The sequence below is a fragment of the Lissotriton helveticus genome, chromosome 7, assembly GCF_964261635.1.
Source record: "Lissotriton helveticus chromosome 7, aLisHel1.1, whole genome shotgun sequence".
Classification (NCBI taxonomy): Eukaryota; Metazoa; Chordata; class Amphibia; order Caudata; family Salamandridae; genus Lissotriton; species Lissotriton helveticus.
Window position 1 is genome coordinate 2,947,527 of NC_136068.1, and position 144,179 is coordinate 3,091,705.

Here is a 144,179-nt window from a genome sequence, read left to right on the forward strand (position 1 = left end):
CAACAATGACCAGGAGTGAATCACGGACTGTCCCACAAAGGCTCTCGCTGTCGGCGGTGTCAGCTTCCGGATCGGAGTAAACAGACCTTGGCAAATGCAACCCACGCATGATTTGAAGATCGCTTCTTACTCGGACCAGCAAGGACAGAGAGACTGCTCCTTTTCTGGGGAGCGAGGGCCTGTCTGGAGCAACCAGACTAGCTGAGTAGATTCCAAGATTCGTCGTGGTAGAGGCCACTAGCCAACGGGCAAGTGACCGGACAGACGCATCAAGCAGGAAAATGCAAAAGGGCCTCACGCAGCACTCGGTGAGTGTGGAGGGGTGATCTTTGGTGCACAAGCTGCTCGGGGCATACTATATCTAAGCAAGGGGTGATTACACGACCTTGCCCCAGCTGAGTGATCAGTCAGTTGTGTCAGTTTGGATGGCCAGCCAGGGGTGGCAAAAGATATGCTGCAGCCCCTGGTAGGCCTGTGATGCACCTATGCCCTGGGTACCAATAGTACACTGTACAGGGGCTCATAAGGTGATCCAATACCCAATTGGTGATATACCTAAAGTACATGTATGTGAATTTAGCGAGAGAACAGCAGGCTGTGGGTCTGATTAGCAGGCCCACAGCCACATTAAGTCGAAAACCAGTGAAGCAAAAAGCAAAAATTGGGGTGACCATAGGAAAGCAGACCCTACTCTCCTACACTGAGTGTGTGTATGGCTGTGTCAGTGAGTGAGTATGTGTGTACTTGTGTCACTGACTTTATAGGTGAATGAGTATGTGTTAGTACAGATCAGTGAGTGGGTGTGTATATAATTGTGTTGGTAAGGAAATAGCTGTGTGATTGACTCTGGGTGAGTGAACAGGTGGGTGAGTTGCTCTATGGGTGACTTACAGTGTGTGAGTGGCTGTATGGATGTATGAGTAGATATGTCTGTGGCTGTATTAGCGAGTGAGTTAGTTATGAATGACTCAATGAGTGAGTGAGTGGGTGTGGGTAGAGGTATGAATCAGTACGTGGGTGTGTAAGTACTGGTATGGGTGTGTTAATGGTTTTGTGAATGGTAGTGTGGAAGTTGGAGTGGGTGTATAAAAGGTTATGTTGGGGTGTGAGTGGGTGCATCAGAGATTCTGTGAATAATGTCATCAGTGATATAATTAGTGATGTCATTACAGATGTCATCAGTGATGTGATCAGTGATGTCACTGACCATGTCATTACTGATGTAATTTGTGAGATCATAAGCAGTGCATTGCGAGGGCATGTGTTATAGTTAACTCAACTAACTATAACGGCTGAATTTCTCTAGCTTTGTATGAGTGAAATGTCAGCATAACAATACAAAACTCAGCTGCAAGACTCATCCTCCATGGACTCACAGCACCCCCCCCCCGAGAGGACTCGGGCTCCCAATCCAGAAGAGATGCCAATTCAAGATATTGACCCACACGTACAAAGCCCTGCGCAAAGAAGAAACAACATACATCAACAAATGCATGACCTTCCTACAACCAACAAGACACCTACGATCCGCCTCCCTCTTCATCGCAGACACTCCCCCGATCCGCCGAGCCAACAGCGAAGAACGCTCTTCCTCCACCTGGCGGCCAGAGCATGGGACGACCTTCCCCTGCACCTCAGGACTGCCCCATCACTCCAGCAATTCAGGAAAGGACTCACGACCTGGCTGTCCGATTGAACCCATCATAATGAAGCAGTTAGCAACTTCAGCGTCTTGAGACCCTCACAGGTGATTTTGTGTCGCTTTATAAATCAATGATTGATTGATCGATAATCATTTTCCACTGAAACAATTTTTACAGGAACATTTGCTGAAATCTGATTAGTAATGTCTTTATTGCTGATTCCAATAACTTGGACATAATTTCCTGAAAGTGGTAGGTACGGAACCTCTGTGAGGAGAACCGTGGAACAAGTAGCACCTCTATCGTATAAAAAATATATTTGGTGGGCATTTATCTCACCTTCTACAAAAGGGCCACTCTGGTCTACCTCTAGGACTGAACCAAGCATGCAATCCTCCTCTCCCTTCAGGCACAGTCATTGGGGCTGATCCCGTCCAGTAGAAACTCTTAAAGGGGTAGATGTATGACCGTTTTTTGCATTCGCAAATGGGAATTTGGCTCGTTTACCACTGCAAAATTGGTCTTCCTCATGTACAAATCCTATTTTGTGAGTCAGTAACCTATTACTGACTTGCAAAATATGGCTTGCGACTCGCTATTAGGAACGGGGTGCCAAGGGGGTCCCTTCTTAATACTGAGTCTAACTGCAATGTAGGATTGTTTTGTGACAGCATTTGCGGTCTCAAAACACTTGCAGTTTTCATTTATTTTATTTATTTATTCAGGGTATTATATAGCGTGGACATGACCCTATTAGGGTATTAGAGTGCTTAGCAATTCCATAGCCTAGAAGTTTCAATGGCAGGTTTGACACAGCCCTTTAAGCAACAGTAATTAGCGTAAATAATCAGATTGGACCATTTGTGCTTACTACAACATACATACATGTCTTAACGATTAGTTACTAGAGATCTATGTGTGTTAACATAGTCCGTGATCTAGAAGGTATCATAACGGTGTCTGGTCTTTTGTTATTTATGGGAGGAACTTGCTCATGAGAATAGTCTTAGCTTCTTTTTTGAAAACTGATGTGGACGAGATCTTTCTGATGTTTGGGGAGAGTGAGTTCCAGATTCTTGGTGCCACGCTCGTGGATGCATTGCCATAAATTCTCTTCTTACGGAGGAGGGCAGGTTTCAGTAAGAGGTCTTCATTGCTTCGAGAGCATCCTCTGCCTCCTGACAATGTGATTTTCTGGGCTAGGTGGCGTTTTGCAGTGTATCGCTTTGTGTGTGAGACATGCCATCTTCAGTTGGATTCTTGCTTTCTAAGGAAGCCAGTTAAACACTGTCAGGTGTGGGGGGAAGTGGTCAAACTTTCTAGAGCCTGTTATGAGTCTTGTGGCCGCGTTGAGACAGGCTTTTAGTGGATCTGTCAAATATTGGGTAGTCCTGATAAAGTTGTGCATCCGTACTCAACCCTCGCGATGACCAAAGACTGGACTGCCGTTTTGAGGTTGGATGTAGGAATGAATGGTTTAAGTTTCCTAAGATAGCTCAGATGGAAGCGGGCAGTTTTAGGCATCGTGCTGATGTGGGATCACAGGTTCAGGTTCTTATCCAGTGTGATTCCAGGAGACTTGGTTAAGTCCACTAGCTTTGGAGTACAGTTTAGAGCAGTGATCAACTTGGCCCATTCCGTTATCCTCACTGATCTATTCGGGGGTGAAATCAGAAGGAATTCTGTTTTATGCGGGTTGAGCTTGAGATGATTATTAGTTAGCCAATGAACGGTCCTCTTCAATGCCAGGTTCATGATGCTGATCTCTTCCAACTATGTAATCGTAATATATCGCTGTGTGTCATCTGCATACATGTGGGAGGAGATGTTTGTAAAATTTCTGTTAGCGATTCTACATCAAGATTGAATAGAGATGGGGATAGTGTTGCACGCTGTGGTGCTCCAATAAGATCGGGGCTAATGCTGATACTGTTTGGTTCACTATGAATCTTTGTGATCTGTTCTTTAAGAAGGATCTAAACCATTCTAGGACTGTGTCAGATAGTCTCATCCTTTCCACTAGCCGGTCTAGAATTTTGTCATGGTTTACATTGTCAAATGCAGACGAGAGGTTGAGCAAAATTAGGAGACAAGTTTCATTGTGGTCTAGGGCAAGAAGAGCGTCATCTACTATGTGAAGAACTGCTGTTTCCGTACTGTGATTTGGTCTGAACCCCGATTGGCAATCGTTCAGATGTTTGAATTCACAAATGTGTTGGCTCAGTTGTTGTTTAACACATTTTTCTACGACTTTGGCTAGCATGGCAATGTTTGTTACTCGTCGGAAGTTATTAGGGTCTGATGGGTTCTCTGTAGGTATCTCAGCACCAGGACACACTTCCGGGTGCCCCTGCACTCTACAAATCTCCATACCACATGTCAGCAGTGAATCAGCAGTAAATCAAAGGTAATCCTTAGGTAAGTCACATATATATATATATATATATCAGATAGGTCAATAATAATTCAAGAGTAAGTCAAAGATAATTCAGACTTGTGAGATCTAATTAAAAGTTAAATCAAAAGTAAACACAAGGAGAAAGGTTGCTGCGCTCCGTCAATCATCTCCTTGTGTTTGCTTTGTTCGCACTAAGTTGGCAGGGTATGCCCAGACGTGGGTCCCTTGTTCACTTGGCCACTGGATTAAAGATAGCCTGGCTGATGAGGGCCGTTAGCCTGAAACCGGTCCCAGGTTGCTTGTTTCCGGTCCAGGGAAGGCATGACTTGGCTGTTCGGGCTGGACTGTTCCCATGAGGCACAGGGTCAAGACTGATTTGCATATATCTGGGTCTGAACTGGGGTGGCGAAGTGAGCTAAAGAACAATGATGGATTTAACCCCGATCTGTGACTGGGGTGAGAGTCTGAAAAGTTTCAGTGCCCCGTCCTTCATCTCCTTGTGTTTAAATCAGGAGTAAGACGGAGGTAAGTCATAAGTCAAAGGTAATTTAGAGGTACGTCAGAGATAATTCAGACACAAACCAGGTGTAAGTCAGAGTTAAGACAGATATAAATTAAGAGCATTTCAGGCGTAAACCAGAGGTAAGTCAGATGTAAGTCATGGCCATCTAGACATAATTCAGAGGTAAGTAAATTAGTTTTCAGCGATAAACCAGTGGTACATCAGGAGTAAACCAAAGGTTAGTCAGATGCAAGTCAGAAGTACATCGTTGCAAGTCATTGGAAAGTTAGGTGTAAACCAGATGCAAGTTACAAAAGGAAGTAAGTCAGGGACATGTCAGTAGTAAACCAGGTGCAATTTAGGGGTAAGTCAGAGGTTTGTCAGATACAAATGCATGTGTAAGAGGTATGTCACAGGTAAGTCAGGAATATATCACAGGAAAATCAGAGGAAATGCAAAATGATGTCAAGTAAGTGAGGTGTCATAGATAACTCAGAGGTAAATCAGAAGTGAGAAGTAAGTCAAGATTCAGTCAGAGGTAGATCATGAGTAAGACTGAGGCAAGTCAGAGGGAGTCAGGAAAAATTCTGAGATAAGTCAGAGGTGAGCAAGAGTTAATTTATTAGTAAATCAGAGACAAGCCAGGGGTACTTCGGGAGTAAGTCAGTGATAAGTAAACCTAAGACAGAGGGAAGCCAGAGGTAATTCAGGAGTACTTCAGAGACAAGCCAGATGAAGTCACACCAACGCACAGGAGAATGTTTGAGGCGCTCAGGTCAATCCTGGGGCTGGTCTGGTCTCCCAGCGCTCTGGGCTCTGACTCGTTGCACCTGTAGAGCCGTCCTTGCCCAGTACCCAGCATGCATTGTGTATTTTATTTGTTTTATTAATGAACATGGAGTCTTTTTTTGGATTTCATTGTTTTATTTTTCCATTTCATTTTTATTGCTATTAACATGCATAGAGGCCAAGTACATCTATTGTGATAGGATGAAGGCGATGAAGGGGAGGAGTCAACATCGACGTCAGACTGGACCTTAGTTCTTCGCCATAATGTCTTTCACCCACGCGGTGTAGTTACACACAGGAGCATAGACACCGGGTTGGTTCTTTACTGCGCAGCCGTCTCCCCAGGACACAACGCCCATCAGCTTACCATCACAGACCATGGGTCCCCCGGAGTCACCCTACAGAGAACACAGAAGAGAATCAGTAAGAGCGCCTAGAGAGAAAGGCAACACCCAAAGAGCTGTAAACAAAGCCACCTTGAACTCCTGGGGTAAAAGGCAACACCCAAGGAGCTGTAAACAAAACCACCTTGAAGTCCTGGGGTGAAAGGCAACACCCAAGGAGCTGTAAACAAAGTCACCTTGAACTCCTGGGGTGAAAGGTAACACCCAAGGAGCTGTAAACAAAGCGACCTTGAACTCCTGGGGTGAAAGGCAACACCCAAGGAGCTGTAAACAAAGCGACCTTGAACTCCTGGGGTGAAAGGCAACATCCAAGGAGCTGTAAACAAAGCGACCTTGAACTCCTGGGGTGAAAGGCAACATCCAAGGAGCTGTAAACAAAGCGACCTTGAACTCCTGGGGTGAAAGGCAACACCCAAGGAGCTGTAAACAAAGCGACCTTGAACTCCTGGGGTGAAAGGCAACATCCAAGGAGCTGTAAACAAGGCGACCTTGAACTCCTGGGGTGAAAGGCAACACCCAAGGAGCTGTAAACAAAGCGACCTTGAACTCCTGGGGTGAAAGGCAACATCCAAGGAGCTGTAAACAAGGCGACCTTGAACTCCTGGGGTGAAAGGCAACACCCAAGGAGCTGTAAACAAAGCGACCTTGAACTCCTGGGGTGAAAGGCAACATCCAAGGAGCTGTAAACAAAGCAACTTTGAACTCCTGGGGAGAAAGGCAACACCCAAGGAGCTGTAAACAAAGCGACCTTGAACTCCTGGGGTGAAAGGCAACATCCAAGGAGCTGTAAACAAGGCGACCTTGAACTCCTGGGGTGAAAGGCAACACCCAAGGAGCTGTAAACAAAGCGACCTTGAACTCCTGGGGTGAAAGGCAACACCCAAGGAGCTGTAAACAAAGCGACCTTGAACTCCTGGGGTGAAAGGCAACATCCAAGGAGCTGTAAACAAGGTGACCTTGAACTCCTGGGGTGAAAGGCAACACCCAAGGAGCTGTAAACAAAGCGACCTTGAACTCCTGGGGTGAAAGGCAACATCCAAGGAGCTGTAAACAAGGCGACCTTGAACTCCTGGGGTGAAAGGCAACACCCAAGGAGCTGTAAACAAAGCGACCTTGAACTCCTGGGGTGAAAGGCAACATCCAAGGAGCTGTAAACAAAGCGACTTTGAACTCCTGGGGTGAAAGGAAACACCTGAAAACTGTAAACAAGGTGTCCTGATGCTTCTGGAGGCAAAGACAACACCTGAAGAACTGTAAACAATGTGACCTGGAGCCCATGTGGGGAAACGCACCATCCAAGGAGCTGTAAACAAAGTGACCTTTAACCCATGAGGTGAAAAAGGCAGCACCCAAGGAGCTGTAAACAAAGTGTCCTGGAGCCAGGGGATGGGGTGTGGGGGTGACAGGCAAACCCTGAGAAACTGAAAACAAAATGTCAGGGAGCCCATGGGGGGAAATTTAACACCTGAGAAATTGTAAACAATGTGACCTGGATCTCAGGGGGAGAAAGGCAACACCCAAGGAGCAGGAAATATAGCGACCTTGAAACCCTGCGGTGAAACGAAACACCTGATAAACTGTAAACAATGTTACCTGAGGCGTCTGAGGGAAAGGAAACACCTGAGAAAGTGTTAAAAATGTGACCTGGAGACTCTGGGGGAAAAGTAATACTTGAGAAACTGTAAACAATGTGACCTGCAGCCCATTGGAAGGAAGTGAAACACTTGGGGAGCTGTAAACAAAGTGATCTCAAACATTTGGGGTGAAAGGCAAAACCTGAGAAGCTGTAAACAAGGCTACCTGCAGCCCCTAGGCAAGAGTTAATACATGAGCAACTTTAAACAGTGTGACCTGGAGAGGAGATGTAAACAAGTTATCAGGAGACACTGGGGAGAAAGGCACCACCCCAGGAGCCCGTGAACACAGTAACTTTGAACCCTTGGGTTGAAAAGTAACACTCAAGGAGCTGTAAACACAGAAACCAGGAAGCCATGGAGAGAAATGAAAAACATGAGCAATTGTAAACAATGTGACTTGGACCCCGGGGAAAGACACAATATCACAGGAGCTGTAAACAAAGTGACCTTGAAACCTTTGAACCCTTAGGGTGAAATCCAACAGCCGAGGAGCTGTAAACAAAGTGACCATGAGTCCTTTGAACCCTTCATTTCATTTCATAAACAAAGCCCATTCGAATCCTTGGGGAGAAAAGCTACATCTGAGGAGTTGTTAACAAAGCATCTTCGAACCCCTGGGGAGAAAAGAAACACCTACTGGGCTGTAAACAAAGCACCTTCAAACCCTTGGGGGGGGAAAGAAACACATGTGGAGCTGTAAACAAAGCACCTTCAAACCCTTGGGGAGAAAAGAAACACCTACAGAGCTGTAAACAAAGTACCTCCGAACCCCTGGGGAGAAAAGAAACACCTACTGAGCTGCAAACAAAGCACCTCCGAACCCCTGGGGAGAAAAGGAAGACCTATGGCGCTATTAACAAAGCACCTTCAAACCCCTGGGAAGAAAAGAAACACCTACGTAGCTGTAAACAAAGCACATCCGAAGCCCTGGGGAGAAAATAAACATTTGTGGTGCTATAAACAAAACAGCCTCGAACCCTTGGGGAGCAAAGAAATAACTGTGGAGCTGTAAACAAAACAACTCCAAACCCTTGGGGAGAATAGAAACACCTGTGAAGATGTAAACCAAGGCACATTTGCACCCCTGGGGAGAAAAGAAACACCTGTGGGGCTGTAAACAAAGCACCTTCAAACCCCTGGGAGGAAAAAAAAACACCTGTGAAGCTGAATTCAAAGCACCTCCTAATCCTGAGGAGAAAAGAAACACCTGTGGAGCTGTAAACAAAGCACATTCAAACCCTTGGGGAGAAAAGCAACACCTGTCGAGCTGTAAACAAAGCACATTCGCATCCCTGGTGAGAAAAGAAACACCTAATTAGCTGTAAACAAAGCACCTCCGAACCCCTGGGGAGAAAAGAAACACCTATGGCGTTGTAAACAAAGCACCTTCAAACCCCTGGGAAGAAAAGAAACACCTACGTAGCTGTAAACAAAGCACATCCGAACCCCTGGGGAGAAAATAAACATTTGTGGTGCTGTAAACGAAGCAGCCTCGAACCCTTGGGGAGCAAAGAAACAACTGTGGAGCTGTAAACAAAACACCTCCAAACCCTTGGTGAGAATAGAAACACCTGTGAAGATGTAAACAAAGCACATTTGCACCCCTGGGGAGAAAAGAAACACCTGTGGGGCTGTAAATGAAACACCTTCTAACCCCTGGGAAGAAAAGAAACACCTGGAAAGCTGTAAACACAGCACCTCCAAACTCCTGGGGAGAAAAGAAACACCGGTGGAACTGTAAACAAAGCACATTCGCACCCCTGGGGAGAAAAGAAACACCTGTGGAGCTGTAAACAAAGCACCTCCTAACCCTGAGGAGAAAAGAAACACCTGTGGATATGTAAACAAAGCACCTCCTAACCCTGAGGAGAAAAGAAACACCTGTGGAACTGTAAACAAAGCACATTCGCACCCCTGGGGAGAAAAGAAACAACTGTGGAGCTGTAAACAAAGCACCTTTAAACCCTTGGGGAGAAAAGCAACACCTGTTGAGCTGTAAACAAAGCACCTTCGAACTCCTGGGGAGAAAAGCAACACCTGTCGTACTGTAAACAAAGCACCTTCAAACCCTTGGGGAGAATTGAAACACCTGAGGAGTTGCAAACAAACCACCTTTGGGTCCTTGGGGAGAAAAGAAACACCTGGCGAGCTGTAAACAAAGTAACCCGGAGGCCCTGTGGGAAGGGTGACACATGAGGTGCTGTAAATAAACCAATTTTAAAGCACTTGAGAGAAATGCTACACATACACAACTGTTAACAATGAGACCTGGAGCCGAGGGGGGATGGGGTGGTGGGAGGGTGGGAGACACATGAAGAGTTGTAAGCAAAGCACCTTTGAACAACTGAGGAGATATGCAACAGTTAAGCAACAGCGACCAATGTGAGTGAAATACCACACCTGAGGAGTTTTGAACAAGCAACCTTGACCCACCCGCGGGAGGGAAAGGCAATGCATGAATAGGTGTTCTTGTTTCCAGTTTCTATTTGTTGTGATTTTCAGAGGGCTTTTTCACTGTTTGCCAAAGTTTTAAAAACTTGAATAAATCAATGGGCCCGATTCACAGAACTAACTTAAGACAAAATCCTAAACTTACTACTTTTGGTATTCACAGAAGTTAGGATTTTGTCTTAAGTTTGTCTTAAGACAAACTTAAGACAGACTTAAGACAAACTTAAGACAAAATCCTAACTTCTGCGAATACCAAAAGTAGTAAGTTTAGGATTTTGTCTTAAATTAGTTCTGTGAATCGGGCCTATAGTTTTTTATTCTTTACTCTTTTTTACATTGTACAAAATAATTGTGATGGTGTGTTTTTTCAGTGTGTATAGCGAATGTGGCTTTTAGTTAAGTCTGGGCGAAATTTAGATTATGCAAGCATAATTTGTGTAATTTCAGGAACGTCACCACGCTTGTTATGATAAACTCTTGCAATTATATTGTTACACCAATGTTGAGATTGATAAATACAATTGCAACGTACACCATGACGTATGCACGCATAGCAGCAGCAGTACCAATCGATGCAGTATCGATGTACGCTGTAATCTATGCATGCACAGTGACGCCAATAGCAGTAAATCCAATGTCGATGTATACCATAACTTATAGCACGCATAATTGTGTCATTATCACTGAATGCAATGTTGATGTACGGAGTAACAACTGTGTGTATAATAATGAGACTTGGTAAATATGACATCAATGACCGCCATGTTCTACGTGCAAACACGCACAAACTCATATAATTACTGTTGGATTCATCTGAGATTACCCCCCCATACCCCCCAAATCAGAGATACATGGTCAGAAAGGCCTGCAACCCATACCCAAGCCTACCGATTGACAGGTCACAGGTGGGGTTACATTTAGCTCTAAAACAAACGCGTCCCCCGGGAAAACCCTGAAGTGTCTCACAGATAGGTAGTCACAACACAAACAGGACCGAGGAGACTGACCCCAATAAAACATATTTGGCCAAAGACTTGCGTTAACCAAAACTACAAAAAATGTTAGATGCCACATGTAGATAGGAACACTTAGCCAATCAGGACACAACATGCACAGCCCACGAGGTGATCACGCGCGCACCACAATGAACATCTGGACACGCACACACTGGCCCAGAGGCAGAGTGCCATCTTTGTCCTGTTTATCAGATGAACATACTGGTTATTTATGACTATGATGCTTTTCAAAGAATGTCAAAGTGTTTTATTGTACCCACAAAATATATAACTGTGTGGCGAAATATTCTGTACTTCGAGCCTGTTTTCAGACTCGCCTCTGTCGATGTTCTCCCACCCGCTGCATTTAATTATACCAACTTGTTTCTGTTTTGCCAAACGCCTCCTGTCTTTTCATTTACTTGAGATAAATTCATATTCGAGCAACATTTTAGAGAGCCAGATATGAGAGATTCTTTCATCGAGCCCAACTGCTGTGCAATGAGATCGGTGAGCAGACACCATAATTGATTACAAGTTCTGCTGCCTGAATCCATGGGGCTGAGGTCTGCTCGAAGACAGCCGTCACAGGGTACGAGAATATATCTGATCCTTAGTCCCAGTATGGGGCAATATAGCTCACTTTTGCTTTTCTCCTACTCAGCACGCTAGAGAAGGTGGAGGCAGGTACAGTTTCATCGCTTGGACCGCTGGGCGTGACACAGAGGGTACGATTCACTCTGGATGTGATACAGGGACCACTTGAACAACTGAGCCTGACACAGACCGTACGCATAGGCTCGGGGTGTCAAGGAGGGCCAGCATCCCAATCCTACTTTTCTAGTCTAAAAGATCTTTCTTAGTGCTATCAGTTTCTTAACACTGGTAGTATCTGAAAGAAGTGAGAGGTGCTACTCGCTTGGACTACTGGGTGTAGCACAGCCCCTGGGTGTAATTCAGACTTTTTGCATTTTGCTCTCCCCTGAGGCGGAAGCCGGGGGATTCTTCTCTATACCTTTGTAGCCCAGAATTACTACACCTCCTCGCAACTTTAAAGGACGGTCTGTTTTTAAAACTGTATAATATTTTAATTGCGCTATTTTAACCTACTTTTACCTCGAAGGTGAGATTACTTCACCAGAGGTCGCTGTTTACTTGGCAGGCAGAGCGCGCTGCAGGAAGGCGCCCTGACCTCACCTGACCCTCCCGAGGCGCCATCTTGGTGAGGGAAGGTCAGCGCTGCAGTCCATAGAACCCTCCCGCCCTCCCAGGATACTTAAGGCAGGGACAGGGTTGGCTAGGTAATTTTTGCATTTTGCTCTCCCCTGAGGCGGAAGCCGGGGGATTCTTCTCTATACCTTTGTAGCCCAGAATTACTACACCTCCTCGCAACTTTAAAGGACGGTCTGTTTTTAAAACTGTATAATATTTTAATTGCGCTATTTTAACCTACTTTTACCTCGAAGGTGAGATTACTTCACCAGAGGTCGCTGTTTACTTGGCAGGCAGAGCGCGCTGCAGGAAGGCGCCCTGACCTCACCTGACCCTCCCGAGGCGCCATCTTGGTGAGGGAAGGTCAGCGCTGCAGTCCATAGAACCCTCCCACCCTCCTCCGCCCAAAAACGAATAAAGATATGGCACCATCCCGCCCGCGCAGCGGGCGGGCGCAGCGGGCGCGCCAAAGGCGCGCCTAAGGCAAGCCCGTCTGCGCCGGGACCGGGCCGAGGGCCACGACCCCTGGCCCGATTCTGATAGGTGCTAGCTCGGTCTACCCCAGGGATGTTCTCCTTAACCTTAGAATACCAAGGAACCACGCTTGCGTCACATTTGATCTTGGCAACACGCAGACAGAAATCCAACTGTGTTGTCCTCACTGCCGCTATACAACTCTGCCGCAAGGTGTAAAGAACCCCTTAAAACGTATACCTACATCTAATAAAGCAGTCTTTGCCCTCATTAATGCACGGTCCCTATGCAAACATAGCCAAGAAATCGCTGACTTAATAGCAGATTCTAAGCTAGATGTACTTTTCATCACTGAGACATGGACAGATGAATCATCTGGCCCGGACATGGTCTCTGCCACACCCATAGGCTACAAAGCATACAGACAAGATAGATCAAGACAGAATGATAAACCTAGACAGAGAGGCGGAGGGATCGCCATTATAGCTAGAGAAAACATGGAGGTAATAGTGACTCAAATACAGGACACCTCGTGTGAGGCCATGATGTTTTCTATTAGACTTAGCCAACAAGTCAACTTTAAAGGGCTTCTTATATATAGGCCCCCAGGAGTCAAAACTGGCTTTCTAACAAGTATTAGCACACAGTTGGAATCTCTAGCATTAGAAGATTCGATCACAGTATTAGGTGATCTGAATTTCCACCTAGACGATAACAACAACAAAGAAACCCAAGCTCTCATTGCAGATATGGAAGTCTTGGGGTTACATCAACTGGTTACCTCCCCCACTCACCAAGCGGGACACATTTTGGACGCCATCTTCTCTAGTGCCCAGGGGCTCCAAGTAAATGATATCTGTCCACTGCCATGGACAGACCATTATGCCGTTTTTTGCACCTTGGCTATGGATAAAAAATCTATTACAGACACTTCCCCTCACCAGCCTATAACCTTTAAAGCTTGGCACAATGTCAATCAGCAGGATCTAAAAAGCCATCTGGATGATTCTCGCCCGTCAATCTCGGCCAATCCCAACCTGGCTATACAACAACTCCATGACTGTTCATGCCATGAATTCATTAGCCCCCATTAAGAAATTATCCATGAACAGGACCACCCCTACCGCACCATGGTACTCGGATGAACTAAAAACACAAAAATTACAGAACAGATATTGGGAAAGACAATGGAGAAAGTCTTATGATCCTACAAGTAAAACTAAATACAAGGTGGCCTTGGCAAGATACAAAGCCATGATTATAAAAGCAAAAAAAGAGTACTATATGAGGCAAATTGAGCAGGCAAAGAACTCGAGCAAAAAATTATATGATATAACTAAAGTGCTCTCGGGTAATATTCCAGACCTGACCCCACCTCAAACCCAAGACATGTGCGACGCCATAGCCGACTTCTTTTTTAAGAAGGTGGATGATATTTATCAACCATTTCTGGCAAAAATCACGCACTCAAATGATCTCAATAACAGTCAGGAAGACTTAACACTAACAGGGACTTCATCCTTCACAGACTTTCAACCACTGACAGAAGATCAAGTACTACAAATTGTATCGACAATTAAAGCAGGATCCAAGTTGGACCCTTGCCCACTATCGGCACTCTTACCGGTGATGGATTCAATCATACCAGTGTTGACACAAGTCTGTAATTCCATCCTGCTCTCAGGGACATATCCCATTAATCTAAAAACCACACTGCTCAAACCACTGTTGAAAAAGTCAGGAGCTGATAAGTCAGAATTAAAAAATTACCGACCCATCGCCAGCCTTCCGTTCATGGCCAAAGTGGTGGAAAAGGCCATGAACCTACAATTAACTGAGTATATAGAAACCCACAAGAAGTTAGATGATACTCAGTATGGATTTAGGAAATACCATGGGACTGAAACTGCCCTTATTAAAGCAACTGAAGACGTAAGAATAATAAGAGACCAAGGCGGAACAGCGGTGTTGGTACTGCTGGATCTCTCAGCAGCTTTCGACACGGTCGACCACGGTACTCTGGTCGACCGTGTCGGAAAAATAGGCATTTCCTCCACGGCAAGAGCTCTCCTCGCCTCCTTTCTCTCGGAGAGAACGCAGGCTGTCTCTCTGGGCCCTTATCAATCTGCCAAATTGTCACAACCGTGTGGGGTACCTCAAGGCTCATCCCTGAGTCCGACACTTTTTAATATATATGTGTCGGACCTGGCCAATGTCATCAAGGCACATGGGATGAGCCTAACCTCCTACGCGGATGACACACAATTGGTGCTGGCTATAAGGGGTGATGGAGAGGAGGTAGCTAAAAGATTCCAGAGAGGACTGACAGAACTAGGTGAATGGATGGCAGCAAACTGCCTAAAACTAAACTCGGAAAAAACCGAAGTTATGATTTTTGGACAACTCTCACCAGAATGGCCTACCTCGTGGTGGCCCCAAACTTTTGGTGCCCCCCCCAGATCCAGTGACTAAAGTAAGGAACTTAGGGATAATTTTTGACAACCATCTGAATTTCATGGACCATGCCAGCAAAGTGGCCTCAGTAGCCCACTATAAACTGCGCATGATCCGAAAGATAAGCCCCTATCTTCCTACCACCGCCATTAAAACTCTGGTGAGCTCACTAGTCCTGACATCCCTAGATTATTGCAATGGACTTTTTATCAATGCCCAAGTAAGAGTCCTTAAAAAACTGCAGACTATACAGAACGCAGCAGCACGTCTTATTCTGGGAATTCCAAAGTTTGCTCCTTTATCCAATGCCATTTCCAAACTACACTGGTTGACGATTCAGAATAGAGCCAGATTTAAATCCCAATGCATTGTATACAAAGTCCTAAATAAACAGGGCCCACAGTTCCTTAAAGACCATCTACGACCGTATCAACCCACACGCCAACTGCGCTCCACCAACAGTAACCAACTTATGGTACCACGCACCAAAACCGTGATGTGGGGAGACCGACGGTTTGTAGTGGCAGCTTCCAAACTTTGGAATACTTTACCCCAGGACATTAGGGCATGTCCCACATTACTCCAATTCCGCAAAAAATTAAAAACTTGGCTGTTTAATAGATAATTTAGTAATTCATTCCTGGTATAGAAAAGTGATCAGAGCAAGGCAGTTTTTCATCCGGCCGGCAAATTACTCAGCGCCAAGACACCCCAGGGTATATGCTGCGCTTTAGAAATGCCAATAAATAAATAAATAAATAAATAAATAAATAAATAAATAAATAAGGGGAAAATGTGGACCTTGGTGATTGAGGTATCACTTGTGTCTGGCCACAGAGGGCTGATAGTTGTCAGCTGTCTCTTTTTTCTCTGCACAAATGGTTTATATTTTTGCCCGCCGACCCAATATTGACAGACTATCAAGCTCCTTTAACTCTGTGTGTTACACGAAGCATCCCTCTCCTCGGGCTACAGGGGACGGCCACAAAACAGCATCAAACATGCATTCACCAGCGGTTCAGGGTCGGCCGGGTGCAGTGTGCAGTTTCGATGTCGGGTGCCCAAATGTTTCAATGGAGATTCAGACAAAGCCAGCCCGACTCAGTCCAGTAGCAGGCTACCTCGGGCTTGACCCCCAACCCATTGGTCTCGATCCATCAGGCCCGAGCAGAGCAAGAAGCACAGGCTCTTATCCACCTGACAGGACAACCTAAGGTCAGAGGGAAGTTTGTGGCTGTCCTGGAAGGTGATTCCAGCAGTGAAGGGGGAGGCAGGCACCTTTGTGCTTCAAAATCAGACTTTGAAGGGTAGTCATGGGCTATAGCTCCCCCAGGGTCTCAGGATCCACACGGCGACGGGAAGGACGGCACCTAACAGAAACACACACACCACCTGGGCGTCGCCACAGGATAGGGGCCGACCAGGAAATAAGTAGTCGGGATAGCCAGACTGGAACACACTGAGACACAAGAGTAGCAGCATGGACCCTTACACGTGCACAAGGATAGCAACGACATCTGCCGCTCCCCTGAACACTAGTCCTAAGCTTATCAAATACTTTCAAAAAATAGAAATCATAGACTTAAATAAGAACTATGGCGTAATTTCACATGTCCAGCCGGACAGGGATTTATTTGCAGAATTTTTTAGAAAAATAACCAAGTAAAACATGAATCAAAAAGGACTGGGCACAAGCCTGTACCAAGTCAAGAGGGAAATAGAAGAAATAAAGAGTTTTGACAGGCAAAAGGGTTGGAGCAAATGGCAGCTTATAATACAATGCAATCTTGTATAAGCATGCACAAACAGTGACTGCACTTAATATACGAGTTAAAGGCATGCAGCTCTGTTACAACAGTCGACGTGACGTTTCAATCCCTAGCTCCAGTTTTTGTACTGGGATCATCTTCAGGACTAATAATATTGCTATTGCCTGAGTTGTTTCGAAGCCAAGCCCGTTGGGCGGGTGAGCTCCTACAGGGCGTCTGTGGAGGACGCGGTAAGTTGTCGGGTCTGGCACCTCAATGATAGAGATGCAGCGAGTAGGACGGGACTGCGGCTTGGTATTAAAAAGGGGCGCCTCATCCGAGGACGCGGATGCCTGAGATAGGTAGGACTCGAAATTAGTGTGGTCGATCCTGAATGATAGGGCGATGGCGGCTGTCAGGGTGAACAGTCCGCTGACATCTAACCTGAATAGGGTTGGGTGCAGAGCAGAGTCCCGTCAGTCTCACACGATGGTGGAGATCCGCGTCCTCGGATGAGGCGCCCCTTTTTAATACCAAGCCGCAGTCCCGTCCTACTCGCTGCATCTCTATCATTGAGGTGCCAGACCCGACAACTTACCGCGTCCTCCACAGACGCCCTGTAGGAGCTCACCCGCCCAACGGGCTTGGCTTCGAAACAACTCAGGCAATAGCAATATTATTAGTCCTGAAGATGATCCCAGTACAAAAACTGGAGCTAGGGATCGAAACGTCACGTCGACTGTTGTAACAGAGCTGCATGCCTTTAACTCGTATATTAAGTGCAGTCACTGTTTGTGCATGCTTATACAAGATTGCATTGTATTATAAGCTGCCATTTGCTCCAACCCTTTTGCCTGTCAAAACTCTTTATTTCTTCTATTTCCCTCTTGACTTGGTACAGGCTTGTGCCCAGTCCTTTTTGATTCATGTTTTACTTGGTTATTTTTCTAAAAAATTCTGCAAATAAATCCCTGTCCGGCTGGACATGTGAAATTACGCCATAGTTCTTATTTAAGTCTATGATTGCTATTTTTTGAAAGTATTTGATAAGCTTAGGACCTTTGTTCTTGTTAAAATATGTATGACCCGAGGTCCTTGGCCATTAATACGGGTTCCCTTGTTCTATATACTGCTCCCCTGAACACGTCAATCAGGGAGATCAACCCCTAGAGAGGAAGTCACCAGAGAAGAGGCGCCGCCTTCACATGGCCTTTCTGACGTCTATGTGCCTGCTGGAATGAAAAGAAGGGACAGTAGGATCATCCCTGGCCGGAGGAAGGATCCTTCGAACCCGAGGACATGGTCATTGTGTTGGACTGCATTCGGCATGGAGGGGATGCAGGAAGCTGGCTCTGTATATACCATACCAAAAAGAGGTTTAGTGCGAACAGAGTCCAGTGGAACAACAAAGGTAGGCAGAGGTAAAAGTAGATATCACCTAAATCTCTATTTGTGGTAGTGTGGACGAGCAGTGAGGCAGCATCAGAGGACAGCGTTAAGCATTTGTTATACACACTCAGTCAGCAAATGATGCCACACACTCAAATACTGATCTCAGACCAATTTGGTTGTATAAAAAGATTATTTAGTTGTATTTTATTTTCTAGAACCAAGCCTGCCCTGGTACAGGTAAGTGTAATAGTACTTTGCAAGTGTAATGCAGTTAAATACAGTTTGAATGTAGTTAAATGCAAATGGGTTGGTTACAGGTAAGTCACTTGTTTATAAAACAGTTGGGATTACTTTTCAATTACCATTGAGATTAGTTTGTTCATAACGTTTCAGATTGCGTTTTAAATTACGTTTTCTACTCAGTGTGACAAGCCTAGATGTCACATTGGGACATTTCCCAGAGAAAAGGGATGTAATTTAGATGTTTTACATTTGCAGTTTCTTAGAGTTTCATACAAACCAACTCCACACTTAAAACAAGTTTCACAAGAAAGCAATCAATGCAGTCCTATGGGAGATAACCAGGGGGCATATTATCAAGAACGGCGATAAAATTATCGCCGTTTTAGCGGCAGAAAACTGCTGCTAAAACGGCGATAATGGACTTGATAATATGTCCTTGTGAATTCCGATAGCAGCCCAGGTTCTGGTGTTAACCTGGGCTGCTATGGGAATACACAAGGGCATATTATCAAGCCCATTATCGTCGTTATAGCTGCAATTTCCTGCCGCTAAAGCGGCGATAATTTTATTGCAGTTCTTGATAATATACCCCAAGGTTATCGGTTTAACGGCAAGTACTTAGGTCTGGGAGTTGGTATTCTGGGGTTAGAACACAGGTTCCCCAAGGGTCAAGGAAACACTTCCAATGCACCCTCAGCGGCACTAGGGCGGCTGGGTGCAGAGTGCTGAGGCCCAATGTTATCCAATGGGGGATAGGGGGCCACCGGTTGTTAACTGCTCATGATCAGGCCACAAGGTTGTGGGAGCTAAGCTCCTGGACTTAGGCTCAGGGGGATCCGATATAGCACACAAGGTGCACCCAGAGCAGCACTGGGGTGGCCGGGTGCAGGGCTCTGTTCTGGCGTTGGGTGCCCTGTTGTTTTCAATGGGGTTTCTACAGTTGCAACAAACAATGTAGGCTCGGGGACGAAGATTTTCTGGAGGCGACCACCGGTGGGAGAGGTACGTTGGAGTGTCTTGGGATGCCAAGACACGGTCGGTGGTGCCACCCACGGCTGTGGGATGTCGGATGCAGGGGTGTCTTTTGGTGTTGGATTCTTCTTAGCCGCTCCAGTCAAGATCGGGGGATGCTCCAGGAGGGGGCTGCAGGTGTCAGTTGGAGAGTTGACGCAGGTCAGGGATCACCAGATCCCAGGGCAGGATCGCCGGAACAACCGCCTCGTGGTGTCGGGCCCCTAAAACTCAGGCTATGGGCCTCGAGTGCAGAGTGGTGCAGACTCGTTGATTTGGCCAGAGTCTATTGGTGAACAAACCTGGTGCTCACAGGAGACAAAGTCTGGTTGGGGAAGGCAGGGCAGGTCCCCGAGTTCTTGGGGGCAGCTGGCTGCAGGATACACCAGGATTTCGCTGGAGCAGGTCCAGGCTGGGACAGTCCAGTAGGGCAGGGGCCAGGTCAGTTGGGGTCCTCCTCTTCTTCCTTCAGCACGTCTTCTTCAGTCCTTCTTCTTCTTGATTCTTCTTGTCTGAGGGAGACAGGTTCAGGGTTTCCCCTAAATACTAGATTTAGGGGCGTTACATGTAAGTAAAGGTTGGGACCAATGGGTCCCTTCCCTGGGGTGGGTACACCCCCTATTATGCCACCCTACAGTGGGACGGGGGCATATACCTCACTCTGGTTGGCTGGATGCCCCCATCTGCAAGATGGCGGGGACTGGGAGTTGTGCTTCTCCTCGCCTCCCTCACCTGAGGGGTGGGGTTGGAAAGGGTGGGCACACCTCTCCTCCTAACTTGGTTTTCCTGCCAAATCTCCCACCCAAAGTGGGGGGCAGAACCGGTGGGGCCAATTGCTGGGAGCAGCAAATGGCTGGGGTAGCTCATAAAGGCGGTAAGCCTTAAAAGCTTCCCCTTCATGAACCCTGCCCATCGTAGGGGAGGAGGCTTGGCACCTCGTCCCAGGATGTGCCTTGTTTCAGGCCTCCAAGAGCAGCAGGCTCTCAACCCAGGGGTCCAGAAACATGTCTGGTGGTGGCAGCCTAAGCAGCCACTAATATTCAAATAAGTAGGGGATTACCCAAATTACCCTCTATACCTGGGTAAAGAACAATGCAACAAAAGAATAGAAAAAATGGCAAGGAGGAAAAGATTTATAGAGATCTCTCTATTTACAGAGGGAACCGTATATTCCCATATTAACAGTGCATAGTCCTGTCATTAATTCAAGTTCCTTCTTTACAACAAAACAATCACATACCGAGGACACACGATGACATAATGTAATTATCGTACTGTTGATTCAATTCATCATAATTTGTTGAAATTCTTTCATCAAACTACATACATATATATATATATATGAAACAAAAGTCCTGACCCTCCAGGTCCACGGAGGGAGGTTGCAGGCACAGACCACAACAGGAAGGACTCCAAGAAGGTACGAAGGCTGGTTTTTAAAACTTCATCGTGAAATTTATTCTTCACCAAATAAAACAGACAAGTGTCCGCCTCAATATATATATATATATATACACACAACAATTATATACAAATCACAAAGAATTCACAACAATTCATAGGTTGCTTCTACCCGCTTGGTCGAAAAGAAAGTGTTCACCTATTCCATAAAAGGAATACACTTAGAGGTCGTCTTATCTGCCCACCAGGTTCTAATTCCTCCAGAACCTTAATTCAAAAGTTGTGCAGTTAATCATTAAAGGATTAATCCAAATATCGTCAGACTCCTCTTATCAAAACCTGTCGACGCAGATGCGTTTCGGCCTTCATACATATCTTGGCCTCCTCAGAACAAGGGTGAGGGAAACAACTTGTGGGCAACAACTCCGTATGCCATGTAATCAGGACCCGGCTAAGAAAATGATGGCAGCATCCGGGGCGTGAAACTGAGCTGCTTATTACTTGCGCATCCAAAATAAAGCTACTAAAAATCAATCAATAGCCTCTACTCCAATCCCCAGTGAAGATCTCTTTCTGCTCAAAAAACCTCTGTGGTCGTGACCTCCTTTCGTTCTGTCGGCAAGCAGCCACTCAGCATGGACACTAGAGTTAGGTCATTTTTCAGGGGGCATCTCTAAGATGCCCTTTCAGTTCATTTTTCATGGCATCAGTGTAGGTTCAATGTGCTGAGAAGTTTGATACCAAACTTCTCAGTTTTCAGTGTAGCCATTATGGTGCTGTGGAGTTCGTAATGACAAACTCCCAGCACCATTTACTCTTAACGGCAGCACTGCACTTACAATGTCTGAGAATGGGCTTAGACACTGTGGGGGTACAGGGCTCATGCACCTGTCTCCTCACCACTGGCATAGGGCATCCAGCTAGAGGGGTGACTGAAGTATGCCGGGGCAGTGGGTTGTAGGCATGGCACACAGGGATGTGTACCATGTCGACTCTTCACTTTGTTCTGCAAATAAACACTCTGCCTTCTATGGCAGTGGGTGTGTGTGTGTGTGTGTGTGTGTGTGGGTGTAAAGGTACAGGCCCTGTAAGCGTGGCACAATAAGTCCTGCAGCCCTTAAAGGCATTCTCTGGTCACCGTGCCTTTGTTACCCATGGTACATTTTACAAGGGACTTACATGTGGCCAGAGAGTTACCAATTGGGTTTTGCAACAGTGCAGCTTAGGGAAGAACATAGGGCCTGGGCACCTGGTTGGCAGGAACCCAGGGCACACTCAGTCAAAGTACATCAACATTAGGAAAAAAGTAGGGGGCAACCATGCAGAAAGGGGCACATTCCTACATGCAGGAATTCCTAAGATGGTGGGAGCGTTTTTGTCGGGGACAAACTGACTACGCCTCCTCAGACCAGCATTTGTCCACTGCCGCAGAAAGGTGCAGCATGACCCATCTACGTGCCTTGGACACAGATGGACAAGGAAGGGTTCAGCAACAAACTGCCCCCATCGATGGACCGGGCAAGTGAGTGGATCTTGTGTTTTGATAAAAAAACACCACAAGAATAAACTTAGTTCTAGGTGTTATCAAAAGTCCACTCAGCTGTCCCATCGGGGAGCAGACAGACACAGTGTTTTCTCGAGCTCACATTCCCGCAGTCATGGTGATCAACATTGAGCACGACAGCCCACGCAGGCCAAAAGGATGACCCAACTGATTAAAATAACACACCTTTTTACAGAGCAGCCCACAGAGGACACTACTCTCCCCACTGTTGCAAGCAGAGGCGTGAACAAACGTACAAATAAAGCGAAGACAACCTTGAAACTCACCATTCCCTAAAACCTCCAGCACCGTTCTTCAGCACCCCATGAGGTGGCCTCACGCTCCAGTAAAGCCATCAAATGTACCGGTTTAAAGAAGACCAGGATTTATTCTAAACACTGTCTAAAGATGTGAATGAATGAGTGACTGAACAGGCATTTGTGAAGCACCTTGTTACTCCATGGAGTGTCCTGGTTCTCTGCACCTCAACCCACACCTAGGAGGCCAGTCGGTTTCGCCTTGCCTAAATAACCGTGTTTTCAATCTTTTCCTGAAATGAGACATATCTGTGATGCTCCGAATCTCAGTGGGAAGTTTGTTCCGAGCTGACGGGCCTAAGAAGAAGGAGAAGGATCCGCCGCCTAAGCCGACACCTATAGGGAGACGACATCTGGAGGGAGCATAAAAACGAATGCGTGCCCTCAGGTATTCAGGCCCGTCTGACTGAGGGCTTCGTGGACCACAACAGGGGCCTCATTAATGAGGCCTTGCGTCAGTTTTGCGCTTCCGTTGCGTCACTTTTTGTGACGCATCAGCAGCGTAAAACATGCCTCCTGTTGCGCACTATTTACAAAGTGACACATCTGAGCAGATGCGTCACTTTGTAAACCCCTGCGCTACATTATACCTGCGTCAGGTATAATGTATGCAAAGGGGGCGTTCACCCGCAAAAAGCTTTGTAGAAGTGACGCAGTGAAATCTATGAGATTTCACTGCGTCACTTCTAGGACGCCGTTGCGTCAAAATCTTGCACCTGCCTCACAGCAGGCGTAAGACTGACGCAGGCCCTTTCCTATGGGGCTTGCCCCATGTGAAAGGACGCATTGCTGGAGTTGCGTCACTTTTGTGACACACTCCAGCAATGCGTGACTTTTGCGCTTACAGATACGTCAGAAATACTGACGTATCTGTAACTCCTTGCGACATGATGCGTCATACATTAAATATGACGCATCAGGTATGTCGCAAGGAGGGCGCACTGAGAAGTGACGCATTGCTGCTTTCATGCAGCGATGCGTCATTTCTCATAAATGAGGCCCCAGGAGTCTTATAAGATCCTCTTTTTATCGGGAGCCGATGCAGAGCCTTCAGATGTTGAGACGCGTGCTCCACCTGCAGTTTGTTGATGAGGTTCTCAGGAAGGCCCAGATACAAGGCACTGCCATAGTGCAGCACCGGTATCATCTGTTTCCTGGCTGAGAAGGACACAAAATTAAGAAAGTTCGTTAAGATATGGAGTAATCCGAAGCAGGACGCTTCTACTGTGTTCAGCTGCGGTAAGATGGAGCGGCCATCTTTGTTTTTATTGCCAACATTCTTCACCGAGTTCGCTTGGTGCCCTGGTAAGGATGCTTCAACTGGCCAAAAAGATTCCCATGATTCCTGGCCTTAGTTCCAAAAAATAGCAGCCCTGTTTTTTCTGCAGCTCATTTGAGCTATTGAGAGGTTAGCCACTGGAAGACCTCCGCTAGGCGGGTTCTAATATTTTCTCCAGGGACCCTGTCTTACTTTCCCATGAAAACAGAGCTGGGTGTCATCAGCATATGAAAGGATCTTTGCTCCCAGGACCTCCGCAAGTAGAGCAAGAGGAGTGAGGTAGATGTTGAATAACGTCGGGCTTGAAGCCGAGCCCTGAGGTACTCCAACTTGCAATCCACGCGGTTCAATCGAGGAAGGAAGGATCCAGACCTCTGCCCCAAATACTGGACAGTTGCTGGACATTTGATACAGAGAAAACCGAAGAGTCAACATGGCACACGGCCCTGTGTGAACAAAGCAAGCACGAGGAGGTGATGGACGGAGCGCTGACACTTTTCAGACACTCACCCCCAGTCACAGATCTGGGTTGAATCCATCATCGTTCTTTAGCCCACTTTAAAAAAAAACTTCATTCATCTTTTTTTAGACAGTGCATAAAAAAAACTTAAGACACATTGGTGTGCAGTTACATCATCTCTCCAGTCGACAAACATTATTGGTTTAGTACATATCTATACCATTGTGAGGACGTTATAGCTCTTATCCGATACACTTTGCATTCGTCATTTCCTACTTCCCCTCCTAATGCCCCTCCTTCTAGCCGCTAGTCCCAGCTCTTTCTGTTGGCTCTGCCCCCTCTTGTAATTCCGGTCATTATTCCACATCCTTTATGAACACTATTCTGGGAGCGGTCTCCCCTGGCTCGGTTGCGTGTCACATTCCTCCTGCTGTCGAAGATTTTCCCGTACAGGCTCCATACGTCCTTTGGGCGACACGTGGGTGGTTGCAGTTCAGCGCACAACTCACTCATAATGTCGCAATACGACGTGCTCTTATGCCAGCCTTTAACTGTAGGTTTCTGTCTGGTACCCCTGCGTGTGTTTCGCGTTTCGCTAGAAGCAGGGCCACTGTTGTGAATCTGCGATTGCATTTGGGCAGAGTGTCCACGTACCCCATCAGTGCAATAGTGGGGAGGGGGTCAGTTGTAGCGTAGTCATCTGCTGTGTTATGCCAAATATATCTTGCTGATAGGTGTTTAATATATTACATGTCCAGGGCATGTGTATGAAAGATGCTGCTAACTTGTTGCACTTAGGGCAATATGTGAATTTAGCATTGTGTATCCGGGCCATCTGCTGTGGTGTTCTTTACTTCACTTCGTCATCTCAGTTTGTATCCAGCCATATGCAAATCAGTCTGACCCTGTTCCTGATGGGAACTGTCTAGACCGAACTGCCAAGCCATGTCTTTCCTGGACTGGAAACAAGCATCCTGGGACCACTTTCGGGGTTTCACCTCTCTTGAGCCAGGCTAGCTTGATTCCAGTGGCACAGTGTGGCCCTGTGTGCTGTGCCAATAGACACTGCATGAGGTATAGGTAAGTCACCCCTACTACAGGCCTTACAGCCCGAAGGCAGGGTGCACTATACCCATTGTGTGGACGTACCTGCAGGAGCAGATATGACCCGACAATACCTAAGTCCATTCGTGGATATTGTAAGAGCCCAGGGACGCGACAGAGAGGACATGGGCTGGAGACGTGTAAAGATGAGTCCCCCAGCTCCATGGTGGCTTCGCTGTACTCTCGGGTGTTTGGTGCCAAACATCTTGTCTAAATAAATCCTCACTGATGTCAGTGTTGAATGTATCAATAAAAGCACACAGGGGTCACCATAGAGGGTCCCCTGGAAGCCTACCGAGCACTGGTGTGGCTCCTGACTGGTTCTCGTCCGCCTGCCACCACCAGGCATGCTTCTGACCGCATGGGGTGAGAGCCAGCACTCTCCGAGGCCCAGAACGAGCCTGCTCTGAGCGGAGAGGCTTCACACCTCCTCCGGGACAGGATGGCTTTCCAGAGCAGGAAGATGCAAAGGCAATGCTGCATCTGAAATGAAACCTGGGCATCTCCAGATAGCGGGGGATGCCAACCCCCCTCTTTGGTGGGAAGACAGGCGGGAACATCAGTTAGATGAGGAGGTGTGCCCACATTCAGCCAGCACCACCCCTAAGGTGGGGCAGGTGATGTGAGCACAACTTTTCCAATTTGTCCATCTTGGGATTGCAGGAATAACCGATCAGGACTAGGGTAGCTCCCCTCCCCACAGGAAGTGGTCACTTAGAGCGTGTACACACCCTAAAGGTAAGTAGCTCCTTCACAACTACCTGTCACTGCCTTCAACAACCCTAAATGTAGTATTTAGGTGGCATCCCCGGACCTTGCATCTTAGATTTGAGGGATACAAAGACGATACTGACACAGAAGAGCTGCTGACCCCGGAACTGAGGCTCTGCTGGAGAATTTTGGTGCCAAACCCTGCCAGAAGGACTCAACAAGTGCGGTGTGCTGTTGCGTCCTGCAGCTGTGAGGCCTCCTGCAGCTTGCAGGGAGATGAAGAGTCCACTCCGGACTCCAACTGCCCAGGAAGCAAGCACCCGTTGAGGGACGCCGAGACCCCCGAGACCCACTGCCTGAGTGGCCCAGCTGTCCTGGGATTGCCTCTCCTTGCTGCCTGCTCCTGACCGCGAGGCCCACTAGACGCACGCAGCCCGGCTGACCCAGCCGCTCTGCGCCTGGCCCGACCGGCCTTGGGAGCAATGATCCAGCTGTGCCCCCGTGGTCCGGAGGCCCTTGCGGCCAGCTCCCTACAGTGAGACCCCTCGGACTTACCTCTAAGTCCCTTTGCGCAGGTGGACCCCTCGGACTTACCCTTAAGCCCCTTTGCGCAGGTGGACCCCTTCTTTGTAGCACCCAGCTACCAACGACCTCCGCACCCGGCTCCGGCCGGATCCAGGACGCTCCCGAGAATCCGCTGCTGGAACATTGGACCTGGCTTTGCGCCGACCTAAATCCAGAAGGTGAACCTCGAAATCCAACTGTATGATTTTATTTGCATTTTTCTATTTTACCCCATTGACTTTAATAGTGTGTAGTTGGGCGCAAAACTGATTCATTTAGCAAATTTGAACAATTCATATTTTGAAAAGTAATAGCTGTGGAATAAAGTTCTTGGTCTGAAAAACTATTTACAAATTGGTGTCATTTTGGTAATTTGGTCTTGGGTTGTTTCTTGAGTGTGTGTCTCATTTATTGCCTGTATGAGCACAACGGAGGCTTAACACCGCCCTCCGACAAGCCTGACTGCCCGCCCGCGCTACCAGAAAGAGAGCGTCAGTCTTACCTGACTCTATCTCTGTCCCCGTTTGGGACTCGCTGGAACCTCTGGACAGTGGAGCTTCCTTTTAATGCACTATATAGAGAGCCGGCGTCCGACAGGAGGTTTATACATATACTGCCCGCAGGGCAGGTCTTCACCTGTCCTTATCTATATCACCTGAGGTGCGGGTTGCTACCTATACTGCCGGGCAGGCTTCCACCTGTCCTTCTCTATATTACCTGAGGGGGGCGGAGTTACCACCTATACTGCCCGGAAGGGCAGGCTTCTAACTTTCCTTCTTAATATTACCTGAGAGGGGAGGATACTACCTGTACTGCCCGCAGGGCAGGCTTCTACCTGTCTTAATTTATATTGCCTGAGGCGGGGGTGTCCTGCCTATACTGCCCGCCGCGAAGGCTACAGAGACTCTATCTAAAGTGTCTGACAGGGAGGCTTGCCATCAATGCTGGCTGAGGCTGCATCGCATCTATAGGGGTTCACTATGCAGGATTCATCTATAGACCCTGATGGGGGGAGGGGCGCAGGGCCTATATTGCCATTAGATTCATCTCATTCCTGCTGCCAGGCTGCCCATATGGGCCATGCCTTAACTGACCCTGATAAGCCCTGCTGTCTCTATTGATTATAGATGACGCATCCTGACAGGGCCTGGGTGACAGCCCGAGTCCTGTGGGCTTCAGACACTATGCACAAGTGCTGTCTATGCACTCTAATCCTCAGCATCTCTAGAGCGCACAGCTGCCTCTGACGAGGCGTCCAGGCGCTAGGCAGAGTTCAAGCAAGAAAAGGCCGAAAAAGAGGCCAGGTCCAATCAGCCTAGGAGGCAGGTGCAAACAAGCATTGGTATAGCCAATAGGTCTCGCATTTACGGGAGTTTAAGCTATTGACATTGCAAATACCAATGCCTTTTATTTTTGTTTTTGCTTTTAAAACATAAATAAAAGGCCTTTTCATTTACAATATCAATTAGCTCAAACTCTCGCAAATGCGAGACCTATTGCATTGCAAATGCTTGTTGGTATAGGTATGGGACTGTATCTACCAGCCACAGGGAGCAAGATGCCTGCAGTGTGTAAATGGGACACTTTGAAAAGGAAGAAAATATAATGAAGAGTTAACGTAATCATTAACTAAAGGGCATATTAACAAGGGCTTTAAAAGAAAAAAAAGCAGAGATAAAACTAGTGCCCTATTAGCAACAGGGTGCTAACCCGCAAATTCACATGTTAGCGCCCTTTTACTCTACGCTTCCCCTTGCATCTCTAATGAGATGCAAAGGGGGCGTTCCAGAGTAAAATAATAGGAGAATTGTCGCTAAGCGACATTTTTCCTATTATCAAGGATATCGCTAACCCTGTTAGCGATAAAAAAAAGCAGCGCTAACCGCTGTTAACGCTGCTTTTTTATGTCTGGTATTTTTCTGACTTCGCCATGATCCTATGGAAGGGGACACCATGGCTAAGTATGTCCATCCCTATCAGCAAGCTAACGCCAAACCTTGTGGGATTATCGCTGTATTTCCAGCGATAATCTCACTCACAATTGGCAGCTTGCGCTCTGGAATTTGATCGCTTTGGAGATAATCGTTGCTGAAAGCACGCTATCTCCGCGATAAAACTCAGAGTTGGCTGGCGATAATTATCCTAGCGCTAAGTGCGCTTAGCGATAATTATCGCCTGGCCTTGTTAATATGTCCCTAAATTCTTCGTTTTAATTTTTTCTTATTTAAAAGTACCCCAAAATATGTTATTCTCCTGCTCCACTATTGTGGCCCTCCTGACCTTTCCATGGGGCCCCTGGACAGCAGCAGCGCTGGGCTGTTGTTTACTCGACTCAGCACTAATATGATTTTTTATTTATATACATCAAGCACTTGTTTAAAGGTTAATTCCAGTTAGAGAAAGGAAGTAACTAGGCCCTTAACTTTAGGAACACCTTCATTTTTAAAGACAGCAAATGTGTATAAATATGATAATATTTTCAAAATTCAATAAGTGTATTTCATTGGCCTGTAGAACTATTTCACCTTAGTAAATCCAAAATATTGCAGTGCATTCAGAAGTATTTTTTCTTAAAATTAGGTTTTTCAAACATTAATTTAGAAACGTTCAGCCCCTCTACCCCCGCCCTGACGGTGCCATTAGAGATGACATCCAAGCACAGGAAATAGTTTCGAACGGCACACATCCTGAAGGTATGTATTTCGAGTTCCTCTTATAGGTGACTAGCAGCCCGTCCCGACGTTGTCCGGGAGCAATTAGGCTTCAGGGCCCCCGCCCAGCCCGACGTTGTCCGTGTGTCCCCCGGAGCCTTCCTCCATATATTGCAGTCTTATACCTCTGTTTACTTTGTACGCTTTTGTAACCTGCACACGTCACTTTTTCCTCCTGTAATGCACCGTTTGGCTCACTTTTGTAATGCACCGTTTGCTTCCTCTTGTAATTTGTTGGCTCACGATTGTCATTTTTGCGTCATTTAATGTAACGTTTGCTTTTGTATTTTGCCGCCGCTCACCGCTCCTAAATAAATAAATAAATAACCTACCTCATCCGCCGCTCACCGCTCCTCCCCGCCTGTCCGCCGCTCCTCACCGCCTGTCCGCCGCTCCTCACCACCTGTCCACCGCTCCTCACCACCTGTACGCCGCTCCTCACCGCCTGTACGCCGCTCCTCACCACCTGTACGCCGCTCCTCACCGCTCCTCACCGCCTGTCCACCGCTCCTCACCGCCTGTCCACCGCTCCTCACCACCTGTCCACCGCTCCTCACCACCTGTCCGCCGCTCCTCACCGCCTGTCCGCCGCTCCTCACCACCTGTCCACCGCTCCTCACCACCTGTCCACCGCTCCTCACCACCTGTACGCTGCTCCTCACCACCTGTACGCCGCTCCTCACCACCTGTACGCCGCTCCTCACCGCTCCTCACCGCCTGTCCACCGCTCCTCACCGCCTGTCCACCGCTCCTCACCACCTGCCCGCCGCTCCTCACCGCTCCTCCCCGCCTGTGCGACACTCCTCCCCACGCTCATGTCCACCGGTCCTCTTCGCGCTCCTGTACGCCGCTCCTCCCCGCGCTCCTAACGTCAGCACGCAAGTCGCGGCCGGCACTTCTTCCAAGGGACTACTTTTTTTTTTGGGGTACATTTTTGAAATTACGTATATTTATTAAGTTTATATAGCCTATGTCCATCTGCACACCCTGACGATTACAACGATGTATCGGGTGTGTGGATTGGCGCTGTGGTTCCCGAGTTTACCCGCCTCAAAGGTTCAAAGTTCTTCCTTTATAATAGTAGTATAGATAATAAAGAAAAAGTAGGGAAGTTGAAATAAAACAATGGCCCAGGGTCAAACAATTTGGTCAAGTGGAGAAGCCAAGATTCATCCCAGGTTTTCTAGTTTCACATTGTGCAATTGAGTTCAGCCACAAAATATACAGGTTTTGCTCTCCCTAAACCGACTCTACACCCCCGCCCGCCCCCCTTGGCATCAGTGGGCCCTCGGTCACACCGAAGACCTGGGGGGAAGTTTGTGAGTACCCAGGCTATAGGGTGTAGGGTACATAGAGTGCAGGGACAGATACAGGACAAAATAGAACCTTTTCTGTTTATTCACTTATAAACATCCAGACCAAGTTATATCATCATGGAAACACAATGAGCGGGCTGTTTCAATGGATGCCCCGACCTACTGGTTGCCATCTACTGGTTGCCATCTACTGGTTGCCATCGTCTGGTTGCCATCTACTGGTTGGCATCTACTGGTCGGCATCTTCTGGTTGCCATCTACTGGTTGCCATCTACTGGTCGGCATCGTCTGGTTGCCATCTACTGGTTGGCATCTACTGGTCGGCATCGTCTGGTTGCCATCTACTGGTTGGCATCTACTGGTTGCCATCTTCTGGTTGGCATCTACTGGTTGGCATCGTCTGGTTGCCATCTACTGGTTGGCATCTACTGGTTGCCATCTACTGGTTGGCATCTTCTGGTTGGCATCTTCTGGTTGGCATCTACTGGTTGCCATCGTCTGGTTGCCATCTACTGGTTGCCATCTACTGGTCGGCATCTTGAGTGACATAAAATAGGTGTTTTGCTGTCACAAACCCAAGTACAAAAGAAATCCTTTACTGTCTAGCTCACCACTCTCAAACCCACCATTGCTTATATATTTTAATGGTCCGTAAAGTCTTACACACAGTTCCCAGTTACTCACGCACTGCGTTTATTGTCATAATGTAACGCACACATTTTTCGAACCAGACCATACTCTGGTTTGAAAGTTTTTATGTAACATTATGAATTACCACATTAGAGTTTGACTCACAGACACACAAAGGGGCAGATTTACAATAACTGGCGCATCCCTGCATATCACCATGGATGCGCCAGTTATTGTGCGTCACGGCAGACATCTCTTGCACCACCATGGATGCGCAGCATTTACAATGCGGCGCGACATGACGCAAGAATAGACAGATGCGTGACGCATCTGCTGCGTAAAGGTGACGCATTGCTGGAGTCACATCGCAAGCGCAACGCAGCTCCAGCAAGGCTCGGGGAGCCATATATGTACAATGCTGCGTCAATCCTTACACCTGCGTCAAGCAGGCGCAGGGTTTTGACGCAGCGGGGCCGTAAAAGTGACTGAGTGAAATCTTATTAACCCCCCCCCCCCTGCGCCGGAACGCCCACATGTGGGGCAGGGCTTTACAACGTGACGCATCTCCCAGATGCGTCACGTTGTAAATACCCTGCAACAAGGCACTGTCTTTGCATCACCGCTGTGTCACTGATGCAACGGCGGCGCAAATGTGGCGTACAGGGCTTGTACATCTGCCCCTCTGTGCCTGTAAACAAATAAGGGGTTTCAAAATCAGCAGCCGAAGAAAGCTGGGACAGTTGAGGATGGCGGTAAAATGAAACAAGTTTAGATGCTGCTGACACAAAATAACTTACGGTGCAGGGGTGGTAAAGACAGCAGGGCAGATTTACACGGTCTGGCGCCAGAAAAGATGCAACATGCAATTCCCTCCCTGCGCCACCACTAATGCGTTGTATTTACAATGCGGCACTCTGTGGTGCAAGGATAGGGTGATGCGTGTGGCATTCTGTGGAGTACGGGCGTCGCATTCCTGGAGTTGTGTCGCAAGCGCAACGCGGCTCCTGCAATGCTCAGGGCACCCTATGCGCACCCTATGCCTAACATGTGGGTTCACTTCTTACGCCTGCTTCAAGCAGGCGCAGGGTTTGGACGCAGCATGGACGTAAAAGTGACGCAGTGAAATCATTTAGATTTCACTACGCCACTTTTCCGAGGCTTTCCTGCACCGGAACGCCCACATGAAACCTGACGCAGGTTTCATGCGGCGCAGGGCTTTACAACGTGACGCATCTCCCAAGATGCATCATGTTGTAAAGACGGTGCAACGTGGCGCATGGTTTACGCCGCCGGTGCATCACAGAAGTGACGCAACGGCGGCGTAAATGTGGCACACGGGGCTTGTAAATCTGTCTTGATTTGTGCACAGTGCAATGTCCCACTGCATCCCACCGCGTGCACTGAAAGCTGGTACAGTCCACAAGTTGATGGATCTAAGTTAGCGTTTCACCAGTGCCTCCTGCCAACGATGATCACATGCAAACGAAGCCCCAGAAGCCCACGCGCACATGACAATCCATTCATGAGCGCGTCCTACACCCAATGTAACCACACAAACACACAACCACACACACACACACACTCTCTCTCTATATATATATATATATTTTGCTCTCTCTCTCTTCTTTCTCTCTGTCTCCTCTTTCCTCCTCTCTCTCCTACTCTCTCTCTCTCTCCCTCTCTCTCTCTCTCTACTTCTCTCTCTCTCCCTCTCTCTCTCTTTCTCTCTCCTTTTATGGCTCCCGGTTTTCCGTTTTTACGGATTTTTACAGATAAATACAGACAGAAAACAATGTGTTTTCTGTCTGCAGTTACCTATGAAAGTGGATAAATGCAGAAAATTGTGCTTCTTTTAAGTTACTCTCTGTGCTTTCTTTCATGAATTATAGGCCAGCAGCTGCGCAGATGGGCAGCGTGGGAAATTAAAAAACAGGATGAAATGTCTTTAAATAACGGAATATGTTAACATATTTATGGTATCGTGCTAATATCTATCAGTGTATGTATTACGTAATATTTGGCAGCTTTATTAGCTAAAACACGACAGACATCAAGGTATGAGTGCGCGTCTGCCAGTTGAATATATATGGAAATGTACCGTTTTACAACTTTATTTATACACAAACACAAAATAAATTGTGGTGACGGTCTAGTTCTCAGACCGGAAAGGGAAGTGACGAAAAGGAAAGCGGAAGGCGGCCATCTTGTGTAACGGCGCCGACCGCAGCAAGTAGAGCTGTGTCTCCCGGCGCTCCGGGCATTAAAGAGATAGTTGCACATCCCTGCCTCAGTGTGCTCATTACTATCCCCACAATGGCGACGAGAGATGCGGAGTAATCCGCGTGCACAAGGCGGACCGCGGAGCGCTGTTCAGCGCCGCATTCAGCCCGGAGCGTGGCAGAGGAGCGGATTGAGCGTCGGAAAGGGCGCGAAACGAGAGGACGCCCCACCGTGTGTCCTACACCGAACCCTGTGCCACAAGTAAGTCCAGTGGACTTCACTCCGCCCGTGCCACCCACTGGAAAAAAAAAAAAGGAAATAAGACTTTTCAAACAAACAAGCACTTGGCAATTAAAAAAAACAAAAAAAACAAAAAAAACAAATACTTACAAGACAAATAATAACAAGTGCTGTGGAATTTATGAAACAAACTGTGGCTGCTCCCAGCATTCCTTCACTAGCTGTGTCAGTAGAGCAAGGCACCCTGGCGGAGCAGCAGCCGAGCAGAGAAGCAGCCGGCTCGACGTCTCAAGCCACAAGGAACGCCCAAAAGGAGTTACCTAGTCCCTCGCACAGAGCAAAAGGGGAAGACAGCGCTAGCGACCTCAGCGAAGGCGATATCACTGAGCAACTCACGCCGGGGAGCCCACGGGGTAAGGCGGTCCCTGTTCAAGCTCGGCAGAGAGGTGCATCCAAGATGGCGGTCAAGTCTTCCTCCCTCACCCAATTGGTGCCTTTCCTGGTGAAGAGTGGGGAACCGGAGATGAAATGGGAGGACTGGAAGAGGTACTTCCTCAATTATCTGGAAGCCCTGGAAGAGGAAGGAGACGCTCCGTTCTCAAGTAAGAGAAAAAAAAAGATACTATTGCACAACTTGGGCCCTGAAGGGATCAGGATCTACGACACCATCGTCAAAGGAGAGAGGGATGATACAGACACGGACGTATTCGGTCACGCCATCGCGGATCTCGATGCACATTACAGACCAGTAGTGTGTGTCGCAATAGACAGATTCAATTTCTTTCAAAGGAAGCAAAGGAGTGGAGAAACAGTGGACGAGTATGTCGTAGCCTTACAAAGGTTGGCCCTTACGTGCAAGTTTGACAGGTTGCATGACGATCTAATTAGAGACCAAATTATCATGCACACTACAAGCTCCCATGTCCAGGAAAAACTTTGGGTGAACGGAGATGCTTCTCTCAAAGAGATATGGGCCATGGTCAAAAAGGCGGAAATGTCAAAGCGTTGCGCACAAGCGGCCAAGAAAGAAGCAGGTGGAGCACAGACGGTATGCAAGATCATGACGCAGGCGAGAAATGACCGTCCACGGCAGAGAGAACCGCAGAGGAATCAAGATGGAAGGAGGTCCAACAGCAGCAACTACGCTCAAACAGACAACAGATCAAGTAAAGGAAGTAAGCCGAGCTGCTACAGGTGTGGCAGTACCACGCACATGGGGAATGACAAAGCGTGCACGGCGTTCAGGGCAAAATGCTCATATTGCAGCGTGTTCGGACACTATGAGAAGGTGTGCCGCCGCAAAACCAAAGGAGCAGTAGTCAGATATGTAGACCAGGAACAAAGTGAGGAGGCAGAAGACCAAGAAGATGCAGAAGATCAGGTAGAGTTTTTGTACATTGATGTCCAGGTGCTGGAAATGGAAGGGGAAGGAACAGACAAACCCAGACTGGATATGCACATTGGAGGGATACCCCTGGAAATGATCGCAGACAGTGGAGCACCCATCTCCATCGTGCAACGACAAGTCTGGGAAGATAAATTCGCTACCAAGATCAAAGAGACGCTGCACCCGATGGATTTGAGACCAGTCACATATACAGGACAAAGAATTCCCATGTTGGGATATTGTCCCCTCCTGTTTGAGTTCCGGGGTCGCAATGCGCAATGCAAGCTATACATCGCCGAGAAAGGCCCCTCAGTGTTGAGTTGGAAGGACCAAGGAGCGTTGGGAATACAACTCAACCCAGGGGGCATTGAGAAAATACTGTTGATGGACATGGAAAGGAAAGATGACGTGGAGTCGTGGCAGAGAGCATACCCCAAAGTATTTAACGGACAAATTGGAGAACTAGCGAAATACCAACACCTCATAAAGCTAAAGGAGGGAGCGAAACCAGTGGTGCACAAGGTGAGAAACATTCCCTTCCGCAGCAGGGAGGCGGTGCAATCCGAATTGGACAGACTGGAGAAGGAGGGAGTCATCAGAGCTATTGAGAGTGCTGAATGGCTTTCCCCGCTAGTGGTAGCCCAGAAGCCCAATGGCAAAGTGCGGCTGTGTGTCGACTTGAGAGAACTGAATAAAAACATTGTGATCGACAAATTCCCCCTACCCCGAATCAACGAGATGCTAGCGAGAACCAAAGACATCAAGTGGTTTTCCACAATTGACTTGTCGTCAGCCTACCACCAAGTAAAACTACACTCATCGTGCAGCCATCTTACATCCTTTATCACGCCGTTTGGCTGCTATGAATTTGTGAGAATGCCATTCAGGCTAGCATCCGCAGCGGCTGTCTTTCAGAAGCTGATGCACAAGTTATTGAAAGGAGTAGAGAACGTGCAGTTTTTTCAAGACGATATCATGGTGATGGGCAAAACTAAACAAGACCACAACGAGAAACTCCACATAGTACTACGGATACTGCAGGACAATGGCCTGGCGGCCGAATGGACAAAATGTAGGTTCGGAGTGACATCCGTCACGTACCTAGGGCATGAAGTGAGCGAAAACGGGATACTATCGAAGATGGCCAACATGAAATCGATTCAAGACGCTCCCACGCCAACCAAGAAGGAGGATGTTCGGTCGTTTCTTGGAACGGCCGAATATTACAGTAAGTTCATTCCACACTTCGCTACAAAAACACATCTCTTACGCCAACTCCTGAAGGAGAAGAACAAGTTCGTTTGGAATCAGGAGGAACAAACGGAGTTTGAAGCACTGAAAAAGGAAATGAGCACAGTCATACCCCTCAAGGGGTTTGACCCCAGTGCGGAATCCATCCTCACCACGGACGCCAGTGACCGGGGCCTAGGAGCGGTCCTTATGCAGAAATCGAACAACGGAGAAGTGTCGACGGTCAGCTTCGCCTCAAGGTCACTTGCACCCAATGAGGAGAAGTTCAGTGTGGTGGAGAAGGAGATGCTGGCAGTGGTTTGGGCGATGGAGAGATTCAGACAGTATCTGTGGGGAGCGAAATTCTTAGTCCGAACGGACCACAAACCTTTGGTCCGAGTTTTGACCTCAAGTGGCCATGCTCATGCGACACCAAGAATTGCCAAAATGACCCTTAGACTGCTGGACTTTGTATACGAGGTGGAACACATTCCTGGACCACAGAACAAGGTAGCTGACTTCCTGAGCAGGGCGGCAGCTATGGAAGCAGCAGATGACGAGGGAAAACAAGGATGGGAAGGGTATGTAGTAGCCACCATTCAGGATACAGAGGGAGTGATCAGCGCCCAGGAGTGGGAAGAAGCATACCGAGAAGACGTCGATCTGGAAGCCATCAAAGGATACGTAGTTCATGGGTGGCCAGAGAAAAGACACCTCAAGGAGGAATTGAGGAAGTTCTGGGAAGTAAGAGACGAACTATCGGTGGCCGAGAACCCCATCTTCTTGCTCAGAGGCGACAAGGTGATTCCTCCACAAGGCATACTGGAACACCTGATGAATCTATTGCACGAGGGACATCAGGGAATCACCAAGACAAAAGCCTTGGCCAGACAAGCGTATTGGTGGCCAGCCATTGATGCCCAGATAGAAAGACATGTGCGGAAGTGTGAATCATGCGCCAAGGCAGACAAGTCACAGAGCATGTTAAGACCACCTTTATAAAAATTCCCTGTCCCGGATGGACCATGGGAAATGGTTTCGGTGGACATTATGGGCCCTGTCCTCAACAAAGAAGGGACGCAAAAGTACGCTGTAGTTCTAGTAGATAAATATTCCAAGTGGCCAGAGGTGGAGATACTGGAAAATGTAGACACGGAGGCAGTAATACGCTTCCTGCGCACCACGTTCGTCCGACAAGGCATCCCAAAGATAATCACGTGTGACAATGGGCCGCAATTCACTTCTGCGAAATGGACCGCATTCACAACCAGGAACGGCATAGAGGTAAAACACACTCCCATCTACCATCCCGACGGAAACGGTCAAGTGGAAAGGTTCAATCGTGTGATCATGGGTACCATTCAGGCGGCCATAAATGATGGCATGGACTGGGAGACGGAATTGGAGAAAATGATCTGGGCCTATCGCATCACCCCCGGAAGCACGGGATACAGCCCATTTAAGGTGTTGAGAGGAAGGGAAGCTTTTACGAAGGACAACATGGCGTGGAGGAAGTTAGTGGTGCAAAGCAAGTGGTCACCGGCCGTTGTCAGAAGGAATTTGGAGAAAGCACAAGAAGTGTACACAGCGCACTTTAACAAGAAACGCAACGTTCAGAGTGCAGAGCTGGAAAAGGGTGAGTGGGTCAGAGTAAAGCTGGCCGTTCTTAAGAAGAAAGGGGAAAGCAAATTTTCACCACCATTGCAAGTGTTGGAGCCTTACGCCCGATCTGCCCTGCTCAGTGACGGGAAGGTATGGTCACTGGACAGAATGGCAAAATGCAGCAAGATTTTGAATTGGGGAGACGAAACCGAAGAAGGAACACAGCAAGTAGAAGATGAAGGTGGAAGAGAATGTAGCGGAAGGAGAAATGAGGATGTAGAAGAAAGGGGGCAGCAAGTGGAAGACAGTGAAGGAGGAGGGAGTACGAGTGAAGAGATAAGGAGTGGATGCAAAGCAGAAAGCAATGAGGAGGAGCATGACAGAGGAAAGGAAAGCGGAAGGAGGAGTTTGGACAGAAGAGGTTCGGGAGAAGAAGGTGGAACCGAAGTGACGAGAACCAGAGTGGGAAGAGCGGTAAAGGTACCTGAGAAGTTCAAGGACTATGATATGGACTGGAAGTAAGGACTTTATTGTTTAATGTTGTTGTTACATAAAGGGGGGAGATATGGACCGGAAAGGGAAGTGACGAAAAGGAAAGCGGAAGGCGGCCATCTTGTGTAATGGCGCCGACCGCAGCAAGTAGAGCTGTGTCTCCCGGCGCTCTGGGCATTAAAGAGATAGTTGCACATCCCTGCCTCAGTGTGCTCATTACTATCCCCACATAAATGTGGATAAATACTAATAAAATGGCCAAAAAATAAATATGGATAAATACAGACGGAAATGGGCAAAAAATAAATACCACAAAGCCCCCCCTCCCTCCCCCCAGAGGCGGCCAAGGGTGGAATACAAGGGGCGTGTCAAGGGGGATTTAAAAATAAGGAAACAATCGTGGAAAGGCTCGTGTTCTCAACAATGATTGACAGACGCCCCGAGCTGCTGCTTTCATCATCTCCACTCGGCTTGAATGTCCCCTCAGGATCTGATGAGCAATGAGGAGAAGGAGCAGTAAACCCAGCCTGGCTCTGAGATGCAATCACAACCACAGGAGACAAGCAGCAAAGAATCGATATAATTGCAAATGAGGGGGGGATTACTGCAGGCAACGTCTCAAAGGAAAGGGGGGGCCAGGACCACCCCAACAACTTAACTTACAACTTAAAGTAGCCAGACTCGAGCCTCCCATGAACGACGAGTGCGGGGGGTCCACGCCACCCTTCTGGGTAATAAATACTCTCGCAGGGGGGGGCTGCCTTGATACATGGGGCCTCATTTATGAGGCCTTGCGTCAGTTTTGCGCTTCCGTTGCGTCACTTTTTGTGACGCAACGGCGGCGTAAAACATGCTTCCTGTTGCGCACTATTTACAAAGTGACGCATCTAAGCAGATGCGTCACTTTTTAAACCCCTGCGCCACATTATATCTGCGTCAGGTATAATGTGTGCAGAGGGGCGTTACCCCGCAAAAAGCATCGTAATAGTGACGCAGTAAAATCTATGAGATTTCACTGCGTCACTTTTAGGATGCTGTTGCGTCAAAATCTTGCGCCTGCCTCACAGCAGGCGTAAGACTGACGCAAGCCCTTTCACATGGGGCTTTCCCCATGTGAAAGGACGCATTGCTGGAGTTGCGTCACTTTGTGACACACTCCAGCAATGCGTCACTTTTGCGCTTACAGATACATCAGAAATACTGACGTATCTGTAACTCCTTGCGCCATGATGCGTCATACTGTAAATATGACGCATCATTGGGGTCGCAAGGAGGGCGCAATGAAAAGTGATGCATCGCTGTTTTCTCGCAGCGATGCGTCACTTTTCATAAATGAGGCCCATGGTCCGCTATCGAAGGAATCACGGGGGCATATTTACAATAACTGGCGCATCCCTGCAAATCAGCAGGGATGCGCCAGTTATTGTGCGCCACAGCTCCACCATAATGGATGCGCCGCATTTACAATGCGGCGCACCATGGGGCAAAAATGGCACAGATGCGTGACGCATCTGTGCCCTGAAAGTGGCGCATCGCAACTCCAGCAATGCTCTGGGGGCCCTATCTTGTTAATGCTGCCTCAATCCTTACGCCTGCTTCAAGCAGGCGCAGGGTTTTGACGCAGCATGGGCCTAAAAGTGACTGAGTGAAATCTTGTAGATTTCACTCAGCCACTTTTAGGAGGCGCACCTGCGCCAGAACGCCCCCCCCCCTGTCCAGGAACGCCTACATGTGGCGCAGGGTTTTACAACGTGACGCATCTCCCAGATGCGTCACGTTGTAAGTACCCCGCACCCTGGCGTAGGATTTGCGCTGCCGCTGCGTCACAAAAGTGACGCAATGGCGGGGTAAATAAGGCGCAAGGGGCTTGTAAATCTGCCCCATGGAGTTAAAAACACACAATTAACTATTCGGAGAGGGGACACCGTCATTAGTTTTTGCTCGTTGTTTCTACAACCGTGGCCTGTAAAAAAGCTGTGGCAAAGGCAAATCAAAAGTTCCAGAGAGTCATGTTTAAGTAGAGTTGTCTCCAGTAGAAACGATAGGTCTGAAAGAGAAGCGCTCCTTCAACAGCCCGTGAACAAACTCATATGAAAGAGTGGCTAAACATTCTAAAATAACCAGGGAGCAGCTTTAGGGCACAAAGAAAGGTCCTATATATAAAACAAGCATTTGCAATGCAGTAGGTCTCGCATTTGTGAGAGTTTAAGCTTTTGGCATTGTAAATGACAATGTCTTTTATTTATCTGTTTTGATAATTAACACATAAATAAAAGGCACTGTCATTTACAATGCCAATAGCTCAAACTCTTGTAAATGAGAGACCTATTGCATTTCAAACAAGCGGCCGCCATTGTCCCGGGCTGCTTGGAAAGTGAAAGCATGTGCGGCGCTCCAAGTATCGCAGGAAAGGATGTTGTGCCTGCGGTGGGAGAAACTCATTAAAGAAAATAGGCCCAGATGCATCAAGCTAGAATCCGCTCGCAAAGGGGAGGTTCTCAGAATCTGCTCGCAAAGGGGCAGATTCTCAGAATCTGCCCCTTTGCGACCGGTATTTTTGCATTTGGGATGCATCATCCCAAATGCAAAAATCGCAAATTAAGAAATAGCAAAATTGCGATTACTTGCATTTAAGGAATCTCAAATTGAAATTCCTTAAATGCAATGCATTAAAGTTGAAAAAATAGTGATTTCGCTAATAGGGCTCGCAAATTACCATAAAGTTGAACTTCATGGTAATTTGCAAAAACTTTGAAAAATGCACTAAAGTTTTCAAAGTTTCATGTTGCGCACTCACATGCCCTAAGGACATGTGTGTGCGCACCATATCTGCACAGATCAATTTCAGGGGTGCAACAGGGTGTCCTTTAGACACACCTGCACCCTTGAAATCGGATTCTCAATTTGCGATTCGCTAATTGCGATCCGCAAATTGAGAATGTCTTCCCATTCATTCCTATGGGCCTCTAGGCCCATAGGAATGAATGGGGAGGTATTCCTTAATTGCGAGTCGCAATTTGCGAGTCGCAATTAAGGAATTTGAAGAAATCGCTATTTTTTTAGTGATTTCTTCATGCATTGCATTTTGCTATTCCTTAATAGCAAATCGTTATTTTTCGCTATTAAGGAATCGCAAAATGGGTTCATGATGCATCTGGGGGTAAGCGCTTACAGACTAAAATAAGACATGCCGTATAATAGAGGTAAATGGCCCAGTCCTCATGGGAGGTTTCAAATGAAGACAAGGCGGTACTAAGGAGAAACTAACAAGCTTATTAACGAATCAGAAGCCAGCATTAATAAAGGACAATGACACCAACCAATGAAAAATGTGGGCGGAGCTTAAAGTCCATACTCGAATTCAGCATGCCTTGAAGAGTAGTGAATGCGCTATCCAGGCCAGACCTAAAAAGGGGGCCGAACATATCCAGGACAGTGATGACTGACGTAGGTATATTTTAGGAAAGTGGGCTACTATGAAGAGCAAGTCAGGCACTAAGAAGGGGAGATTGGTACAGGTGGTTTAGAGAAAGGGATGGGTGAAGACCGGCCTTAACTGGCGGTCATAAGAAGAGTGGGCAAAGAGCTCAAAAAGGGCTGCCAGCTGTCAATGCAGGTGTTCTAAGTCACACAGAAGACACCAAAGTGTAAATTGCTGATGAGCACAGAGAGGACCTCGTGTAAGCAGGAACGCCGAGCTCAAGTCCTTAGCGTTTATTTCGGTTGAATAATGTTTGAAAGCGAAAATCCGGGTCATTCCACATACAGAGTAGTAGGGGCATCATTGTTCATCGGGCAAGGGGCGCATAATGACTTATGTGACACTGCTCAGCAACATAGACAACAAACAACAAGGCGCGAAGGGGAATTACACGCAATGCTGACACACCGCATCACGCCAGATTAACAAAATTGGTTAATACTGCATAGGAACACATGAAAATTCACAGGAACCCATGAAATACTGCACAGGGACACTTGACAATGTGCCTCTCTGTGGGTTCTGTCAACCCTAACTGAAGAAAGGGACATTTTCTAAAAGTAAAGTAAATTGAATAGAAAGGACGTAAAACATAAGTCCCGAAAAGTCTTATAGGCCTGCCTTCTCATACTAACTTATTTGCCATCAAGTTCTTCAAGGCGTAGCTCTTGCCTCAGCTCCATTGAGCTAATGCTGTTTATAAATTTGCTCAAAGTAAAACTGAACCTCTGGCAGATAGCGGGTAATAATGCGGAAACCTCAACCATGGCCAGGAATGAGGACGGACAGATACCAAGGCATGAGGAACGCGGAGACATCGAGACCAGGAGCTGTGATGAGTGAGAGCGAAGCTGAGTATAAGGTTGGTACTAGGAGGTGAATAGATGGGATCCAGATGTGAGCTGCAAGCTGGATCGGGCACTGGACAGGAAAGGTCAGACTCGAGGGTTAATGGACCAGGCTCTAAATAAGGATGGGAAACTAACTCACCATTCTCATCAGTAACATACGGGGTATTTGCTATCTTGGAATCCCATCCACATCCAGCCACTGCCTCAGCTCGCTGGAAAAGAGGGCAGAAGGAGGCGGGGTGTGAAGCACTAAGTAACTCAGCTTCACCACAGAGAGCCCGGAGTAAACAGGCGAGCCTCCAGAAGGACATGCCAAGGGGTCTGGAGAACGAGCCGGAGGCACAACACTGGGGAGAGAAGAGCAAACAAATCCAAACGCTGGAACACTCAAGAACACGCTGCGCGACAAACGCAATTAACACAGGTCCGGCGAAGCAGTCCCTTAAAGGATGGTTGTCATGGTTATTGGGCGTACGCCACAATGGTGTTGAAGTCTGTTATTTGTTTCCGTGACATCAGTCTGATCGGAGCCATTTGTCTATTTCAAATCACCAATATTCTGCCGTAATTGAAACAAGCACTGAAACACAAGCGGGCCCCACGGCCGTGAAAGTTAGTTGTGAGAGAGAGGGGGAGCAGGAGGTGAGCCCGCAAGTGGTGCACGTGCACGCACTGGGGAGAGCAGTCTGCTCTCTTTGGAAGCACATACTCATGCTTGTGGCATGCCCCTGCTTGCTCCCGCAAGGTGGATGCCGCCACAAGCACGAGTATGTGCTTCCAAAAAGAGCAGAGCGACGGCTAAAGGTCTCCTATGTAGCGCATGCGCGCTGCGTAGACGAGACCTAAAAAGGACACAATCCAGTCAAAACGCCCCACGGTGCTGCTGGCAAACATGAGAGGGGTTCGGTCACACGTGCTCGAGACGTGGAAACAGGCGACCATTAACACCCCACAATGTGTAATCCCGGGCAGTCAGTACCGGCCACTACACATGCGCAAGTCGCTGGAGGCAACGTAACATGATTGCTCCTGGGGGCAAAATGTAAGATATGCTTTATCCATCAACTCTATACCTATACCCCCGCCATACACACACCCATACTCACACACAGCTTCTGCCTTTGTGAAGGGGTCCCAGAGAGCACTTGAGGCAATTGGGCAGGTGCAGATAACCTGTTCCTCTGAGTACCAGCATTGTTCAGTGGAAAACAGGTGTCTTGGAAAAGTGAGTCGCTGCTCTTTCATACTGCGACGCCGAGAACTGCTACCACCTTGTATTATATTGAAATTGCATTTATAAAGCACGTACTACCCCTGGCGAGGCGTCAAAGCGCTTTTGGCCGACATGCTAATTCTTTAACGTTACTCCTTTGATGGACAGTGTTTTATTTTTCAAGCAATGAATCGAGAATACTGTCCTGCTATTGGGGTGTGGCCAAGGTGCGCATACGGGTTGTGAAGTAAAGATAAAACCCCACACCATTAGCCCAATATGCGCTGAGATTTTGCACCACAGACCTTCTAGGCTTAGATCTACAGTATTCTGGCAGCCCCTCTCAGGCCGACAGTCTGAAGGCCGAGTTTGGCCTCTACGTGGGTTAGACCTCGGCATCCCGGGACTACGAGACCCAGAATGCAAAGAAAAATCATAAACTGAAGCAGCGAGTTATATGCGGAATTTGGAAACCAGGAAAGCATCTGTAAAGTTAATTGTCTAGATTTTATGTTACCTTTTCGGTGTGGGGCTAAAAGTCCCAGCATGCTTGAATGCGGACTGAAAATACAATAGCGCCGAAAGCAGCGCCCTCACGAAGTGGGAACTTTTGATGGCAATATGCACGAGTTCATGTTATTTACCAGAGGCGGTGTAAATGATTTGCACGCTTCTGTGGACCGCCAACCCTCCCCCGCCCGATGTGTCCACAGAAGGCACCAGTCTGATCGAAGATCTGCAATGCAGTCCAGACTTTAGCACACACTATAGCAGTTGTGTTAGGTTGTTGTGATGTGTCCCTCTAGTGGAACCAAAGCAGCCTCGACGATCACACCAGTCCCCACTAGCCACATCTCCCAGCACAACACTCGGGTTTCAACCCATTTCTCTCGCCGCTCACTTCTCAAACACAAAAACCCCAGGCACAACTAAAGCATGAAACTGTTCAAACAGTGAAACATATACAACATCGGGACAAAAAGATCCCTCAAAACAAAAATAGAAAAAAAAATTGCTGTACTAATGTACCTAACGCCCATCGCAGGTGTGTGATATCTTCCACGTTGAGAAGTATTTTGAAAACTCTGATAGCGTATAAAACTTTAAACGGGCGTTTGTATTCCATTTATGCATATATATATAGTAGTTGCACATAAAGTAGATGCGTTTGGAGTTAGAGGAGCTACGCTATACAAAATGTAATTATCTCATACTATGCCCGTGTTCACGGCACTGTGACCCTCGGCCAAAACCCTTTCAAACACTAATTTACTTACAGCAGTTGACCAGGAAGGGTCACACATTAGGAAACAAAACGTATGTGACTGTAAACAAGATAGCCGCTAGGTGGTGCCAGAACGCAATATATTTCCTACAAACTACTACACTAGTCAATCAAATACAGCAGCGAGTAGAATAAGTGCTTGCAGCCGCTTGTTTGTCTTTGCAGTGATGCTTCTGATTATAAACAGATGGCCCCTTAATAAACATAAGAAATTGCTTTGCAACAGCTGCAAAGCAGATGAGCCAGTCAGATGGGCCGGACGAAAAGGAGAAAGGGCGGTAACAAAAATCCCCATTTCCAACGGCAAGCCACCGTTCAGCATAAACGGTGAAGCAAGCCAATGAAAATGAGGGGCGGGGCTTCGAGTCCCCTTCTGAAAACCCCTTATCCACAATATCTCTCGCCGAGCAAGTAGCGCTTTGCGCTGCAACGCCAGGCGAGACCTAAAATGGAGGGGCCTAAGACTTTGTCTGAAGCAGGGTTCAGAAGAGCTGCCCCGCAAGCCCAGAGGCGGCCCATTCCAGGGTCTGGCGGCGCGATGTGAAAAAGAACCCCAACCTCTTTGGGCTTCGTAAACGGGAGGGGCTTGGAGCAGTTTCAGCTCATTCAAGCCGGAAGAATAGGGCTTCGATCCAGACCTGAGAGAAAGGGGAGCTGTGTGAAGGAAGGCTCTGGAAGCAGAGGTGAGAGCCTGAAACTGCATCCTCTTGAGGACAGGGAGCCAATGAAGATGCCGGAGGTGATGAAGGCCATGAGGCTGAATACTCATAATTCATCCTGCTCTCACATGCCGATGAGGCTCACCTCCTACTTTCATTTGACAGCTATACCCCGAACACCCGGTCTCGTTTCTCAGACGGTATGACAGCAATCGCTTCCTGGATGACGAAGAATTTTCTCCAGCTAAATGCTGGGAAAGCAGACCATGCTCTTCGGGGACGCCCTTTTGCTTCGATCTCCAGGATAGTGGCCCCCTGAGTTGGGCATCACCCGCCCCTATGACAGTAGTTAAGAGCTTGGGCGTTCGTCTAGACCAGAAACTTATTATGAAAGATCAGGTGGTGGCCACCGCTGGTTCCTGCTTTCACTCGTTGACCCTTCTGCGGAGAGTTTTTCCTTTCCTTACTGTCTGTGTGCGAAAACGCTCGGTCGGGCTCCAGGGATGAGCGGCCTGGATGACTGTAATGCCCTTCTGATTGCGGCAAGAGATTCCTCATTTGGGCAGAGGAGGTGGCCTAACGGCAAGGCCGTCGACCTCGAATCTGGGGATCCGGGTTCGAGTCTCGGCAAAGACGCTGAACATCCTGAGATTCTGAGCAAATCACCTAGGGCCAGATGTAGGAGAGCAAATACCGGTCGGTAACGGCCGAATTCGGCCGTTACCGACCGGTATTTGTGTTTTCAGATGTAGGGGCAATTATTTTACAGAATCGGTAATTTTACCGATTTGGTAAATCCAAATGTAGGTGACACTCCTGAGAGTGTCACAGGCCCTTAAGAGTCGGTATTTTACCACCCAATCCTATTGGGTGTTAAAATACCGAATTCAGGTGTGCATGCACATCTGTGCCATGTGACACACAGACATGCCCTTAGGGCATGTCTGTGTGCCACATGTCACACATGCCTTTACTGCGGGTGCTAGAGGGTGTCAAAGTGACACCCCCTGCACCCTTGCAGGATTCGGTATTTACCGATTCTGTAAATACCGATTCGGTATTTCCCATTGATTCCTATGGGCTTCACAGCCCATAGGAATCAATTTCTAATAAAAAAATTAGCTACATCTCCCTCCTTCATATTTACCGATTCATAAATACCGAATCGGTAAAATTCGGTATTTATGAGTCGGTAAATGTCCCTCACCTATATCTGGCCCCTAATCTCCCCGTGCCTAACAAAAATGTATGTGTGTCCCTCATGTAACGCAACTGGTGCTCATGTAAAGTGCTCTGATACCCTGGGGTTAAGGTTGCGCTATATAAAACTCTATACATTTTTTTTTTCTAAATAGACTCCAGGTGGTGCAGGATACCGCTGCCCGCCATGTCGGGAACCTACCAGCCAGAACAGCCTCCCTCCCCTTTTATGACAACGTCATTGGCTACTGATTCACAAGAGAGGCCAATTCAAGACATGCTGCAGAGCGCACGAAGCTTCGAATGGAGAGGGCCCGGTCTCAAACCAGCCAAATAGATCCCTACGATCAGGAAAAAGATACCTGCCTGCGACTCCCCGTTATAGAAAAGCCTTACAGGTGGCAAAGGCTTCTGTTATATATCACCCCATTATTGGAACCAACTCCCAGTCCATCTTCAAAAATGCCCAGAATATCTTCTTTTTAGAAAACGTCTTAAAGCAGAGCTCTTCTGAGACCCTGTCGTCTGCTCTGTACCGACTGCTATGTTCCCCACAGCGCATAGATACCCGTTCGCGAGGTGATTCAGGCGCTTTATAAAGTAAATAAATAAAAAATAAAAAAAGCGAGAGACTATTGTTCCATGGGTTTTGGCGATGCTTGTTGGAAAGAGCACATTTGAGTGAGGCTTAGGCTCTTTTGGCCACTGCAGTGCCCTCAAATAGTGTCCAATGGGGCACACCCTCCATTGTTTCCCAAGGATTAACACATAATATTCTTACATTCATACAAATTTAAGTCATAGACAGAAGACAAAAGTACTCAATACTTGCCCAGGATCACAGACTTTGAACCAGTAGGTTAGCCAGGAATAGACCGTGAGCTCCCAAATATGGAATACTAGGCCTGAGATGCTCCAGAAAGGAGAGAGCGGCATTACCTTGCAGGAGTCTTTCCCGCCTTCCATGTACCCAGCGCAGAACATGTTCTTGGTGATCCTGCCAGGGTAGGCGTTGCTGCAGGCGGTTCTGGACAGAACTGGGACAGCCAGACACTGCAGCAGGACAGGGTAGCCAACTGCAAAGAGAAGAAAGGCTGCTGAGCGCTTACCGTCAACTGCAAGAGGGAAACAAGCTCACTCAGGGTTTACAAGCAACTGCAAGACAGAAGCGAGCTCACTCAGAATTTATGAGCAACTGCAAGACGGAAGCGAGCTCACTCAGAGTTTACAAGCAGCTGCAAGAGAGAAGCGAGCTCACTCAGGGTTTACATCCTACCAGCATTGTAACCCATCCTACGAGCAGTGTAACCCATCCTACGAGCAGTGTAACCCATCCTACCGGCAGCGTAACCCATCCTACCAGCAGCGTAACCCATCCTACCAGCAGCGTAACCCATCCTACCAGCATCGTAACCCATCCTACCAGCAGCGTAACCCATCCTACGAGCAGCGTAACCCATCCTACCAGCAGCGTAACCCATCCTACGAGCAGTGTAACCCATCCTACCAGCATCGTAACCCATCCTACCAGCAGCGTAACCCATCCTACGAGCAGCGTAACCCATCCTACCAGCAGCGTAACCTATCCTACCGGCAGCGTAGCCCATTCTACCAGCAGCATAACCCATGCTAACGACAGCATAACCCATCCTACCAGCATCGTAACCCATCCTACCAGCAGCGTAACCCATCCTACCGGCAGCATAACCCATCCTACCAGCAGCATAACCCATCCTACCAGCATCGTAACCCATCCTACCAGCAGCGTAACCCATCCTACCAGCAGCGTAACCCATCCTACCGGCAGCATAACCCATCCTACCAGCAGCATAACCCATCCTACCAGCAGCGTAACCTATCCTACCAACAGCGTAACCCATCCTACCAGCAGCGTAATCCATCCTACCAGCAGCGTAACCCATCCTACCAGCAGCACAGTCTCAGCAGCGTAACCCATCCTACCAGCAGCGTAACCTATCCTACCGGCAGCATAACCCATCCTACCAGCAGCATAACCCATCCTACCAGCAGCGTAATCCATCCTACCAGCAGCACAGTCTCAGCAGCGTAACCCATCCTACCAGCAGCGTAATCCATCCTACCAGCAGCACAGTCTCAGCCCATCCTACCAGCAGCCTAACCCATCCAAGACGGAAGCGAGCTCACTCAGAGTTTACAAGCAGCTGCAAGAGAGAAGCGAGCTCACTCAGGGTTTACATCCTACCAGCATTGTAACCCATCCTACGAGCAGTGTAACCCATCCTACCGGCAGCGTAACCCATCCTACAGGCAGGGTAACCCATCCTACCAGCATCGTAACCCATCCTACCAGCAGCGTAACCCATCCTACGAGCAGCGTAACCCATCCTACCAGCAGCGTAACCTATCCTACCGGCAGCATAACCCATCCTACCGGCAGCATAACCCATCCTACCAGCAGCATAACCCTTCCTACCAGCAGCGTAACCCATCCTACCAGCAGCATAACCCTTCCTACCAGCAGCGTAACCCATCCTACCCGCAGCATAACCCATCCTACCAGCAGCATAACCCATCCTACCATCAGCGTAACCCATCCTACCAGCAGCATAACCCATCCTACCAGCAGCGTAACCCGTCCTTCCAGCAGCATTACCCATCCCACCAGCAGCATAACCCATCCTACCAGCAGCATAACCCATCCTACCAGCAGCGTAACCCATCCTACCAGCAGCGTAACCCATCCTACGAGCAGCGTAACCCATCCTACCAGCAGCGTAACCTATCCTACCGGCAGCGTAGCCCATTCTACCAGCAGCATAACCCATGCTAACGACAGCATAACCCATCCTACCAGCATCGTAACCCATCCTACCAGCAGCGTAACCCATCCTACCGGCAGCATAACCCATCCTACCAGCAGCATAACCCATCCTACCAGCATCGTAACCCATCCTACCAGCAGCGTAACCCATCCTACCAGCAGCGTAACCCATCCTACCGGCAGCATAACCCATCCTACCAGCAGCATAACCCATCCTACCAGCAGCGTAACCTATCCTACCAACAGCGTAACCCATCCTACCAGCAGCGTAATCCATCCTACCAGCAGCGTAACCCATCCTACCAGCAGCACAGTCTCAGCAGCGTAACCCATCCTACCAGCAGCGTAACCTATCCTACCGGCAGCATAACCCATCCTACCAGCAGCATAACCCATCCTACCAGCAGCGTAATCCATCCTACCAGCAGCACAGTCTCAGCAGCGTAACCCATCCTACCAGCAGCGTAATCCATCCTACCAGCAGCACAGTCTCAGCCCATCCTACCAGCAGCCTAACCCATCCAAGACGGAAGCGAGCTCACTCAGAGTTTACAAGCAGCTGCAAGAGAGAAGCGAGCTCACTCAGGGTTTACATCCTACCAGCATTGTAACCCATCCTACGAGCAGTGTAACCCATCCTACCGGCAGCGTAACCCATCCTACAGGCAGGGTAACCCATCCTACCAGCATCGTAACCCATCCTACCAGCAGCGTAACCCATCCTACGAGCAGCGTAACCCATCCTACCAGCAGCGTAACCTATCCTACCGGCAGCATAACCCATCCTACCGGCAGCATAACCCATCCTACCAGCAGCATAACCCTTCCTACCAGCAGCGTAACCCATCCTACCAGCAGCATAACCCTTCCTACCAGCAGCGTAACCCATCCTACCCGCAGCATAACCCATCCTACCAGCAGCATAACCCATCCTACCATCAGCGTAACCCATCCTACCAGCAGCATAACCCATCCTACCAGCAGCGTAACCCGTCCTTCCAGCAGCATTACCCATCCCACCAGCAGCATAACCCATCCTACCAGCAGCATAACCCATCCTACCGGCAGCGTAACCCATCCTACCAGCAGTGTAACCCATCCTATCAGCATCGTAACCCATCCTACCAGCAGCATAACCCATCCTACCAGCAGCGTAACCCATCCTACCAGCAGCATAACCCATTCTACCGGCAGCGTAACCCATCCTACCGGCAGGGTAACCAATCCTACCAGCAGCATAACCCATCCTACCAGCAGCATAACCCATGCTACCGACAGCATAACCCATCCTACCAGCATCGTAACCCATCCTACCAGCAGCGTAACTCATCCTACCAGCAGCGTAACCCATCCTACAAGCAGCGTAACCCATCCTACCAGCAGCGTAACCCATCCTACCAGCAGCGTAACCCATTTTACAAGCAGTGTAACCCATCCTACCAGCAGCATAACCAATCCTACCGGCAGCATAACCCATCCTACCGGCAGGGTAACCCATCCTACCAGCATCGTAACCCATCCTACCAGCAGCGCAACCCATCCTACCAGCAGCATAACCCATGCTAACGACAGCATAACCCATCCTACCAGCATCGTAACCCATCCTACCAGCAGCGTAACCCATCCTACCGGCAGCATAACCCATCCTACCAGCAGCATAACCCATCCTACCAGCATCGTAACCCATCCTACCAGCAGCGTAACCCATCCTACCAGCAGCGTAACCCATCCTACCGGCAGCATAACCCATCCTACCAGCAGCATAACCCATCCTACCAGCAGCGTAACCTATCCTACCAACAGCGTAACCCATCCTACCAGCAGCGTAATCCATCCTACCAGCAGCGTAACCCATCCTACCAGCAGCACAGTCTCAGCAGCGTAACCCATCCTACCAGCAGCGTAACCTATCCTACCGGCAGCATAACCCATCCTACCAGCAGCATAACCCATCCTACCAGCAGCGTAATCCATCCTACCAGCAGCACAGTCTCAGCAGCGTAACCCATCCTACCAGCAGCGTAATCCATCCTACCAGCAGCACAGTCTCAGCCCATCCTACCAGCAGCCTAACCCATCCAAGACGGAAGCGAGCTCACTCAGAGTTTACAAGCAGCTGCAAGAGAGAAGCGAGCTCACTCAGGGTTTACATCCTACCAGCATTGTAACCCATCCTACGAGCAGTGTAACCCATCCTACCGGCAGCGTAACCCATCCTACAGGCAGGGTAACCCATCCTACCAGCATCGTAACCCATCCTACCAGCAGCGTAACCCATCCTACGAGCAGCGTAACCCATCCTACCAGCAGCGTAACCTATCCTACCGGCAGCATAACCCATCCTACCGGCAGCATAACCCATCCTACCAGCAGCATAACCCTTCCTACCAGCAGCGTAACCCATCCTACCAGCAGCATAACCCTTCCTACCAGCAGCGTAACCCATCCTACCCGCAGCATAACCCATCCTACCAGCAGCATAACCCATCCTACCATCAGCGTAACCCATCCTACCAGCAGCATAACCCATCCTACCAGCAGCGTAACCCGTCCTTCCAGCAGCATTACCCATCCCACCAGCAGCATAACCCATCCTACCAGCAGCAAAACCCATCCTACCAGCAGCGTAACCCATCCTACCAGCAGCGTAACCCATCCTACGAGCAGCGTAACCCATCCTACCAGCAGCGTAACCTATCCTACCGGCAGCGTAGCCCATTCTACCAGCAGCATAACCCATGCTAACGACAGCATAACCCATCCTACCAGCATCGTAACCCATCCTACCAGCAGCGTAACCCATCCTACCGGCAGCATAACCCATCCTACCAGCAGCATAACCCATCCTACCAGCATCGTAACCCATCCTACCAGCAGCGTAACCCATCCTACCAGCAGCGTAACCCATCCTACCGGCAGCATAACCCATCCTACCAGCAGCATAACCCATCCTACCAGCAGCGTAACCTATCCTACCAACAGCGTAACCCATCCTACCAGCAGCGTAATCCATCCTACCAGCAGCGTAACCCATCCTACCAGCAGCACAGTCTCAGCAGCGTAACCCATCCTACCAGCAGCGTAACCTATCCTACCGGCAGCATAACCCATCCTACCAGCAGCATAACCCATCCTACCAGCAGCGTAATCCATCCTACCAGCAGCACAGTCTCAGCAGCGTAACCCATCCTACCAGCAGCGTAATCCATCCTACCAGCAGCACAGTCTCAGCCCATCCTACCAGCAGCCTAACCCATCCAAGACGGAAGCGAGCTCACTCAGAGTTTACAAGCAGCTGCAAGAGAGAAGCGAGCTCACTCAGGGTTTACATCCTACCAGCATTGTAACCCATCCTACGAGCAGTGTAACCCATCCTACCGGCAGCGTAACCCATCCTACAGGCAGGGTAACCCATCCTACCAGCATCGTAACCCATCCTACCAGCAGCGTAACCCATCCTACGAGCAGCGTAACCCATCCTACCAGCAGCGTAACCTATCCTACCGGCAGCATAACCCATCCTACCGGCAGCATAACCCATCCTACCAGCAGCATAACCCTTCCTACCAGCAGCGTAACCCATCCTACCAGCAGCATAACCCTTCCTACCAGCAGCGTAACCCATCCTACCCGCAGCATACCCCATCCTACCAGCAGCATAACCCATCCTACCATCAGCGTACCCCATCCTACCAGCAGCATAACCCATCCTACCAGCAGCGTAACCCGTCCTTCCAGCAGCATTACCCATCCCACCAGCAGCATAACCCATCCTACCAGCAGCATAACCCATCCTACCGGCAGCGTAACCCATCCTACCAGCAGTGTAACCCATCCTATCAGCATCGTAACCCATCCTACCAGCAGCATAACCCATCCTACCAGCAGCGTAACCCATCCTACCAGCAGCATAACCCATTCTACCGGCAGCGTAACCCATCCTACCGGCAGGGTAACCAATCCTACCAGCAGCATAACCCATCCTACCAGCAGCATAACCCATGCTACCGACAGCATAACCCATCCTACCAGCATCGTAACCCATCCTACCAGCAGCGTAACTCATCCTACCAGCAGCGTAACCCATCCTACAAGCAGCGTAACCCATCCTACCAGCAGCGTAACCCATCCTACCAGCAGCGTAACCCATTTTACAAGCAGTGTAACCCATCCTACCAGCAGCATAACCAATCCTACCGGCAGCATAACCCATCCTACCGGCAGGGTAACCCATCCTACCAGCATCGTAACCCATCCTACCAGCAGCGCAACCCATCCTACCAGCAGCTAACCCATCCTACCTGCAGCTTAACCCATCCTACTAGCAGCGTAACCCATCCTACCAGCAGCGTAACCTATCCTACCGGCAGCATAACCCATCCTACCGGCAGCATAACCCATCCTACCAGCAGCATAACCCATCCTACCAGCAGCGTAACCTATCCTACCAGCAGCGTAACCCATCCTACCAGCAGCGTAACCCATCCTACCAGCAGCGTAACCCATCCTACCAGCAGCGTAACCCATCCTACCAGCAGCGTAACCCATTTTACAAGCAGTGTAACCCATCCTACCAGCAGCATAACCCATCCTACCATCAGCGTAACCCATCCTACCAGCAGCATAACCCATCCTACCAGCAGCGTAACCCGTCCTTCCAGCAGCATTACCCATCCCACCAGCAGCATAACCCATCCTACCAGCAGCATAACCCATCCTACCGGCAGCGTAACCCATCCTACCAGCAATGTAACCCATCCTATCAGCATCGTAACCCATCCTACCAGCAGCATAACCCATCCTACCAGCAGCGTAACCCATCCTACCAGCAGCATTACCCATTCTACCGGCAGCGTAACCCATCCTACCGGCAGGGTAACCAATCCTACCAGCAGCATAACCCATCCTACCAGCAGCGTAACCCATCCTCCGAGCAGCGTAACCCATCCTACCAGCAGCGTAGCCCATCCTACCAGCAGCATAACCCATGCTACCGACAGCATAACCCATCCTACCAGCATCGTAACCCATCCTACCAGCAGCGTAACCCATCCTACCAGCAGCGTAACCCATCCTACAAGCAGCGTAACCCATCCTACCAGCAGCGTAACCCATCCTACCAGCAGCATAACCAATCCTACCGGCAGCATAACCCATCCTACCGGCAGGGTAACCCATCCTACCAGCATCGTAACCCATCCTACCAGCAGCGCAACCCATCCTACCAGCAGCTAACCCATCCTACCTGCAGCTTAACCCATCCTACTAGCAGCGTAACCCATCCTACCAGCAGCGTAACCTATCCTACCGGCAGCATAACCCATCCTACCGGCAGCATAACCCATCCTACCAGCAGCATAACACATCCTACCAGCAGCGTAACCTATCCTACCAGCAGCGTAACCCATCCTACCAGCAGCGTAATCCATCCTACCAGCAGCACAGTCTCAGCAGCGTAACCCATCCTACCAGCAGCGTAATCCATCCTACCAGCAGCACAGTCTCAGCCCATCCTACCAGCAGCCCATCCTACCAGCAGCGTAACCTATCCTACCAGCAGCGTAATCCATCCTACCAGCAGCACAGTCTCAGCCCATCCTACTAGCAGCCTAACCCATCCAAGACGGAAGCGAGCTCACTCAGAGTTTACAAGCAGCTGCAAGAGAGAAGCGAGCTCACTCAGGGTTTACATCCTACCAGCATTGTAACCCATCCTACGAGCAGTGTAACCCATCCTACCGGCAGCGTAACCCATCCTACAGGCAGGGTAACCCATCCTACCAGCATCGTAACCCATCCTACCAGCAGCGTAACCCATCCTACGAGCAGCGTAACCCATCCTACCAGCAGCGTAACCTATCCTACCGGCAGCATAACCCATCCTACCGGCAGCATAACCCATCCTACCAGCAGCATAACCCTTCCTACCAGCAGCGTAACCTATCCTACCCGCAGCATAACCCATCCTACCAGCAGCATAACCCATCCTACCATCAGCGTAACCCATCCTACCAGCAGCATAACCCATCCTACCAGCAGCGTAACCCGTCCTTCCAGCAGCATTACCCATCCCACCAGCAGCATAACCCATCCTACCAGCAGCATAACCCATCCTACCGGCAGCGTAACCCATCCTACCAGCAGTGTAACCCATCCTATCAGCATCGTAACCCATCCTACCAGCAGCATAACCCATCCTACCAGCAGCGTAACCCATCCTACCAGCAGCATAACCCATTCTACCGGCAGCGTAACCCATCCTACCGGCAGGGTAACCAATCCTACCAGCAGCATAACCCATCCTACCAGCAGCGTAACCCATCCTCCGAGCAGCGTAACCCATCCTCCGAGCAGCGTAACCCATCCTACCAGCAGCGTAGCCCATCCTACCTGCAGCATAACCCATCCTACCGGCAGCGTAACCCATCCTACCAGCAGCAAAACCCATGCTACCGACAGCATAACCCATCCTACCAGCATCGTAACCCATCCTACCAGCAGCGTAACCCATCCTACCAGCAGCGTAACCCATCCTACAAGCAGCGTAATCCATCCTACCAGCAGCGTAACCCATCCTACCAGCAGCGTAACCCATTTTACAAGCAGTGTAACCCATCCTACCAGCAGCGTAACCCATCCTACAAGCAGCATAACCAATCCTACCGGCAGCATAGCCCATCCTACCGGCAGGGTAACCCATCCTACCAGCATCGTAACCCATCCTACCAGCAGCGCAACCCATCCTACCAGCAGCTAACCCATCCTACCTGCAGCTTAACCCATCCTACTAGCAGCGTAACCCATCCTACCAGCAGTGTAACCCATCCTACCAGCAGCATAACCCATCCTACCAGCAGCGTAACCCATCCTACCGGCAGCGTAACCCATCCTACCGGCAGGGTAACCAATCCTACCAGCAGCGTAACCCATCCTACCAGCAGCGTAACCCATCCTACGAGCAGCGTAACCCATCCTACCAGCAGCGTAACCCATCCTACCAGCAGCGTAACCCATCCTACGAGCACCGTAACCCATCCTACCGGCAGCGTAACCCATCCTACCGGCAGCATAACCCATCCTACCGGCAGGGTAACCCATCCTACCAGCAGCGTAACCCATCCTACCAGCAGCGTAACCCATCCTACGAGCAGCGTAACCCATCCTACCAGCAGCGTAACCCATCCTACCAGCAGCGTAACCCATCCTACCAGCAGCGTAACCCATCCTACAAGCAGCGTAACCCATCCTACCAGCAGCGTAACCCATCCTACCAGCAGCATAACCAATCCTACCGGCAGCATAACCCATCCTACCGGCAGGGTAACCCATCCTACCAGCATCGTAACCCATCCTACCAGCAGCGCAACCCATCCTACCAGCAGCTAACCCATCCTACCTGCAGCTTAACCCATCCTACTAGCAGCGTAACCCATCCTACCAGCAGTGTAACCCATCCTACGAGCAGCGTAACCCATCCTACCGGCAGCGTAACCCATCCTACCGGCAGCATAACCCATCCTACCGGCAGGGTAACCAATCCTACCAGCAGCGTAACCCATCCTACCAGCAGCGTAACCCATCCTACGAGCAGCGTAACCCATCCTACCAGCAGCTTAACCCATCCTACCAGCAGCGTAACCCATCCTACGAGCAGCGTAACCCATCCTACCGGCAGCGTAACCCATCCTACCGGCAGCATAACCCATCCTACCGGCAGGGTAACCTATCCTACCAGCAGCGTAACCCATCCTACCAGCATCGTAACCCATCCTACCAGCAGGGTAACCTATCCTACCAGCAGTGTAACCCATCCTACCGGCAGCGTAACCCATCCAACCGGCAGCGTAACCCATCCTACCAGCAGCGTAACCCATCCTACCACTAGCATAACCCATCCTACCACTAGCATAACCCATCCTACCAGCAGCGTAACCCATCCTACCAGCAGTGTAACCCATCCTACCAGCACCACAGTCTCAACCCATTAGCTGCCTGAACCATCCCAACAGCAGTACAACACCACCCCAACCAGAAGCACAGTTCCATTCCACGAGCAATCAATCCCATCCAACTTGTAGCCTAACCCCATCACAGAGGCACTCTAGCATCATTACAAGAGGACTTGAAGCACATCCAACCAGCACCCTAACCCCATCCCGCTAGCACCATTAACCCATCACATCCACACGCTGACCTAATCCTTTCCCACCATCACCCTCAACCCATTTCGCCAGCACCCTAACCTCATCACACAACCACCCTAAACCCATCTCACCAACACTATAACCCAATCACTTCAGCAACTTAACCCCATCGCACAAGTGTAGAAAAGTAGTATCTGCTTCTTATAGTTACCCCCACTTTTTTGCTGATGTTTCACTGTTTTTGGCCTAATCTGACTGGGATCCTACTCTCCAAGACCCCAGTCTAGCTGTCTTCTCCTGTAAATTGATATGCATGTACATTAGGTACACTCCAGATTGGATTCTGGGGCCCCCTTATCGGTCCCTAGTATAAGGTACCGATGTACCCAGGGCATAGGTACCCCAGAGGCCTGCCATGGGCTGAAGCATGTATTATGCCACCCCTGAGAGGTCATCCAAATTGACACGAACAGCCTGCTACAGCAGACTGTGTAAGCTGGTGCTTGCACCGCTTACTTAAGATATAGGTTCACAATCTCTATTTAAATCACTACACTTAAATACCTATCAGTCACCCCTATGGGAGGCCTTAACAATCCTGAAGGCAGGGTGGTGGGTTTTACATGAGAGGGTGCCCATGCATGAGCAGAGCTCCTCTGCAGCCTTGGGAGACCATTCTACGGGGTTCTCTGTGATCCATCCAGACATATATGTTTAAACGCATTATAAACTCGCGGTAAATGCTAACTTTAAAACGGCTGCTCAGAAACATGTTGTGTTTGGAGTCAAACACCTTGGAATCATACCTCCACACCAGTAACTGCATTCGGAGGTATGATTTCACCCTTCTAAAGGGACATCTGTGGGTCACCGGCACACCCGGTACCAGCTTTCTCGACCTGGGCAGCACAAAATGGATGCTGCCAGCCACAGACATGAGTTTGCCCTCTTGCTGCTGAGCCAAGCCTGCGCAGAGGGAGGCATGACAATAGGCATCCTGTCACAGAGAGGTGTAACCCCCTTTCAGGCAGGCTTTAGTGTACTGTGGCTGGGTGGGTGCTCTCTGAGAGTGTCAGAAAGTCTTCACTGGGGGCACCGTTGGTGTCCCTGTACGTAGTCCGGCTCAAACCAATTCCAGTAGCCATTTGCTCCTGCTCTGGCGCAAAACTGGACAAACGACCTGGATGTAGCCACCCCTCTGTCCTGCCGCTCCCATAGTAGAGTCCACAGAGTCAGTCCAACCCCTTCCCATGGGTATAAAGTGGGTACCTGGCTACAGGACTTTAGATTTTACGTGGACAAAATTCTGCTAAGAAGAAACCAAGTACTTTGACTGCCTGCATGACGCTGAATGACTGAAGAATCTCCCTTGGAGTAAAGGAGTTACTCCCCTGCAAAAGCAGGCACCTAAACGCATCTGACCAGTTTGCTTTTCCCAAGCTCCTGAGGACTCCGAAGACTTCAGAAACACAGGACGTAGGTTCCCGAGAGTCTCTGAGGTCGATCTGCCCTCTGAGCCATCCTGAGACCAGTAGCCCTCGTGGGGACCGTGCAACTTAAACCCCTGTGCACCACATACTTTTGCAGTTGCATATGCTTAGTGACGAATTCTGAACCAGTGCTTAGGACTCCATGTAGTTCTAACCCAGCGCAGTATTTGCACTGAAGATTTCCGGCCTCCACTCCATGAGAATCCTGTGGGCTGGTGCCTTGCTGATTTGCTTGAGGTCTCCTTGCGATCCCTGGTCCGCTGGCCTGGGGGTCCTGGCTCGGGTCACTTTGTTCATTTCTGGGCTTACCTTGTGGTCCAGATTCGCCCTGACTCTCCATTGCTTGGAGAGTCCCCCTAGACCTTGCTGGTCCACACCGTAACCTGTTTCCTCTGACCATGTGGGTTGCAGTTGCCAAGGCTTGTTGGTGCTACAGCCGAACATCGACCCCTCAGCTCTCGACATCCTTTATGGAACAGCTCAGCTCTGGACTCTGGTTATCCTCACCATCTCCTGATCCCCATGGCTGCAGAGTCAAGCAACCCTTCTTCACTCCTGAAGCAATGGACATCGGTGGGCATTAGATTACCGAGCCCCTGGTCACCCTGAAGAGACCCAGAATCTGTCCCCTCTGCTTTCAGGTTCCTCTACCTCAAATCCAAGCTTGGATTCCACCGGACATTCTTCGCCCTCCTGGCAGCAGGACTTCTGTGCAGCTCTCTATTGAAAACGACAAAGGTTTCCGACACCACTTGATCCCTATGCACCCGGCTCCTCTAGGATAGGTAACACCGGTACTTCGGTACTCACTGGTGGGTTGGCCTTCGAACCTTGTATGTTCCAAAGGTTTTGCTCGAAGTCCTCTTAGAAATGTCTTTAACTAGTACATTTCCGACCGTAGCTTTCCCATAGAGTTGTACGGAGCACTCGTCTGTGTTTCCTCACTGCACCCGTCCTTCGTGGGCTCCCTGTGTCACACCTTTAGGTGGTTCCTTGGGGTTCCAGCGATTCTACGTGCTCTAGGCCCTGTGTCTATTGAAGTTGTGGCTGTTGTACCATTTTTTTAGCATATGGTTCGGTCTCTCTGTGGAGCCTGCTGTGTATTTCGCTATTTACGAATGTTCTATTGTTTAAATATTGTGTGCTTTGGGCCTAGTCTCACATAAAGACTAGTAGAGAGTGTTATATTAATAAATAAATAATGTCATATAAACACTGTGTGGTTCTCCTTTCATTTAACCACTTAGGAGGTGATATTCTGGTAAAACAGATTCCTTCAAGACTTAGCCCGAAGGCTGCTCTCCACAGCTGCCACTAGGGTAGCTTTCTAAAGGTTATCTTTGACCTCAGACATCATACGGGTTGTGTGGCCTGGTTCAAGGTGCCCACTCTAATTAATGGACATCATATACCATCCCACCTTCTCAAAACAAGTACCCAGACCCCATCACATCAGCATCCCAACCCCATCCCACAACCGGAGTAAACCCATCACATGAGGACACTAACCTAATCCTATCCCACCAGCACCCTAACCCTATTGCGCAAGCACCCTTACCCTATCACATCAGCAATCCATCCCTCCAGCAGACTAACCTCATCACAGCAGCATCCTAACCTCATCCCTCCCGCACCTGAAACCCATCTGTGAGAAGTTGGCCTGATAGGTGATGTTTCCAATTCTGGAACCACCTGTTATCAGACCAAACAATCCCTTATGGTGTCTGGTTGTAAGTCAACCTTATTAGACAAGCTATCCTAGGGGTAGCATGGACTAAGCAGCCTAAAGGCTTAACTTAAGAGGTCGTGTTAAGCGAGCTGTTTTACCACATACAATCCTGTAGTACCAAATGAAAGGACACCACACAAGTATATATTATAAAAATATATGTATTTATTACTAAAAACAATCCCCAGTATTCTTTATGAATAAAGGGGCACAAGCGTTAAATCAAAAGCACTGTTTAAACATACAAAGTTGCACAATTATGGATGAGGGCAGGGGGCCACTCAAACCATATACTAAACAAGTGGTATAAGAGATGCCACTCGAGCAGTGGTTAGGCCTAGGGCCTAGGGAATCGCTGGGAGCAGTCAGGACAAGCAATGCTGAAGTCGGGAATGGCCCTCGGGATTCGGGAGATGTGCGGAAAGCGCACGCATGCACCAATGTTAACCAATGGTGCGTAAAAGTTGTAAAGTTAAAGTTTAAGGACACTTCCGCTGAACCTAGAGGAACAAAACTTAACACACAGACCCTAGAGATGTGCACCAGTGTGGGAACACCGGCGGAGCAAAGTTACCTCACCCACAGGAAGTGGGTGCACAGGGTCGAAGAGGCGTCGGGTTTTGACACGCAGGCTCTTGGTGCTTGAAGCTGAAAGGGCTGCAGGCGGGTTAAAGATGAAGTGTCCGGTGGAGTCCAAGGGTGGACTCAAGTCGAAGGGTACCTGAAAGCAGAGGGGACAGAGTCTGGGTCACTCAGCAGTGACCAGGGTGGAACCAGGACGGAACCAGGCAATGTCGGGCGCAATCAGGTGGTCGTCGAGGAGCTTCTCTCCGCTGTCACGTGGGCTCTGGGGCATCTGCGACGTCCAGGAGCAGGTCACGATCTGTCCCACGCAGGCTCTCACCGTCGGCGCTGTCGGATTCAAGTTTGGAGCAAACACCACTTGGCAAGAGCAATCCACGCGGAACCGGGAGATTGCTTCTCACTCGAACCAGGAAGGTCAGAGTGGGGGCTCCTTTTCAGGGGAGCTGGTGTGGATCTGGAGAAACCAGATTCATGAGTCTTCTTTGTAGTTTCGTCGGCACAGGGACCACTAGCCGGCTGGCAAGTGACCGGGCCAATGCGTTGAGCCAAATGGAGCAGAAGGGCCCCACGCAGCACTCGTCGAGTGTGGAGGGCTGAACTTCGGCTCAAGAGTAGCTCAGGGTGGGGGCTTCTCAAACCCCGGTGCACAGCTTCGAGGGTCACTCGTGGGCTGCACGGTCAGCGTCTCGTGGTCAATTCAAGATGGCGTGCCCCACGCTTCCGGTCGCCTCCACGGGTCTCAGCTCTGCAGGGACTGTGGATCGGGCTGTTGGAAGGCAGGCAAGCTTGATCTCGTTGATCTCAGTCGCTCGAGTTCCGGCGGGAACTGCAACTAAGTAGACGTCGAGGGCTGGATGGTGCCTGCTGCTGCAGGGTGGTCACTCCTTGACCACAAGGGAGATTCTTCGGGCTTCCACGTTGAGATGGAGGTCCAAGGGTCCAGAGTTTCGTTTCTAATGTTTCTTCCAGGAAATCTGATGTGCATTGGCACTGCTCCCACTCTTATTCGAATCTGGGGGGCGTGATTACCTGCTAGGTCCCCCCCTATGGGTGGGACCCAGGAAGTGGGTGGATACACCCCCTTCCTTTGATCCAGGCCGCCCTGGCACGAGGGCTGGAGTGCCCCAGAACCGGTTTGGCCGGATTATGCAAGGGGCAGCCTTGTGCGCCCCAAGCAGTGTCTGGTTTCTTTCAAACCTCCCTGCTACAATCCACTATCTCCTGTCTGGAGGGCGGTGACACCCTCCTGTGACAGGAAACCCTTTGTCCAGGACCCATTTGGCCGAGTTTCGGTCAGCTGCAGGGGTCCAGACATTTGTCTGTGGCAGAGGCATCCATTTTGTGGATCTAAGGTCTTTGGAGAAATTAACCGCATTTAAGTAAAGCAACATGTCCTACCCCTCTAGAGGGGTGGAATGCTATCCCCGTCACCAGAACTGGCGAGGGGATAGTATTCCAAATCGTATGACACCTTACACGACATGTTTTGATAAAGCCAAACCAAAGTTGCTATTTAACCGCGAGGATTATAAGGCACTTAAGAGTATATTGTATGGCATTATCCTGAAACAGCTTAGGGAGTTGTTCCCGACAGCTGCAGACAGGCTCAGCTCATGCCAGAGCTCCATCTCACATTAAACCACGCACTCTGCCTCCAGGATTGATGAGGCCTTCCATAGGAGTGGCTCACAGGTTTATATGTGTCCAGATATAGGGTTAGATATAGGTATACTATACCTAAGTAAGGGGTGTTTACATCACCTTACCCCAGCTGAGTGATCAGCCAGTTGTGTCAATTTAAGAACCAGCCAGGGGTGGCAAAAGATATGCTGCAGCCCCTGGTAGGCCTTGGTGGCCCCTATGCCCTGGGCACCTATAGTGCATTATACAGGGGCTGACAAGGAGTCCATTTCCAATTGTGGTATGTACCTAGGGTACATGGAATCCATTTTACAGAGAGAGCAGATGGCCTGGGGCCCTGATTAGCAGGGAACCAGGTCAACTAAGTCAAAAAACCAGCTAAACACAGGCAAAAAATCCGGGGTAACCATAGTCAGGTAGCCACCTTCCTTCACCATCTCACCATCACTATAACCCCATCACTTCATCATCTTAACCCCATCAACCAAGAACCCTAACCGCACCCCACCAGCAGACTATCCCCAACACATCAGCACCCCAATACCATTGTGCATGCACCCTAACCCCATCACACAAGTGCCTTAACACATCACTGCAGCACCCTAACCACATCACAGGAGCAGCCTAACCCCATTGCATGAGCACCCTAACCCCATCACACCAGCACCCCGATTCTATCACACAACCATCCAAAAAAACATTGTACGAGCAGCCTAACCCCATCCCCCAGCACTCCAACCAGTGAGTCAGATGTTTTGCACATGAAGATGCACATGAGAGTTGTCTGAATTACTGATGCAAACTGACCATTCTATTCTGGACCCCAGAGCACCTCCTTACAAGGTGTGGGGATCACGAGGTTTAATGGGGATCTCACCTGGCCTGGTCACTTGTACATGTTGTTCCAGGCCTGGCACCTTCTGTATGGTTCCTCATTTAGGATTGTTTTTGCCCTTTGCAAGAGAGTGTTTCTAGCCACCTCTGCCACCACTCAGGGACTGGCTTGTGTCTTACCTCCAGAGGTGAGAACGTTGCCCCAGCCTGAGACCAGGCATCGGCTTCCCGCAGTGGGGCAGCTGCTGGCCATCGTGATGGGCTTCACGTATGAGTTGAACTTTGCACGGGATGCTAGTTTGACCAGCATGAAGTCGTTGTCGGTGTTGACTTTGTTGTAGTTGGGGTGCATGATGACCTTGGATACCTGGAGGTGCTGCTCGGTCCCTTCTGAGTATGCGGTGTCGTGTTCACCCAGGTGGGCCACCAGCGTCTCTGCTCTGAAGAAGAGAAAGGTATGGAAACGTGAGGCACAGGATAAGGCACTCAGTTCAGCCTCTTACACCACAAACCTCACAGTCCGATGAAGGACTGAACTCCCAAGACTGAACCCAATGAAGGATTCAACACACAGTCCAATGAAGGACTGAACTCCCAAGACTGAACCCAATGAAGGATTCAACACACAGTCCAGTGAAGGACTGAACTCCCAAGACTGAACCCAATGAAGGATTCAACTCACAGTCCAGTGAAGGACTGAACTCCCAAGACTGAACCCAATGAAGGATTCAACTCACAGTCCAGTGAAGGACTGAACTCCCAAGAGTGAACCCAATGAGATGTATAAATTTGTGGCACAGGAAGAGGCGCTCAGTTAAGCCTCTTACACCAAACACCTAGGCCAGTCCGATGAAGGACTGACGTCTCAAGGCTTAGCATACATACACTTACACACCCACTCATACAGTCATGCAGCCACTCACACACGGAGTCAGTCACCCATACAGCTACTCACACACCTACTCACTCGCCTATACATTCACTCAGAGAGTCACTCACTCGTCCATACAGTTACTCACATACCCACTCACTTACTCATGCAGATAGTAACACATGTACTCACTCACCTACATAGTCACTGACACAAGCACACACACCTACCCATACACCACTCTCACATTCACTCATTCACCAATGCAGTCACTCACACACCCACCCACTCACCCATAAAGCCACTCACATACCCCATCACTCACATATATATCATCTCACATACCCACTCACTCACCCATGCACCACTGACACATCCACTCACTCATCCCTCACAGCCACACACACAGTACTCACTCACCCATACAGCTGCTCGTACACAAATAGAGCCACTCACTCTCCCATACAACCACTCACACATGAGAGAGCCACTTAGACACCCACTCACACATGGATACACACAGAACTAATTTAAGACAAAATCCTAAACTTACTACTTTTGGTCTTCACAGAAGGCATTTAGTAGTAGTAAAGTTAGGATGTTGTCTTAAGTTTGACTTGAGACAAACTTAAGACAAACTTAAGACAGACGTAAGACAGACTTAAGACGGACTTAAGACAGACTTAAGACAGACTTAAGACAGACTTAAGACAGACTTAAGACAGACTTAAGACTTAAAAATCGGCCCCTCAGTCACACAGCCACTTACATAATATGAGTTAAAATTGTTTCACTCATTAGTAGTACACAAATTATAATTATTTAATTTTTGTAGTATCTTAGTACATACCTTTAACACTGAGAAACATTTAGAAAATACTCATAATCACTATATGATGTAATCAGTGATGCATTTTGAGATGACATCATGTCACTGACCATGTCATGAGTGATGTAATGAGTGATGTAATATGTGAGGTCATAAGCAGCGCGTTGCGGGGGCTTCAGTTGTAATTAGCTCACCTAACTATAACGGCTAAAATTTGAAGGTTTTATATAAGTGAAATCTCTTTTAGTTTTTAACATTTTGATTCCTAACTATAACATCCCTGTAACATTTGCTTTATTCAGTAAATATTTATATAAATTTATGTCACTGACCATGTCATGATTGATGTAATAGGTGACGTCATCAGTAGTGCATTGCGGGTGCGCAAGTTATAGTTAGCTGAACTAACTATAACAAGGACATTTCTATGGTTTTTTTTCAAGAGAAATGTCCAAGTAACTATAACGTCCCTGAAACCTATGTTTTTTTCAGTGAATTTCAAAGGTTTTGTAAATGCTAATTTCTAATTATAACATACCAGTTGCGTTTCCAGAGTGGTGGCGAAAGGTGAGCGTGGCCTCCGAAACACCTCTTAGCAATCCCACTGTGTGATATTTACTGGAGGTAACAGGAGGAGTAGTTATCCCCAACGTCAACCTTGGGGCCCCCTATCCCTTTTATTACCACCAGTAAGTCTCACACAGCAGGATTGCTAACTTCTTATATCAGGCCCGGCCCACTCCCTGCACCACTGTGCAAACGTGCCCCCTAGCACGTTGTAAGTTGGGAGATTAAGCCCCCTTGAATCCAAAGGGTCCCTGGGGGCCAACTAGCCCCCCAGGTACCTCCAAGAAGCGGCACAGAGCTGCTTTGCAGAGAGGTGGTCCAAGGCCAAGACCCTATTTACACATCTCCGCAACGCAGCTCATGGGTGCTTACTGGAGGCACCTGGTGGGCTAGTTGGACCCAAGGGATCCTCAGGATTCAAGGGGACTTAATCGCCCAACTTACAACATGCCAGAGGGCCTGTTTGCACAGTGGTGCAGGGAGAGGGCAGGGCCTGATGTGATAAGTGTGCAAACGCGCCCTGTGACATGTTTTAAGTTGAGGGATTAAGTCCCCTTGAATCCCTAGGGTCCCTGGGGGCCAACTAGCCCACTAGGAACCTTCCGTAAGCGCCACAGGGCTACGTTGCAGAGAGGTGGTCCGAGGCCAAGCCCCTTTTTACACCTCTCTACAACGCACTCTGTGGCGCTAACTGGAGGTACCAGGTGGGCTAGTTGGCCCCCACGGATGCTCAGGATTCAAGGGGACTTAATCCCTCAACTTAAAACTTGCCACAGGGCCTCCCCACCCATTTTTTCACAGAGGTGGCATTTCCCGGAGTTGCAGGGACCCCCATCGGCCCTCGCTATTATTTATTTGGCAATACCCATAGGACCTGGCCCACCCGTGGGCCTAATTTAAATGCAGCGCGGGATCCCGCACTTCATTTTTTATAATTTTGGCGGGATTCGCGACCCCAGCACAATATCTGCCAAATTTATTTAAAAAAATGATTTTTTGGGCCTTGGTGGTGCTTGTGGGACCCCCTGAGCAGGCCTAGGTGGTCAGTGTGTTTCTACCCTGCCCCCTTTTCTTATTTGTAAACATTTTTTTCACTGTTTCTTGTGCCTCGGTTCTTGGCGTTATGTCCTCAGCTACCCTCCTGTCTTTATGTCCTCAGTCTCTCTTGTCTTTATGTCCTCAGTCCCTCTTGAATGTATGTCCTCAGCCCCCACTTGACTTTATGTCCTCAGCTCCCACTTGGCTTTTATGTCCTCAGCCCCCTCTGGGCTTTAGGTCCTCAGCCTCCTCTTGCCTTTATGTCCTCAGCCCCTACTTGACTTTATGTCCTCAGCTCCCACTTGGCTTTATGTCATCAGCCCCCTCTGGGCTTTATGTCCTCAGCCCCCACTTGGCTTTTTATGTCCTCAGCCTCCTCTTGACTTTATGTCCTCAGCCCCCGCTTGACTTTATGTCCTCAGTCCCTCTTGACTTTATGTCCTCAGCCCCCACTAGACTTTATGTCCTCAGTCCTTCTTGACTTTATGTCCTCAGCCCCCACGTGACTTTATGTCCTCAGCTCCCACTTGGCGTTATTTCCTCAGTCCCTCTTGGCTTTATGTCCTCAGCCCCCTCTTGGCTTTATGTCCTCAGCCCCCTCTTGTCTGTATGTCCTCAGTCCCTCTTGACTTTATGTCCTCAGCTCCCACTTGGCTTTATGTCCTCAGCCCCCTCTGGGCTTTATGTCCTCAGCCCCCACTTGGCTTTTTGTCCTCAGCCCCCTCTTGACTTTATGTCCTCAGCTCCCACTTGGCTTTATGTCCTCAGCCCCCTCTCGGCTTTATGTCCTCAGACCCCACTTGACTTTATATCCTAGGCCACCTCTTGGCTTTATGTCCTCAGCCCCAGCTTGACTTTATGTCCTCAGTCCCTCTTGACTTTATCTCCTCAGCCCCCACTTGACTTTATGTCCTCAGCTCCCTCTTGGCTTTATGTCCTCAGCCCCCTCTTGGCTTTATGTCCTCAGCCCCCTCTTGTCTTTATGTCCTCAGACCCCACTTGACTTTATGTCCTCAGCCCCCACTTGACTTTATGTCCTCGGCTCCCTCTTGGCTTTATGTCCTCAGCCCCCTCTTGGCTTTATGTCCTCAGCCCCCTCTTGTCTTTATGTCCTCAGACCCCACTTGACTTTATGTTCTCAGCCCCCACTTGACTTTATGTCCTCGGCTCCCTCTTGGCTTTATGTCCTCAGCCCCCTCTTGGCTTTATGTCCTCAGCCCCCTCTTGCCTTTATGTCCTCAGCCCCCATTTGACTTTATGTCCTCAGCTCCCACTTGGCTTTATGTCCTCAGCCCCCTCTGGGCTTTATGTCTTCAGCCCCTACTTGGCTTTATGTCCTCAGCCCCCTCTTGATGTTATGTCCTCAGCCCCCGCTTGACTTTATGTCCTCAGTCTCTCGTGGCTTTAAGTCCTCGCTCCTTCTTGACTTTATAACCTCAGTCCCTCCTGGCTTTATGTCCTCAGCCCCCTCTTGACTTTATGTCCTCAGACCCCTCCTGGCTTTATGTCCTCAGCCTCCACTTGACTTTATGTCTTCAGCTCCCACTTGGATTTATGTCCTCGCACCAGCTTGACTTTATGTCCTCAGCCCCCTCGTCTTTATGTCCTCAGACCCCTCTTATCTTTATGTCTTCACCCCTCTTGGATTGAACCAGGGAGGGTTTTACTTACGGTGCGTAGCAATGAGCTGCAGATATGATCCAGTACTCGCTGATCAGAGACCCCCCGCACCAGCGGTTCCCACTGGTGGTGAAGTAGACCTGCCAGGGCTGGGAGTGGGGCTTGCATTCGTAGCCCCCAATAATCTTATCATCATCTTCCAGTGGTGCGGCCGCTGCAAGGAGAAGGCACTGGTTAGTGTCTTGGATAACAGGATGAGTGTCATAGGGTAGAGAGGCCCAGGGTGTCTGGGAACCTGCAGTCTGGGAGCCCACCTTCAGCTGTCTGTCTGTAAGAACCCCCTCGACAGCTTGGGGTACCTGAGAATCTAATTACAGCTCGGGTGTCTGAGAACCCACCTTTAGCTCTCGGTGTCTGAGACCACCCTCTACACCTTGGGGTGCCAGAGAACCCTCCCTACAGCTTGGGGAGTCTGGGAACCCACCTGCAGCTCAAGGTATCTGAGAACCTACATACTTCTCAGGGTGTCTGAGAAGACCCCTACAGCTTGGGATGTCTGGGAACCCAAATACAGGTCAAGGTGTCTGAGAACCTGAATACAAGTTGAGGTTTCTGAGAACCCACGTGTACCTCAGGTGTCTGAAAAACCACCTACAGCTCTGTGTGTCTGAGAACCCACCTACAGCTTGGGGTGCCTGAGAACCCCACTGCAGCCAATGATATCGGAGAACCTACCTACAGCACGGGATGTTTATCAACCCACATACAGCTCGGGTGTATGAGAACCCATGTATAGCTCTGTGGGTCTGAGAACTCACCTATAGCTCGGGTGTCTGAAACCTCACCTCAGCTCTCTCTGTCTGAGAACCCACCAACAGTTCTGTGTCTGAGAACCCACCTCAGCTCTCTGTGTCTAAGAACCCACCAACAGTTTTGTGTCTGAGAACCCACCTCAGCTCTCTGTGTCTGAAAACCCACCTACAGCTCGAAGTGTTTGAGAACCGACCTACAGCTCACGGTATCTGGGAACACACTTAAAACCTACAGCTTTGGGTGTCTGAGAACCTGTCTAGAGCTTAGTGTGTCTGAGAACCTACCTACAGCTTGGCCGACCTACAGCTCCGGGTGTCTGAGAACCCACCTAAGCCTTGGTGTGTCTGAGAACCCACCTACAGCTCGAGGTATCTGAAAACCCACCTACAGCTCGGGGTGTCTGAGAACCCACCTACAGATCAGGAGTGTAAAAACCCCACTTACAGCTCGAGGTATCTGAAAACCCACCTACAGCTCGAGGTATCTGAAAACCCACCTACAGCTCCGGGTGTCTGAGAACCCACCTACAGCTCGGGGTGTCTGAGAACCCACCTAAGCCTTGGTGTGTCTGAGAACCCACCTACAGCTCGAGGTATCTGAAAACCCACCTACAGCTCGGGGTGTCTGAGAACCCACCTACAGATCAGGAGTGTAAAAACCCCACTTACAGCTCGGGGAGTCAGGGAACCTACTTACAGCTCTGCGTGTCTGAAAACCTAAATACAGTTTGAGGTTTCTGAGAAACCACCTGTACCTCAGGTGTGTGAATAATCACCTACAGCTCAGGGTGTCTGTGAGAAGTTGGCCTGGTATATGATGTCCACTAGTGATAGTCGGCACCTTGCACCAGTCCAAACAACCCCTTAGAGGTGATAGGTTAAAGACAACCTTATAGAAAGCTATCCTAGTGGTAGCTGTGGAGAGCAGCCTTCAGGCTAAGTCTTGGAGGAGTGTAAAGCAGCTTGTTTTACCAGTCTATAATCTTGCTTTTTTTCCATTCCATTTCCAGACTTTATTTCGATCTTTGCAGACCATAACAGCAACAAATAAAAAACATATGATACATTGTGTTTGTTTAAACATCACGAGATATAACCAATTAACAGTTAATTATACAATCTTGATAACAAGATAAAAATTATTGAAGTTAAAAAGCGTTTAAAACAGTCAATTCATATTTGATAGGTTCAATGCAGTGGAAAGCGGAAAAGGTATGTTTGGGCTACAGTCGAGGACTTTAAAAACGTGCGACGCCTAAACCACATAGAGTTAAGGAAACGGGACACAGCAAAAAGAATCGGGGGTGCGTTCCAGTTCGCATAACTCTAAGAGACTCCTGTATCTGTCTAAACCTCATATTCCTGCATATTGGTAAGAGCCAGTGCCTTCTGATTGCAATATAACCTGGACAGAAGAAAGAAAACATGTATAAGGGTTTCTTCCTGGTTCTCACAGGCAGGACAGCCGGGAGGGTAGGCTTTGGCCCATTTGCTAGTAAAAGCATGGACTGGAAGGCAGCCCCATCTAAACTGGGCATAGCTTCCTTGCCATGAGTGGATAGACGTCGCCAATTAAAGTCTCAAATAAAAACTGATCTTTAAAGTTAAAACAGTCAGAAGTTAAACAACCATGTTTAGCATTCCCGTTGAGTTCACCCAGTCTAAAGAGCCTGTAAGATTTAACTGATTTGAGGCATGAGATGGTCCGGGCGCTTCCTCCGGGTGGGTCCATAAATATGACCAGCCTAGTCTAAAGCGCAGGTCTTTTATATGGGCCAATCAGGGTACTTCTCCCGCCCATGGAAGCCCCAGGATCACCTTGAGTTCCAACTGGTAGACTAGTAGTTTGGGTGTCACCCATAGTCTGTGCCAGAAGGCCAAATGTCGCAACTCGATTTCCTCATTTGTGGGTCTGAGGCCAAGGTCCATGCGTAAGGGGATGAGAGGGGTACTTGGCGGTAGGCCCAAGATTTGCCCCATGAACTTGTTCTCTGTTCTGACAAATGCACCTGCAGGGCGGCGTCCCCAAAGTTCAGCCCCATACATAATACCACTCCTGATTTGAACTTTGTAAATCTCTGTTAGCGGGCCCAGTTGTTTTGTAGTTAAATTCCTATAGAATTTTGCTAGGCCCCCGGTCATCTGTGCTAATCTCAGGCCTGCCTTTTCTTGATGCGGGCCTCACCCAAAGGTTTCTGTCAACGTGACACCCAGGTAGTCAAAGACTGCCACCCTCTCCAACTGGGTGCCATTTAGGGTGGGGTTGGGACGGATTAAATACGATATACTTGGTTTTTGCCATATTAATTTCTAGCCCCCTGTCCTTGCAGAATATAAAAAAAGGTGTCAAGGGTCCTTTGGATGCCCATGGGTGATTTAGAAACCAACAAGGTGTCATCCATAAACATCATTGCTGGCACCTTGTCACGGGGCAAACTTTGGCGCATCAATGTTGGCAATTTGATTCAATTGTTCGACCAGAGCATTTATATAAAGACAAAACAGTGTGGGGGCCAAAACGCACTCCTGCCTTACACCCCTATTCACTGGGACGCTTGAAGTCAATTCCCAGTGTTTCCCATATCTAACCTGTGCAAAGTTTCCGGTGTGTAGTCGCTTGATCAGAGTTAGAAGATAAGGTGGAATGCCCAGTTCCTCCAGAACTAGCCAAAGTTTGTGGTGAGGTACCAGGTCGAACGCTGATCTAAGATCAACAAATATCAGATAGAGACTCCCACCCTCTATCGTCACAGTCTTCCAATATAATAGTTAGATCCTTAGGATTTGGTCTATGGTGGAGATGTTTTTTCGGAAGCCTGCCTGATACACGCTGAGCGTCTCACACTCTTCCATCCAGGACTGAAGACGATCTAAAATGATCCTGGCGAACAACTTTTGCGTTACATCAATCAGGATTATTGGCCTATAATTTGAGGGCAGAAGAGGGGATCCTTTTTCATAAACTGGAAAGATTAGCATGGCATTAAATATTACACATAAATATGTGCCCCAGACCTTGGATTCTTCCTGATGTAGGTCCCCTGGGATCTTGTCCAGTCCAGGGGCCTTTCCAAGAGGCAGCTTCCCAATAGCATTCAGGACTTCGGTCAGAGAAAACAAAGTCTCGTCTTCAGGGGAAATCTCTACACCAGTTGGTTGGGAGCCCTCTACGCGGTCTATAGTATCCTGAATAGAGTACAATGATTGGAAATGGAGTCTCCATGCTTCCGCAGTTATATTTGGCTCAATGGGCGAACTCCCAGAGGAACTAGCAGTTCTAACCAACGACCAAAACTCCCTCATATCTCTATTGATGAGTGCCTGTTTAATCGCGTCCCATCTTTCGGACTCCCACTCATCTTTGGCAGACTTCATGCTATTCCTATAAAGAGCCCTCCTGGTTTTTATCAAAGATCTATCTTTGGTTTTTATGGCATCAATAAGTGCACTCTTTGCCATACGGCAAGTGCTGTTATACCAGGTGGATTTCGCAGGCCTATTGCCCTTGGTGTGCTTCAGGGGGTTAAAAATATTAGTTAGACTGGTGGTCAAGTCAGAGTGTATGGTCGTAATTTGGGTGATGGTGTCAGGAATGCCAAGAGTTTGTACTGCCGTTTCCATCGCCAGCAAGGGAGGGATAATTAAGGAATAAAGTGCAGCTACCTTATCCGGTGACTTCCTCAAGTTATCCCATCTGATTCTCCTTCTATTATTGTCTAGGGACATACTGGAATCTGAAAAGGGGCCTGTACTAGGGGGACCATGTAGTTCTATAATCTTGCGAATGACCAAATGAAAGGAGAACCACCCCAGGTATATATATAAAATATATTCACTGAAAGCTCCATAGGTTTCAGGCACGTTATAGTTAGAAATTAGCATTTAAAAAACCTTGGAAATTTGCTGTAAAAAACATAGGTTTTAGGGAAAGTTATAGTTAGTTGGACATTTCACTCTTACAAAACCAGAGAAATGTCCCCGTTATAGTTAGTTCAGCTAACTATAACTCGCGCCCCCGCAATGCACTGCTGATGACGTCACATTACATCACTCATGACATGGTCAGTGACCTCACTCATGACATCACTGATTACATCACTGATGACATCATTCAGTGACTGTGTGTTTCTGTAAAGTTTAAATATGTTTAATATATATAGGGAAAGGCATTTTGAAGAATAAGTGGGTGTATAATTGTCTGAATGGATGATTTAGTAGGTGTGTGACTGACTATATAAGTGAGTGATTAAACGTATCTTACTGAATGCATGGGTTAGTGACTAAGCTGAGTGAATGTCTGTATCCGTCTGTCTGTTGGTGTGTAAGCGGCTGCATGGGTTTGTGAATAGCTAGATGAGTGTCTTTATGGGTTATTGATTGGTTGTCTGAGTATCTGTATGGGTGCCTGAGTGTTTGTGTGGGTGGGCTGTGTGTGACTCTGTGCATATATTTGTGAGGGGGTGATTCACTGGGTGCATGGTTTCAAGAGTGCATCTGTGATGGACTGAATGGGTGGGTGAGTGTGTGTATGGGTGTGTTAGTGAGTGTATGTATATTTCAGTGGTACAGGTGTGAGTAACTACATATGTGAAAGGCAGTATATATGTGTGTTAAAGTATTTACATGGCTATAAGTGAGAGTGTGTGATTGTGAGAGTGACTGTGTGGATGAGTCTGTGCTTGTATCAGTGATTGTATAAGAGCGTAAGTATGTGCTAGTATTTGTACGACTAAGTGAGCTGGTGTGTGTATAACTGTATAGGTGAGTAAATGGCAGTGTGATTAATTATTTGCATGACTGACTAGGTGTGTGAGTACCTCTATGGATGAGTGGCAGAGTGTGAGTGTCTATATAGGTGTATGAGTGCATATGATAGTCCTGGACAGAGTGACCATAAGTATGAGTGACTGTACGGGTGAGTGAGTGAATGTGTGTGTAGACCTAAGAATCAGTGATTGGGTATGTAGTTATTGGTGTTGGAGTGTCTATGGTTTTGAGAATGGTAGTCTGTAATTTAAAGTGGGTGTATTAAAAGTTATATTAAGGTGTGAGAAGATGCATCAAATTATCACATAGATGATGTCATCAGTGATGTCATTTGAGATATCATCAGTGATGTCACTGACCATGTCATGAATGATGCAATATGTGACATCCTCAGCAGTGCATTGCGGGGCGCGAGTTATAGTTAGCCGAACTAACTATAACGGTGGTTTTGTACGAGTGAAATGTCCAACTAACTATAACGCCCCTGAAACCTATGGTTTTTTCAGTGAATTTCTAAGGTTTTTTAAATGCTGATTTCTAACTATGACGGACTGAAACCTTTGGTTTTTTTAAGTGAATTTCAAAGGTTTTTTTAAATGCTAGTTTCTAACCATGCCTACAGAGGTAGGACATGTGAAGAAAGAAGAAAAAACCCACAGAAAGAAGCAAAGGAAATGCAGAAAGAAGCAACAGAAGTCCACAAAGAGGAAGAAAAGTACAGGAAGAAGCAAGACATGTGCAGAAAGAACCAACAGTGGAGCAGAAAGAGGCCTTGTTCCAAAACCATCTTGTGCCCACAGCTTTTTCAGACGGGTACTGGTGGTAACTGACTCTGACTAACCAGGCCTCCAGCCAGTGCTGTGCCAAAAGACACTTAGAATACAGTGAAAACACCTACATACACTAGGGAAATCTGTGCGTTGGGGACCGCAATGATTAGCATGACCTCCTCTGTAAGGCCCTAGTACATAATTATAAGACACAATGGGGTAACCCAGTATCCCTCAGAACCTGGCCGTAAGTAGAAAGTATACAATTGGTTCTGTCGGTATGTATTATTTCTTTAAATTGTTTTAAATCCTAAACAATATATACATTTCAAAGTGGATTCATCAAAGAAGAAAGTAAATATGCATTTTAAGGTGAGAACATCAAGGAAAAAAGAATATCGATCCAAACCGACTTGGGTAAATCAAAGCACTTTATAAATTATTTTCATTTATAATTACCCTGATTACAATTATGGAAAGGCTGTACAAGGTATAAAGTGACAATCAGTGCTCGGTGATATTTGTGATAGTGTCAAATATACAGTGGTGCTTAAAAAGGACAGGAAAGAAATGGCCGGTAATGAAATGTTTTTAGGAACTCTGTGGACCACAGCCGTTGGTCTTTTCGCAGAGTCCTTAGAACTGGTCCAAAGGTTTTATTGTCGATGTTTCAACCCTAAGTACGCCCTCTTGTGGGGTCTATGCGGGTCTTCCTCAGGACTGGGAAGGGGGGGCGCCGACAGCCTCGAAGAGTGCCCAGAGTGGGGCACCCTGGTGGGGTTACGCAACAGGTGAATCTGTGGCTGACACGGGTATTGGCTCACTTGGTTGTGTCTTAGATAATGATAGTTGCTGGAATTATTCGCAGAGTTGCTCAAAAAAGGGAGTTCAATCCGCTCACACAGGAATGGTTCAGGCAAATCAAGGGCCAGTTGTAGTCTTTCAGTTTATTGTAATGAATACAAGGATCACATGGGTGCTTCAATTTCTTCTTGCTACGTCCGTGCGCGCTGTGAAAGTCACTTTATTTCACATTCTGATGCGCCATTGTCGTGTTGCTCCTTTAAGTTATGTTTCAGAATTGTTTTGCTTTAACATTCTTTGTGGTCACAGGATTCTCTTCCAGCTTCTGTGTAGACATTTGCTGGGGAAGAAGTCCTGCGTAGGTTGTATCCTACCTTGCTCCTGTGCTTTCCATCAAAAACTCACTTTTCTACTAACTATTGAGTGGACTCGATACTACAATTTTGGCGACGAGGTCCAGGAAGCACTAGGAAACCCCTCGAACCCTGATGATTTTAATTTTAAGGATTTTAATATTTTTATCAAATTTACAAGGAAGAAGCGTTTTACTAAAGAATTAGTTTCTACACTAATACCATCGTTATTTTAAAAGATTTATCGACTCCATTTCAAAAGGAATACCTTCATTGATACTGACTCTTCATCGATTAACTGCTTCCTCCACGTTACCCGTGTGAGTAAAGAAACTTCATTTTATTTATTAATTCCTAGACTTCCGTTTTCATGCGCAATCGATTTTAAGGACTTTGAGCATTTTTCATTGTCTTTGCGCTGAGACTGTGTTATTTAATTCCTACGAAACGCTGTGTGTATTGTGCATCTTTTAAAAAGCGTAGTGAAGCCGTTACCTTCAACTTGGATCGAGCGACTTCATTATTCCTCGCTCTCCGACTCTCCGACTTCCACTCTACGTTCTATCAAGTGATGTACATCATACCATGACGTATTACGCACGTCGCGTGATGACGTAAAACGCTGGCAGCCATTTTGGATGACGTAAAACGCTACCAGCTAATTCAGCGTTTGTTTTTCGTTACTCTAATACATCAATCAGCAGCGTTGTTTATTTCGTCATTCTGAGGTATTTCTCAACAGCGTTTTCGTTCAACTCCTATTCTTCTACTCATTATCATAATTTTGGAAAACTACACGGAATTGTCGTTATTTCCAGTTTTTCATCGATTTACATCAAGTAAGATTTTTTTTTTCATTAACCATTTTTTTTTTACATCGTTTCTTTTTGAATCTCTTATTTCTCAATGGCTACTCAAAACTTTACCATCCAATCACCACAAGCCTTTTTGGCCTTCTGGGACTGAACCTTGCATGAAGTGGCTTCAATGGAAGGCATATTTTCTAAACTTTATCGATACTATCGACGAAGAAGGAAAAATGAAACCAGAAAGGAAGAAGAAATTATTTTTACATTCTCTTGGTGCTGGGGGTTTGAAAGTTTATGAGGAAATGTCAAAATGTACTGGTGGTGGGGAATCTAATGTTTTTAGTGATATTTTGAAGGATTTTGATAATCACTTTTCTCCCAAAGTGTGTATAGGTATTACCAGATATAAATTTTTTCGCAGGAAACAACAACCTAGAGAAACTATAGATGTCTACGTCTCTGAACTGAAAAAGATAGCAGATGATTGTAAATTTGATCACCTTCAAGAACAGTTTATAAGGGATCAGGTAGTTATGCATGCATCTGATCCATCAATCCAAGACAGACTTTGGATTAATGGTGATTCAGATCTTAAAGATGTTTTAGCTATCTTTAGGAAAGCTGAGCTTTCTGGCCGCAGCGCAAAAGCTATCAAGGTGAATGACAAAGTGTCTTCTGATTCTAATGTTGTTTCTGAACATACTATTTCTAAAGTTCAGGGTAAATCTAATTATAAACAGAAGTATCAAAGTAAACCCAAGTCTAGTGATGTAAAACATTCTGATAAGCTCAAGTGCTTCAGGTGTGGTAGCAGTTCACACTTGGCTAATTTTAAATTGTGTCCAGCCATTAAGGAAAAATGTTCCAATTGTGGGTTAATTGGGCATTATTCTAGAGCTTGTTACAGTTCTAAGAGTAAAAAAGTTAAGGTGATTTGTGATTCATCTTCCAGTGATGAGGAAGATATTGTTAGAAAAGTTTTACATTGTTCTGTTGAAGATGAATGTATTGAAAAGGTTACACATTGCTCGATGGAAGATGAATGCGTTCAGAAACCACTTGAAAAAGTTTATATTTTCAATATTAATGACTCTTTTAAGGGGAACATTCTTAAAAAACCCATTTGTGACATGTTAATTGGTGGGGTTCCTATTAATATTTATGCTGATTCTGGTTCTCCCTGCACAATAGTTAATGAGAGAGTGTGGAATTCTGATTTTGCACAGTATTTGGGAAATGATTTTTATGCTTCAGACATTTCTCCTGAAGGATTTTTGGGGGAAAAGATTACCATTATTGGCTTCAAGCCTTTGAAGTTCAGATTTAAGGACAGGGAGTCTCTGGGGAAACTTTATGTGGCTGAACGTGGTCCTTCTGTTCTTGGATGGAGAGATCAGAGGGATTTGGATATCAATTTGAATCCCAATAGTCCCGAACCGGTTTTAGTAGTTAATGATGGTGAAAAAATTTGCGATTCTATGTTTATAAAATTTCCCAAAGTTTTTAGTGGCAAGATTGGTAATCTTCATGGATTTTCCCATTGCATTATTTTGAAGAGTGATGCGAAACCTAAAATTTTTAAAGCTAGAAATATTCCTATTTTAGTTCGCAGTGATGTTGAGAAGGAGTTGGAGAAATTGGTTGGAGAGGATATAATTGAAGCGATAGAATCCTCCGAATGGATTTCTCCAGTTGTAATCGCCAGACGTTCAAATGGCAAAATTCGGCTTTGTGTAGATCTTCGCCATTTGAACGAGAACATTGTAATTGATAAATTTCCATTACCTAAAATTTCTGAAATGCTGTCTTCAGTTAAAGGTGCCTCTATCTTCTCGACCTTGGACCTTTCTGCTGCTTACCATCAGATCTCTCTGGATAATGACAGTAGGCATCTTACAGCATTTATTACTCCTATGGGGTGTTTTCAATTTAAGAGAATGCCATTTGGATTAGCCTCCGCTGCTGCCATTTTCCAACGTATTATGCACCAGCTTTTTGGCAAACATCCTAAAATTAGATTTTTTCAAGACGACATTTTAGTTTATGGAAAAGATGAGGCTGAGCACAATTCCATTCTTGAAGAAGTTCTTAGTATTCTTGAAAAAAAAGGTTTGACCATTCAGTTTTCCAAATGTCATTTTGGGGTTAAATCTGTGACATACCTAGATCATGTATTGTGTTCTGATGGTGTAGCAACCAAACCCAAGTTAGTTGATGCTACTAAGGAAGCACCTGCCCCAACTAGTAAGGATGATGTTCGATCATTCCTTGGAATGGTAGAATTTTATTCTAAATTTGTTAAAGGTTTCTCTAGTAAAGTTTTCAACATTAGACAACTCTTGAAAAGTAAGGTCAAGTTTGAGTGGTCTGCCCTTTGTGAAAATGAGTTTAATGGCATCAAATCCGACATCATCAATGCCCCAGTGATATCCCCTTTTGATTTGGATCTTGACTCCGTGATTACCGTTGATGCTAGTAATAAGGGTTTGGGAAGCGTACTTTCGCAAATTGATAGCTTTGGAAATGAACACATTGTTGCTTTTGCGTCTAGGGCTCTTTCTGTTCCTGAGGGTAAATTTTCAGTTATTGAGAAGGAAACTCTTGCTGTTGTTTGGTCGTTAGAACATTTTCGGAGTTTTGTATGGGGCAAGAGATGTGTAGTTAGAACTGATCATAAACCCCTTACCAAACTGCTTTCCACCGATGGTCTTTACAATGCCACTGCTAGAATTGCTAGGATGACTATGCACTTACAAGATTTTATAATCAAAATGGAATATCTTCCAGGCAAAGGCAACGTAATTGCTCATTTTCTTTCGCGCATGCCTTCTGCTTTGCAAGAATGTGTAGTAAATGAATGGGATTCCTTTCAAGTTGCTCTTATTCATGATGAGAACCCTTTTTGTATTGAGAAGAAAGTTTGGGTTGATGAGTATGTGAAGGACAAAGCATTGGTCTCTGTTGTTTCTTCTATTCGTGAAGGATGGCTGGAGAAGAGTAAATTGTCATCTGATCTCAAACCATTCTGGGAGGTCAGAAATGAACTTACTGTTTTAGATGATACGATTTTTAGGGGTGACAAAGCCGTTCCTCCTTTATCTTTGAGGAATTCCATTTTAGGTTTATGTCACAAGGATCATTGTGGAATTGTTAAGACTAAGCAGAATATCAAACAATGGTACTGGTGGCCTGGCATCGATGTCATGACTGAAAGAATGGTACGTGAATGTGTGGTTTGTTCAAACTCAGATAAAGTACTTAACACTTTAAAACCTGATATGTGTGTACCTATAGTTCCTGATGGTCCTTGGCATACTGTTGCAATGGATATTATGGGACCTGTTGGGGACAGTCACAAATTTGTGATTTCCATTATTGATATTTTTTCTAGATGGCCTTGCATTACCATTGTAGATAGAGTCGATTCAGCCACTGTTTTAGAGTTTATTGATAAAGTATTTATGGAAGAGGGTCTGCCTACTCAGATTATTAGTGACAATGGTGTTCAGTTCTTGTCAAAACTTGCTAAATCTTATTTTGATAGAACAGGTATAATTCATAAAACCACTTCACTATATAATCCAAGTGGTAATGGATTATGCGAGAGATTTATTAAAGTTCTGAAGAATGCCATTCAAATTGCTAAGTTAAAAAGAGAAGATTGGGAAATTGGTATTCACAAAGCTGTTTGGTCCTACAGAACCAACATTCATGATGCTTTGAAGATGTCACCGTTTTAAATTATGAGGGGTCGTGTTGCTAGGACTAAGTACAATCCAAATTGGTTGCATAAGAAAGGTTGTTTGGACATTTGTATGAACGAAATTAAGGGCAATATTATCAAGAAACATCTTCAATATAAAAGAAATGTTGACAATAAATTTGCCACTGGCTCTGCGAATGTTGAAACTGGCATGTTGGTTAAGGTTAAAAAACCTTGGAAGGTTCGCAAAGGTGAATCTCAATTTTCAAAACCTTTAATGATAAAAAAAGTTTTACGAAATGCTGTTCTTTTAAGTGATGGGAAGGTGTGGAATTTAAGGAGGATTGCTATTTACAAAGGGGAGAAGGATTTATGGCCCACATGCATCATTGTGACATTTTGCACTTCCTAATTTGCGAAAAATAAGGAATCGCAAATTAAGAAGTGCAAAATGCTATGCATCATTATTTTCGGTATTCATTTGTGATTCGGTAAAAATTGCAATTTTTACCGAATCCCAAATGAATACCGAATTCTTAAGTTAATTTTCGCAATTCCCATTGATTCCTATGGGCCAAAAGGCCCATAGGAGTCAATGGGAAGGCATTAGCAAATTGCGAGTGGCACTTTGAAAATTTCATGGGTGCAGGGGGGGGTCCAAAGGACCCCCCCGTGCACCCCTGAAATGTATTTTTCGCATCATGTTTCACACACACATGTCCTAAGGACATGTGTGTGTGAAACATGAATGTTGAAAAAAAAACATTTTCAGCATTTGAAACACTTTTTCCAAATTTACCGAGTGGTTCAACCACTCGGTAAATTTGGCACCCTAATTGCGAATTTACACTTTGAAAAGTAATGATGCATTGCTTTTAAGAAATCGCACATCTGCGACTTCTTAAAAGCACCCGCAATTTTAGAACTCGCAAAAATGTTATGAATTCTAAAATTGCTTCATGCATCCCAAAAAGCACTTTTGCATTCGCAAACGGCCGATTTTAAGGAATCGCACCGTTTGCGACTACAAAAATGCTTGATGCATGTGCGCCTAAGTACTGATTCCATTTATTCTGCACATTTTTCTAATATCACTCCAGAATCTCAATTTGTTCAAAATGAGGATCATAGTGGTTTGCTTTTTTCTGAAAGTGCTTCTGTTCCTGTTAGTGCCTCTAATGAAGATATTCCTGGAAGTGTTAACAGTGAAGCTATTTCAGAAAGTGTCAACAAGGAAGGGTTGGTTTCCACTGGAACTGTTAGTGATGCTAACATTTCAGACGATTGTTGTTCATCAAATCAAAACTTCAACAATGCCACTGTTAAAGATTCTAATTGTACTAATGATACTGTTATTGAAAAGAAACGTGTTTGCTCCAAACCCAAATGGTTACAAGATTTTGTTTGTTGATTATTCTGTTTTTTTCTTTTGTTTTATAAGGAAGAAGATGTGTCGTGTTGCTCCTTTAAGTTATGTGTCAGAATTGTTTTGCTTTAACATTCTTTGTGGTCACAGGATTCTCTTCCAGCTTCTGTGTAGACATTTGCTGGGGAAGAAGTCCTGCGTAGGTTGTATCCTACCTTGCTCCTGTGCTTTCCATCAATAAACTCACTTTTCTACTAACTATTGAGTGGACTCCATACTACAGCCATGTTGCACCTGGTACAGCCTTTCCATAATTGTAATCAGGGTAATTATAAATGAAAATAGTTTATAAAAGTGCTTTGATTTACCCAGGTCGGTTTGGATTGATATTCTTTTTTCCATGATGTTCTCACCTTAAAATGCATATTTACTTTCTCCTTTGATGAATCCACTTTGAAATGTATATATTGTTTAGGATTTAGAACAATTTAAAGAAATAATACATACCCGACAGAACCAATTGTATACTTTCCAGTACATAATAGGGCAGGGGGATTAAAACTACCTCTAAGTCAGAGGTGCAGAAAAATGCTACTTTAACTAGTAGTCGTGTTTGCAGAGTGGTGGAGAGAGGGTGCTGCGCGTCCAACCAACGCTCAGGAATTCCACTGCGTAGGACTTACAGGAGGTACCAGAAGGGATTCTTGGCCCCAAACTCCCACATGACTAAATTGGGCTTCATCCCCTCTCCCGTAGTCTGCGACGAGGCACATTTGCAGAGTGGTAGAGAAAGGGGGCCATGGCCTCCGAAGACGTCTTAACAATCCCACTGTGTGTGACTTACTGGAGGTAACAAGAGGGGTAGTTGGCCCCCAAGGGCATCCTTGGGGGCCAACTTCCCAAACTATTACCTCCAGTCAGTCCCACACAGCAGCACTGGTAAGTACTTGTACCAGGCCACGTCCACTTTGCTCACCACTCTACACACACGCTCCGTGGCACGCTCTTGGATGGGGATTGCAGTCCCCTTCACTGCTGGGTGTCATTTAGGGGCCAACTAGCCTACCTTTTACCTCTAGTAAGCCCCACGCAGTGGGATTGGTGAGTGATAGAGAAAGGCCATGCCCCCTTTCTCCACCACTCTGCCAAAGCGCCCCCTGGCGCGTTGTAAGTTGGGGGGTTAAGTCCCCTTGAAATCTGAGGGTCCCTGGGGTCCCACTAGCCCACCAGGTACCTCTAGTAAGCGTCACAGAGCTGCGTTGCAGAGAGGTGTAAAAAGGGGTGTGGCCTGGACCACCTCTCTGCAACGCAGCACAGTGCTGCTTACAGGAGGTACCTGGTGGGTTAGTTGGCCCCCAGTGACCCTCAGTATTGAAGAGGAATTAATTCCCCAACTTAAAACGCGCAACAGGGCGTGTTTGCACACATGTCACCTCAGGCCCGCCCCCTCCCTTCAACACTGTGCAAACACGCCCCTTGGCGCGTTTAAGTTGGGGGATTAAGTCCCCTTGAATCCTGAGGGTCCCTGGGGTCCAACTAGCCTCCAGGTACCTCTAGTAAGTGACACAGAGCTGCATTGCAGAGAGGTGTAAAAAGGGGCACGGCCTGGACCACCTCTCTGCAACGCAGCGCAGTGGTGCTTACTGGAAGCACCTGGTGGGCTAGTTGGCCCCTAGGAGCCCTCAGGATTAAAAGGGAATTAATTCCCCAACTTTAAATGCACCACAGGGCGTGTTTGCACACATGTCACCTCAAGCTCGCCCGCTCCCTTCACCACTGTTGAAACATGCCCCGTGATGCGTTTTAAGTTTGGAGATTAAGTCCCCTTGAATCCTGAGGGTCCCTGGATTCCAACTGGCCCACTAGGTACCTTCAGTGAGTGCCACAGAGCTGAAATGCAGAGAGGTGTAGAACCACCTCTCTGCAACGCAGGCCTGTGGCACTTACTGGGGGTACCTGGCGGGCCAGTTGGCCCTCAGGGACTCCCAGTATTAAAGTGGAATTAATTCCCCAACTTAAAACGCGCCACAGGGCGCATTTGCAGAGTGTTGCTGGGTTTGGGCGGGGCCTCGGTGATGCCAGTCTTTTTTTTTATTTTTATTTTTAAGAAGGGGAGCTGTGTGGCCCCCCTTCCTTTCCTATTTTATGGGCACTGGGGACCCCATTCCCCAGGGCCTGACCTCTATTTTTTCAAAAATGGACGGGGGCTGTGTGGCCCCCCTCCCGAGGCAATATTTGGCCCCGGGGACCCCATCCCTGGGGCATGGCCAGTGTTTATGTATTTTTTATATGTTTGGAGGGGGGCCCTCCTCAGCCATTTAGGGCCCCAGGGAACCCATCCCCCGGGGCCAGCCTTTGCGTATTTTTTTTAAATAAAAAACATGTATTATGGGGGAGGGGGCCGCAGGCCCCCCTCCCGGGCCACTCCTTGCGCCGGGGACCCATCCCTCGGAGCCTGGCCTCTCATTGGGGACCGTGGGGGAGCCCCAATGCCCCCACAGTCGCAGTCGGCTCCCAGCCTCCTGCTGGAGCCAGCATTGCTGTTCCACATGGGAATCTGCTAACATGCAGCTCCCCGTGTGGAAAAGCAATCTGCTTTGGTATTTGGAAGAGAGAGCAGGTTTCCTGCTCTCTCTTCCAAAAACCAAAGCAGTTTGCTATGGCTATGGCGACTCCCACCCTGCCATAGAAAACAGCAGCGTCCAAGGATGGGCACCCCGGGAAACTGCAGGAGCCGGCCCCAGGGCCATGAAGGGCTCCAGGAGGGGGGCCGCACAGCCCCCCTCCCAACATTTGCAAAGCCCCAGGGGGTGCTGGTCCCCGGGGTTCGTGGCCCATAACGGACCCCCAAATTTGCATATTAGTGCCCCGGGGAGGTCGCGGTGACCGGGGTTTGTGGGTGGGCTTGAGCCCCCCACACTGGTTTATTTTTTAAATAAAAAACAAGGCCTCGGGGTGCGGGGCTGCGGGGGGGCCTTGCTATTTGATAATAGCCCTGGTGGGTGGCACTTCCCAGGGCTTGGGGGGCCTAAGAGGCCCCACAAACCATTAAAAAAACAAGCCCCGGGTGGTGGTGGTCCCCGGGGCTATGGAGGGGCTGTGTGCCCCCTGCAAATTTTAAAGAAAATCTCCGGGGTGGCGGTCCCCGGGGCTGCGGGGGTATCCCTGGGCCCCTGCATTTGCATTTCACCATGCCCCCGGGACTTGTCCCACCCGGGGGCTAAATAATAACGAAGCGCGGGAGCGTGCGCTTCATTTATTTTTACTTTCCCGGCCAGATTCGCGCAACCGGCGCGAATTGAAGCAATTTTCTTTTTTTTAAATTCTTTTTTGAGCCCTGGGGCTCCTTTTGGGTTCTACCGAGTCACAAGATGGCTGCCAACACTTCCTTGTTTGGAGTGTTGACAGCCAATTAGAATAAAGCTCGTGGTCGGGAGGGTGCGCAAATCCACGACACCTCTAAACTTTTATTTTTTTTAATTTCTCAGGAACTACTGAATGGATTTACACCATTTAACAAAAAGGTCTCTTTCTGAACCAAGGGCTACATCGTTGCCAAATTTGGTGTAATTCCGCCCTGCAGTTCGGGCTGTAGCTGTGTCTAAAGTTTCCTATGGGAAATAACACGGAAAAAACATGTTTTGGGACCCCCTTTTTTCTCAGCCACCCCTTCGCCGAATCACCCCAAAACTTTTAAGGTAGGAGCTGACCGGAGCACCCCACAAGTTTTAAAAATTTTGCGAAAATTCATCATCCGGCGCCAGAGTTATTGGGAAAAGAACATACGCTGTGACTCTACACCACCACCCATGACTCATTACCACCACCCATTACTGTACTCCACCACCCACTAACTACACACCACCGCCCAGTGACTCCACACCACCACCCATGACTCTACACCACCACCCAGCGACTCTACATCATCACCCATGACTCTACACCTCCACCCAGTGACTCTACATCACCACCCAGTGACTCCACACCACTACCCATGACTCTACACCACCACCCAGTGACTCTACACCATCACCCATGACTCTACACCACCACCCAGTGACTCTACACCATCACCCATGACTCTACACCACCACCCAGTGACTCTACACCACCACCCAGTGACTCCACACCACCACCCATGACTCTACACCACCACCCATGACTCTACATCACCACCCAGTGACTCCACACCACTACCAATGACTCTAAACCACCACCCAGTGACTCTACACCACCACCCATGACTCTCCACCACCACCCAGTGACTCTACACCACCACCCATGACTCTACACCACCACCCATGACTCTACTCCACCACCCATGACTCTACACCACCACCCATGACTCTACACCACCACCCATGACTCCACACCACCACCCATGACTCTACACCACCACCCATGACTCTACATCACCACCCAGTGACTCCACACCACTACCAATGACTCTAAACCACCACCCAGTGACTCTACACCACCACCCATGACTCTACACCACCACCCAGTGACTCTACACCACCACCCATGACTCTACACCACCACCCATGACTCTACTCCACCACCACCACCCACTGACTACACACCACCACCCAGTGACTCCACACCACCACCCATGACTCTACACCACCACCCATGACTCTACACCACCACCCATGACTCCACACCACCACCCATGACTCTACACCACCACCCAGTGACTCTACATCACCACCCAGTGACTCCACACCACTACCCATGACTCTACACCACCACCCAGCGACTCCACATCATCACCCATGACTCCACACCACCACCCAGTGACTCTACATCACCACCCAGTGACTCCACACCACCACCCAGTGACTCTACACCATCACCCATGACTCTACACCACCACCCAGTGACTTTACACCACCACCCAGTGACTCCACACCACCACCCATGACTCTACACCACCACCCATGACTCTACATCACCACCCAGTGACTCCACACCACTACCAATGACTCTAAACCACCACCCAGTGACTCTACACCACCACCCATGACTCTACACCACCACCCAGTGACTCTACACCACCACTCATGACTCTACACCACCACCCAGTGACTCCACACCACCACTCAGTGACTCTACACCACCACCCAGTGACTCCACACCACCACCCATGACTCTACACCACCACCCAGTGACTCCACACCACCACCCATGACTCTACACCACTACCCAGTGACGCTACTCGTACACCCAGTGACTCTACACCACCACCCATGACTCTACACCACCACCCATAACTCTACACTACCACCCAGAGACTCTACGCCACCACCCAGTGACTCTACACCACTACCCATGACTCTACACCACCACCCAGTAACTCTACACCACCCAGTAACTCTACACCACCACCCAGTGACCCCACACCACCACCCATGACTCTACACAACCATCCAGTGACTATCCACCCCCACCAATGACTCTACACAACCATCCAGTGACTCTCCACCACCACCCAGTGACTCTACACCACCACCCATGACTCTACACCACTACCCAGTGACTCTACTCCACCACCCATAGACTCTACACCACCACAAATGACTCTACACCACCACCCATGACTCTACACCACCACCCAGTGACTCCACACCACCACCCAGTGACTCTACTCCACCACCCATGACTCTATACCACCACCCATGACTCTACACCAATACCCATTGACTCTCCACCACCACCCATGACTCTACTCCACTACCCATTGACTCTACTCCACCACCCATTGACTTTCCACCAGCACCCATGACTCTACACCACCACCCAGTGACTCCACACCACCACCCAGTGACTCTACTCCACCACCCATGACTCTATACCACCACCCATGACTCTACACCAATACCCATTGACTCTCCACCACCACCCATGACTCTACTCCACTACCCATTGACTCTACTCCACCACCCATTGACTTTCCACCAGCACCCATGACTCTACACCACCACCCATGAATCTACACCACTATCCATGACTCTCCACCACCACCCAGTGACTCTCCACCACCACCCATTGACTCTACTCCACCATCCAGTGACTCTCCACCACCACCTATGACTCTACTCCACCACCCATTGACTCTACTCCCCCACCCATTGACTTTCCACCAGCACCCATGACTCTACACCACCACCCATGACTCTACTCCACCATCCATGACTTTACACCACCATCCATGACTCTCCACCACCACCCAGTGACTCTCCACCACCACCCTTTGACTCTACTCCACCATCCATGACTCTACATCACCACCCATGACTCTACACCACCACCCATGACTCTACACCACCACCCATGACTCTACACCACCACCTATGACGCTACACCACCACCCATGACTCTACACCACCACCAATTGACTCTACACCACCACCCATGACTCTACTCCACAATCCATGACTCTCCACCACCACCCATGACTCTACACCACCACCCAGTGACTCTACACCACCACCTATGACGCTACACCACCACCCATTGACTCTACTCCACCACCCATGACTCTACACCACCACCCAGTGACTCTACACCACCACCTATGACGCTACACCACCACCCATGACTCTACACCACCACCAATTGACTCTACACCACCACCCATGACTCTACTCCACAATCCATGACTCTCCACCACCACCCATGACTCTACACCACCACCCAGTGACTCTACACCACCACCTATGACGCTACACCTCCACCCATTGACTCTACACCACCACCCACTGACTACACACCACCACCCAGTGACTCCACACCACTACCCATGACTCTACTCCACCACCCATGACTCTACACCACCACCCAGTGACTCTACACCACCACCCATGACTCTACACCACCACCCAGTGACTCTACACCACCACCCATGACTCTACACCACCACCCATGACTCTACACCACCACCCATTGACTCTACACCACCACCCACTGACTACACACCACCACCCAGTGACTCCACACCACTACCCATGACTCTACTCCACCACCCAGTGACTCTACACCACCACCTATGACGCTACACCACCACCCATGACTCTACATGACTTATTTTGGTGGCGTCTGGGTGGTTGTTGATTTCAATTTTTCACTAATTTTCACACTATCTGAGAACACACCTGCAGCTCGAGGTGTCTGAGAACCCACCTACAGCTCGGGGTATCTGAGAACACACCTGCAGCTCGAGGTGTCTGAAAACTCACCTACAGCTCGGGGTGTCTTAGAACCCACCTACAACTCAGGATGTCTGAAAATTCACCTATAGCTCGGGGTGTCTGAAAACACACCTACAGCTCAGGATGTCTGAAAACACACCTACAGCTCAGGATGTCTGAAAACCCACCTACAGCTCGGGGTGTCTGAGAACCCACCTACAGATCCGGGTGTCTTAGACCCCACCTACAGCTCGGGGTGTCTGGAACCCACCGACAGCTCGGGGTGTCTGAGAAAAACCACCTACAGCTCGGGGTGTCTTAGAATCCACCTACAGCTCAGGATGTCTGAAAACTTACCTATAGCTCGGGGTGTCTGAAAACACACCGACAGCTCGGGGTGTCTGAAAACTCACCTACAGCTCGGGGTGTCTTAGAACCCACCTACAGATCCGGGTGTCTTAGAACCCACCTACAGCTCGGGATGTCTGGAATCCACCGACAGCTCGGGGTGTCTGAGAAAAACCACCTACAGCTCGGGGTGTCTTAGAACCCACCTACAGCTCAGGGTGTCTTAGAACCCACCTACAGCTCAGGGCGTCTGAGAGCCCGCCCACAGCTCGGGGTGTCCGAGAGCCCACCTACAGCTCGGGGTGTCTGAGAACCCACCTACAGCTCGGGGTGTCTTAGAACCCACCTACAGCTCGGGGTGTCCGAGAACCCACCTACAGCCCGGGGTGTCTGAGAACCCACCTACAGCCCGGGGTGTCTTAGAACCCACCTACAGTTCGGGGTGTCTTAGAACCCACCTACAGTTCGGGGTGTCTTAGAACCCACCTACAGCCCGGGGTGTCTTAGAACCCACCTACAGCTCGGGGTGTCTTAGAACCCACCTACAGTTCGGGGTGTCTTAGAACCCACCTACAGCCCGGGGTGTCTGAGAACCCACCTACAGCTCAGGATGTCTGAAAACTCACCTATAGCTCGGGGTGTCTGAAAACACACCGACAGCTCGGGGTGTCTGAGAAAAACCACCTACAGCTCAGGATGTCTGAAAACCCACCTACAGCTCGGGGTGTCTTAGAATCCACCTACAGCTCGGGGTGTCTATGAACCCACCTACAGCTCGGGGTGTCCGAGAGCCCACCTACAGCTCGGGGTGTCCGAGAGCCCACCTACAGCTCGGGGTGTCTTAGAACCCACCTACAGCTCAGGATGTCTGAAAACCCACCGACAGCTCGGGGTGTCTGAGAAAAACCACCTACAGCTCGGGGTGTCTTAGAACCCACCTACAGCTCAGGATGTCTGAAAACCCACCTACAGCTCGGGGTGTCTGAGAAAAACCACCTACAGCTCGGGGTGTCTTAGAACCCACCTACAGCTCAGGATGTCTGAAAACTTACCTATAGCTCGGGGTGTCTGAAAACACACCGACAGCTCGGGGTGTCTGAGAAAAACCACCTACAGCACGGGGTGTCTTAGAACCCACCTACAGCTCAGGATGTCTGAAAACCCACCTACAGCTCGGGGTGTCTTAGAATCCACCTACAGCTCGGGGTGTCTATGAACCCACCTACAGCTCGGGGTGTCCGAGAGCCCACCTACAGCTCGGGGTGTCCGAGAGCCCACCTACAGCTCGGGGTGTCTTAGAACCCACCTACAGCTCAGGATGTCTGAAAACCCACCGACAGCTCGGGGTGTCTGAGAAAAACCACCTACAGCTCGGGGTGTCTTAGAACCCACCTACAGCTCAGGATGTCTGAAAACCCACCTACAGCTCGGGGTGTCTGAGAAAAACCACCTACAGCTCGGGGTGTCTTAGAACCCACCTACAGCTCAGGATGTCTGAAAACCCACCGACAGCTCGGGGTGTCTGAGAAAAACCACCTACAGCACGGGGTGTCTTAGAACCCACCTACAGCTCAGGATGTCTGAAAACCCACCTACAGCTCGGGGTGTCTTAGAATCCACCTACAGCTCGGGGTGTCTATGAACCCACCTACAGCTCGGGGTGTCCGAGAGCCCACCTACAGCTCGGGGTGTCCGAGAGCCCACCTACAGCTCGGGGTGTCTTAGAACCCACCTACAGCTCAGGATGTCTGAAAACCCACCGACAGCTCGGGGTGTCTGAGAAAAACCACCTACAGCTCGGGGTGTCTTAGAACCCACCTACAGCTCAGGATGTCTGAAAACCCACCTACAGCTCGGGGTGTCTGAGAAAAACCACCTACAGCTCGGGGTGTCTTAGAACCCACCTACAGCTCAGGATGTCTGAAAACCCACCGACAGCTCGGGGTGTCTGAGAAAAACCACCTACAGCTCGGGGTGTCTTAGAACCCACCTACAGCTCAGGATGTCTGACAACTCACCTACAGCTCGGGGTGTCTGAGAAAAACCACCTACAGCTCGGGGTGTCTTAGAACCCACCTACAGCTCAGGATGTCTGACAACCCACCTACAGCTCGGGGTGTCTGAGAAAAACCACCTACAGCTCGGGGTGTCTTAGAACCCACCTACAGCTCAGGATGTCTGAAAACCCACCGACAGCTCGGGGTGTCTGAGAAAAACCACCTACAGCTCGGGGTGTCTTAGAACCCACCTACAGCTCAGGATGTCTGACAACTCACCTACAGCTCGGGGTGTCTGAGAAAAACCACCTACAGCTCGGGGTGTCTTAGAACCCACCTACAGCTCAGGATGTCTGACAACTCACCTACAGCTCCCAGGAGCGAGAGGAGAACCAGGAGCAGCTCCATGGTGCTGAGAGGAGGGGGGTGTGGAGCCCGCCTCCCCGCGGCCCTAAATATACCCCCCATCTCCGGGGCTTATCAGGGGCCGGGGGGGCCGGGCTGATACTGCCCCCCCCCCTCCCTCCCTTGGCCAGCTGCCCGCTTCCCACCCGAAGGAAGTATATTTGGAAGCACAGAGTGTGGCCCCTGGGAGTCCGGGCGGGGCCCACAGCTGCTGGAACAAGGCCGTGGAGGGGCCGCGCGTGGAGCACAAATACAATTCAACAACCGCAGCTAGTGCCTCGGAAGGGAGGCCTCAAGGCGCTGTGAGGTTAGGGAAGGCCTGTCGCGGCCCCGACACCTCTGTCGCGACAGAGTCACTCCCGAGAGGCAGGTCCTTGGGTTCCACTCGCTGGACACTGGTGACCTGTGACCTTAACTCAAGGGTTGTTACCAGAGCGCACAATGTGAATAGTGCGCTCACAGGTGCACCCCTGACCTCGGGCGCCTTATACTTACCTTGTATGACATTGTTCTACATTCTGTCCATCAACTGTGTTTTTTGCAATTTTCACCCCGAGTGGGCTGGGTATGCTCAGACGTGAGTCCCAGGCTCTCCCAGTGGTCGAAGTGGGGGAAAAAAAGTAGGGGAACTGTGGGCGGAGAATCAGAGGGCGGGCATAAACTGAAGATTGGATCAGTGGGCGGAGTCGGAGGTGTGGCTAGAAATAGCAAAACATATCAATTTTTAGTATGTTTGACATTGCACTGACCAGTTACAGCTTATAATGTTATTTAATTCAAACAATGGATAAACATGTTTATTTGAGGTTTATTATATACGTTATTTACATTTAATACATTTACAATCTGGGACTCGTTTCCAATCACAGAATGTTCCAAATACGCTTATAAGTGGAATCATAAGCCATTTGTGTCCGAGCCATGCAGTTTCTTTCATCGGCACTTCTCCTCCCTTTTTCGAACCATTTCTGAACATAAAATTCAGGTTTAAATTCTATGACAGGAAGCCCCACAATTTTTCTGAACATTATATAAGACAAACGATTTCTTGATATTCCGTTCTGCAGTGGTTTGAGCACCTCATTCATTACACTAAAGCCCCGTTCACATTCAGCAGTGGAGGTACTAAAGGTGTCTATAATGTGCACTAATGGTTTCAGGCTTCCAGGGATGCAATTTTTATTTTCTTTGTACTCTCTGAAACCAAGGATGTACTGCCTAGTATCAAATACATGCAACCTGCTACAAAGGTTTTGTAATTCTCCCTCACCATATAAGTTGTCTACTGGATCTGGCTAATAAACTGGTTGTAGGAGTTTCATTCTATGTACCAACTCTTTTTTTTCCATTTCGTCAATGTTTGTGGTTGTGCATGTAGAAACATTTGATGCATTAGTCATTGTCATCCTTTTTCACAGGTTATTTGCTAAGCTTCTAAAGAACTGTGCCCTATTGATGCTAACACAGCCTTTGTTCTGTTGCAGTCCTACATCAGCAAACTACATCCGTTCTGCAGCATTTAATGCAGTTGTAGCAAAGGGCCCAGGTGAATCAGCCATTGATTCAAGCACTAAAACCTGCATCTGTATTGAATGATCCGCCTCATATATGATCATATCATGCCGCAGCAGCATTCTAGATAGGTCCCCCAGCTGGAACTTTGCGTTGTGCATGTACCACATTGCAAGGTGCAAGAAGCATGATGCAAGGCCCTTGTAAACATTCCCCTTACTCTGGTGTGCATGCAAATCCAGCATTGCCAATCCCTGGTGAGTTGCATTAGTGCTGCTGGAACAAGGCAAATGGAGGCACCAGTGGGTGAGGCGGACTGGCCTCAAGGGTCCTGTGACCTCAGTGGCAAAGTCACTGCTGCTCTAGGGTTTGCTGCTTTGTAGGCCTGCCCCAAGACTGGAGGTGACCTTCAGTATGGATTGTGCTGGACAAGGCTTCAAGGTTAACCAACACTGGCCACCGGTAAGGTCCACCTGCTGGTACTAAGAGACCAGGGCTTCTAAGGTCTAGTGGGTCTTCTAATGTGTAGCAGGGGTATGTGCTCCCTCGGGAGAGTGGTCTGATGGACTAGTCATGAAGGTTGAATCAGGTTTCCCAGTTCCAAATTCTGTAGCTCTGGCCATAGTGCCACATCCTCTCCCCCGAACACCCTTCTGCTCCACCGAGTGAAACTTGCGCTGTCTTCAGCTACAACCCAATTCTGCCCCATTATAAACACCTGGATGTGACTCAATTCAAATTATGCACTGCCTATAAAAAGTAACAACATTCTGGAAAAGGCAAACACTCATAGGAAATGCAGGATTATGTAAAGCATGAGAAATATAAGCAAGAATGACATGTTACCTTAACACTTTTACTCTCATTGGTCAGAAATCAATAGGTATTTTTTTGTCTCAAACATTGAGGTCATGAATACAGGGCTCCTCCTGTACACATGTGTTAAGCAGGGCTCAGAAGAGAAACGGCCCCTTCAAGAGAATTTGATCTGACTCACAGAAACCCACAAGGGCTCCTTCATATTCATGTCAGCCAAATAGCTGCTCAAACATAGTATAGTACATATGTATTCAAGTGTCCTACAAAGGATACCTTTTGAATTGCCCTGCTTGGCCAACTCTTCTACTCACAAAAAACAAGAGCGATATTGACAGTAAAACGCAAAATTATATTTTCATTCAGGAAGTGAAAAAAAGCAGTAACCCACTGAGCTATGAACATAACATATTGCTCTTTGATATGCATGGTACACGTTCTTCGCAGCAGGCGTATTAACCCTGTGCGCTACATTAGATAAGTCAAAACTAAAAACTGCCAACAAACAAAACTCCAATCTCTCTCCAGCAGGAAGATAAACAATCTTAAGACTTTTATTGTTGCAGAAAAATGACTCTGCAGTGATTTGTGTGTTTTTAAAAGTGAGTCATTGTGTTCCTCCACTAATGGCCCGCAGATCTGCACGGTGAGTGTTTAACTCATGGAACAAACCTTCTGAATATCCGCACTTGCAACCACCTGCTTAAATTAAGCACTGGCTTCAGGCTTCATCATGAACTGACAAGGGACAGCACAGCCACTTTACTGGCTGTCTTGAGCGCAGAGGCTCAGGTGCAAAACTCTATGGACCAGGCCTCATGAGCAGAGCTGTTAAGGAGGGGCTGGGGACCTCTGGGCAGGCATGGAGAACAACTTCCAGGAGAGGCTGAAGGGGCTGGGTCAGCTGAGGGTCTCTTGTACAGCAGCTTCCCTCCTCCTATTTTTCAGTTCTGGCTCGGTGGTGAGCTGATTTACAGCAAGCCACGCAGGCCTCAGTGAAGCCCTTTTCTTTAGATCTCGCGTGGCATTGCAGCGCAAAGCTCTGTCGCTGGGTGTGAGATTTTGTAGGAGAGTAGATTTGAGATGGGGACTTAAAGGCCCGTCCCTCATTTTCATTGGCTGGCATCGGTGGCCTGCCATTGGAAATGAGGAGTTTTTGTTGACAACCTTTGGCCTCCGATCTGGACTGGGTCGCCTGCTTTGCTGTTGTTGCAAAGCACTTTCTTATCTTTATGGGGCCATGTGTTTCGAAATAAAAACACATGGCCCCATAAAGAGAAGAGATCAATGCTTGTTTTCTTAACCATGGTGGTCTGGAGTAATCAGCTGGAAGGTGATGATAGGTCGTTACTTGGGAAGATAAGAGGCTGTGCATTGTAACTAACTTGTAACACTGAACAAAACTGTTGAATATTAAAGAAATCACGAAGCAGGTTGTCGTTTTACAGTGCGTGCATTCCCACAGTGATGCATGACGCCGACGTTGCTTTAGATGACTCGTATGTTGTAGTTTAGGTGTCCCCTCACGTTTAGCAACACCCCCTTATGACTGACGCAGAGTAACACGAAACCCTAATGTATTTCTGCACAGAAACCTACATGCACCACTGCATGTAGAACACCAGCATTTGTCACCCATGTACATAGCTGAACGGAGGCGTAGGCGCATACAGTCCAACCCGGAGTGTCTCATAGGAAGAGAATTCACGTATACATACAGTATCAGATAAAGCTTAAGGGGTATTCGAGAGATGATTTTAAGATGGACAGAAGGCTGTATGGGTGAATAGATGTAGGTTTCATGTAGACTTTATGCACATGAAATAGAATTCGAAGTAGAGAACAGAGCAGAATGCTGGCGCTCATACAGTCATTGGCCTCTCCTTGGTATGTCCTTTCACATCTAGTAGTCAAAGGCCATAAAGTGGAGGAATTTTTTTTTAGAACTTGGGGAAAAAACAGCAGGTGCTAGCCTTGGGCTATCTTGTAGTTTGTGTTTCTATCACCTGGTCCTGTTTGATTCTTACTCGATACTCTCTGATTTTTTTAGGGCTTCCCACATGCTTACTGGCAAATCTGAACTCCCGTTTAAGATGACTTTGTTAGGTGTGGCGAATCGGAGTGTCCAAAGGATTACTGAGTGATGTGAACGTTAGAAAAAGAAAATAACTCAGTTGTTTTTCAAAATGTTGCCCTTGTCATCCCTTTTTCAGTAAGGACTCACTACCAAGCAATATGTAATCTGGGAAAGTCTGAAACTGTTCCTTGAGCAAGAGGGATGGAATCCAAAGATTGGGACAAAGAAGACTTGGGGTAATACAGACTTTCATTCCTGCACTGGGGCGCTGGTACATGTAATACTCAACTGAGCCCATTTGCCGAGAATGAGTAAAATATCATTGCCCATTCCGTCCTTGGCCTCTTATAGTAGACATCCCTAGCACAGCGTGATAGAAGGCTTTGCTGCAAGCTGAAATTTCAGGGACCCCAATAGATTTCCTTGGCTCCATGCTGCAAAAAATAGACAGGGGCCTCATTACTGCTCCATCAAATCTGACATAAAGTACACATCATTTGCGTTGGACAGTCCTGTCAGAGAATGCAATGGTTGTTGGCCTACCCGCCTGGTTAAACACACATCTGAAAACGTATGGCTTGGAACACTAATGGCTTCACCACCATATAAACATATGTACCAAAATAGAAAAATTACAAATAAATTACTCACACCAAGCTTAAATAAAAATTTGCAATGCAATAGGTCTCGCATTTACGCGAGTTTAAGCTATTGGCATTGTAAATTGCAAAGCTTTTTATTTATGTTTCAAAAACATAAAATAAAAGGCATTGTCATTTACAATGCCAACAGCTAAAACTCGCGTAAATGCGAACCCTGCTGCATTGCAAATGCTTGTTTTTTCCTGGTGGCGACCGGCAGTCTGCGTGAGCAGAAAATAAAGGGCAGAGCAGGTCAAGGGCGGGGAAGCCAAAGTATCCTGATGTGATCATTGCATTGGTCACAGTGGGTGCAGGCAAGTAGCGGCCCCACTAAATTAGGTGTGAAAGCAGTTTACATGCTAACCTAAGACTGATGGCCTTTTGGTGTTGTTTTGCAGGCCCCCAGACACAGAGGGGAAGGGGGAGGAGGTCGGGCGCACTGCAGAGGCATTCCTCAATGTAAACCACACAGTCTGAAAGATGAAGTTGCACTTTTAAAAGTAGGGCTATTCCTACAGTCCCGGGACGCTTTTTTAAAACAAAGAAGTAGGGGAACGGACTGACATAATTTTTAAAAGTAAGGGCACGCCGTGCCCTTCCGTCCCCGCCCACTTCTAACACTGGGCTCTCCACACCACTGGAGTCAAGCTATCCAGGCTGATGAAGGCTGATAGCCAGAAACCGGTCCTCGGAAGCTTGTTTCCGGTCCAGGGAAGGCATGGCTTGGTAGTTCGGGCTGGACTGTTCCCATGAGGCACAGGGTCAGAGCTGATTTGCATATGGCCATGTCTGAACTGGGGTGGCAGAGTGGGCTAAAGAACGGTGATGGATTAAACCCAGATCTTTTTGCTGGGTGTGAGTGTTTGATTGATTCAGATGCTCCGTCCATCACCACCCCCTTTTGTACCGCTTTTGGCCGCCACAAGTCTGGCAGGGGATGCTCAGACGTGAGTCCCAGGCTCTCCACACCACTGGAGTCAAGCTATCCAGGCTGAATGAAGGCTGATAGCCAGAAACCGGTCCTCGGAAGCTTGTTTCCGGTCCAGGGAAGGCATGGCTTGGTAGTTCGGGCTGGACTGTTCCCATGAGGCACAGGGTCAGAGCTGATTTGCATATGGCCATGTCTGAACTGGGGTGGCAGAGTGGGCTAAAGAACGGTGATGGATTAAACCCAGATCTTTTGGCTGGGTGTGAGTGTTTGATTGATTTAGATGCTCCGTCCATCACCACCCCCTTTTGGCCGCCACAAGTGTGGCAGGGTATGCTCAGACGTGAGTCCCTTGCTCACTTTGCCACTGGATTCAAGCAAGCCGGGCTGAAGACGGCTGGAATGCCAGAAACCGGTCCTCGAAAGTTTGTTTCCGCTCCAGGGAAGGCATGGCTTGGCAGTTCGGGCTGGACTGTTCCCATGAGGCACAGGGTCAGAGCAGATTTGCATATGGCTGGGTTCATACTGGAAAGGCATGGTGAGTAAAAGAAGGATGGATTTAGGTCCAGATCTCTGTACTGGGGTGAATGTATGACATTGTTCTGCATTCTGTCCATCAACTGTTCTTTCTGCATTATAGTTACCATGCAGCACGCACCTCCAGATGAACATCTATTTACAGGGGGCGTCTTGTCAGGGGCATTTTCCCTTAATCCTCAATACCATGTGGATGCACTACATAACTAGGGGGCCCAAATGTCATCTGAAATGCTGAGTCCGCGCTGGTCCAAGGGGCCCTGTTGAACCCAGCCCTCTCACAGGCCTGGCTCTACAGCAGGGGTCGGGGTTTGGGGCTGCTTTCAGGCCCCCATGCCCGGTACAAGGCTGGGTCTGGGACAGAGGCTCTGTACCGTGTCGCAGGGGTGGAGTTTACCCATACCATGTGGTCATTACAGCACCCGACGTCCCAGGGGTGGAGTATACCTGTACCATGAGGTCATTATTATACCTGACGTCCCTGGGGTGGAGTATACCTGTACCATGAGGTCATTATTATACCTGACGTCCCAGGGGTGGAGTATACCTGTACCATGAGGTCATTATTACACCTGACGTCCCTGGGGTGGAGTATACCTGTACCATGAGGTCATTATTATACCTGACGTCCCAGGGGTGGAGTATACCTGTACCATGAGGTCATTATTACACCTGACGTCCCAGGGGTGGAGTATACCTGTACCATGAGGTCATTATTACACCGCAGTCCCAGGGGTGGAGTTTACCCATACCATGTGGTCATTATTACACCGCAGTCCCAGGGGTGGAGTATACCTGTACCATGAGGTCATTATTACACCGCAGTCCCAGGGGTGGAGTATACCTGTACCATGAGGTCATTATTACACCGCAGTCCCAGGGGTGGAGTTTACCCATACCATGTGGTCATTATTACACCGCAGTCCCAGGGGTGGAGTTTACCCATACCATGTGGTCATTATTACACCGCAGTCCCAGGGGTGGAGTTTACCCATACCATGTGGTCATTATTACACCGCAGTCCCAGGGGTGGAGTATACCTGTACCATGAGGTCATTATTACACCACAGTCCCAGGGGTGGAGTTTACCCATACCATGTGGTCATTATTACACCGCAGTCCCAGGGGTGGAGTATACCTGTACCATGAGCTCATTATTACACCGCAGTCCCAGGGGTGGAGTATACCTGTACCATGAGGTCATTACTGCACCCGACGTCCCAGGGGTGGAGTATACCTGTACCATGAGGTCATTACTGCACCCGACGTCCCAGGGGTGGAGTATACCTGTACCATGAGCTCATTATTACACCTGCTGTAGGACAGTAGGATCTGCTTCTTATAGTTACCCCCACTTTTTGCGGATGTTTCACTGTTTCTTGACTTTAGTCTGGCTGGGGCCCTGCTATCCAGTGCCCCGGCCTAGCTGCTTCCTCTCTAAATTGATTGCATGTACTTTAGGTAAACTCAAGTTTGGTTACTGGGGTACCCTTGTGAGTCACTAGTATATGGTACCTTAGGTACCAAAGGCATAGATACCTGAGAGGCCTACCAGGGGCTGAAGCATGTATTATGCCACCCCTGGGAAGCATTCCAAAATGGCACCACAGGTCTGCACCTGCAGCCTGGGTAAGGTGGTGCATGCACCCCTTACTAAGGTATAGGTTACCTATATCTACCTTGAATCACTGACACATATAAGCCTCTCAGTCACTCCTATGGCAGGCCTTATCAATCCTGAAGGCAGAGTTCTTGGTTTTGTGTGAGAGGGTGCCCGTGCATGAGCAGGACCCCTCTGCAGCTTTTGGAATCTATTCTCTGAGGCTGCTCTGTGATGCAGCCAGACCATATAATAAGTGCATTATATCCTCGCGGTAAATGCTAACTTTGGAATGGCTGCATGGAAACATGTCGCGTTTGGTGTCAAACACTTTGGAATCCTACCCCCCCCGCCCCCAGTCCTGGTGGCGGGGGTAGAATTCCACTCTTCTGGAGGGAGAGAAATGTACACACCGGTCTGCCCGGTATTAGTTTAAACGAGCCCCAGCATCACAAAATAGATGCTGCTGCCACAGACACGAGTCTGGCCTCCTGCTGCTGGACGAAACTCTGGTAGGGGAGGCCGGGACAAAAGGTTTCCTGGCACAGGGAGGTGCTAGCACCACCCCAGACAGGCTTTAGTGTATTGGGGCTGGGTGGGTGCACTGTGAGAGTGCACTTATGTCTGCACTGGGGGCACATTTGGAGTCCCTCTGCATAGTCCAGTTCAAACCGGTAGCAGGGACACTCAGCCCCTGCTCTGGCGTGAAACTGGACAAAGGAAATGGGTGTAGCCACCCCTCTTTCCAGACCCTCCCATAGGTGGGTCCCCATAGTATGTCCAACCCCTTTCTTAAGTATAAGTATTGAACCCCTGGCAACAGGACATTAAATTACACCCGGACGAAAGTCTGATACTGAATCCTGGAACTTCGACGCTCTACTAACGATTAGAGGATGGAAGAACCTCCATTAGGGTCAAGGAGTGACTCCCCTGTTCTAACAGGCACCAACAAAGCATTTGCCGGTCTGCATCTTCGAAGCTCCCGCTGGACTCTGAAGTACCCGCAGCCCAGGAAGAGGATTTCCAGACTTCACGAAGGCCGACCCGAGTCCCCAGCAAAGTTGAGACCCGCAGCCCTCACGAGAGTCGACAAACCAGAACGCTGGACACCGTACACATTTGCTAAGTGCATTAACTTCCCGATATTTTCTGAAGTTTTGCTATGGGAAACTTGTAGCCCAAGCCCCGAGCATCATCTGCACCGAAGATTTTGGGCCTACACTGCACGAGTGTTCCGTGGGCCTGCTTCTTGCATTTCTGCTCGAGTCTCCTCTGCAATCCCTAGTCCGTTAACTGGTGGGTCCGCTCGAAGGTAACTCTGATTTTCCTTGGGCTTCCCTGATTGCTCCAATCTCCTGGGTGAAGTTATAAACGTGCCATGAGGTCATTATTACACCAGCAGTCCCCGAGGCGGAGTATACCTGTACCATGAGTTCCTCATTACACCACATTCCCCGGGATGAAATTATACTTGTACCATGAGGACATTATTACACCCATAGTCCCCGGGGTGGAGTTATATTCATACCATGACGTCATCATTACACCCACAGTCCTGGGAATGGAGTTACACCTGCCATGAGGTCATTATTATTACACCCACAGTCTCCCGTGTGTTTTTGTAACCTGCCATGAGGTCATTATTACACCCACAGTCTCCGGGTTGGAGTTATATACATAGCATGAGGTCATTATTACAACTGCAGTCCTCAGGTGGAGTATACATATACCATGAGGTCATTATTAAAGCTGCAATACCCGTGGTGGAGTTATACCTGTACCATGAGGTCATTGTTACACCTGCACCCCCTGGGGCAGAGTATACCTGCACCATGAGGTCATTATTACACCCACATTCTCCGGGTCGGAGTTATACCCATACCACAAGGTCTTTATTAAACCCAAAGTCTCCCGGGCAGAGTTATACCTGTACCATGAGGTCATTCTAACACCTGCAGTCCCCGGGGTGGAGTATAGGTGTACCATGAGATCATTATTACTCCCACAATCTCCGGGGTGGAGTTATAACTCTACTATGAGGTCATTATTACACCAACAGTCCCAGGGGCAGAGTATACCTGTACCATGAGTTCATCGTTACACCACATTCCCCGGGTTGAAATTATACCTGTACCATGAGGACATTATTACACCCACATTCACTGGGGTGGAGTATAACTGTACCATGAGGTAATTATTACACTGCAGTCCCGGGGGGGGGAGATATACCTGTACCATGATGTCATCATTACAACCACAGTCCCCAGAGTGGAGATATATTTTCACCATGATGTCATCATTACACCCGCAGTCTCTGGGGAGGAGTTATACCCACCCATAGCATGAGGCCATTATTGCACCCAGAGTTCCGGGGCAGAGTATACCTGTACCATGAGGCCATTATTGCACCCACAGTCCCGGACGTGGAATATACCTGTACCATGTTGTCATTTATACACTCGCAGTCCCGGGTGGAGTTTACCTATACCATGAGGTGATTATAACACCCACAGTCCCCGGGCCGTAGTATACCTGTACCATAAGATCATTATTACACATGCAGTCCGGGGGGGCGGAGTATAGCTGTACCACGAGGTCATTATTACAACCACAGTCCCCGGGGTGGAGTTATATCCATACCATGAGGTCATTATTACACCTGCAGTCACTGGGGTGGAGTTATATCCATACCATGATATCATTATTACACCCACAGTCTCCGAGGTGGAGTTATACTATTATCATGATGTAATTATTACACCTGCAGTCCCCGGCGTGGAGTATACCTATACCGTTAAGTCATTGTTACACCCGCAGTCCCAGAGGTGGAGTTATACCTGTGCTATTATGTCATCATTACAACAACTTTATTTAAAAAGGTTTTATATAGCGCTGGCTGGACCCAGAGGTATCAGAGCGCTTTACATGAGTATCAGACCATAGTTGCAGGTTACATCATTATAAAGGTTACACAGTTGTTAGAGCATGGCAACATAGTTACATGTAAGGGCGAGATAGACAATAATGACATATATGTAAGGGAAAAAACAGGCAAGGGGAGGGGTGTAGGAGCAGGGGAGGTAGACAGAGAGTGAAGGAGGGAAAGAGGAGGGGAGGGTGACGGGAACACAAACCGGTAGACGAGTCAAAGCTGCGTCCAAAGTCCAGTAAGTTTTGATCCCAGGGGAAGTGGTATCATTTCCCTATCTCTGTTGCGAGAGGTTCCCTTTGCGCAGTGGACTCTCTCAGAGGGGTCTCTGAGACTCCAACGCCTATATACTGGATCCTTCCCCAAAAAGGGGAGAAGGAGTGCTTTTGGCAAGGGGTGCCATACAGAGATAAAGCGGTACAAAAGGGGGTGGTGATGGACGGAGCATCTGAACCAATCAAACACTCACACCCAGTCAAAAGATCTGGGTTTAATCCATCACCGTTCTTTAGCCCACTCTGCCACCCCAGTTCAGACATGGCTATATGCAAATCAGTCTGACCCTGTGCCTCATGGGAATAGTCCAGTTCGAACTGCCAAGCCATGCCCTCCCTGGACCGGAAACAAGCTTCCGAGGACCGGTTTCTGGCATTACAGCCGTCTTCAGCCCGGCTTGCTTAAATCCAGTGGCAAAGTGAGCAAGGGACTCATGTCTGAGCATACCCTGCCACACTTATGGCGGCCAAAAGCGGTACAAAAGGGAGTGGTGATGGACGGAGCATCTGAACCAATCAAACACTCACACCCAGTCAAAAGATCTGGGTTTAATCCATCACCGTTCTTCAGCCCACTCTGCCACCCCAGTTCAGACATGGCTATATGCAAATCAGTCTGACCCTGTGCCTCATGAACGTTGATGGATTAAACCCAGATCTTTTGACTGGGTGTGAGTGTTTGATTGGTTCAGATGCTCCGTCCATTACCACCTCCTTTTGTACCACTTTTGGCCGCCATAAGTGTGGCAGGGTATGCTCAGACGTGAGTCTCGTGCTCACTTTGCCACTGGATTCAAGCAAGCCGGGCTGAAGACGGCTGTAATGCCAGAAACTGGTCCTCGGAAGCTTGTTTCCGGTCCAGGGAAGGCATGGCTTGGCAGTTCGGGCTGGACTGTTCCCATGAGGCACAGGGTCAGGCTGATTTGCATATAGCCATGTCTGAACTGGGGTGGTAGAGTGGGCTAAAGAACGGTGATGGATTAAACCCAGATCTTTTGACTGGTTGTGAGTGTTTGATTGGTTCAGATGCTCCGTCCATTACCACCCCCTTTTGTACAGCATACAGAGATAAAGGGAACTATCCCAGACCGCCGCTAAGTCAAGAATCCCTTAACACTGTGGACTCTCTGAGGCGTATCTGAGATTCCAGGACTGGAATGCTAGGATCCTTTCCCAACAAGCGGAGAGGGAGTGCTTTGCCAAGGGGCACATTCAAGGAGGCCAATTAAGGCCTATTTCCGTTATGTGTGAGATCCCTAGCACAGTGGACTCTGAGGGAACTCTGAGACTCTGAGGCAATAATGCTGGAACCCTCCCCAGCAAGGGGAGAGGGAGTGCTTTGGCAAGGGGCACAATCATGGAGGCCGATATGGGACAGTCGGGTGGTGGGGGGGGGCCTGTACAGCGGACAGGGGGGGAGTGCTATACATAAGGTTCAACATAAATAACAAAATTACATCAGTTGCACGATTACATCAAATACTAGAAGAACATTTCAGGAGGATTGAAGATGAAGTAAATGGATCTAAGACGGGTAAGAGGGTATAGATACATGTGTGCAACAAATTGAAGAGCAAGAAGGGGAGAGAAATAGAGCGGATAGGGTCAAAGGGGGATGGAGATGGGCGAGGAAGAGGGGGTAGACAGTATGATGAGACGAAGGGATAAATCTGCTTAATGGTCGACTGGTAGGTGACGGTCGAGGAGGGAATCACAGCCAATCTTCCCTTTAGCTCACAGGGTAGCTACATCGGGCATCAGTCAGATGGCTAGGTCTTTAGGTTAGATCAGGTACGGGTTACATTTGTAGTTCGACCCATTTAACTAGCATATAAAACAAGATTAACGGCGCGAGGAAGGGTAAGGAGAGTAAGGGTAAAAGGGAAACGAGGAATGAGAATCGGCGGGGTGACGAAGTAAATTGGCTGACCAATGTCCAGGGGGGTAGGTGACGGTTGAGGGGGAGGTCCATAGCCCATCTCCTCTGCATCAATTGAGGTAGCTACATCCATCAAAGTGCTTGGCCTACACTATCAGTGACAAGTTCACAGATTAAATGTAAGAAGGGTGAACCGGATAGGGGTGGTGGGATGGAAGAAATGCACGAGGTCAGGTCGATGACCACTCCACTTGTAGTATTTATACCCTCTGTGTAGCAGGGGCATCATCCGTCACTACTCATCTCTCCTCCTGACCTGAAGCTGATGACTCTCACTTGTCGTCACCCTAAAGTCAGGCAGGTTTGGGTACTCCCTAAGGCCTAAACAGCAGTGAGAGGCCGGTATCCAAAGGCTATGTACAAGATCAGAGGTTCCTGTTGCACCACATTGTATTGCTGGAGTTGTCGGCTATTATTGATCAAAAGCGGTCGCCATGTTGGAGTCAGGCTAACCGCTCTGGAAAGGTTTCTTTCAGTGGGACACACTGGGGTAGAGGTGCCCCGTTTTGTAGGCTGAAGTATGGGTCAGTGAATGCTGCCCCCGTGGCGCACCTAAGCTCCCCATCGCTCACCTGGGCGAAGGTTGTGGCATTCGCTGTATCCCGTTGCCTTTGCCAGCCGGCCTGGATGTTGCCCAATACTGCTCCTCACTCTTGTTGTGTCACATTGGTGCTAGGTGCTCTGTTTTTTTGCACCGCAAAAAGCGCCCCTTTCCTATAGTGGATTAACTGACTCGTGTGGTGCCTTGGCGTCTTTGCGAGGCCTTTTGTCCCGCGCGGGTGCCATATTGGAGTCAGGCGCCGCTCGTGTTTGTTCCCTTTTCAGACGTTATTGTGGGATTTCTATTGAGAGGGCGAGGAAGCCTTTACTTTTGAGCAGCTCGCGCTCTCCAACTCTCTCAGAGGGCTGCTTAGTGCCTCGTCAGGTGTGCCACTTGGTGTTCCCCGCCACGCTGCGTAGTGAAATGGCGGACGGCACTCCTACTACCTCACTTCTTCACTCACCAGACCGCTGGCGCCTGGTTGTCTCTCCCGATCCTCCTGCCATCTGCACTCCACTTGGTGTCCCCCGCGGTCAGGCCCTGGAGCTCAGCTTGCTAGCTGCTTCCGAGCAGCGCCGTCCATCCCCAGGGACACCTGCAGTCCCCGGGACGGAGCATACACGTGCCATGAGGTCATTATTACACCCACAGTCTCCCAGGTGGAGTTATACACGTGCCATGAGGTCATTATTACACCCACAGTCTCCCAGGTGGAGTTATCCCGGTACCATGAGGTCATTATTACACCTGCAGTCCCTGGGTGGAGTTAAATCTATACCATGATGTCATCTTTACACTCACGGTCCTCAGGGTGGAGTATACCTGTACCATGAGGTCATTATTACACCTACAGCCCCCGAGGTGGATTTATACCCGTAGAATGAGGTCATTATTACACTTGCAGTCCCCGGGGTGGAGCATACCTGTACCATGAGGTCATTGTTACACCTGCAGTCCCCGGGGTGGAGTATAGGCATACCATGAGATCATTATTACTCCCACAGTCTTCTGGGTGAAGTTATACACGTGCCATGAGGTCATTATTAAACCCACAGTCTCCCGGGCGAAGTTATCCCGGTACCAGGAGGTCATTATTACACCTTCAGTCCATGGGTGGAGTTATATCTATGCAAAACCAAAGGGGATGGTGGACGGACTGTTGAACAATGCAAGCACTCACCCCCAGTCAACTGATCTGGGTTTAATCCATCATCATTCTTTAGATCACTCCACCACCCCAGTTCAGACATGGCCATATGCAAATCAGCCTTGACCCTGTACCTCATGGGAACAGTCCAGCCCGAACTGCCAAGCCAGGTCTTCCCTGGACCGGAAACATGCATCCTGTGACCAGTTTCTGGCTAATCAGTCCATCATCCCCTTTGGTTTTGCTGTGTTCACCCTAAATTGGCAGGGTATGCTCAGACGTGGGTCCTGTGCTCACTAAGCCACTGGATTCAAGGAAGCCGGGCTGAAGACGGCTGAAATGCCAGAAACCGGTCCTCGGAAGCTTGTTTCCGGTCCAGGGAAGGCATGGCTTGGCAGCTCGGGCTGGACTGTTCCCATGAGGCACAGGGTCAGACTGATTTGCATATAGCCATGTCTGAACTGGGGTGGCAGAGTGGGCTAAAGAATAATGATGGATTAAACCCAGATCAGTTGACTGGGATTGAGTGCTTGCAATGTTCAACGGCCCGCCCATCATCCCCGTTGGTTGTCCCATGGGTGAAATTATACCTGTACCTTGAGGTCTTTCTAACAACCAGAGAACTGGGCGGAGTTATACCTGTACTTTGAAGTCATTAGTCCACTGGCAGACCCTGGAGCAGAGATATACCGGTATTGTGTGGTCATTAGACCACTCACAGACCCCGGGGGAAGAAATACCTTATCCATAAGATAATTCTTAGACCCGCAGACCCCAGGGGGGAGTTATACCTGTGCCATGAGGTCATTAGCACAGGGTATTAAATCAAAACAGAGTACCCAGTAAATATATACTTAATAACTCTCTCGTGACAGAAAAACCGATGTGTTTCTTTTAAAACCCTCCCCCACCAGAGTTACCCCTTGGTGGCACGCTTCATCATCGGGTCCATCCGGATACGCTGCAGATCGGGGGGCTCTGCTACCAACGAACTACGTGGGAGCACTTGTTGGTCTTTATATAAAGATAAAGAAGATGTATATAGGTAAAAGGGGGAGGGAGTGGAAAATTTGAAAAACACCTGGCTAGTAGGTACAGCTATTTTATTCCCGCCTCTAAAATTAGGGGGTGTGAGAAGTTGGCCTGATGTGCAGTGCTCACTATTCTAGTGATCACTATATATCAGTCCAGACAACCCTTATTGATGATTGGTTGTAAGTCAACCTTATAGACCAGCTATCCTAGTAGCATGGATACGAGCAGTCTAAGGCTAAGACTCTAGAGGGCGTGTTAAGCCAGCTGTTTTACCATCACATTACCCCTTGAACACCAAGTGAAAGGACACCACACAAGTTGTTATGAAAATAAACAGTATATTTATTTATAACAGACTACCCTGGCTCTTTATGAGACAGGGAGCTAAGCACACAACAAAACTCTTATAAAAATACTTCAAGTTGCACAATTTACACAAATGCCCGAGGGGCACGAAAAACCATATACTACAAAAGTGGAATGCGAATTACTAGCAGGTAAGTAACGATTCTCAGGGGCTTTAGAAACGCTAGGCCTACAATACTGAACACTCAGGTTAGAAGCAGGAGGCCTAGGGAAGCCACGTGCAGAGTGGGAACTCTCACGCGTAAGGCGGGAAAAAGCCTATGGAAGCTAGAATTCACAAAGTTACTGTTCTCGGGCGAACCCGACTAGCTGGGACGAAAACGGGAGTGGATCCGAACACTTGGAGTGTTGGACTATGCTGGGGCACCGGAGTACTGGATTTACCTAGCCCAGGGGCTGCGGCTGCATAGGGTTCAAGTTGCGTCGGAAACCCACGTTGACGGACCAGGAGCCTGAAGAAGAAGTTGCTGGCAGGCGGCCAGTGAAGAAAAGTTCGAAGAGATCCAAGCCTGGATCAGGGAAGAAGAAAACCTGAAAGCAGAGGGGACCAAGTTCTGAATCACTAGCCAGTGATTAAGTGGGCACCAGGATGGCACCGGGCGAAGTCACCGCAGTCAGGTGAGTGGGCGCTGCTGGGCTCTGCAGTCTCTCAAACCAGGAGGCGTTGTCGGCAACCAGGATGGAGGTGCGAGCTGTCCCACGAAGGTTCTTGCTGTCGACGTCGCTGGACCCAGGATTGGGGCAACAAGTCTTGGCAAATGCAAGGCCCACGCGGTGAACCTAAAATGGCGTCTTGAGGGGACCAGGAGGGTCCAAGGTGCTTCTCTGAAGAAGGGAAGCAAGGGCCAGTCTGGAGCAACCAGACCAGCAGTGTTGATTGTCGTGGAGCGTCGTGAAGGGGCCACTAGCCAACGGGCAAGTGACCTGGACAACGCGGTGGGCAGCAACAAGCAGAAGGGCCCCACGCAGATCTCGTGGATGCAAGGGGGCTGGACTTCGGTGCTGGAGCTGCTCAGGGTCGGGGCTTCTCTTACCCCAAAGCACTCGGTCGAGGGTCACTCGGGTGTCGTGCTGGACAAGCGTCGTGCAGTTCAGAAGATGGCCGGTCCCTCGAGGTCTCGTCGCACCCACGGATCACAGCTGGGCTGATGATGTAGGTTGAGGTCAGAGGTGCCAGGGAAGCCGGTTCTCGTCGTGATGAAGCAGTCTTGATCCGATGGAGAGACTGGCAACAAACCGCAAAGCTTGGTTGGTGCCTGCTGCTGCAGGGTGACTACTCCTTAGTCACAAGGGAGAATCTTGGGAAGAAGTCTTGAGTTCCTTTCGTGGAAAGTAGTTTCAGGATTCAAAGATGATCTAATTTGGAAGGGGGCCTGCTCCTACCTTTATCCTGAAAAAGGGGGCTGGCACGCGACTAAGTCCTGCCCTATGGGTGGGACCAGGAGGGGGGTGGTTACACCCCTCTCCTTTGGTGGGCTTTCCCCAGCTCAGGGTCTGGTGTGCCCCTGGAACTGGTTCAAGCCGGCCTATGCACAGTGAGCACCGGGGTGCCACTTGCAGTCACCTTCCTCTAAAGCCCTGCCTACCTAGAATACACAAAACCCTGTCTGGGACGGTGCTGGCACCGCCCCTGGCAGGAAACCCTTTGTCCTTGCCTCCTGCTCTGGGAGGACTCCCAGCAGCAGGAGGGCAGACTTGTGTCTCGGTGGCAGCATCCATTTTGTGGATGCTAAGGCTCTGTCTGACTTTAACCGGGGTTACAGGTTACATACATGTTGTGTCCCTCTAGAAGGGTGGAATGCTAACCCCGTCGCCAGAATTGGCGAGGGGTTAGTATTCCAATTCGTATGACACCTTACTCAACATGTTTTGATAAAGCGATACCAGAGTTGGCATATAACCGCGAGGATTATAATGCACTTAAGAGTATATGGTATGCGATATCATGGAAACGGCTAAGGGATAGATCCCGAAAGCCGCAGACAGGCTCAGCTCATGCCAGAGCACCATCTCACACGATTCCAAGCACTCTGCCTTCAGGATTGTCAAGGCCTGCCATAGGAGTGACTGATAGGAGATCTGTGTGTCCATTTAGGGTTAGATATAGGAATACTATATCTAAAGCAAAGGGTGATTACACCACCTTGCCCCAGCTGTCGTGCAGCCAGTTGTGTCAGATTTGGATGGCCAGCCAGGGGTGGCATAATACATGCTGCAGCCCCTGGTAGGCCCTGGGTACACCTATGCCCTGGGTACCTAAGGTACACAGTACAGGGACTGATAAGGTGACTCAGTATCCAATTGGATATGTACCTAGGGTACATGGAATCCATTTTACAGGGAGAGCAGTAGGCCTGGGGTCCTGAATAGCAGAGCCCCAGGTCAACTAAGTCAGAAAACCAGCAAAACACCAGGCAAAAAGTTGGGGGCAACCATAGTCAGGGATCTACCTTCCTACATAACCCCCCCCAAACGAAAGGAGATAAGGCTAGCCTTGCCAGGTAAGCCTATATTGCCTGAGTGGCCATATAAGGAAGTACCAGCACTGGCATGGGTACCCCCTATCTCATGGTCCACTAAGCAATCCCTCACCCTAAGGGTGTCTGAGGGTCTCCACCATAGGGAATCTCTACCTGTGGTGTGTTTTGGCAAAGGAAAAGGCTGGTGCTGAAATGGAGTACTGAAGTGAGGCTCCACTAATTTTGGGCTCAGCTTCCTCCAATCATTATCCACCATAGAGGCCTTTCTTTCCAAGACTGAGTTGTTTTGGGCTCTCAGGGTCAACCTCTGGCTACCTACAGCTGGAGGTTGGGTCCCTCTGTTTGGCTTACTGGAGGGACAGGTCAGGTCTGGGGCCCTCAGGTCCCAAGTTCGGCTGTGCCCAACAGTGTCCATCTGTGGGAGGTCCCTAACTAAAGTTAAGGGGGATCCCTCAGGAGTGTGTTTTATTTTCACTTGGCTAGGTCTGCTAGCTTCAGTGCCCTTAATCTGCTGATTGGGAAGTTCTTTTGGACAGGGGGCCTTTGGGGTCCACCACTGGCCTCCCTGACCTCTACAGCCCTGGGCTGACTGAGGCAGGGTAGAGAGGGGCAGGTTACCTGCTCCAGACTGGGTCCCACCTTGGAAGGGTCCACTGACATCAGGGGTTCTGCCAGGCTAGGCCTGACTACCTCTGTGGCAGTTTCTTCACAAGGGGTCAGATCAGTTCCCTGAGGAGGCTGACCCTTTCCTAAAGTCTGGTGTGAGGGAGATTTCTCTTCCTCCTCAATACTCTCTGTCTGAGTGGAGTGATCCATAGTTTCAGGCTTCACAATACTATCATCTGTCTGAGTTTGAGCTGTGGCCATCACAACTCTCCCAACCTTTTCAGGAGGGGGCTCAGTTTGGGTGTGGGCTGTGACCATCACAGCCTTGACAACCTGTTCTGGGAAGGAAGTTGTCTGAGATTGGGCTGTGACTGGCACAGCCCTCCTGACCTGTTCAGGGAGGACATCTTGGACTGGGGCTGTGGCTATCACTGCCCCACTAACCTTACCATGGATGTTTACCATTTTGGAATGGGTTTCTTGCTCTACTTCAGCCCAGGCTGAGAGCTCTAAATCGTTCCCCAGTAGGCAATCTACAGGCAAGTTTGGTGACACTGCCACTCTCTTGTGGCCAGTGACACCTCCCCAGCTGAGATTGACCACTGCCATGGGATGATCTCTCTGTACTCCATCAATATTGGTCACCTGGTATGTGGCACCAGGTAAAAGTTGCCTTGAGGGGACTAGACTCTCAGTCACCATGGTGATGCTAGCCCCTGTATCTCTATAGGCCTCAACTTTTATACCATTGATGAGGGGCTCCTGTCTGTACTTGCCCAGTGTGTTGGGACAAGTAGTGAAGTTGGCAAACCCCATGCCAGTCTCACAGACTAGAGTATCTAAGTTTGGGGACCTGGTTAGGCCAGAGTCCCCAGGAACTCCCAAAGTAAATGAACCCAAATTCTTGGGGGCACTCCCACCACCTGGGGGATTACTACTAGTAGTAACAGGAGGCTTGGGAATGTTACTTGGGGGTATGTTCTCCTTATTGTTGTTCTTTGGGCAACTGCTGTCAGTTTTCAAATGACCCACCTGTTTACAGGGATAACAATAAGGTTTCTTCTGGTTATTGGAAGGATTCTGGGACCCACCCCCCTCAGAGGATTTTTGGGGCCCTGATGTGGTTTGATCTGTAGATTTATTCCCACCCTTCTCTTGAGGCTTGGTTGATTCCTTCTTCTGGTCACCACCTTGGTTCTTAGGCCTAATCCTGGTTCTGACCCATTTGTCTGCCCTCTTACCCAATTCTTGTGGAGAGGTCAGATCAGAGTCTACCAGGTGCTGGTGTAATAACTGGTTCTGACAATTATTTAAGACTTGCTCTCTCATAATCAGATTATACAATCCTGTGAAGTCAGTAACCTTGCTACCCAGTAGCCAGCCTTCCAAAGCCTTAGTGGCATAATCAACAAAGTCAGACCAGTCCTGAGACTGAGTTTTCTGGGTGTCTCTGAACAGCAACCTGTACTGCTCAGTGGTTAAGCCAAACCCATCAACCAGTGCATTTTTCAGGACCTGGTAATTGTTAGCATCCTCAACTCTAGTAGTGAGGAGCTTATCTCTACCTTTGCCATCAAAGGAGAGCCACAGTATAGCTGCCCACTGACTCTGGGGAATGCACTGCACAGTGCAGGCCCTCTCCAGAGCAGCCATCCATTTCTGGATGTCATCCCCTTGCTTAAAGGGGGGCACTATCTTTGTCAGGTGTTTAGTATCTAAACCCTTCTCTTTTTCTCTTGGGAGATTGCTGCCACCAGTGGGTGCTAACCCACTCATCTGCTGCTCTCTAGCAAAGGCAAGCTTCTCTTTGGCCAGGGCAAGTTCTTCCCTTTCAATCCTCAGAGCAGCCTGTCTCATTCTAGCTTCATGCTCTATTCTCTGGGGGGAAGTCAATCTCCTCTGGGGAGAGTTCCTTCTCCTCTGAGAAGAGGCATTAGAGTGCAGAGATCTATTGGAGTCCCTAGAAAGAAATCTATCTCTCCTAACTCCAAGGTTAGGCCCACTTCGGGTCAGTACTGGGGGTCCCCCAGATCCTAGCCCAAGTAAGTCTAAGTTGGCCCTAGTTAGCCTTCTGACTACCTCAAGACCTTTGTCTACCTCATCCCCAGAGAGTTCCTCTTGATCCTCCTCCTTAACTGCATTGGCAGTGTTGGGGAGGTCTGGATCCCCAGAGGTACCTTCTAAGGCTGGCATATTCCCAGCTAGCTGAGAAATCTTTCTCGCATCATAAGTCTCTAAGAGACCTATCAGAAAGGGAATGGTGGGGTTAGACCCCTGTTTCAGTTTCCTGGAGGTACACACTTGTCTCATCTCCTGGAAACTGAGAGCTGCATATCTTGAAGTGACCTGTGGAGGGTCAATAACCACAAGGGGGGTCTCAGTAGACTCTCCCTGGTTAGACATGCTTTTCTAGTGAGGTTTAAGTGGTGCACTTACCTACACTATATGTTTGCCTACTGATCCCTTGATAGAGTTGTAGTTTAGGGTGTGCTAGGCCCTAGGAGCTACAACAGCTGGTTCAGTAGAACTCAGAGTATTCTAAGGGAAGTTATATGTACCTCAGTACTTATGTGATCTTTCAAATGATATTCTTAGGATATGTGTGGTAAAACAACAGCAAGCTCAAATCCCAACCGCTGCTCACCAATGTGAGAAGTTGGCCTGATATGCAGTGCTCACTATTCTAGTGATCACCATATATCAGTCCAGACAACCCTTATTGATGATTGGTTGTAAGTCAACCTTATAGACCAGCTATCCTAGTAGCATGGATACGAGCAGTCTAAGGCTAAGACTCTAGAGGGCGTGTTAAGCCAGCTGTTTTACCATCACATTACCCCTTGAACACCAAGTGAAAGGACACCACACAAGTTGTTATGAAAATAAACAGTATATTTATTTATAACAAGACTACCCTGGCTCTTTATGAGACAGGGAGCTAAGCACACAACAAAACTCTTATAAAAATACTTCAAGTTGCACAATTTACACAAATGCCCGAGGGGCACGAAAAACCATATACTACAAAAGTGGAATGCGAATTACTAGCAGGTAAGTAACGATTCTCAGGGGCTTTAGAAACGCTAGGCCTACAATACTGAACACTCAGGTTAGAAGCAGGAGGCCTAGGGAAGCCACGTGCAGAGTGGGAACTCTCACGCGTAAGGCGGGAAAAAGCCTATGGAAGCTAGAATTCACAAAGTTACTGTTCTCGGGCGAACCCGACTAGCTGGGACGAAAACGGGAGTGGATCCGAACACTTGGAGTGTTGGACTATGCTGGGGCACCGGAGTACTGGATTTACCTAGCCCAGGGGCTGCGGCTGCATAGGGTTCAAGTTGCGTCGGAAACCCACGTTGACAGACCAGGAGCCTGAAGAAGAAGTTGCTGGCAGGCGGCCAGTGAAGAAAAGTTCGAAGAGATCCAAGCCTGGATCAGGGAAGAAGAAAACCTGAAAGCAGAGGGGACCAAGTTCTGAATCACTAGCCAGTGATTAAGTGGGCACCAGGATGGCACCGGGCGAAGTCACCGCAGTCAGGTGAGTGGGCGCTGCTGGGCTCTGCAGTCTCTCGGACCAGGAGGCGTTGTCGGCGACCAGGATGGAGGTGCGAGCTGTCCCACGAAGGTTCTTGCTGTCGACGTCGCTGGACCCAGGATTGGGGCAACAAGTCTTGGCAAATGCAAGGCCCACGCGGTGGACCTAAAATGGCGTCTTGAGGGGACCAGGAGGGTCCAAGGTGCTTCTCTGAAGAAGGGAAGCAAGGGCCAGTCTGGAGCAACTAGACCAGCAGTGTTGATTGTTGTGGAGCGCCGTGAAGGGGCCACTAGCCAACGGGCAAGCGACCTGGACAACGCGGTGGGCAGCAACAAGCAGAAGGGCCCCACGCAGATCTCGTGGATGCAAGGGGGCTGGACTTCGGTGCTGGAGCTGCTCAGGGTCGGGGCTTCTCTTACCCCAAAGCACTCGGTCGAGGGTCACTCGGGTGTCGTGCTGGACAAGCGTCGTGCAGTTCAGAAGATGGCCGGTCCCTCGAGGTCTCGTCGCACCCACGGATCACAGCTGGGCTGATGATGTAGGTTGAGGTCAGAGGTGCCAGGGAAGCCGGTTCTCGTCATGATGAAGCAGTCTTGATCCGATGGAGAGACTGGCAACAAACCGCGAAGCTTGGTTGGTGCCTGCTGCTGCAGGGTGACTACTCCTTAGTCACAAGGGAGAATCTTGGGAAGAAGTCTTGAGTTTCTTTCGTGGAAAGTAGTTTCAGGATTCAAAGATGATCTAATTTGGAAGGGGGCATGCTCCTACCTTTATCCTGAAAAAGGGGGCTGGCACGCGACTAAGTCCTGCCCTATGGGTGGGACCAGGAGGGGGGTGGTTACACCCCTCTCCTTTGGCGGGCTTTCCCCAGCTCAGGGTCTGGTGTGCCCCTGGAACTGGTTCAAGCCGGCCTATGCACAGTGAGCACCGGGGTGCCACTTGCAGTCACCTTCCTCTAAAGCCCTGCCTACCTAGAATACACAAAACCCTGTCTGGGACGGTGCTGGCACCGCCCCTGGCAGGAAACCCTTTGTCCTTGCCTCCTGCTCTGGGAGGACTCCCAGCAGCAGGAGGGCAGACTTGTGTCTCGGTGGCAGCATCCATTTTGTGGATGCTAAGGCTCTGTCTGACTTTAACCGGGGTTACAGGTTACATACATGTCGTGTCCCTCTAGAAGGGTGGAATGCTAACCCCGTCACCAGAATTGGCGAGGGGTTAGTATTCCAATTTGTATGACACCTTACTCGACATGTTTTGATAAAGCGATACCAGAGTTGGCATATAACCGCGAGGATTATAATGCACTTAAGAGTATATGGTATGCGATATCATGGAAACGGCTAAGGGATAGATCCCGAAAGCCGCAGACAGGCTCAGCTCATGCCAGAGCACCATCTCACATGATTCCAAGCACTCTGCCTTCAGGATTGTCAAGGCCTGCCATAGGAGTGACTGATAGGAGATCTGTGTGTCCATTTAGGGTTAGATATAGGAATACTATATCTAAAGCAAAGGGTGATTACACCACCTTGCCCCAGCTGTCGTGCAGCCAGTTGTGTCAGATTTGGATGGCCAGCCAGGGGTGGCATAATACATGCTGCAGCCCCTGGTAGGCCCTGGGTACACCTATGCCCTGGGTACCTAAGGTACACTGTACAGGGACTGATAAGGTGACTCAGTATCCAATTGGGTATGTACCTAGGGTACATGGAATCCATTTTACAGAGAGAGCAGTAGGCCTGGGGTCCTGAATAGCAGGGCCCCAGGTCAACTAAGTCAGAAAACCAGCAAAACACCAGGCAAAAAAGTTGGGGGCAACCATAGTCAGGGATCTACCTTCCTACAGGGGGTGTTTAGGAAAGCAAATTGAATAATTGCCTTCGGTCCTAGAGGTCAACATGTTTCGAGCTGTACCCCTATGGCTCTTCTTCAGGACCATGGGAACCTAGTTCCTTGGTACCACTCCTGTATGAGTAATCACATAAAACACGCTACTTGCATGCTAAGCCACGTAGTGAAAATACATACATATATACCACCTAATTGTGTTCTTTATTTTCTAAGGTGATACAAGAACGAGCGTTAGGTGCATACCAGCTCTACATACTTTGCTGCACCATTGTGTGGGCAGATGTGTACAGCGAAATAAGGTAATAAGTGAGCACTTCTAGAGTGGTTTTGCTTAGATAAAGTAAAACTGTAACTGACAGTGTCAAAACAACATGCTCTTGAAATGATGATATATTTAGGAATATATTCATGGTATAGAAAAACCGGGTAGCAATAGTGCGGGTCTTGGTCGTATAATGCACTTCAAAGCATCTATGAGTTTTTTTAAACACCCCTGTGTCGGGTGTTGCGCGACATGTAAGGCACCCTGGGCCTCATTTATGAGAAGTGACGCATCGCTGCGTGAAAGCAGCGATGCGTCACTTCTCAGTGCGCGCTCCTTACGACATACCTGATGCGTCATATTTAATGTATGACGCATCATGTCGCAAGGAGTTACAGATACATATTTCTGACGTATCTGTAAGCACAAAAATGACGCATTGCTGGAGTGTGTCACAAAAGTGACGCAACTCCAGCAATGTGAAAGGGCCTGCGTCAGTAAAATTTTGACGCAACGGCGTCCTAGAAGTGACGCTGTGTCACTTCTACGAGGCTTTTTGCGGGAGAACGCCCCCCCTGCATACATTATACCTGACGCAGGTATAATGTAGCGCAGGGGTTTACAAAGTGACGCATCTGCTTAGATGCGTCACTTTGTAAATAGTGCGCAACAGGAGGCATGTTTTACGCTGCCGATGCGTCACAAAAAGTGACGCATCGGAAGTGCAAAACTGACACAAGGCCCCCTGTCTCGTTAACAGAATACGATGGAAAAGAGGTTCCATTTAAGGATTAAAAAGAACAAGTGATGGACAGAATGCAGGACAGTGTCATACATTCACCCCATGGCTGGGTCAAACTGGGGTGGCATGAAAGAACGATGGATTGAACCCGGATCCTTTGACTGGGGGAGAATGTTTGCATTGTCAGCCTTCCGCCCATCATTTGTTTGCTGTGACACAGTTCAGCAACGCCATAGGTCTGGTTCCGTAGTGGAACTTTCTTCTATTTCATGTAGGTTGATATTTTTAGAATCAACACAGTGCGTTACAAAATACAGCATGAGAATTATCGAAAATCCTTATTTGGACACATTCTTTCTTATTCTGGTCTAAGTTGGAAAATTAAATGGATTCTTATGTAATGATAAATAGGAATAACTGTACTAGAGGTTTGGCTCATTCTGGGAAAAAATTCTGGGAGTCGTAAGTAAAACTGCCCCACAGGATGTTATGATTGAGGCCCTTGATATATGTTTTTAGCTTAAAAACCCAACGTTGCTCCGTTTCTAGCAGCTTTCTTTTGGAATTAGTTGCATCCTTTATTTGTTCTAATAGGTTTTAAAACATAATTAAAAGGAATTGTCATTTACACTGCTAATAGCTTAAACACTCGCAAATGCGAGACCGATTGCATTGCAATAAAGGGCCTTCTCGACCGCTTGTTAGATTGTAAATATCAGAGGAAGAGACCGGCCTGCTACGTCTTCAGAGTAGGGATAAATAGTGCAGTGAAGAAGTTGTATAAATGTTGTAAATTATACAGACACAAGGTGTCCATTGAGAGTTACATATGATCTGAGCTATTAACACTAACAATGCGCTCCAACACCTTTGGAGCACATTGGAGGAATTATGTAACATCATTGCTATCTGTGGCCTAATAAAAACAAGCCAGCTGTAGAAGGGCCCTGGCATCACCTCCTGGTGCAGGGCGGGCTGGGTTTTAATGCAGGCATGGACGGAGGGAGGAATGATCTTGGCTGTAGCTTTGGCCTCATATAGTGCCCCTGCTATTGCTAGTGAGCGAGAGGCGCTGAGGTGGTGGTATTGGGATTGGTGGTGGTGGTGGTATTGGGATTGGTGGTGGTGGTGGTATTGGGATTGGTGGTGGTGGTGGTATTGGGATTGGTTGTGGTGGTGGTATTGGTGGTGGTGGTATTGGGGTGGTGGAGGTATTGGAGGTGGTGGTGGCAGTGGTGGTATTGGGGCGGTGGTATTGGGGTGGTGGTATTGGTGGTGGAGGTGTTGGAGGTGGAGGTGGTGGTGGCAGTGGTGGTATTGGTGGTGTGGTAGTGGTGGTATTGTGGTGGTGGTGTTTGGTGGTGGTAGTAGTATTGGTGATGGTGGTATTGGTGCTATTGGTGGTGGTGGCATTGGTTGTAGTGGTGGTATTGGTGGTAGTAGTAGTATTGGTGATGGTGGTATTGGTGCTATTGGTGATGGTGGTGGTGGTATTGGTGGTGGTGGCATTGGTGGTGGTTGTAGTGGTGGTATTGGTGGTGGTAGTAGTATTGGTGGTGGTAGTGGTGGTGGTGTTATTGGTGATAGTGGTATTGGGGTGGTGGTATTGGTGGTGGTGGTATTGGGGTGGTGGTATTAGTGGTGGAGGTATTTGAGGTGGTGGGGGCAGTGGTGGTATTGGGGTGGTGGTATTGGTGGTGGTGGTATTGGGGTGGTGGTATTGGTGGTGTGGTAGTGGTTGTATTGTGGTGGTGGTGTTTGGTGGTGGTGGTATTGTGTTGGCAGTGGTGGTATTGTGGCGGTGGTGGTATTGGTGGTGGTAATAGTATTGGTGATGGTGGTATTGGTGCTATTGGTGATGGTGATATTGGTGGTGGTGGTATTGGTGGTGGTGGCATTGATTGTGGTAGGGGTGGTGGTCTTATTGGTGATGGTGGTATTGGTGGTATTGTGGTGGTGGTATTGGTGGTGGTAGTAGTATTGGTGGTGGTAATGGTGGTGGTGGTATTGGTGGAGTTATTGGTGATGGTGGTATTGTGGTGGAGGTGGTATTGGTTGTGGTAGTAGTATTGGTGGTGGTGGTATTGGTGGTGTTATTGGTGGTGGTAGTATTAGTGGTGGTGTTATTGGTGAAGGTGGTATTGGTGGTGGTGGTATTGGCATTGGTAGTGTTGGAGTGGAGGTATTGGTGGTGGTGGAATTGGTGGTGGTATTTGTGGTTGTGGTGGATCTGGTGGTGGGGATATTGGTTGTGACAAAGATTGATGAGAGGCAACACACAAACTTAGTAAGTTACAGAGCACACAAAGCAAAGTTCATTCCGCAAACGTTGCGGGTTTAGTTGTAAATCTTTATTTTCAGGGAGTCCTTTGCACACATGTAGTAAACAGCCAACACGTTTCACCCTACACAAGGTCTTCTTCAGGGCTGTGAAATCATACAATATAGGAGATATTTAGAACCGCTATTCAATAAGATAGTCAGTTGTTTAGTAAAAGAAGACATAGGTTTAAGATGAAAGAAGAACAATGGTAGGTTTGGACAGACAAAGTCCAAAAAAGAAGCACAGAGCAAAAGTCACGACAGAGGAGGAAGCGACCATGGTGATTGTGATTCCAGGAAAGTCAACAAAAGGTCATGAAGTAAAGCGAGCAACTTGAAAACCAAGAAGTGACCTTCGTGTTGGAGAGAAGTAGGAGCGACAGAGCCCAAAGGATACTGTAAACATGGATCCCCATGCTTGGGTACACACCGTAAGTGCAAAAAAGAGGAATGACAAGACTCAAGGACAACCTCTTTCCAAAGGTAAAGTGGCCAGATTCATGTATCAAATTGTACAATCATCCGCAGGAGTTGTTGCGAAGTGTCCCAGTATAGTGGACGTTGTTTCCAATACATGAGGTCTACATACAAAAAGAAAGTCTTATTTATCAAGAACTAAGAGCCACACTGCTGACCTCATTAAAAAGACATAAGATGAGGGAGCCGAAACAGAACCCACAACGGAGCCGAGTGGTTTTGATGAACAGGAATGAAACAGCTTCCAGGTTGACTGAGGGACATGATATACTGGCGGACCGCAAGTAGAGTGGAAGGGGGGATCGATGGTAGCAGAACTTGTTTGAGTGAGATCCTTAGGTAGGGGTTAAGCTGGTAGTATTTTAGAGGTGTAATATGTTTGATTTATTGTGTGCCTAGACATGTCATGAGGATTACGAGGGGCGTCACCTGCAATCTTTTTGGGCTGTACTGTATTGTTGACAGTAATGATCGCCAGTGGACTGGGGGCTCGGTCTCCCCCATTTGCGCTTTAGCACGGTTGGGTGGGATAGAGGCACTCTGCCATTTTGGGGGGTGGGTCGTTTTACATCCACAGGCAGGGGAGCAGGGAGGGGGTGAGTGGGAGAGGACGGGGTGATTGTTTGGGATTGTGGGAAGGGTTTTCAGTCAGGTCTGAGATTGTGGGGTGGGAATGCGGGGTTTTTTTGGGTTCTGTTTTGAGTGTTAGTTGTGGGCTGCAGTCACTTGATATGCTGGAAGGGAGATGTGATGACGAGAATGGCTTGATATATTGTACTGTTGGTAATGGAGGACCAGGAATTGATGTGCACTAATGTATCTGCGGCTGCCCCCTCTTTGACCCTTGTGCCCCCGATGACCGTTGTTACATGGAATGTACATGGGCTGGGAGATCGGATTAAACAGGGTTTGGTATTGCAGTACTTGAGGCGCACGGCACCAGCTATAGCGTTGCTCCAGGAAACACATTTGGTGGGTTCGACTTGTAAGGCAATGGATTGGTGGGGGTACAAAATGGTAGCACACAGAATTCTCCACGGGCTCAAGAGGGGTGGGTACCCTAATACGAAAATGCTTTCCTTTAATTATACAATAGGTATGGGAGGACTCCCTCGGGAGGTTTACTGCTGTTACGTGTCAGTGGGAGGGTAAACGATTTAATATTGTTTCGGTGTATGCTCCCCCTGCCCTCCACTCGGTGACTTTTCCGGCTCTTAGTGCGTTTTTATTGAATCTGCCTGAGGGTGAATCTGCCTGAGGGTGAACTCATTGTAGGGGGTGATTTTAACGCAGTCTTGGATGGAGCGCTGGACCGCCACCCGAGTAGGACGACGGGGGCGAGTGATTCCCGTATGGGTGGTTTCTTGGACGCACTCGGGCTGATAGACGGATGGAGATACATACACCCTGGGGAACGGGGATATACTTTCCAATCCAGGGCACACAATAGTCTATCTCGCATTGACTTCTTTTTTGTCTCCGCGGACAGTCTCTCCTCTTTGACTGACATAGAGATACGGCCGAGGCGTATTTCAGATCACTCACCGGTCTACCTAACTTACGCTTCCCACACAAAAGTGCGGAAGTACAAAACCTTTCCAACTTCAAAGTGCGTAAGTGAATTTTTCCCGTTTCCCCGGCCTACTTGCAGGTTCCTTCGATCAGGAAGGATATTGCTCGGTGCAGTCCCCTGGCGTCCTGTAGGAAGCCTACAAGGTGGTGCTGCGTGGGCAGGCAATCTCTTCCATCACGGGGCATAGACAGGCAATGAGGAGCGACCTAGAGGCGATGGAAGCGGAACTTGTAGCGCTCCAGCGCCTACACGAGGCAGACCCCACTGAGGAGACGGCGCATAGTTTACGCCTCAAACATTGCGAGGTTACCGAATTTCAAAAGGCACAGGTCAGGCTGCGACTTCAGACTACCAGACACACTATTTACGAGCAGGGTAATAAGACGGGCAAACTTCTGACATGGCTAGATAAGAAAGAAAGGGCGCAGAGGACGATAGCACAACTTCGTACACCGGCGAATGTTATAGTCACGTCTCCGGCAGACATCACAGATGTTCTAGCTGACTATTATGAACAGGTTTATACATCTACTTCACCTATAACAACGGAGGAGGCCCAGACTTACATTAAGGACATACGGATGCCATCTCTGTCAGAAGAGGAAGCTCTGCTCCTGGACTCTGACTTTACACACAACGAGGTCTCGGTGGCACTTCACTCGCTCCAATCGGGGAAGGCTGTGGGACCCAATGGGATCCCTATTGAATTATATAAACGGGTCTCAGATGTAACTGTCCCGTACCTCCATGCAATGTTCCGTGACAGCGTGGATAAGGGAAAGCTGCCCCTGGACCAACGGATAGCCACTATAATTACTATTCCTAAGCCGGGCAAACCCCGGGATGAATGTACGTGGTATCGTCCGATATCGTTACTTAACGCTGAAGCCAAAATACTGGCCAAAATGATAGCGAATCGGCTGACTCCACATCTGGGGACATTGATACACCCGGACCAATCTGGGTTTATGCCCAATAGAATCACCGCTCTTAATTTACGCTGAGAACATGCGGTATTGGCACAGATACCGAGTCTTTCAGAGCCAGTAGTTATTCTGTCCTTGGATGCTCTGATGGCGTTTGATATGGTGGAATGGCCCTATTTATTTGCGGTTCTCTGCCATCTCGGCTTTGGGCCTAAATTCTGTGCATGGGTGGCACTGCTTTACGCTGAGCCGCTGGCGCATGTAGTAGCAAATGGTCACATCTCCAGAAATTTTCCGCTTAGCCGTGGAACCCACCAGGGATGCCCACTGTCGTCCCTGCTTTTCGCGTTAGTTTTGGAGCCCTTGGCGGCCTGGGTCCGGTGGGACCCTATGGTTAGGGGCCTTAGTTGGACAGCTACATGGGAAGACCGCATATCACTATATGCGGACAATATTCTTCTTTATTTGACCTTCCCGCGGCGTTCTATTATAGTGCTCCTTAATATTTTTGACCATTTCGGGTGGGTTTCGGGCTACAATATTAATTGGTCCAAATCGGTTCTATTTATCCTCAAGGGTCCCCCGCCCCGGCTTCCGGCAGACTGTCCCCTGAAGATTACGGATGGACCTTTTAAGTATTTAGGGCTCTGGATCACTCCTGATCGTGATGCTTTTTTCCATCATAATTTGGAACCCACGCTTGCTCGTTTCCGGGCTGATGTTAGACATTGGCGCTCTTTGCCTTTGACCCTTCTGGATAAAGCGTCTCTGTACAAAATGATGACTTTGTACCGATTATTGTATGTTCTCGAGAATACCCCTTACCCGGTCGACCCGGAATATTTTAAATCGATAGAGGCATTGATTTCGGGCCTCATCTGGGACAACAAACCAGCACGTATATCCAGACAGAAATTGGTCAGGGGCTGGTACGACGGGGGGATCGCCCTCCCAGATGTCCAGTTATATTATTGGGCGGCCCAGCTAAAGATTGTAAATTATTGGCTACATGCCTCTCAGGACGACCCAGCATTTAAGGCGGATAGATATGATTTAGGTGAGGCAGGGGTGCTTGGCGCACTCTACGATAAAAGAGGCGTCTCAACCCTGATTGGCCCAACGGCGCACACAGTCAAGCTGTGGTAGGTTGCTCAGGCCCGGCTCAAATGCGCGGATACACTTAATCTCATGACACCACTTTGGTCATCGCGGCGGCTGGGTTGCCTACGGCATACTAAAGGCTTTGAAGCATGGGACCTGATTGGGATCTCCACCGTGGGGGACTTATGGAAACAGGGTAACGTTCTGTCCTTTGAGCAACTTCAGACCCAATATGATTTAGCCCTCACGGAGCGATTCCGTTATTTACAAATACGTCACGCCCTGGGATCAGTCATCCGGCCTGGCGATGTGGTGCCTGAGTCAACTCCACTCGAAGACAGGCTCCTCACGGAGCATATGCCTAAAATAGCGGCATCCTTTGTATATCGTAAGCTTATTAATAATCTTCCTGACCCCATTGTGAAATTAAGGGACTTATAGACCCGTGAAGTGGGGGAGTTTGATGAGGCAAACTGTCAGACTGCGCTCTCCTCCCCCAGGGAGGTGGCTATACCCTCCAGACTTAGGCTTGTACAACTGAAAATACTTCGCCGGGTCTATTACACTAGGACCACTTTACATGCGATTGGGAGAGCCTCACATAAATTCTGTTTAAGGGGATGTGGGGAGGAGGGATCGTTTTTCCATACTATCTGGGATTGTCCCTTCGTGACTCCATATTGGGTCAAAGTCATGAGAACTATGTCACAAGTGGTAACGGTATCAGTGACTCCAGATCCTAGGTGTTGTCTGTTGAATGTCTGGGAACCTAACGACTTGTCTCACTCTGCTCAGGATTGGAGGACGTTGGGCATCATGTATGCTAAAAGGAACATAGCTAAATTCTGGGGATCCCCATTTATTTATTTTATTTATTTTGAAAGTTTTATATAGCGCGGACAAGATCTTTGCAGATATCAGAGCGCTTTACACAGAAGGAGTACATGAGGGAGCATAGTCAAGCAGATAAATCAGAATCATGTAAATCAATAATACAGGTAATGCAAATAAACAACTGGGTTAAACAGATAGTACAGATGGGTGCAGAGTCTTTAAAGGAGTCCGAGGTAATAGTTCAGGTGTATTTTGCCATGAGGATAGCTTTTACTTCCTTCTTAAACAGTGTAGTGGAAGAGATGAGCCTAGTTTCGGGAGGGAGTGAGTTCCAGATCCTGGGTGCCATTCCTGAGAAGGAGCGTTTATAGGTTTTTTCCTTCCGGAATCTACGAGGTTTCAGCAAAAGATTGTTTGTGCCTCTAGTGTTTCTAGCGCCGCCAGAGATTGTCAGCTTCTGAGTGAGGTAGCCGGGTGAGTTTAGGTGTACCGCCTTGTGTGTCATGCAGGCGATTTTCAGATGTATTCTGGCTTCGAAAGGCAGCCAGTTCAGGGGTTTCAGGTCAGGGGAAATATGAGAGTGCTTTTTTGACCCAGTTATGAGCCTCGCTGCAGCGTTTAGAGAAGCTCTTAGGGGTGCAGTAGTAGTTAGGGGGAGTCCGCAGAGGGCGACGCTGCCATATTCAATTCGAGGGATGACTAGTGCTTGTACTGCGGTTTGGAAGTCTTTGGCTGGGAGGAAGGGCTTAAGTTTCCTCAGGGTATTGATTTGGAAGTTCGGTCCCTTAGTTGCCTTGCTGATATGTTGCTGCATGTTGAGATTGGTGTCGAGGGTTATGCCTAATGATTTTGCTGAGTCCACGATGGTGGGTTGGACATTGAGTGCTGTTAGGTGTTTAAGCCAAATTTGAGTGGTGGAGATCTTCGCTGGAGGTGAGATCAGAAGGAACTCTTTTCTCAGAGCATTGAGTTTGAGATGGTTATTGGCAAGCCAGGATTGGGTGCTTCTGATCGTTGAGTTCAGGAGCAAAATGTCTTTGGGAGATTGTATTTTGAGATAAAGTTGGGTGTCATCGGCGTACATGTGAAAGTGTACATTGGATGCCTGTAGTAAGGAGGTGAGCGGTTCCATGACTAGGTTGAACAGAGTTGGGGATAGAGAGGATCCTTGGGGGACACCTAGCGTTACAGGTATTGGCGAGGACATCAGGTTGTTGCTCTTGAATTTCTGCGACCTGTTGTGTAGAAAGGAAGTGAACCACTTGAGAACAGTTCCAGATAAGCCCATTCTTGTGTTTAGTAGTTCGAGTAAATTCTCATATTTAACTGTGTCGAATGCTGAAGAGAGATCAAGAAGGATGAGGAGGCAGGTGTCGTTTTGGTCTAGCATTTGAAGTGCGTCGTCAATTATGTGTGTGATAGCAGTTTCTGTGCTGTGTCCTGCTCGGAAGCCTGATTGATGTGGGTTGAGGAGATCAAACTGTTCAATGTGTTTAGTCAATTGTAATTGTGCGCATTTTTCCAGCAGTTTGGCGAGAGTGGGGATATTAGTGATGGGACGGTAATTGTTCAGATCAGAGGGGTCGGTTGTAGGTTTCTTTAGTATAGGTGTGACTTGTCCAACTTTGAGGGAGTCAGGGATGGTTCCTTGTTGAAGTGAGCTGTTGATCATTTTAGTCCAGAGAGGGAGAAGCAAAGGGGTAAAGTCTTTTACAGCGTTAGCAGGAAGGGGGTCTGTGAGGTGATTGGATGGTTTCAAGGTGCTGAGCAGTTTGCCAATTTCTTCTTCAGAGTAGGTGCCAAAGGTTGACCATGTAGCATTGTTTTTTGGTTCAGTGGGTGCTATGCAGTGGGGTTTGGAATAGAGGCTTGCGTCAATGAGGAGATCACTCTTTATGTTGTCAGTTTTTTGGATAAAGAAAGCGGAGAAGTCTTCACAGGAGGGAGCTTCGCGCACAGTGCTGAGTGGTTGGGGTTGTTCCTTGGATTGTGCTCTAATTAGCTCAAACAGTTTTCTCAGGCGGTTTTTTGCTTGGTCGAGCTGGAGGATGAAGAAGTCTAGTTTTGAGCGTTTTATTTTCCTGAAATAGGCGTTTCTCTTTTTCTTCAGCGTTTTTAGGTGCATTGCAGAGGGAGCTGATCTCCAGGTGCGCTCTGCCATTCGCATGTCTCGTCTATCCTCATTGAGACTCCCGTCGTACCATGGATTGGAGATTTTAGTAGAGACTCTTTTTAGCTGCATAGATGCAGCCTCATTAATTATTGAGGTCATAACGTTGAGGTAGTGGTCAGTCAGGGATTGAACGTCCTTGGCGCCGGTCGGTGGGAGTAGGAGATTGCAGCTGTTAGGAGGCAGAGAGCTTGGGTTGAGTTTTTTCAGGTCTCTTTTCCAGACTTTGGGCTTGGTGGATTGAATCGGGTTAGATTTAACTTTTTCATTGATGAAGAATGTGACAATATGGTGATCTGACCAGTCACAGGGTTGGATGGACTCGAGTTGGATGGAGTCCTCTTTGGAGATGATAAGGTCGAGGATAGAGCCTTTCTCGTGGGTCGGGCTGTTGCATATTTGGGTGAGGTCAAGGGCATTGAGGAAACTTTTAAGACTATTTACCACTGCGTCATTGCGATCGTTCCAGTGGAGGTTGAAGTCGCAAAGGTATATTTGGGTGAGCTGCCGTCCGGAATTGGTTGAAATCATGTCCATGATTTGTTGGGAAAAGGTGAAGTTGTCTCTGGGTGGGTGGTAAATGTTGTGTAGAGAGCATATCGGTTTGCCCTCATTGATAATGTCGAGGCAGATGTATTCACAGGATGATAGGGAGGTGGACTTGCCTTTGGTACCTGCGCTCAAGGATTGGTGTAACGATTTGGATAATGCAAAGTTGGCGGAACGTAATGTGTATTTGAATCGGAAGTGGGTCAGACTGTGGGGTGCATGGAATGCATATCGAGGTTATTTGTGAGCCGCCTGTGTTGGATAGTGAAGATGGTTCGGAGTAAGGGGGCAAGAAACACTGTCTAGTACATAATATGCTAAAGGATTCCTGTCCTGCTGATTGTATGCATGTTTGGCAGCTCTATTCTTGATTTGCACGTCCTGACTGATTGAAGCTACGATTGTAACGTTTGATTCAGATATGCCCACTGTTTTTCTTTAAAAAAATAATAAAAATGGTTTTAAAAAAAATGGTTTTAAAAAAGACATAAGAATGTGGTCCCAATATACAGATAGACGAAATAAGAGAATCGAGTACGTGGTACAGGCTGAAGGTGGTAATAAACCTTATCCAATGTCACCCAAATTGTGGATGAGTAAAATAAGTGGAGCATCCCTAAAATCATTGATGAGTACCCAAGTGTGCTCAGTCCTGTAAGAATGGACGTCGTCCAACATGGCGAAGAGCGAGGTCCTAAAGGAATTGTTACGCCACCAGTGTAATCAGGCAGAGTACCTAAGGGCAGAATAAAAGGAATCTATGACTAACAAAAAAATATCACTTGTTCCAAGGAGGATAATGTGAAACTAATTGTATGACCGCCGAGAACAGTGAAGAAGGAATCTAAATCGCAAAGGTGAAGGTATCCAGGGGGTCCCCACGCATGGATGTTAAATTGTACACATCGATCCAGAGATGTGCCCACAAAGTATAGAGACTGGCCCCTAGCTGTTCTAGCTAGTCTGGCTATGAACTTGGGCAGAGCATACTCTATCCCAAACAAGCCTGTCCCCAATGCCGCCGTAATGTGCTGGACACATATACAGTGTGTGGTATGTATATCATCAAACACACTCCCCCCCAAAAAACCTGTGAGAAAACCCCTTGTCCGCTCCAAAACAACTTCAGGCCCATTCAGGCAGACACGCCTCCTATGCCGGTGGCTGGAATACGCAATTTGGGCGTAGTGTTTGACAATAAGTTGAGCCTGGAAAGACACGGGAACAAGACAGTTGGGACTTGCTCCTCACTCATAAAAGCCCTGCGGAACATTCTCCCCATGCTTCCTTTGTCAGCTAGGGCACTTGTTGTCAGAAGTTTTATTTAAGCCGGTTGGATTACTGCAATGCCCTGCTCCTCGGTTCAGCCAACTTCCTTATTCTGAAATTACAAAGAATAAAGACTATCGCCGCCAAGCTGACTTTAAAGAAGACCCGAGGCGACTCTGCATCCATGGCTCTTAGTGATCTGCACTGGCTCCCTCCAGCTCAGAGAATCCAGCTTAAATCACTATGTATTGTTTTTAAGGCCCTTAATGGATCAGGACCTCTGGTATTGCAGGAAAAGTTTGCCTGGCACGCTCCATCACACAATCTTCGCTCTTCCGTGGCTCACCTGGTTAGTACCACCAGAATAAGAACCTCCAGGTTTGGAATGAGAGCCTTCAGCTGGGCGGCTGCCCACCTCTGGAATAATCTCCCGTCCGATATCAGACAGGTAGAAGAATACCTTCAGTTCAGGAAAAAACTTGAAACTTTTCTTTTCCCTAGGAGGTAGGGTGGGTTCTTTCAGCCAGTGGGTAAATAGGTGCATGTAGAGGAATCACTGTCGGTCAGCGCCAGGATACCCGTGGGGTGATAGTGCGTTTTAGAAATTCTGTTTACATTACATCACATTACATTACAAAAAAAGTATATGAGCATTAACTTGTCAAATACCATTAACACAGGCAAACTATGCAGTAGGAAAAGAAATGTGCGAGCCCTAATGGAAGCCGAAACGCCTCTACGTCTTCTTTTAGCAAAGCTCAAACCATGTAAATATGCAGTGGCCTGCCCAGCCAAGAGCCATTATCCCATGCAGACTGTGTAGTAGGGAAGAATTCATAAGTTTAAAAAGAATATCTCTGAGCGATGCCGTAGAGTCAATTTGCCAAATGAAGGGGCATATTATCAACACAGGCGATAAAATTATCGCTGCTTTTATCGGCAGAAAACTGCCGCTAAAGCCGCGCCGCAAAAGCGGCTTTAGCGGCAGTTTTCTGCCGATAAAAGCAGCGATAATTTTATCGCCTGTGTTGATAATATGCCCCGAAATTCCCTAAAGTTAGCTAGTGCGATGAGGGGCTAGCCGCCGAATCAGGGGGTGAGCCCCAGCTCAGAGGACCTCTCAGGCAGTGCGGAGATAACAAACTAACAGAACTCACCCGAGCGGTGTAAAAGTCACCAGTATTATTCGCTAATGAAACTTACTCCAATAAAGTGAGAATCAGGCACTAATGAGATCACAATTAAAGCATCTGAATGGCAGAGTATAGTTACGTACAAACGTTGAGAAAAAGGGGTGTCACAGCATTAAATATATTCACAGAAAGGTGCAGAGAAATGCAAAATACAGGTGACATGGAAAATATGAGTAATGTAAAAGGGGACTCCCTCACCTCACCATGCATTACCCATTACAATAAAATAATTTGGGAATTAAGAGGAGAGTGTTGGTAAACCCACTAAGTAGAAAACAGAGGGGGATATTCTCAAGATCGAGTGATAATTATCGCAAAATAAGCTTAATGCAACTCTGCACATCGCAGTCTATCTAGGGAAAATAGCGGCGTGTTAACGTTGTATTCACAACACTGCGGTACCATGCGATAGTCACACGATAACGCGTCAAATGTTTGCGATAAAGTCACTGGCATGGCGATAAAAAAGTAAAAACAAATGCGAAAAAAGTTGTGATGGGCCCAACCGCTCTAAAAAAATCTGTGATAATCTTCCCCAGGCCTGCAATTCACACACGTCAGGTGGGAAAAATCACTATAAATGTAGAAAAAAACATACGAACAAAAGCCAAACAACAGTGAAGCACAATGAAGGTAGCAAGAGCAAGTACAGAGGACAACCAGAACCCCACAAGCCCTCCGGAGGACCAGCCTGGGACCTCGGGGTCAGGGAAGGGAAAGGACAAGAAGAAGAGGAAGACGCGGTTCAGTCCGCAGGAAAACAGGATCCTGATAACGGAGGTGGTTGAACACCATCAACTACTGTTCGTCTCCTCCACTGTGTCGTTGGCAACAAAAAATGGACTATGGCAGTCCATCGTGGACAAGGTGAATGCAGTGGGAGTGCTGAAGAGGACAATGGAAGAGGTCAAGAGGCGCTGGAATGATGTAAAGCGCAAAACCAAGCTGAAACTCGCCAACAACTGGAAGGCAGCAATGCAGACTGGAGGTGGGAGTCGAGCGCCACAGGAGGACCTGGACGAGATGGAGGAAATGGTGTCCACAGTCATCAGTGGGGAGACGGTGGCAGGAGTTGGGGGACCGGACACTGCTCAACATGACCGGACACAACAGCACCAGGGTGAGTAACGACCAGGGATTGGGAGGACGGGGAGATGGGCACAATGCCACACATGCACAATCAAGTAGAGCATATCTGCGGACAAACCATGCCCCAGACCCCCAACTTCCACCATGAGACCAATGTACCCAAGTATGCAACATCTCTGCACTGTACAAGTACAGAAGTCAAAGGCACACCGCATGAAAGGGAGAAGGGGCTGCAAAATCAGAGCTGCAGGGACGACTCCCCGAAATGCAGCACACACACATAACATGCAGAGCGCATCAACATTGACAACAATGTGGTACAAACCACAACACGTCCACAACAGAACACAGGACACAACTGATGCTGAATGGGTGTAGACACTGGCCAATCACAAGTGGCATCGCAGGGAAATGTGAGTTGATAATGTAGAAGTACAAACACACACACACGTCTGTTGTCGAAATGTCCACTGTCCCCCATCAAATAGGCAGCTCCTCCCAAACAGCCACGATGTACACAGTCATGCAGTCTGTATGTAAACCTGTACAATGTGACAACACACATATGAACACAATGTTAAACTGCATCTCTCAAATTCAACACCTCCTGCAGAGCAGGCCAATCCTCTCTTCTCTGTTGACGAAGAGTCCCACCACACCTTCGACCCCGACGCCCTCCATCTGCTCGTGGACAGCCTCCGCGACACACCTCCAGGAGCAGGGCAGCCCAGCAGCTACGAGGAGACCCCACCCCCTGCACAGAACACACAGCATGCAGCACCCATCACCACAGCTGATTCCCAGGACTCCCACAAAGACCACATGGCCTTCCAACGCCGTGTATTGGGGTGCCAGGAGCAGCTGGATGAACAAGTGCGGGAGGGGTTTGACCGCATTGCAGTCAAACTAGATGCCATATGTGGGTGTCTAAGTCCCATCAGGGACCACTCACAGTCCCTAAAGGACACCTACAGTCCACTTCATGCTCTCCAACGAACCATGGCTGACATTGCTGGAGCCCTGACTCAGAGACAAGAACAACTGTCTAGTCAGAGTGGCTCCAGCGATGTCACCCAGGAGTTGAGACACATGAGGAGGTCAATGGAGACCATGGAGCGGACGCAGGTGGAAAGAGTTGCTGCCAAGGCCGCACACCAGCGAGAGGTAGCCGGGTTGGTCAATGACCTCAAAACCATCCTCATGGCATTGCTGCCACAAGGCCTGGCACTGATGAATGCTGCTGCTACCACTACATGAACATCTCCGCCTACTGAAGTGTCCGTGCCACACAGTGCGGCAGACATTCCACCTTCGGCCCTTGAGGTGTCAGTGCCACACATGCTTGAGACTGAACACCACCACCCACACTTGAGTCACATGAAACAGTAGAGGACGTAGATGCAGATGAATCTGCCTTCGTGGTACAAAGGTCGCAGTAGCATTCATCTCGCCATATGGCCGGTTTCTGCTTGGTTCTGCCCTCTGCATCATCAACTTCCACTGTCCCCAACACACTCTGCGACACTCACCTTGGACCTCGACATGGACGGCCATATCCTGTTTGGTCACCAATGACACAGCAATCAGAGGGCGGACTGAACTCTTCCTCTTCCAATGAACTTGTCATTCCCTAAAGGACTCTGGCTGGCCCTCCACGGACCAACAATGTACAGTGGGGTTTGCATGACCCTACACTGCTCTAGCTACAACACTCCACTGAATGTGCATTAAACATTCAAATTCACACAGATGTGTCGTGTCTATGGTCTTTCATGTGTGGAAGTACGGATGAATGTAGGGTCAGTGATTCCCCCTTACGTCCATGTTGCTCATGTCGTGGGACTTGGGTCACAGGGTGCAACATTACTGATTGCGGTCCGGGTGGCACCGACACTACAACAGGGACACACGCATTAGTAACCTCCTTGTCCAGCCCAGGATGATACCACGCCCAGAGCCTCGTGGTCACTGTCCACACCCCTACGTTGGACTGGCATACACCAGGTCAGCCCACTCCGCTTACGCTCACAGGGGGGAGGACCACAACGCTACATGTCCCTTATCTTCCCTGTTGTGATCTGCTCATCACAGGTCTAGTTGTCAGCATGCCACAGCCACTCCCTCACGGGCTGGTTTACACCCACACCACACCCACCCAGCACAGGCGTCACAGGACATGTGACCCTGCCAATAAAAATGGCTGTCTGCACGTGCTCAACGCCATCTCCACTGTCTATCTGGATGTATCCGTGAGGTTATTATCCATGCATGAGGGACTAGGGCCCTGCAACATCACACTCCCCAGGGCTGGAGGTGACATGCTGTCGTCCGCACCACGATACTCAATCATAAAGGTCCATGACTTGCGGGGCACAGACTTGGTGGCACCGGACACACTGCGGCCGGCACAGGCACACCGCCACGGGACGGTGACTTTCGGTGCACTGAGGTAGGGGCACCTTAAGTGCTGAGCGGGTGTGCAGCCTGCGATGATGCTGTGTGCACTGATATGATCTCTGCCATAGCGAAATCAAGACCCAGAATCAAGTGTGTGACCTGGTAGCCCGCGGTGTGGGGCTGCATGATACAGAGGGTGCTATGTTCGCTGGCCCTGGGCTTGCACCGGCACATGGTGGGCCCTCTTGGAGACACGCCGGTGGCAGAAGGTGTACAGTGAGGCCTGGGTGAGCAGGGGCGGGCAATCACTGTTGGGCAGCGGGATGGGCTGGGTGCAGCAGCATGTGTGCGCAGGGGAGGGCAAGCGATGATGGCGTGTGCAATTATATGAACTCTGCCATTCACAAATCTGGAATCTCATTCAGATAAGGGACCTGGTGGACTGCAGTGTATACTGGCACGTGGTTGGGGACACACCGGAGGCAACAGGTGAGCAGCGAGGCCTGGGTCCGCAGTGTCAACACTCTCTCTCCCCCTCCCTCTCTCCTTTTCACTGTCTCTCTCGCTCCCTCTCTTCTCTCTCTCTCTCTCTCTCTCTCTCTCTCTCTCTCTCAGTCTCTCTCCCTCACTTTCTCTCTCTCTCTTTCCCTCTTTCTCTCTCTCTACCTCTTTTTCTCTCTCTCTCTTTCCCTCTTTCTCTCTCTCTCTCTCCCTCTTTTTCTCTCTCTCTCTCTCTCCCTCTCTTTCCCTCTTTTTCTCTCTCTCCCTCTCTTTATCTCTCTCTCGCTTTCCCTCTTTCTTTCTCTCTCTCCCTCTCTTTCTCTCTCTCTCTCTCTTTCACTTTCTCTCTCTGTCCTTTGATGAGCGCATGACGCACCTTCTTATCTTGAATTTTATCTTGCAGGCTGTGACCTACAGATTGTCCTGAGGAGACCTGCCATCAGTCTTCAAAATAGTAGTCTTGAGTTTATTTGAATAAAATGTTATGTTTGATAATTTAAAGATGAATGAGTGATTCTCCTGTTTGTGAACACAATTGCGTGTTACTTGTTGTAATTGTGCGACATTGGGGCGAATTGTTTTGTCCATGATTTTGTGGGTGTCCGAGCTGCATGATCGTTGGCTCCAAGGCATCTGTTGCCCTTCAGGTGTGACTCTGTGCTGGGCTCCCTTTTCTGGTGCAGGTTGTCATCCGAATTTAAACCAGGTAAGAGCAGGTGTTAAATCCCTGCTGCTAACTCCTGTGTTGTAGCTGAAGCTCATAGTTTTGTTGCATCCCAGGTTACATATGTTGCAGGTTCCACAGGTACAGAAGCCCACGAGTTTGTGAAGCCACCCTTGTGATCTTGGTGTTCTGTTAAGTGTGTAGCTAGGGCACAGCGCGTCCCTGATGGTTTTGCTTCTTTTGAAGGTTATGGAAGGCCTTTCTGAGTTGAGGTTGTTGACGCCTGGGACACCCTTTAGCAAAGCCCAGTGTTTCCCAAGCACCTTAAAGACCTCACGATTCAGCACAGAGTGTGTTGTAATGAAAGAGAGTCTTTGCTTGTCAGGGCCGATGGTCTTATTCTTACTGACCAGTGTGTCCCTTCTGTCGGTGTTCCTTGCCCTGTTTTCGCCCATGTGTAAGGCACGCTGATCATAGCCCCGCCTTTTCAGTCTGCCAGTTGCTAATTGAGCTTTTGTCACAAAGTTGGCCTCCTCGCTGCAGTTTCTGCGAAGGCGTAGACACTCCCCATAGGGCATAGATTTCTTGGTAGACTGTGGGTGTGAACTGCTGTAGTGAAGAATGCTGTTTACCGCAGTCCCCTTTCTGTGTAGTGTGCTTTCAAATCTGTTGTCATTGATGTATAGTTCTAGATCAAGGAAATGCATCCTTGATTGTAACATCTCAAGTGTGAAGGAGACATTGAGTGTATTGTCATTCAGAAAGCCAAGTACTACTGTAGTTCTGGTCCAGTCCCTGTCCAAAAGATGATGATGTCATCTATGTAACGGCTGAAAAACCAACAGTTAATGGACAGAATGCAGAACAATGTCATACATTCACCCTAGTACAGAGATCTGGGCCTTAATCCATTGTTTTTTTGCACTCCACACCACCCCAGTTCAGACATGCCCACATGCAAATCAGCCTTGACCCTGTGCCTCATGGGAACAGTCCAGCCCGAACTGCCAAGCCATGTCTTTCCTGGACAGGAATCAAGCATCCTACGACCGGTTTCTGGCTATCAGCCGTCTTCAGCCAGGATAGCTTGACTCTAGTGGTGTGGAGAGCATGGGACTCACGTCTGAGCATACCCATCCCACTCGTGGTGACAAAAGGCAAAAACAACAGTTGATAGACAGAATGCAAAACAATGTCATACATTCACCCCAGTACAGAGATCTGGGCCTAAATCCATCGTTTTTTTGCACTCCACACCACCCCAGTTCAGACATGGCCACATGCAAATCAGCCTTGACCCTGTGCCTCATAGGAACAGTCCAGCCCGAACTGCCAAGTCTATGTGACGGCCCCAGAACTGGATGTGCCTACTCCAGTCAGAGGCCGCTGCTGAACATGCATATGTGTGTTCTACCCACCCCATGAAGAGGTTGGAATACAAAGGGGCACATTTTGTGGTATTGGTGATGGTGATGGTGGTGGCATTGGTGGTGGTATTGGTGGTGGTCGTATTGGTGGTGTTGGTGGTGGTGGTTTGGTGGTGGTGCTGGTACTGGTGGTGGTGGTGTTATTGGTGAGGGTGGTAATACTAGTAGTGGTGGTATTGGTGGTGGTGGTATTGGAGGTTTTGTGGTGGTGGTGTTTGTATTGGTGGTATTGGTGGTGGTGGTGTTATTGGTGGTGGTGGTGGTGGTATTGGTGGCATTGGAGGTGGTGGTGGTATTGGTGGTGGTGGTGGCATTGGTGGTGGTGGTGGTATTGCAGGTGGCATTGGTGGTGGTGATGGCATTGGTGGTAGTGGTGGCATAGGTGGTGGTATTGGTGGTGGTGTTGGTATTGGTGTTAGTGGTGGTGGTGGTGTTATTGGTGGTGGGGGTGGTGGTATTGCTGGCATTGGAGGCGGTGGTGGTATTGGGGGTGGCATTGGTGGTGGTGTTATTGGTGGTGGTGGTGGTGTTGGTAGTGGTGTTATTGGTGGTGGTGGTGTTATTGGTGGTGGTGGTGGTATTGGTGGCATTGGAGGTGGTGGTGGTATTGGGGTGGCATTGGTGATCATGGTGGTATTGGCGATGGTGGTGGCATTGGTGGTGGCATTGGTGGTGGTGGTGGTATTGGTGATGGTGGTGGCATTGGTGGTGGTGCTGGTATTGGTGGTGGTGGCATTGGTGGTGGCATTGGTTGTGGTGGTGGTATTGGTGGTGATGGTACTGGTGGTATTGTTGCTGGTGGTGGCATTGGTGGTGGTGGTGGTATTAGTGGTGGTGGTGTCAATGGTTGTGGTGGTGGTATTGGTGGTAATGGTACTGGTGGTATTGGTGCTGGTGGTGGCATTGGTTGCGGTGGTGGTATTGGCGGTGATGGTACTGGTGGTATTGGTGCTGGTGGTGTCATTGGTGGTGGTAGTGGTATTGGTAGTGTTGGTGGTGGTGGTGGTGGCACTGGTGGTGGTATTGGTGGTGGTGGTGGCATTGGTGATGGTGGTGGCATTGGTGGTGGCGGTGGTATTGGTGGTGGTGGTGGTATTGGTGGTGGTGGTGTTATTGGTGGTGGTATTGGTGGTAGTGGTATTGGTGGTGTTGGTGGTATTGGTGGTGGTGGCATTGGTGGTGTTATTGGTGGTGGTGGTGGTGTTATTGGTGGTGGTGGTGGCATTGGTGGTAGTGGTATTGATGGTTGTGGCATTGGTGGTGGCATTGGTGGTGGTGGTGGTAATGGTGATGGTGGTGGCATTGGTGGTGGTGGTAATGATGGTGGTGGTGTTATTGGTGTTGGTGGTATTGGTGGTGGTGGTATTGGTGGTGGTGGTATTGGTGGTGGTGGTGGCATTGATGGTGGTGGTGTTATTGGTGGTGGTGGTGGTATTGGTGGTGGTATTTGTTGTGGTGGTATTGGTGGTGTTGGTGGTGGTATTGGTGGTGGTGGTGGCATTGATGGCTGTGGTGGTGTTGGTGGTGGTGGTGGAGTTGGTGATGGTGGGGGCATTGGTGGGGGGTGGTGGTGGTATTGATGGTGGCATTGGTGATGGGGTGGCATTGGTGGTGGTGGTGGTGGTATTGGTGATGTTGGTGGCATTGGTGGTGGTGGCAGTTTTGCTGGTGGTAGTGGTATTGGTGGTGATGGTGGTGGTATTGGTGGTGGTGGTGATGGAGCAGATTTCATCTGCAGTCATGCATTGTTTTATTTTTTTGTGCTTCAGACAGGCTGCATTTAAATTGCCACGCACATTTTGGTGCAGGTTAAAAACATGGCACATGAAAAACATGAAAGTGAGGCCTATTCAGTCTGAAAATGCTTTTGCGGAATTAACATGTGTTTTTTTTGCAATGTAGAGAAAAGTGGCCTTTTTACCTTTGAAGATTAATAGAATGTGTTTCTCTCTTCCCAGCTCATCCATGTAATCTAAATTTACTATTCCTGTCTTAATAGACTTTGACTTGTTGCATATTTTGATAAACATTTTCAGTTAATAACACCTCTTTTTATAATGTGTGTGAACTGATAATGCACCAAACACGACACAGGGGACTAAATGCTTTTTTGCATCAAAAGCTATCTAAAACACTAAAGCATGTTGCTGTGTGTGCTGTATTAACTGTGTGCGCTGTATTAACTGTGTGTGCTTTTAAAGTTTACACTAAATGCATGAAAATGCTATTTTGCAAATTGCACATTTTTGCATGTTGTACACAAATTAGAAAAAGCTGCTTTATACTAATAGCTTGGCTAGGTAAACATTTATAAGGGGTATTAGTATGGAGTTGGGAAACATAATGGGCTGATTTACATGAAATTAATATTATCTTTGTGTTTGTTTTATTTTTGGGGCCTACACAAAACATGGCTGCCTGTGAATCCATCAAGGCTATGGCTTGCAATTTAATGAGAAGGGAGCATGCGCACACTGTGGCAGCTTTCCTCATGACAAGAAGTGAAGGACATCTTGAACTGTACATTCTTGTGACTGTGCCAATGTACCAGTTAGTTAAAAGTATCCGTCCTGACTGCGCTGAGAATAGAAGGAAGAGAACTAGAATGAAACATTTTTCCTAGTAAATGTTGCAAATGTTTATAAATGTAGTTATTCATGTATGCTTCTTTTGTTAAAACTGGTAAAGTCAGGATTTTAGAATGAGTCAGGGGAGTGAGAACTCATGCCATCATGACTGACCAATCACGTACAGGTTTTCCTGAAAGATGCTACATCTTTGTGTAGTCTGCCAATAATTAGCGTATAAAATAATGTCCTCTCTGGATGGGGGCTGGCTTTCTCAGCTCAGCTGGCTTCTATGGGTTAGGTACGTGGAACGTCCCGGGAGATTGCTGAAGGGGAGGTGCGTCCGAGGAGAGTCAGGGGGAGGTTTCTTGCTTCCACGTCATATCTTGGCACTGCAGGCCACATTCCTTTGAGGTCTGGTGAAGGGCGGGCTGTCTCCCTCCTTTTTGCTCTTTAGACACAGAGATGCACAGAGCAGCAACAGATAGAAAGGCTCTTTAGATTAAGATGCTAAACTTTAAGTTTATGCTTTGACTAATTAATTAGGTCTAAAAAGATGTATTTGTTTTATGCATGTATTTCTCTTAATGGGAGATTTTTGCAAACTATTTAATTATTGATTAGCTTTGCAAGACTATTTTTCTTAGAAACTCTTTAAGAATTATCACTGAAATTTTGCGCCACATTTTCTTCCCTACATGTTATGCCTATATGCAGACTGTAATGTGTTCTGTATTATTGATATTTTTCCTGTTTTCCAAATTATGTAACCTGATTGATATTTTACTAATGAATAAAGGGTCAGAGAAAAATTAACTTTTGACTAGAAAATAAAACCCTTTAAATACTCAACAACTCTCTTTATTGGCTTGAATAATAATAATTGCAGTTTTTACTGTTCATGAGTATTTAAAATCTCTTGAAGGTAATACATGGTGTGAAGGGCCCAACACCTTTTGAGCGGTAAATTAGAGGTAGCATGAGGGTTTTGCATTGAGAAACTACCAGAAGAAATTACCACTCCATCAGTGGTATTGGTGGTGGTGGTGGTGGTATTGGTGATGGTGGTGGCATTGTTGGGATGGTGGTGGTGGTATTGGTGGTGGTGGTGGCATTGGTGGGGATGGTGGTGGTGGTATTGGTGGTGGTGGTGGTGGTATTGTTGTTGGTGGTGGTATTGGTGGTAGTGGCCTTGGTGATGGTGGTGGCATTGGTGGTGGTGGTATTGGTGATGGTGGTGGTATTGGTGGTGGTGGCATTGGTGGTGGTGGCATTGGTAATGGTGGTGGCATTGGTGGTGGTGGTGGTATTGGTGATGGTGGTGGTACTGGTGGTGGTGGCATTGGTGGTGGTAGTGGCATTGGTGGTGATGGTGGTGGTATTGGTGGTGGTGGCATTGGTTGTTTTGGGGGGGTGGCATTGGTGGTATTGGGGGTGGTGGTGGCATTGGTGGTGGTGGTGTTATTGGTGGTGGTGGTATTGGTGGTGGTGGTGGTGGCATTGGTGGTGGTGGTGGTATTGGTGATGGTGGTGGTATTGGTGGTGGTGGCATTGGTGGTGGTGGCATTGGTAATGGTGGTGGCATTGGTGGTGGTGGTGGTATTGGTGATGGTGGTGGTATTGGTGGTGGTGGCATTGGTGGTGGTAGTGGCATTGGTGGTGATGGTGGTGGTATTGGTGGTGGTGGCATTGGTGGTTTTTGGGGGGTGGCGTTGGTGGTATTGGGGGTGGTGGTGGCAATGGTGGTGGTGGTGTTATTGGTGGTGGTGGTATTGGTGGTGGTGGTGGTGGCATTGGTGGTGGTAGTGGCATTGGTGGTGGTGTTGGTGGTATTGGAGGTTGTATTGGTGGTGGTGGTGTTATTCGTGGTGGCATTGGTGGTGGTTTTGGTGGCATTGGTGGTGGTAGCGGCATTGGTGGTGGTGGCATTGGTGGCAGTGGTGGTGGCATTGGTGGTGGTGGCATTGGTGGTGGCATTGGTGGTATTGGTGGTGGCGGTTGTATTGGTGGTGGTGGTGGTATTGGCGGTGGTGGTGGCATTGGTGGTGGTGTTGGTGGCATTGGAGGTGTTGGTGGCATTGCTGGTGATGGTGGTGGTATTGGTGGTGGTGGCATTGGTGGTGATATTGGTGGTGGTGATGGTGGATTTGATGGTGGTGGTGGTATTGGTGGTGGTGGTCCCCACAGTTCCCGGCTGGGCACTATGTGAGTACTCTTCTTCCTTTTAACCCCCACACGGTGCACACCACATTACCTGACAGTCATCCCGACGCATGATTAACGACTGACTATCTACCTTTTTGATGCTTTTCTCTTATTTTTCTCCACCACCCCATTACTGATACTATAGTTATCATTTTTTTAGGTGCCCCTTCATTGCTAGATCCTGATGAGACCCACCACTGTTAAGTGGGTCAAAACGTTGTCGTGTAAGTGAAGCAAACCATTTTTCAGCCGCTATTACTGTATTAGAAGTCTGCGAGCACATATTATGTATTAATTTAATGGTCGCTTTTATACATCTTTGATGAAACCTTGTTTTTATGTCACAAAGACTCACAACCTTGAAATATAGGTTTCACAATCACTTAGGACACCACGCACTGGATTTAAAATTATGTTATATGCCTTTTCTCTTTCAGACATCTCTTTTCCTTTGATTATTGTGATTGAGCTATTACATATTAAGTATGTTGGGGCATATCATCTAGGAAACGCGATAAATATTGCATTTCCCACTTCCTGCGATTCTGTTTAATGCCGCGTATAGCTGTAATTAATCGCCGAGATATTGCTCTATTACCACAGCATATCTCCATGGCGATTAAATCCTGCAATAGCAGCATGAAACAGAATTGCGGAAAGCGTGAAATGTGATATTTATCGCGTTTCATAGATGATATGCCCCGTTGCCTCAGTCGCACAATCCACCTGCCATAACAGGTATGGCTAAGTCAGTTACAAAGCAGGCGTAGCAAATCCTCAATAACCGCGGTTAGCCTGGTTTATTTTATTTTATTGTGGGTTTCCTCGTGGCTTGATAATATTGCTCTGCTGTGTCCGCACCAATTTCCTCGAAGAAATGTAAGGGAACGCTTACTTTGCATGTCATTAGCGATATTCATCGCTGACATGCAAAGTGGCGTTTAAAGGGCTGCTCACTCAAGGAAACATGCGTTAGCGTGCCCTTGTGATTGAGCGTTAACAAAATCGCCACTTTTCAGCCCAAAAGGGCAGCTAAAGCAGTGGTATTCGGCTTCATGATATGCCCCCATGTGTTGTTTGTCCAAAGGAACCGTTGTTGTCTGTTCAACTGAGCTCCCGTGGGGACAGCAGACTCTCTCTCCCAGCCCTGGTTGGTTCTGCTGTCTGACGGAGGCCCCCGATGCTGGGACAAGGCCATTCTCGCCTGATCAGAGGTGTATGACAGACATTTAACACAATTTTCACCCCTGATTTCATTTTTGTATATCTGGTTTTTGGCCTCTTCTCTGGCAGCAGACTAGTTGTAGTAAGGAACAAGATAACATAATATATAATAACACAACATGAGAATACTACACTAGTCTAATGGGCTCACACCCTGTGCTGTCTCAAGATGGCTCTGAGCTGTGGCCTCCAGTGCCCACCGTTTACAATAAGGCCAGCTGCTGTGCAGTGGGGGTAACGGACCCCCTGTGAACGTGCGTGTACGCATGCGTGGAGGCGAACGAGGACCGCTGTCTGACTGTGTTGTCTGGCGTCTGAATGTCGCGGATTGGCCCCAGACTATCACTCTATTACAAGACCGGAGGCTTGATGATGACTTAAGCTGCTGTACTCATAGCTCTTGCAGCAAAGTGAAGCATAACAAGGAAGAAAAACTATGAGCAAAAGTATGAAGGAGTTCGCTGTCAAGACCAGCTGTGACCTCAGATGCGCTCCACCAATCCGTGAACAGTTTCAAGTATACTTATCTCCTCGTCTTTTTCACAGTGCCGGATGAGGAAGAGCTTGCTCCTCCGGCAACCCTCAACAGAGCTCACACAGACTCTCTTTTATGCACCCAGAGGTGGCCTAACACCTGGATTCTGAGGAAAACCAGGAGATACTCCTTACTATCTATAGGGAGAGGTGTGGCGCCGCGGCCAGGGCGACTGACGCTGGAATCTGGGGACCACGGTTCGATCCTCAGCTCCGGCGGCAGGTTAGCCCAGCACCATGTGACTCTGGGCAATAGCTCGCTTAATCTTCCCGACGGCCCCCAGCGCCTAGAGACCCTTACGGGTGATTGTGCGCTTTACAAATGTGGACTTTACTTTATCTGCCAAAGGACAACAACTACAGAGGCCGTTTCCAACGGGGTAGCGGGAGATCCCTGCAGATTCCCTCGAGAAAGCTGGCGGCGGACTCGCTCTATTTCTCAACAAATGGAGACAAATGACTTCAGACCAGTGGGCTTTGCAAACAATTCAGGGGTATCAGATAGAATGTTCTTCCACTCCAATCCAACTCGTTCCTCCTCGTCCAATGAAGTTCAGTTCCCAAGACACCGATCTAATAACTCACGTGTTTCTAGATTTGTTATCCAAGAG

The 144,179-nt window shown here is 48.5% G+C and overlaps 1 protein-coding gene across 1 annotated transcript; it reads right to left on the bottom strand.

Moving 5' to 3' along the window:
• Positions 1-5,446: 5,446 nt before the first annotated feature.
• LOC144767535 (trypsin-3-like) lies at positions 5,447-92,727 on the bottom strand. The gene is made up of 5 exons (XM_078650956.1): positions 92,685-92,727; positions 69,452-69,614; positions 64,656-64,915; positions 48,189-48,325; positions 5,447-5,730 (listed from the first exon to the last, which is right to left on the bottom strand). Exons 1-5 carry the CDS (start codon positions 92,725-92,727, stop codon positions 5,581-5,583), a joined length of 753 nt encoding a protein of 250 aa, XP_078507082.1. The 3' UTR covers positions 5,447-5,580.
• Between the last annotated feature and the right edge of the window lie 51,452 nt (positions 92,728-144,179).

Coding starts and splice junctions, on each gene's coding strand:
- LOC144767535 (XM_078650956.1), bottom strand. CDS start 92,727: ATGGAGCTGCTCCTGGTTCTCCTCTCGCTCCTGGGAGCTGTAG. Junction 69,615..92,684: donor CTCGCTCCTGGGAGCTGTAG/GTGAGTTGTCAG, acceptor TTCTCCTTGCAG/CGGCCGCACCACTGGAAGAT. Junction 64,916..69,451: donor GCAGCTCATTGCTACGCACC/GTAAGTAAAACC, acceptor TCTCTTCTTCAG/AGCAGAGACGCTGGTGGCCC.